The 117,690-nt window shown below is 41.1% G+C and overlaps 8 protein-coding genes across 19 annotated transcripts; 4 read left to right on the forward strand and 4 right to left on the reverse strand.

Moving 5' to 3' along the window:
- Positions 1-9,653: 9,653 nt before the first annotated feature.
- lurap1 (leucine rich adaptor protein 1) lies at positions 9,654-27,260 on the reverse strand. The gene is made up of 2 exons (XM_086225206.1): positions 26,599-27,260; positions 9,654-16,260 (listed from the first exon to the last, which is right to left on the reverse strand). The coding sequence occupies exons 1-2, from the start codon at positions 26,818-26,820 to the stop codon at positions 15,361-15,363; spliced, it is 1,122 nt and encodes a 373-aa protein (XP_086081332.1). The 5' UTR covers positions 26,821-27,260; the 3' UTR covers positions 9,654-15,360.
- A 2,393-nt stretch (positions 27,261-29,653) lies between these two features.
- ttc22 (tetratricopeptide repeat domain 22) lies at positions 29,654-35,505 on the forward strand. The gene is made up of 8 exons (XM_086225202.1): positions 29,654-30,123; positions 31,091-31,391; positions 31,954-32,009; positions 32,082-32,197; positions 32,775-32,893; positions 33,063-33,224; positions 33,787-33,939; positions 34,016-35,505. Exons 1-8 carry the CDS (start codon positions 29,861-29,863, stop codon positions 34,550-34,552), a joined length of 1,707 nt encoding a protein of 568 aa, XP_086081328.1. The 5' UTR covers positions 29,654-29,860; the 3' UTR covers positions 34,553-35,505.
- Positions 35,506-36,712: 1,207 nt separating this feature from the next.
- On the forward strand, positions 36,713-39,311 carry LOC147249567 (cornifelin homolog A-like). Its single transcript, XM_086225208.1, has 4 exons — positions 36,713-36,799; positions 38,150-38,215; positions 38,316-38,503; positions 38,715-39,311. The coding sequence occupies exons 2-4, from the start codon at positions 38,152-38,154 to the stop codon at positions 38,844-38,846; spliced, it is 384 nt and encodes a 127-aa protein (XP_086081334.1). The 5' UTR covers positions 36,713-36,799; positions 38,150-38,151; the 3' UTR covers positions 38,847-39,311.
- A 3,462-nt stretch (positions 39,312-42,773) lies between these two features.
- LOC147249568 (placenta-specific gene 8 protein-like) lies at positions 42,774-45,733 on the forward strand. The gene is made up of 4 exons (XM_086225207.1): positions 42,774-42,907; positions 43,077-43,175; positions 44,253-44,440; positions 44,511-45,733. Exons 2-4 carry the CDS (start codon positions 43,082-43,084, stop codon positions 44,730-44,732), a joined length of 504 nt encoding a protein of 167 aa, XP_086081333.1. The 5' UTR covers positions 42,774-42,907; positions 43,077-43,081; the 3' UTR covers positions 44,733-45,733.
- A 3,835-nt stretch (positions 45,734-49,568) lies between these two features.
- On the reverse strand, positions 49,569-54,937 carry ttc4 (tetratricopeptide repeat domain 4). The gene is made up of 10 exons (XM_086225205.1): positions 54,527-54,937; positions 54,232-54,349; positions 53,973-54,134; positions 53,777-53,854; positions 53,477-53,601; positions 53,281-53,367; positions 52,859-53,100; positions 51,656-51,740; positions 51,430-51,512; positions 49,569-50,079 (listed from the first exon to the last, which is right to left on the reverse strand). The coding sequence occupies exons 1-10, from the start codon at positions 54,635-54,637 to the stop codon at positions 49,980-49,982; spliced, it is 1,191 nt and encodes a 396-aa protein (XP_086081331.1). The 5' UTR covers positions 54,638-54,937; the 3' UTR covers positions 49,569-49,979.
- A 202-nt stretch (positions 54,938-55,139) lies between these two features.
- Positions 55,140-58,889, reverse strand: pars2 (prolyl-tRNA synthetase 2, mitochondrial). 2 transcript variants are annotated; one of them, XM_086225203.1, is made up of 4 exons: positions 58,540-58,681; positions 57,489-57,819; positions 56,605-56,850; positions 55,140-56,531 (listed from the first exon to the last, which is right to left on the reverse strand). In XM_086225203.1, exons 1-4 carry the CDS (start codon positions 58,623-58,625, stop codon positions 55,650-55,652), a joined length of 1,545 nt encoding a protein of 514 aa, XP_086081329.1. In that variant the 5' UTR covers positions 58,626-58,681; the 3' UTR covers positions 55,140-55,649. The 2 variants fall into 2 exon arrangements, with proteins under 2 accessions (XP_086081329.1, XP_086081330.1); XM_086225204.1 differs by lacking the exon at positions 58,540-58,681 and adding an exon at positions 58,763-58,889 and having other exon boundaries at positions 55,143-56,531.
- Positions 58,890-63,023: 4,134 nt separating this feature from the next.
- On the forward strand, positions 63,024-65,770 carry insl5a (insulin-like 5a). Its single transcript, XM_086223329.1, has 2 exons — positions 63,024-63,265; positions 65,183-65,770. The coding sequence occupies exons 1-2, from the start codon at positions 63,094-63,096 to the stop codon at positions 65,326-65,328; spliced, it is 318 nt and encodes a 105-aa protein (XP_086079455.1). The 5' UTR covers positions 63,024-63,093; the 3' UTR covers positions 65,329-65,770.
- Positions 65,771-65,844: 74 nt separating this feature from the next.
- sgip1a (SH3GL interacting endocytic adaptor 1a) lies at positions 65,845-117,226 on the reverse strand. Of its 11 annotated transcripts, XM_086223319.1 has the most exons (26): positions 116,959-117,226; positions 116,083-116,127; positions 91,132-91,195; positions 90,378-90,402; positions 90,186-90,206; positions 89,778-89,840; positions 89,398-89,461; positions 88,303-88,481; positions 85,003-85,014; positions 83,476-83,497; positions 83,289-83,373; positions 81,992-82,077; positions 81,028-81,108; positions 80,412-80,486; positions 79,399-80,181; positions 79,059-79,180; positions 78,634-78,787; positions 77,505-77,564; positions 74,521-74,580; positions 73,476-73,587; positions 72,604-72,759; positions 71,052-71,187; positions 70,749-70,951; positions 70,414-70,478; positions 69,331-69,495; positions 65,846-69,067 (listed from the first exon to the last, which is right to left on the reverse strand). In XM_086223319.1, exons 2-26 carry the CDS (start codon positions 116,090-116,092, stop codon positions 69,045-69,047), a joined length of 2,826 nt encoding a protein of 941 aa, XP_086079445.1. In that variant the 5' UTR covers positions 116,093-116,127; positions 116,959-117,226; the 3' UTR covers positions 65,846-69,044. The 11 variants fall into 11 exon arrangements, with proteins under 11 accessions (XP_086079446.1, XP_086079445.1, XP_086079444.1 ...); XM_086223320.1 differs by lacking the exon at positions 116,959-117,226 and having other exon boundaries at positions 65,845-69,067; positions 81,992-82,074; positions 116,083-116,502; XM_086223318.1 differs by lacking the exon at positions 116,959-117,226 and having other exon boundaries at positions 116,083-116,502.
- Between the last annotated feature and the right edge of the window lie 464 nt (positions 117,227-117,690).

Consider the following 117,690-nt stretch of genomic DNA (forward strand, 5'->3'; position numbering starts at 1 on the left):
AGCCCGTCATGATTGCTGCACGAATTAATGTCAGGCGATCAATGAGGGATTTACAATGTCAAGCTGCTAAATCTTTCTTCTGATTCCCATTAACAGGGTTGATGGAAACAGCTGGAGCATGAACAGTGACATCGGAACACATTTTTTAAGGTGTCATTGGTCAATTTATCAGTTCAATGATTCCTCGATGCCAAATTTGAATTTGCTAAATTCACAAGTTTGAATTTCAGCACAGAGGTAAAAACGCAACTACCAAAAACTACGCGCACCAGTACTTTACCCCCAAGTTCAAATGCACAGTAGCCATATTTCCTGTCTTGTCTATGCTGTACTTATTTAGAATGCATAAGTCACACGACAGCTGTTGGAAAAAATAACATTAATTTTGCATTAATGAAAAAACATTTTACTTTTGTTAAAATGTTCATTGTCTGTGTTAGAATGTGTGAAACTAAGATGGTTGATACGAACAACAACGTTGCTAATCTTTAGCATGCTGATGCTAGCATGTAGTCATGCAACACTGCACAACAGAGATGCGAGTGAAGATTCCAGTGTTGTCAGAGTACACCCTGGACCTCTTAGGCTGCACCAGCAAACCCCTCCTGCTGCTGGAATCAAAATTGAGGATGAGTGTTGATTGTTCTACTCTGCTATTATCAAGAATAATCAATTTAGGCAAATGGATTCACTTCTTGTAAGAGGTGAGAATATACACAAATACTTCCACTCTGTAGTGCGCTCAACACAAATGTGAGGTAGCATGACAACACATAGACTGTGGCAACCTCACATTCATCAAGTATGAAACAGTTTTATTCCCAAATCCTGGTCAGTTTCTAAGTAGCCAGCGTCTAATTCTGGCCTCCATAATGGTTGGTATAAGCATTCAGCCATGAATGGGCATTCAAATCTCAACGGGCGCATCTTGCCCTCAGTATCCCTCAGCAACAAAAGCAATTATATACAGTGTATACATACATACCCACATACACACAGACATATTAATACACATATATACATGTAAACACTAACATACATATGTGTATATAAATACATACATCTATACATACATACTTATACACACATAAACATATACATTCATACCTATACACATACATATAAACCTACATACATATAAATACACATATACATATAAACACAAATATACACATACATAAACACATATAAAATATATACAGACATACTTATAAGAACACATGTATCTCTTATATACATATAAGAATACATATATACATACCAATACACTCATATATACATACATCTAAATACATATGTACATAAGTATATACATGCATACATATGTACATACATATGTATGCACATACATGCATATATGTATATAGACAAACATTTATACACACATACATATATACATACATATACACATACATATTCATACACATACATGTTCATTCATATATATAGCTATACATACATACTTGCATACATACATACACACACACATATATAAACATACATATACATATTTACATATATAAACATATTCAAATACATACATACACACATACATGAATATATGTATACATATATACATACATATAAACATAAGTATATACATACATACATATAACACACACATCTATATATACACATACGTGCATGCACACATACACACATATATATGTGTATATATATATATATATATACACATTTGTACTCACACACACACACACACACACACACACACACACACACAAACACACACACACACACACTTACCGTTGCTCCTGTGGTGAGCTCTCAGTACTGTAGGTAGGGTTTTCCAAATATGACCCCAGCAGTGGTCGGTCCTTTCGGTGTGGAGAGAAGGTCAGTGTTTCATTGGGTGGAGAGAGAAAGTAGGTGATCGTATCTGTTGGTAGTTCCCACAAGTCCGCACTGCTTCTGGCCACTCTGCCGCTAAACTTTACAGCTCAGGTGACACAGGAGATTGTGGACAGCGGCAGGTAACTCTTCCATGTTGGTATCCATGTGGTCTCTGCCATATGTGACGCTGTCTTACTTGTGTCTCATTATCAACAATCATGGCTGATTCCGATGATTGACAGGAAGTGATGTTACATTCAAGGACCCACAAGCACAGGATGTATTAGCTTTTTCTCCCAGGTTCTAGAGAGTATAACAAATAAAATATTCATCTCATGCTTATACAAACTGTGTCTGTTAACGCTGTCTTGACTGCACCGATGCAGTTGTCCCCAAACACCGTTGTCCATGACTGTCATGCAACATGTTATCAGTAATGTTGGTTTTTCTTTAACTTCTTTAACACATTTTCTTTGAAATGATGTAAAATTTCTTTCTTTCTAGTTCTGAATTTCATGTCAACCACAGAGCTTGAAGAGAACATATCTGGATGACAGAGTGATGCTGACAGAGACTGAATTATTCAGTCCGCTGCGGTAGCAACTTGTCAATCACCGCTCCCAAAAGCATAACATGCTTTATCATCTCTTTTACCCTAAATTGCACCAGGATTTACTTAAGTTACATGTTGAATAGAAGACCTGAAACTTTGAAGAAGTGAGAATAGGGAAATGTTTACTAAAGATTGACAAGTAGAGACATTTTCTCATAGACAATCTGACTTTGGAGTCGTGTGTGTGTCGTCTCCACTTTCAGACCTGCTGGTTCTGGTCACATGGAGTCGTCCCCCCTCTGTTGTCATTTCTTGTTGATTGGAGACAAAACAACTAGGTCACTCATGCTCACTGGTGAAAAATAAACTCAATTGGTAAGGAGAGACACCCATCAAACAGCTCACTGCTTCTCACCCATTATCCCGCGTGCTTGCAGGAGGGAGTAGAACCATTACCCCACATACTCTACACACACTTACCAAAACCATTAGCTCAACCCTTAGCATGAAAAACCCAGTTGTTAAGGGGAGAAAACATGAGGTGAACATGGCTTTGAAAGCAACCCGGGGCAGCATTTCCGCCCGGCCTCGCCTGTTGTATGTGGGTCGAATAGATGAAATGCCTTTAGATCAGTCAGTACATGTGTCACAAAGCATGCTTGTCTATGGCTAACAGGGTGAAAGAGGTGCAGCTGAATGGCCTCCTTTCACTCTGACAGTCAATTAAGGCCTAATTGGTTTGGGGTCCTCTGCAGGCATGTGGCAGGGCAACACCCCAGGCTTCTGTGCACTGGTCCCCCCTTTTCCAACTCCACCCTCTGGAAATAACCCTTTGATCTGTGAATGACCAAAGTAGGTCTGAAGCCAGCAGGGTTTGTTTTTTTCCTCTCTTTCCTTTTAACATGTTCAGCAGTTTTATTTTTTTTTACAGTTCATTTGACGAATAGATTAAGCTGTAATTAGAAAAACGAGACAGAGAAGATCCATGTAAAGTCAAGTGCAGTCATTAAAACACATAACTACGGATCTATGTAACTATAAAACGTGCACGAAAGTGTGTGTGTGTGTGTGTGTACGTGTAGCGAAACATGCCCACAAGTATGGTGGAGTGTGTGGGACGTTCCTATGAGCTGTGTCAGCAGTGCAGACGACCATCTCTTTATGGTGAGTTGCACTCCTGTAATCCATTACTGGAAGGCTCCATCCCTCTACTACTCCCCAGAGGCCTGCACAGCCATGAAACAGCAATTTCACGGAAGTCATGATTTTATCACCCCTAAGGTATATACCGTTGAGTACATGGGGTCATTTTAAAAATAACTCCATCTACCCACAGCTATGTTAGAGTTTTACAGAGATCTATTATAAATAAAAAAGCTTTATCATGACCAATGGAGAACAAAAACATTTCAGCACACCTGTTATTTGAGTTAATACTTTTTAGATACAATGATGTACCAAAGGCATTTGGAGACAAGCACGTAAAAATTACATCTTTCTTTTTAAGGAGTAAAATCTGTTCCATACCAAAATGTTTCTGTTTGTTGATTTGCTCTCAAAACTGGTCATCATATTCACTTCAATCATCGCTTTTTGGGGATTTTATTTGACACAAACACATAGTGCAAGTTTTTTTTTTTTAAACTAATAATAGGCCTATTGTGATATCTATATATTAATTGTATTCCACATCCTCATTAATAAGTGTTTAAAGAGATAGTGCATCATATCTTCTTATGAATTGTCATTCCCTGTGAAGCATCTGCCAAATGAGTGCACACCATTTTCATTCAGCTCATCGCCACTGAATAAATCTGTCTATATTTGACTGTATATGGAGTGTGTGTCTGTGGCAACAAGCATACTGAGCATGCTCCATAGCGAGACACTCCACTATCTCTGGTTAGCTATCTGCTAACTCAAATGTTATAAGACCAAATGGATCAAATAATGATATTGAAACAACAACTACATTTTGCTGTAGCAGTAACAATAGAGAAGGCTACAGCCGAGCCTACGAGGCATCAAAAATCATTTGTTGCATCCGTCACTGCTGATGTCTGGGAAAACAAACATTCACACACTTATTGTGAAACGAGGATTGGATGAAGGAATTTGCGGTGGCTGCTAAAGTCTCTAAGTCCGGTCCCCGCTGTGTCGGGCCTGTTTGGTCTGACAATCCTCAAAGTGATATCGACTGTAAAAGACACACTGAGTAGACTAAGAATGAATGTAAGAGCCAAGAATCTGTGGCCAGGGATGAGCTAATCAATAGTCTTAAGAAAAACTCTGGTGACATAACCTTGTCAGCTTATATTTCATCCTCTTTCATCTTCAGGCTGGCAGTTTGTTGCACATCTGTGTAGCAAAGATCAGTTTGCAGAGTAGCAAACAATTACATCAACCTGCACCATTAGTTGGAACCTGGGGAGTCATACCGAGGAGCTAACACACTCCTACATCCCCTCACTCTAATACAAAACAGATGCCTTCGGCCTCAACCATGTTATGAGTTACTTCACCGTTAAACCCTCGGATAACTATTGGAAAGTCCTACAACATTTCCCAAAAACCCTGGCCTCTGCTGACCCTGACCCACGTCGGATTACGTCACTCTGTGGGAACACCACGGCCTATTTTCTGCCCCTTTGTTTGTTTCTCTTGGCGTCCCATAGAGCTCAGGGACCCCGGGATAAAAACACTCGACAGTGGCAACCAGCTCTTGGGATGTAAATTCCATCGTCTGGGAACATCCTAACAAACTGTCAGAGGATCTAAGTTGTTCTTAATGTATGAGAGAAGAGGAGACTGTGATGAATGACATGGAGAAACACAGAAGAGACACAGAATGAGACAGAATAAAACCAAAAAGAGTCTCAGCCTAAATTAAGAGGGAAAAAATGAATATCATCATGTTATGTACAGTAATTAAGGTGATTTTAAGCAGTGATGATTCATTTACACTTTTTTAAAATTCATTACCAGCTGGAAAATCAAAGTTAATTATATATTATTCAACATTATTTACCGCTGCGTTCTGAAGGTTTTCATCTGGTTATAAGAGTGTATTACAAGTCTATATGACTTCGATGGAAATGTGTTTGATTCAAAATCAAATATGATTAAATACTGGAAGTTAATTTCTTAGCACCTTCCCGCCTTAATTCAGTAAATTCGAGGTAATCAGAAGGTAATCAGATTCTCCTTCACATTGATCTTTAATTCCTTGCACTAAACTCCCGCAGCTGTGAGGAGACTGGGAGCCACCAAGGCCTCGATATCAGACTCTGACCGGGGAGGAATCATAACACTGGCGCCCTTCAGGGTCAGACAGGGTCCACGTGACTCAGAGCATTGTGATGTATTGTTTATATTTGACTTCCCATGGAAACTGAGTGTGTACTGAGTGAAACAAGCTATCAAGGCCCGAGACTTCTATAGACACCACAGGAGGGAAATCCTCTGAATTGTGGTGAGTTGCATGGTTTTGCTTGTATTGTTTATCCTTGAGCAGAGTTTCAGTAAACACCTCTACATGAGCATTTAATTCTCTCAAGCCCCCTTCAGTCTTGTAATTAATCAGATCACCAAAATATTCTCATCAAAACTGTTTGTTTTTGTTTGATTTCCAATTAATTTGAATTCATTTGTACGTTCCCTCATGTTGCTTTCAGAATATAAATGATGCTCCTTTTCTTTAATACCAAATCATCTGGATCTGAGTGGAGTTTTTTTTAACTTAACATATTTGTTATCTAGGGCTGCACGGTGGTGCAGTGGTCAGCACTGTCACCTCACAGCAAGAAGGTTCCGGGTTTGAGCCCCGGCCCGGGCACGGGATCTTTCTGTTGGGAGTCTACATGTTCTCCCTGGACCTGTGTGGGTTCTCTCTGGTTCTCCAGCTCCCTCCCACAGTCCAAAGACATCAAGAGGGGACGAGGCTGATTGATACTCTAAATTGACCGTAGGTGTGACTGTGAGTGTGAATGGTTGTCTGTCTCTATGTGTTGGCCCTGTGATGGACTGGTGACCTGTCCAGGGTGAACCCCGCCTGTCGCCCGTAGCCACTGGGATAGGCTCCACCCCCCCCACCCCCCACGACCCTTAGCTGAAGACAATGGATGGATGGATGGATTTGTTGTGTGTGTGCACAAAGGTGCAGGTGAAATCTACAAGCTTGAGCTAAATGACTCCAATAAAGAGGCATCAGAAGATGCTTCGATATCATTTTCAGCCTAATCAGCTTGTTAGGGTTAGACTTAGAAAAGTCGTCTTCCTCTTTATGTGCTCAATATTTGTTATTTATCACCTGTGTTGTTTTGTTTAATTTTGTGCATTTGATTCAAATGACAATATTTTAACAGCGCAGTTCTCCCATGAGTGTTGTATCTTTCCCTGCTGAGCTGAAGCGGTCAAATGCTAACACTTGAGCTTGAGGAGGTGCTGATCTGTGGTTTCCCCTCACACACCACACAGGCCCTGGAAGGACGGATGAATGGATGGATGGGATGAGGGAGGGCTTGTGATAGTTTTTTTTTTTTTCCAGATTTGGAAACTATTTTGAATGGTTGCTGTTATGACATTGAGAACAGCTCGGAAGAAATTAGTGGTTCAGTGCCGGAGTCTGTGGCTCATTATAACCATTAACTTTAACTTGATTGGATTGCTGACAGAAGAAAAGCAGAAATAAATGCATTGTTTTCACTGGGCGATCACTAGTTTCTGTAAATCCTGAGTTCACATGGATTTTTGTAGAGTTTGACTGAATTCGACAGGTCCACGCCCACAGAATATCATCAACCAATCACAAAGAAAAGTGTACGATGGTTGTTAAAGTGGTCCAAACTGATTGTTGCTTCATCTCCATGTAAAATGGAAAATATCACACAAAATATATCTGAGAGGTAGAAGAGAAGATCAACAAATCTTTAAGCGCCACTTCTGTGATTTTTCAAGTCTAAATGAAGTTGAAGTAAAAGCTGGCGGTGAACTTATTCGTGGATTCTTCAGCGTCACCATCACAAAGTTTGCACTTCTTCAGCTTTTGGCATGATGACATGTGTAGCCTCGTTTAGCATCTCGTTAGCAACCATGGTTTTTAAGACACATAAACGCTTCCAAATTCACAAGTACGGTTTCTACTGATGTACTCCTTGAAGTGAAATGTCTTCAACTCGTGTAAACTAGTGACCTTATTTCAGGCATTCAATGGAAAACTCATTCAAAAATCCCTTTGACTTTGAGATGAGGGATGTTTCTGGTCACTCTACAGTATTAGCTTACCTTAGCATAACGACTGGAAAATTATGAAAAAGCGGATTCATACAGTGGAGATTGGACACAACTGCTCAGCTACCAGTGACAGTAAAAATGTCAAGCGATTCTTTGATCTGTTTTCTCCATCACCCTGAAGGCTGCGTGTCTTCCCTGTTGTCTGACTTCTCTCATAAGCAGGAAAACTCTCCTCCCTCCCACTGTTTCACTATGCCTTTGCAGCCTACACACACACAGTTACCACTTAATGTCACAGAAAAAAAACAAAAAAAACAAGCTCAAGTGGAAATTAAAAGAACGCTGGTTGACACAGAGGCATTTAAGGGGGATTAATTGCAAGTTAAAAATGTGCCGCTTTCCAGTCTGCTTATTATCAGCGGGTAAGATGTTGGTTGTAAAATAAAATTCTTTGCAGACGCAGGCGTCAACACCCGCCACAACTGAATTAGAAACACAAAACCACTGTCTCCTGTACAGGCAAATCAATGGCTGACACTGATACCAGCACTAAAACACAGCATAAACAGCAATTAGTGCAATGAAGCTGTTTTTGAGAGCAGAGTGTGGTAAAAGATGAACAGATAGGTGGATGGGCGCGCCTCAACCCCATGAACCCCCATCCAGACGGAGCCTAGACTCCTATGGTGAAGATCACAAGGAATAGCCATTAAAATCAGTTTACAATGCTGTTGTAAGTAAACAAAACATATATCGAGAGAACGCGCCTCACTAATCCCCATCTGAACCTTGACAGCTGGGCGTCTTTGTTTTCACCCGTTCCGACACCCACCTCCCGCTAACACCACCTTCTCACCCAAACACAGCACCAATGACACCTCTGTCTGTTAAACTTATCCGGCTTATGTTGCACCGCTTCTACAGCATCCTGCCCTCCTTCATAATCCCCCGCCCTCCTGTCGTAGCCCAGCTTGAGTATACCTGACCAGCAGACAAAGAGGTTGCTGTTAAACCACAAACAGATGATCAAGTCCGGTAGATAAACCAGCAACCGCTGAGCTGGGGGTGGGGGGGTGTTACTGGATCTAAATCTGCAATTACACACATCAAATGCAGTTTTGAGAGACACTTTATAATCTTTGATGAATAAGGCAAAAAGACATTGTGAATGACAAGAGATGTCATTTAAACTGATGCCGGATGACGGTATTTTGCTCCGTTATTCAAAAATACAGATACAATTTTAATTTCAATGTGGCACATTGCTTCTTTTAGAACTGGTGCTAAGCAGACAACTGGCAGACTGTCATGGTTCTAAACCCTCTCGACTTGCTCACCCTATGAACTAGTACCAGAGAGTGTATTTGATTCTGCTCATGAAGGATGACACAGAAATAACTGTGACACTTATTTGTCTAATAATGTCTTAATATTTTCTGTCTTTTTTTCACCTAAAAAAAAAACCCCACCCGATTGTCTTTTACAATTTTGTGAATTTTTTTTTTTTTCAGCCGTCGTCAGAAAATCTGGCTGATGATGATTCAAACGTTTCCCTGCCAAAATGCAGGAGTGCAAAAAAAAAAAAAAAAAAACTTAAGTGAAAAGATCCAAAAACACAAACGAGCACATGGATAAAACATTTGTATTTTTTTTCTTTACCTGCACACATTCCTTGAGTTGGGACGCTCCCTCCGTTCCCATCAGCGGCGCGCTACGGTGTCTTCTTTGACATTGTTGGTAAATGGCCATTGATTGCTGTGACTGCAAATGGATGTGCATTGATAAGCCTTTGTTAGAGGGATCAGGTCAAGTATTGATTAGGAAGAGCACTCAGCGCAATTTACATTAAGAGGCCAGGAGAGAAAATGTCTTCTGATCCAAAGAAGGTGGAGGGGTTTTGCCTGAGAGCGTAAGTGACAGAGGGACCGAGCTTCCTTAAACTGGCCCCCGGGGTCACGGCGTTTATTGATCCAATAACAGAATGGGATCAAAGACACAACATTTAAAATATCTTTAATCATTGGATAAGCTTGTATAATTTACATACTTTGCAAGTTATCATTTTCCACATGAATTACATAATCAGTTATTTGTTGAACATTTCCACACAAAGAAAAATAATATTTTTCTCTGGACACATTGCATAACAAAATCATGAAAACGAATCGTACCGTGTTCTTAAAATGTTCCACTCTAATGGACCAAGCAGGAAATTGATCAGCATGATCCTGTGAGCTGCTGCAGTCCATCTCAATGGCTTTTATACTTCACTCTGCTAAGCTTTGCGTCGCCTGAGTTGAGATTTGAACCCCGTTCAGGGCTCGATGGAGTTTATTCTAATTTGCTTCCATTCACTTTGAGTGGTTTAGGAACAAAACACACACACACACACACACACACATACGCACACTTGCACACTCACACACACACAGGGCTAAATAAGACTGAAGGAAAGAGAAACACTGGTCTTCATGGCTCTCTCTGAGGGGCGGTCAGGTATCAAGAGACCCCCGTCAGTCTTGGGATAAATTGTGCTTGTAAGTGTGTTTGAGAGGAAGGAAGAAAACAGCAGGCCACCGGGAAAGGAAGCTTCCTTTTAGATGCACGCTGGGAGCTTCGCCGCTCGCGGTTTAGCCGTCTATTCTGCCTCCTGGGAAACATAATCAGTCTCTTAGCTGCTCAAAAAAAAAAAAAAGAAGGCCCAAACTGAAACCAACAGCAGGCAAAAGCCTCTTTGCAGAGATTCAGGTTGCTAAAGGAGAGAAAGAACAAACTAGCCAGGTTTATAGAAATCAGTTTCATCTGTTTAGTTTGATGTTGATGAAGCATGCTCACATTCCACCCATCACTGCTGCTATTCGGACTCTGACTGACTACAGACACGGTAAACTGCATCATTCAAAAGGAACTGCTATACCACTACTGGCACTACATTGTTGTATGTAGCTACTACAGCTGGAAACTTCTCTTCTCATTGTCATGGCAACAGTGTGGGTATCCACTCTCTGTAACCACGTCTTGTGCCCAGAATAGCCGAGGCTCCTGCTAGCACCTGAAAGCCAAAGCAGACACACTCTGGTATCTGATAAATCCCTGGCATTATTAAAGGATACAGAACAAAAGGATTTTGGGGAGCAAAGCTGGCAGGGTTGCGTTTACTTTCACACCTTCTAAAAATCAAGCTCACCATGCAAGGGGAGGTTTTTTTTTTTTTTTTCAAAGTTGGGCAAAAATGTTTATCACCGTTGTTCCAGTTTGGACCACTTTTCATCTTCGGTCATGCACAAAGCTGCTATTATCCCTCTTTCAAAACAAACAGGAGACAGCAGTGATTCATCCTGGTACCTACACTGGCAGCACCCATCACATCTCTGCCAAGGAATGGTTTACAACAATGTTCATATTCCAATTTTCAACTGCATGTGCCCAGTGAAAACACATTACAGCATCCTGGACTACAGTATCTCCACAGGGACACACTATAGCTTGATGTAATGTGTTTTACAGGTTTGTTCCCTGCACTGAAAGTTTTTTTTTCCATATGGCTCAGCTAATTTGGAAAGAAAACCACAAACTAGTGGAGCAGACAGCTTCTTTGGCAATGCGATACTGCGTTACAGCCAGCACATATGTGAAAAAGGGAAGGTTTTCAGTGACTTCATGTCTATACCGAGTCTGGATTATCCAAAGATGGATCTTCTTGTTGTATTCAAAGAGATCTGAAGATGAAGGAATAGGGGCCACATTTTAAAACGCTTATCCAATATTAGCACACTTTTCCCCGCCTGTCTCCAGGACGAGCCTACAGCCGCTGTTACCGTGGTGCTGCCTTTATGGCACCGTCTCCAACGCGAGGGCATTGTGTGTGCATAATGTGTGTTGGCACAGACTGAAAATTTCCATCAAAGCAGTGTGGTGGTGGAAAGACGGATGAAAAGAGAGGCAGGGGTTGGAAGGGGAAACACTTCAGTGGCTCAAATAAATAGAGATGCTGAGTCTTCTTTACTGTAGCTGCCTATAAAGTTCCTTCATAGTTTCTTAATTACTAGTAGAACAATGATTTTTCATGCAAGCAGTTGCGCTAGGTCCTAGCAATGGCTGGTTCAAAGAAGTAAAGAAATGTATTTTTTTCCAGTGTAAAATTATTGACTTTTTTCCAAAAATTCTACAACTGAAATGTATCTGTTTGCAAATGAAAACATGTGGAATCACTCTTCTTTTATCATTATTATTGTTGTTATTATTATTTCTGAATTAACTTTGCTGACATTTCTGCCCAGCTGCTGCTGCGGTACATCACAATTTAACTTTTTTATAACATTTCATATTTATACGTCTTAAAGCAAGTTTTAAAAATAAGTTTTTAGGTATAAGTATCACTTAATGTTTGATCACATTTAATCACACGTCTTTTATCTGTACTGGAAAAAGGAAACCTTGGCTTTGCTCTCCTTTTTCATGACTAACCGGCTATCATTACGGCTCAGACTTTTAAAGCTAAATCCTTTGTGAGTTAAGTTAAACAATGATTAAGCTCCCGGCAGCATGAGTGCTTGTGTCATTACTTGGTTTCTTCCATACCCACAATATTCAGCACTCTTTCCTAAAGCCGTTGTTCCAACTTTTTAGCGGTTAGCTCTGCTGTCCAAAGACTTCTGATCTGTTCTATCGTCCCAGTTCCGCTGTTATTACAGCATGACTGGACGAGCCGCAGGAGCTGTCACGACTGCCCCCTGATGATAACATTTACCCCGGAATGTCCCGAGATGAATGACAAATGGGGGCTGATAAAAGGGACGTCAAAGAGAAGATTGCTCCTGAAATTACAGGACTCATCTAAATGGAAGGATTTCCAAGGGTTTGGATGTTTATGCTATCATATGTTAAAGAACTGCTGACTGATATCACTTCTGAAGCAGCACCCAGATATTCAGAGTTCCCATGTCAGTTAAAAAGGGTCATGTAAGGTAGAAGTGAAGGTGAGCCAAGCCGTTCTTCAAATACTTCCACATGAATCAGAAGGACTGAGTGATATAAAGACGTATACCATGTGGCCAGAGAAATGTTTCCATATGACACGACTGTTGGAACCGGGGAACTATGTTCAGGGCAAATCCATGACCTGGTTCTCGCATGATTTCACAAATCCAGCTGCCTCACATGGTAACATAATTTGGGCAGACAAGGAGGAAGAGAGTGAAATAGCAAATACAGAGCAGGAAGGGACATCCCCAACAATCCAAGATGAAGGAGAAGAATTTGTTGTTCTGCTGCTGGAGCTTTTTTTTTGTATTGAAGTTCCAAAGAATTGATTAAAAAAAACAAAAAGAATCAAATACGATCCAGGATGGTGCTGCTTTGAACCATCTCTTAACATATGAAACTAATACTTCACTGTTGTGATGTTTCCTCGATGACAATTACATTCAGAGAGTTTTACTGTTTCATTCAACCTACTAAGTGTTTCATTGTGTATGTTGGTATTGGGAGAATTTTCCTTTTTATTTGACTACATCACCATTGCAAGATGCGATTGTCTTTCGGGGCAAACTGCACACTAAGATGCTGCTTGTGCTTGATTTGGTTTGGGGAAGGAAACCTCTTGTCCTGATGTTTATTCATTGTCGTCTTGTGTGTTTTCAAAGCAATATTTCCTCCCAAAAGTGTACTTTGCCTTTGTCTTTATATCAAATCAGTTTCCTGAACTCACAAAAATATTTTTCTAGCATCACTTCCCCAGAATGCAGAAGGAACAAGCCATGTATAGTTAGCTGGTAGCTAATAGCTAAACAAACTACAACACTTCCTGTTGGCTCAACTGAACGTGTCAGCTGGTCCAATGCTGCTCTACAGTGAACTAAACTGAAAAAGTTACAGTTTGTTTTTTACTTAAATTAAAGAGTACTAAGCATACAGTTTGACCAGAAAGAGAAGACGACAATTGCACTCGACGATGCACTTAAGGATTTCGTAACTGGGCAGTTTTGCTGTTGTAAGCTTCTAGATACATACAGTACATGTGGCTGGCTCTCTCTGCACGCTTGAGGGAAAAACATCTTTGTGAGTTCAAGACAAGTATCTGTGAATACTTGGACCACAAAATACACTGTTGGGGTGAAGTATCGCTTTAACATAACTAACTACAGGACAGAGGAAGGCATAGAAAGGCCGTGATGAATGATATGAAAGCACATGAAAACCTTTGGGACTCATCTATTCTAAACCAAACCTGTCAGGCCGGCATTTATTCAAATATCACACACACACACACACACATACACACACGCTCTCCCTGTCTTGGAAAGTCCTGAAGAAGACAAAATAGTTCGATTTTGTTTGCTGAGAGGAGGCTGCTTATGTAAGTCACTAAAAAAAGGCTTTACGAAATATTGCTTTCCTTCTCTGATTGTTCTGGGTCTTTCACACATTCCTCATGATTCAACCGATAAAGCTTTGCACACAGGGCATGCAATATCCACCCAGCTAAAATGTAACACCCAACACAGCGTACAGACCGTTGGTCTTGCCTTTTATACACGCAAGCAGAGGCCAGGAGGACGCTAAAATATAACCAGAGATTATGACAACAACAGTGCATTCACCTGAAGAGGGAAAGTACAGGCATATGTAGTTAAGGTTTTCACCATTCAGGCACAACATCAGCTTATAAAGAAATGAACATAAGTTACTGTAACTCTTACGGAGAGAAATGTTGAGCCACATTCAAGATTTGCACAGAGTAGCTGTAGTGGGATTCAGTGAACGCACACATCGGTTGATTAAGCACTGAGGATTACTGCAGCGCCACAAACACACAAACACATTATTTTTCAATGAGGTTTACTAATCTCAGAGCTCTGTTTTCTATATTTCCTTTTTTTGTTGTTGTTTTTTTTTTGTTCAGGTAGCTACAAGTTTGGGACAAACATGCTCACAGATTTCATCTTAATACTCAGGTGTTTAATAGTAGTTAGTTTTGTTATTTTGTTAATACATTAATAAGTAGACAACACTGGATGTAACGATCAGGGATCATCCTAAAACAAGGGTCAAATGTGAGTGTTATGGGGGGAACTTTTACTACCTTTACTGTGTAACAATAAGCTCTGTCTGGGATGTTAGTGGAGTTGTGACGACTAGCAGTCTCACCAGTAAAGTTGGATGTAATCATCGTGATCCCAGTGCAGTAATCTTAAGGAGCTGAAAAATCGTTGTTTGTGCTGAAACTTACGGTAGACTTATAACTAAAGATATTATAGCTTGTCGGAATTATTTTTCTTCGATCAACGGTGGAAGGTCAAATCATAATCTGACATCACGTTTCAGCTCTCTGGCAGGTCATCCCTCTGTGCTTTTTTTTTTTCTTTCTAAAATCGGGAAATAAAAGAATCGGGGAACACTGAGAAAGAACCTGAGAAAAAAACTACGGTCCAGGATTTTCAAACTGATTTTCCTAAGCTGTGTGAGTCGGCCCTGTTTGGCTGTATATGATCACAATGCTGTAATGTGCATTGGCCCTAATACTGACATCAATGTTTGATAGGAAGTTAGCGCAGCCACAGGAGGGAACAGCGAAACAAAAGCAAGGGTCTTTCATCAAGGAAAGCCTCACTACGTGCATCTCACAACAGCGGTTCATTGTATTTTCAGCGATCTGGTCTTTGATGATAGCGGCCGGGCGGGCGGTCAACAGTGGCTGCAGTCCCCCATTTGCTTTTACCTTCTTACAAAAACGTCACATCTTCTTGTGACTGCACCCATCGCCAGTGTGCATCGTACTCCAAATGCATCTTGCCATTCATTTTGCAAGTATCCAAGTCAATCTTCCCGTTTTTGTAAGGTTTGAGTTTGGGGCTCTGGCTCATTCCCAGTTTGTCACTGAGGCAGGTGCGTGTGGGGCTGCCTGTTTGTGTGGTGGGCTTCTCCGGGATTCCATTAGCCTTAATGGATTGTGTCTGGTTATTGTTTTTCGAAATGAGGTTTCCCTTATTTACCTCTGCAGCCTTGTTCCAGACTACAGCATCTTGCTTGCTGTCAGACTTTGCTTCCTGAGTGCTGCCAGGAACTGCTGGTTTCCCACTTCCAGTCCCAGCAATCCCAGTTCCATTGACATCAGTGGTAACCATAGCCCCCAGTCCATTTTTCACTTCTGTTCCATTCCCAGCTCCAGTTCCATTATCATTTGCCCCAGCTCGAATGCCTACTCCACTTCCAGCCCCGGCACTACCCCCAGACCTCACTCCAGCTGCTGCTGCAGTGACCGTGGCCGCAGAGCCTCCCCCAGTGTGGCCCCCAGCAGTAGCCTCTGAGACCAGCGGTGTGGAAGAGCAGATGACCGACTCAGAGCTGGAGGGGCAGTACTCATCCATATCATCTGCCAGGGTGTCCAGGTAACTACCGATGGAGATGTTGTCCAGCTTGTCATTGGGGTCATGCAGACTGCTCCAGGAGCCTCTCCAAGAGGTGTCAGGTCCCTCGCCCAGGCTGTACTGGCTGCTGGTCAGGCTGCTGCAGTGGCTTGTCAGTGTGCTGCGTTCCTCTAGCAACCATTTCACTGCCTCGATGCCCTCATGGACGGCCAACAACTGCTGCAGGATCTTCACGTCCACTGAGCGCAAGTGGGCCTGCGGACACATAAGAAAATAGGGATGAAATAACCAGAGGCCTTTCTCACATGAATTCCATCGTGTTAACATCTTTTGCTAGTTTGCATTTGGACAGAAAACATTTTGACAATGTGAGAACCATACAAAAACTGTGTTTGCTTCAGACTTCCAGCCTGGCCTCACTAGCCCATAATCCACCACACACTGTACACCACAGAATGAACGGAGGAATAAAAGAGGCTTATCCTTATCGCACATTTATCCCAACCCGTTTAATCAAAAAATATGCTACATAATTTTGCTGTACTTCATTTATATAACCTCTGAGAATTTACGTCCTGGCGGTTTACACAAACCATTCCCACCACAATCCTTACCCAAACCCAAACATTAACCTAAGTATAATCTTAATTTCACCCAAGTCTTAATCCTAAAATATGTTTGGTTAAACTTTTTGAGTCATGATGAGACTGTGTGACAGTGCACATATCCAGAAACAAACCTGGAACAGATGATGAGACAGAACATTGGAGCCTTTACAAGAGAGCTTGTTTACAGGGGAGTAAAGTCAATGTTGTTCAGATCTAAAATCACACTGGCAGCCAGAGCGAACGTGTGATGAAGGACGGATAAATGAAGAAGACATATCCAGCCACAAGTACTATATATGAAACACACAATGAATCCACGCAGGGAGGAGTGTCAGACACAGAGCAGAGGATCAGCAACCGCAGCTGTATGTCTGTGCAAGTGTGTGGTTGTAAACCTCCTGGTATCCTGGAGCGCAGACACGAGGGGTGGAGTTCTGGTTTGAGGTTTAAAGCTGGCAGAGACCGAGTGCCTAACAAGAGTGGCAATAAAAGTTTCTCCATGCCAGTCAGCGCTGAGGTGGCACAATGCTAACGAAGCTTAACGCTCCACTACCCCGTACTCACTCCGCTGCTGAGCTGGGCTGGTCTGAGAGCAAAGACCCTTTCAGTCCTTTGCTGTGCTCACATTTGTTCCTCTTTAGTGAAGAGGCTGCATTTCACCTACACAGAAGTTCTCCTGCCAGGGATTTACAGGGAGGACTGCTCAATTTTGGGAAAAAAAACAAAACAAAACATCTATTTGCAAATATCTTGACTGATATAGCAATCGAGAAATGAATTGTTGTACTGCAGATTGTAAAATTTAGCAAAACATTTTTTTATTGGAAAAAATATTAAAGTCAATATTTTGTGGAGATCCGTATTAAAAAAAGATCTTCTTTCTTAAGTCCGTATAATGTGACGTTTGGGCAGAGCATTGCTGCAGAACTACAATATGGTATTATATCCAAAATTAGCCTTGAACAAATATTGGCCTTCCTGTGATTTGAAAACTGCAGTAGGTCACACAATTCCACATTGTTTGACTTGAAAGGAAAAAAAAAAACCCTTCCAAAAATATCCACGCATCATTAGCTGCACAGTGTGCTCTCAGTGGTCATCATGCAGTTTAAAGGACAGAAATGTAAAATAACACATAAAAAATAGTTCAAAAAACAAAGGAAAGAGCAAACCGAATGTCAGATTCGTTTCTTTCATCATCTAAAATGTGATTATTGTTCTTTTACTATTTCACAATTTGGGAGGGATGACAAATGTCTGCATGCCTCTCATTGCCAACATTTTTGTGTGTAATGCTGCTGACATTCCCCCATTCCCATTATTTTCAGACTGACTGGTTTATTTAATTATATTTGGAAGTCAAACATACTCATTATGTCGAGGACCTTTCAAATGAAAAGGTCAGACTGGGGCCGAAAGGTTTTTATGTGACAGCGGTCAGGATGAGAGTGGGGGATGGACGTCCAGGACTGGAACACCATTAATCATCTTTCCTCATTTTGGTGCCATCGGTACACAGCCAAACAGATTTCAGTTTTCCTACTCAGGCACGAAGCCAAGCGCCTCCTGGCTGATCCATATAGGATTCTGGAAAGCTCATTTTCCTCCCTTTCATATCTGCAGGCATGTGTGCACACTGCAAACAATATTCATCAGCTATTTATTGCCATCTAAAATAAATGAGTTGAATTAAACTAATAAGAAACGCGAGGATTTGCTGACAAGTATTTAGTTAAATGTTCCAACTGCTGTTCTCTCTGGCCACCAAACTCCTTGACAGGCTACAAATCAGTCAGTACACAACTGCCCAGATCATTAACCGCACCATATCTTCCGACCACATCACCCCCATTCTGGTCCCAGTGCACCGGCTGCCTGTTCAGTATCAGATTAAGTGCAAAAAACCTTCTGCTAACCTTCAAAGCCCTCTGCAACTTGGCCTTCGCATATCTGTCTGACCTCTTCCTGCCGTTGCTCATCCTCAGCTGGACTCCTGAGCATCCCCAGCTAACGCCTCACCACCAACGTTGCCAGGACTGTCAGCTGCATTTTTTTTAAGCCTCTAATGAATGTCTGATTAATTGGGAGGCTCACAATGTTAAAGCTGAAAGCAAAACCGTCAACTCTGAGGATACAAACGGGACGAGAGGAAGATGAATGCAGGGATCCATTCTGCATGTGCGAATTGAACTGAAGGTGTGTGTCATTCCCTGATTTTGTCTGACCTACTTCTATCAGCAGAAGGAACTAATCGAGGTGAAGAAAGTGCAAACACACTGGAAATTACTACAACTGCTTCATGCCACTTAGGACATTTTTGGAAATTTTACTGTAAGAGATATTTAGTTGGACATGTCTCTCAGATTTTCCTTGGACATGCTTTTGCTGTCAAAATTGGGACTTGATGGCAAAAGATGCTGTGGCTTGAATGGCACTAGGGGTTTTTGGATTCGAGTTTAGAACCAGTTTCTCTCCTGGGTTTTCTCCAGATGGAGATGTTACTTCCACGACACCACGAGGAGCACAGACTGGCATCATAGCTGCAGAAAACACATTCAAGGCTGAAACAACCTGCCAGGTTTCTCCTGTAGATTGAGCCCATTTCCCAGCAGCCTCCTTTTCTGTTTCTCTCCTCCTAAAATCTCCCATTGTCCTCAAGTGCATCATCATATAAATATCCTGCTAAGCGACACCTCAACCACCGAACATCAAAAGAGTGCCACATAAATGCTACAAAGCAACAAAGAGCTTATCGCACCACAGAGTGGAATGTTTCAAAAGCTGAAAGAGGAGGAGGTGTTCTCTGTTTGGTCCTCCAACAGCTCTTGGCTCTTTAGCTGCTAAATGCTCCACGTTATTCACCAGCTTAGCTTCTTTCTGCCATTTGCTGCAGGGACAGTGAACCGAAACAGTAAAGTTGTGGCTGGAAAGTCAAATAAATGAGCTGAGAGAGGCTATAAAGCTCTGCGGGGAAAGGGGAAGTGCAGACATGGACATGTGATTGGTCGATGTGTTCAGAGTAAACATTGCAGCCTTTTCAGGTATTTTTATTCAAAATATAAGAGTAAACTCCAAACACACAGTATTATGGAAGAACTGACTTTTCAGGACAGGCATATGAATGATTTTAGATATTATGATAGATTAATATACAATAAATTATGTCTTTATACCCCTGAGGTGCTGTTTGGTCTACGGATGCAGTATGTCATGCACCGACAAGTGAAACACAGATACATTGTGATAATGTATGCACAGCCAGACTCTGATCCGTGACGTAGAACCTCCCATGTGGCAAAAACAGCTTCCCAATGTCACACAACAACCAACCAGAGTGCTGAATCACAGCCAGCAGAGGCAGCAGAAACACACACAGGAGCTGAACACACCAGCTGAACAAACCCCAATCTCTATCTGCATGGTTTCCCTCTCATGTCCCCTGGTGTCACTGCCTGTCGTTTCACCTTCCAAAGCTAACTCAGGCAGACATACAGCAGCACTGCAGTCCCAATCAGACAACAGAAGGTCGGCCCTGTCCCTCCGAAAAACCTCCAACTGTTCCATCTGTCGGTGTTCACCACTCAATGCTGCATAAAGCACAGTCACACAGTCTCTTGTGCTTCAGGATGTCACAAATTACAGCATTGTTCTGTCTTAAAATTGTATAATTTCCATATATAAACATAACCATTTTAACCATTTTTCTCCATTTCTGAACCAGCTAGTGGAATATTTCTGCTCATTTTATGTCCTGGTTTAACCAAAAGATGAAAACAGAATTTCTTATTTTGAAAGTTTTTCAAAATTTGCAATGTTGGTGATTTCTGCTCAAGATGGGATGTTGGATTGGGAATATCAGATTTGAGTGGCCATACTGATTCACATCTGGACTGACTTCAGGGACATACTGGCTATGGAAATGATGGTGTTGATGCACGAACTGATCCTGATGCTTGCATTGTAACACGAGACACATCTCCATCCATGCACAGTTTAAATACAATTCACTGGAATGCGTTTAAATCCTGCAATTTTTTTTTGCCAAAAGAAGATAGATCGTCAAAGTCTCTTTCCATATGTTACAGGAACCTAAGAAGAAAAGATTATATTATATTGTTCATGTTACCATATTGTTTTCCACTGGTGCTATGGAGGAATCCACTACTCTATAAGATGAAACTATATCTGATTGACTGCCCAGAGGAAACAGACAGGAGCCAAAGAGAGACGACTGAGCCTAAATAGACTCGATTTGGGTTCCCTGCAGCCCTACGCTGCTCTGGAATCTGCCTTTGTATTGACATTTGTCTGTCCAGAGGCGGAAGACAGAGATAGCGAGTGATAGGAAAAGCATAAAGAAAAAGACAAAGAGAAATGGAGAGAGAAGGAGGGATATGCCCCAAGAAATAATATAATTATGCTGCATTGACCTTGTGAGTCTCTAAAATACAGGCGCTGATCATGGGTAAAATAGCAAAGCAGCTAAGTATGTTTAGTATGTGTGTGTGTGTGTGTGTGTGTGTGTGTGTGTGTGTGTGTGTGTGTGTGTGTGTGTGTGTGTGTGTGTGTGTGTGTGTGTGTAGCTGGCAGTGGTTCATGGTTTTAAGGAGTGTTTCTGTATCCAGTAAATCTGTTTAGTGTTTAGATCAGGGGAGGAGAGCATATCCTCCATATCTTCCATTAGACGGCTGCAGGCGTACGCAAGACAGAAGCTTTCAAACTGTCCCTGCAGAGGTGAACAGCACCAGTGCGATAATTAATAACCACATTTATCTGCCTGCAGTTCAACACTGCATCTCCCATCACAGAGAGACACAATAGTCAGGAAAGTGAGTGTGTATATTCTGAATAAATCATACATTCTTTGTCTGAGCAGAGTGCAACCAGACGACAGACAGCCAAGAAGATAACAACAAAAGCCTCTCTATAAATTAAGTCCACTCTCTGTGTCAGCTATCTCTTTAAACAACTTTCATTCCATTACTTGGACCTGTGAGTGCAGGAAAAAAGAGGCAAGACGAACCAAAATTAATCTACGTTATCTTTACATTTCAGACAGAAAGACACTTCACTTTGCAATTTTCAGACACTCTATTTACTGCGCAATAAATCTACCGTATTAATCAAAAAAGAACGATTACCATTTCCAGCGGTCCTGCCCATATGATACACAAACAGCGCTATTTGGGAACTTTTTTTCCCCCTTTAAATGTAGTTTACTGAGACACTGCTATTCCAAAACACTGCTGCATTGATTTTGTTTACTTTATGCAACTGAAATATCAGGTGAGAATTCAACTTTTCGAGAATACAAATTTCTATATGTTTTTGTTGATGACCAAGCAAGTGCTCATCATACCCTTTATCTTTTTACATTGCAATATTATACACAATAATCAAAAAGGACTTTTTGTACAAATGCTGCAGCACTACTAAAATGTGTTTAAGTTCACCCCGATAGGCCGCAGTGAATAATATTACCTTATTTATTAATGAACTCATGTTTTCAAGACCTGATTTTTTTTTAAAGCCAAGCATGACCAAACAATTCAATATCATACGCACATTCCACAAAATAGATTCATGATGCTTATGCCAGATGTCATGAAATTTTCTCCGTGTATCATGAAGTAATGTGACCACGAGAATGCGACGGATGTAAAATGACGGTGAGCTTGACCTTTGACCACCAAATTTTTCTCAGTTCAACCTTGAGTCCTAGTAGATATTTGCACCAAATTTGAAGAAAATTCCCACAAGGCTTCCCTGAGACATCATGTCATGGGTGATCGCTGACCTATGACCTCTGACCACCAAAATCTATTCACCTTGAGCAGACATCCAAGTAGTGCCATAGCTGAGATTTGTTTAATCCCCTCAAGGCATTCCTATGTTTATGAGAATGGGACTAACATCTACTGTCACTATTAGTGTCCTATTTTAGGCTAGAAATGCAAAGACGGATGCATTTGGCGTTATACCTTCACCGTTTTGGTGCATTGTTCTGTACACACTCACTGAAACACAACAGATGAAGTACAGCAACTACAACAAACAACTAAAGCCGATTTCTAGCTATGACAGAAATGCTTACTTCAGGCTTTTATCTGTTGAGAACTTTGACGCACAGCATCTAAAGATGCAACACTCCTCGGTTGGACTGGGTCTGAAATGAAGCTTTTCTCTTGGCATATAACTTGGAGGCAGCGTGTTTGTCCCAGACTAACGTTAACTGCAAAAAATTTGAAAAATAGATGCAAAACATCCTGTTTTTCCCCTCACTGTTAACAAGAAGCAGATCAACATTTCATTACTGGTGGTGACACAGTGACATAACGGCCCACACACACACACACACACACACACACACACACACACACACACACACACACACACATCCGTGATTTTAAAGAAGACAGACGCTGCCATCATCATTCTATGTGGTTACAAATACAGGAGAGTAACAGAATATAAAGGCAGGGTGATAAAAAGAAGCAGATGCTAGGCTAGTCTGAACATTCTGTGGGTGTTTGTGGGTGTCTACGGAGTTTATTTTAATAACAGGGAGGGATAAGCATCACAAAAAGTGAGAAGACACATCCAGGTATAGTTGTAGATTAAGTGTGTGTGTGAGTGTATACATGTGAGCTTATCTGTTCAGCATTACTCTGACAGCAAACCTGACTGCACATGCCTTAATGTGATTCTTACTAAGCAGGCTGCTGATGAAAGTGCAATGATCAGAAGCCTTCCTCTGCACTCTCATTATGCTAACAGCACTCCCACAGATGAGTGAAAGACACGCGCGCACGCACACACACACACATACAGATCAGTGCTGGAAGTTTCACTCCCCTCCATTTAGGAAGCGGCTCTTTATCCCTCTCTCTTTGTCCTCCCGCCATTGCAACAAACCTGATTAATGGTTAAAGTTGTGAACAACTCAGCCTGATTATTTGCTCTTGGGAGGATTTCTACAATCTCTGGATGTGTAGTGAATCCAAACAAGGTACTTTGGTCGATCACCAACAGTCACATTTTTTGACAGATTTCTTTTGCCTCAATGCCAGTGACAGTAGTTGTTTGGGGGCATTACTATTACATTTCTCTGGAACACCATGACGGAGTTGCTTCAAATTGACTCAAATGTCCTCTGGGAGTCAGAGATGAACTGAAAGGTTTTGGTGGTCACAGGTCAAGGACAAGGTCATCATAAATTGTTCTAGTTGATCCTGCTCTACAGTTGTCAAGCCAATAGTTTAAAACTTAAAAATATTCTGTTACAGTCACAGACACTGAAAAAAATCTTGCAAAGATTTAAATTTCAGTAGCTGGAAAGCGAATTATGGCATTTTTGCTTAAAAATGACACAAAAATTATAATTTCCCAAATCGTTCCAACTGATTTTCTAATGGAATCAATGATATTTAGGAGGCGCTCTATGGCACAGATTTCCCATCATGTGTTACAGCCAGGAAGTTAGGTTGGTTTCAGGCTAAATCAGGCAGTACAGTGAGTATGGTCACTAGGCGTGTGATGTATGTTATGAACTGCTACTCACCCTAACCAGCAATCACAACTTGGTTAAGAACTCCATGCACCAGAGACCCCACAAGCCCATGTGGTTCCCCAGTCCCCCCAACTAACGCACCGTCCCCATTGAAATGAATGAAAGAACCTGCATCATTTGGTCTCAATTCACCCTAATTTATACATGATTCCTCTCATAATGAAACTGGAGGGGAAAAAAACATGAATGCGGCATGTATCTAATCTAAATGACAAAGGAAAACATAGGTACCTAAATATGGATGCCTCGGCTGAAAACATGCAAGTGTTAACAAGGTCTGACTGTATTTATAGACCAACAACAACAACAACAAAAAAACCCTAAACAGAGTGCTGATCATGTGACCTCAGAGCAGAGACCACTGTTTCCACTGCTGGTTGGACTTCCAGCGTGGTGTGGTGCTCAAATCCTGGAATGAAAAACGTTTCTGCATTCTAACAAACTGATAATGTGTTTTGAATGTCTGAACGTAACCAGTGTTCTGCAACTCTCTCAGAAGGCAGCTTGTTTGTCTGGCAGCTCCTGGTTGAGGCGGTGCACGCGCCCTTTGTCACAACCACAGACTGCGAGCATGTGCCGCAGGAATGATGATATATGGAACAATATCACACAAGGGAAGTGGTGGTGCATAATTGCCCCGGACCTCCACTGTTTGGGGGAGATGGAGACGATGTAAATGAGAACCCAGAAAACAACGTGTTTAACTGAACAAATCCCCAACTGTTCAACAGGAGAAAAAAAATAAAAAAATAAAATAAAATATATATATATATATATATATATATATATATATATATTTGTGCTGTAAGAGCCTTGAATGACCCAAACAAGTAATGATGTTACCATGTGTCCTCAATCCATCCGATCATTATGTAATATTCCCAAAAAGCCTAATAAGAATAGAAAAACTGCAGTATAATGCTGGTATTAGAGAACAGAGGGTAGAAGGAGAATGAATTCATCAGAAGACCACAAGCCCTCAGTGTCGACTCATTCCCTAGCAACCGCAGCCATCTGCAGCTGTTAGCAGGGCGAGGAGCAGCTCTATTACTGACTGGGTGCCTATGAAGAGCCTTCACATTCATCCCTCCAGATGGCTGGAATTACACACATCAGTCGTGAAGATGGTGGGAATAACAAATCGCTCGAGTCAATCAATCTCAAGTTAATCACAAATAAAAAGTGTGGATCAATTATCAATTGGTAATAACATGGAGAATAACAGAAAGTGTAAAGGGTGCATGTGCGGTTTGCATTGGTTTGTGGAGCTCACTGATCCCCCTACTGGCTGGACAAAAAAAAATGTCAACTGAGTGTTTTTTGGATGGTCACTGAACTACTGTACAGGCTTGCTCTACTGCACGTTTCTCTACTAGATATCGCTTTAGTAAAGGTTGATGGAAACTGACACCTTTCGTGCACGCTTGAGTTTTTTTCTTTTTTTTAGACAAAACCTAACATGGAAACCCATTCTGGTATATCAGATTTTAACACTGCTGCCGCCATCATAATCACCATCATCATCATCATCATTACCAGGAATAATCTCAAACTTTGTCTCCAACTCTGGAAAGCATGCAACTCATCCAAAACTAGCTGGTACTTCAGAACAATTACAACTTGTCAAACCACAGCTAGGTCCTCATGACCTCTACAGTTTTCTCCGATTCTTCTTCTTTCCTTGTCACAGCCGAAGCCATGCAGGACGTTGCCCTCATCACTTCATCCGGCAGCATTACATGAGTTTAGCCGCAGAATAATTCGTCTGTATTTGCACCTCGCGAATGGGAATCCACAAGTATTCTAATCCCAAGAAGAAGAGGGGAATACTGCCGTATTTGTTTTCATATATTTCAAACAAGGTGCGAACAGTCGACTGTCGTAGAGAAGCATTGAGTTGCATGATAAACCTTTAGAAAAATGCCATCGAACAGGGAGTTGCAGAGTTGACAAGCCAAGGGATTTTCACAGAAAATAGTGATTGGGCCTTTGGAGAACAGGACATGACTTCAGTCTCCGCTGCCAGGTGACATTCACTGATTCTGACCTTGCACTTTGCTATGAGTTTTTAAATCCATAAGAATTTGACGGTACAGAAATGAATGACTTTCAGGCTTATTGGTCATTTACTTGCATTTAGTGCAATTTCAGTCGACAATGAAAAAAACTTGGGAAATTAATCTAATTTCTTTTAATTAATTTTGGTGTTATTGTGTTGTTTTTTTATTATTATTATTGATAACATGCCATGGGGTGGGGGGCTACATGTCATGTTACCTACTGATCTGTTGATCACATCAGGACCAGCAGCCTCTAATTCTGCACTTTTCCATCTGAGAAATTGGTGTCTCCTCCCGTCAAAGCCGCATCCGTCTGCCACGCGTCCAGCACTCACACCGACAGTCGTGCTCTTACCATCTCCATCTTCAATTTCCTGATCTTCTCATCCAAGCTCTTCTTGCCCGTCTCCTTGCCGGTGTCGTGCGCTGTAACCAGCTGCACGTCTCCCCGGAGAGAAGACGCCTCTTCCCGCATCCACCTGAGCAAACCCTCGGGGGTCTTCCGGCCGATTTTCACCTCTATGTCTTTCAGATCCGGGACGGTCTCGCTGACGGTGCCTTCATCCATCGTGGCCATGAGAAGGAACCGAGATTTAAGATTGAGTCCGTTTGCTTTCTTGGAAATTGTTGCCTGACGAGCTGCGAGAGTCGCTTCCTTTAGGATGGTTTGGCATCATACGCGACCACAGCTGAGAGAAAAACAAGTTGACAGCATCAACACAGCGACGAGCGCTTATCCCAGCAGAATATGGCAATCATCTGGTGTCCAAACGCTCTGACTGAGCTGATGCTCATCAGAGTGAAAAGAGCCTTCCAAATTAAATGTTCCGGAGTGGTCATGGGTTGCTCTCCAGAGTCTAGTGTGCATGTGAGTGCAGGGGTGTGTGTGTGTGTGTATGTGTGTGTGAGCCGCTAAGGATTTGTGTTTGTGCGTGCGTGTGTGTGTGTGTGTGTGTGCGCGCGCGCGTCTGGATGAAAGTCCTACGATGAGCTACATTGCGCAGATTCCACCTGCATGATGACAGCAGCCGCAGGGAGAGCGGAGACCCCAGACTGTAAAGCAAACGGGGTGACATCACGCTGCTTCCGGTGGGAACCTTCAAAATTAAACTTGCAAGCCCACGGTATTACTGTGCTATTGTTGTCCTACCAATAAACTTCCTGAAACAAATACTGTCAGACGGAAGCCTGAGGAAGCCTGAATTGTAAATTGGTTAAAAACCGAATAGAAATCCACAATTTAGAAAAGTGTTCCCTCATTTCATGTTTTATACAGAAGAGGAAGTTCCTAATTCCTTGCAATTATTAATGCCTGTATCAGCATTTTAGCTACTAATTGCCCAATACCTGCCAATATAGGGCCTTTAAAATAACCAAATGGAACATATTTTTACACAGACAAGTAAATATAAAAAGTGACAGAACATTGTGATATGAATCACAGGTCTATCTATTATCATCATAACTATATACGTCGCTGATGCAGCCATCTTGTGTAGAGGTTCTAACCTGAGGTCTCCCCAACAGTGGTACAATCTTACTGATATCACAACGATACGGCACACAAACAGGATTTTGCTTTTCGAGTACTCTCTAAAGTGTATATTTAGCATAACGCCAAAGCGTCCATCTCAACCAACAAATAAGAACCGCAAAACTGTCCAAAACTGTTCGTTTAACAACTTTCGGTATATCGTCAGGTATAACCCGCGCCTCCTTTATCAGTACCCCTGCTGGTGTGGCACTGCTGTGAACGAGCACACACAAGCTGGCTGGTTCGACCCGAGGCACCACTGAAGAACTGCCAAACCACAGGTGTTACAGTATTTGTGCTCTAAGCTCAAATCTAAGTGCGGATTACTGACTCCACCAACCACAGGAACATGTTCATTTTTTGAGCAGCTGAGAAAACTAACGTGTTAAACGTTCAGGAGAGACAATGAGACAGATGGTGTGGTGGACGTTGCTGCTGGGCTCTGCCTGAACACGCATTCATGGCGGGAAAACAACCGGTGATACACCCAAGAGTCATGTTTTGGACTCTGCTCTGACTTTTCATGCACGCATTATATTTTGAAAACTGAGCAGAATTTGTGCTTAATCTGTATTCAGGATTGAGAAAAGATGGATATCCTTTATTTTATAAAATATATCATTTACATTTCAACTTTATTTAAGCTTTCTGCTTTTTTTTTTTTTTTTGTATCTGCTTTACTCCCACCCACCTTTAATACTGCAGCCAAGAATTAAGAACTGGACTGAAGTCTCTTTGAACTGCCTTGGGCTTGAAATCCCTCTGTCAGGTCTTGCCTCCACAGCCCAGTGAGATTATAATACAAGTTTACCCTCTGGTGGAAGAGTGAGAGTGTGAGTGCAAAAGCACTTCGAAACACAAGCATGTGTGAGCAACGTGTGCGTTTCCCTCAGATAGTTCGTGGCTTGTGGTATAACAAGAATTCCCAGTTGACTTTTTTTTCGTGCAAGCTCTCGGCGGAAGATCTGCATACCTCCTCCACATATTTACTCGTTGTGTCAACAGCACATCACAAAGCTACCGTTTGTTGCTTTGATCAAAATGTGATTTAAAATATAGTTGCCTGAATAGAGCATAATATTTTATAAGAGCTGAGTTTCCTTCAAGTCAAGTCTAGTCAATTTTATTTGTATTCGCCAAATCACAACAACAGTTCTCTCATGACTCTTTTCAAGTAGAGCAGGTCCGGTACCACACTCCTTCAATGAATCTACACCCAACAATTCTCCATCAGCAAGCACATCCTGCAACAGCGGCGACGAAAACTTCCTTTTAAAAGGCAGGAATGTCGAGCAGACCCAGGATCAGTGGGGACGGCCTTCTGCTTTGATCGATTGGGGGGAAAGAGAGCAGGAGAGCGGGGCAGAGACAAAGACAGATAATGGAGGAAAACAGATATGCAGAAGGAAAGAGTGGGACAGAGATAAAGACAGAGAGAGGGAAGAGACTGATGGACAGACGGGGACGTGAGCAGGTGGAGCTACGAGTGTGTAACTCCAGTGTCCAGTAGTCTTCAGTGGTTCATCAGTCCTTCTGAGCCGGACGGTTCACATTCCTCTCTTGACTGCCACTAACACAGGTGAACCAATTCACACAAAAACTCCCAAACAAAGCTTCAAAAACATGATGAATTACAAAACCTAGGATGCAATTAATGTGTTGGAATGCAATGGAAGACATTTTACTACATTTGACATTTATACAAAGGCGGAGAATAAAGCCAAGTCAAGTCGGAGGAGTTTTAAACTCTCTCAGCTGGAAAAGTGAAGACAGATTCTGTGTATCTGATACACTGAGACTGTTATGGATAGAAACACAGATCACGAGGGCCTTGATGGCTACAATAACAGTTCTTCATCCAGCACTTACACTGTATTCCACTCCCCAGTCACTCCCTAACCTGTTCAACCCGTCTGCACCAGGATGACAAGTGGGTGGTGAGTTGTCTAGGTAGACTGATTGTTGGCTGAAGAGAAGGTTTTCACTCTGCACTCCAAAGATGTCAAATCAGGCTTTTTCTTAAATCATTCCTGTTTTGTTTCATTTTGAAATATAACGTGACAAGGAAGACAAACAGGAAGCCATGGAGTCTGACAGCACACAGGACATTGAGTCTCTTATGGAGGACCTGGACTACATCCCTGGTCACTTCCACCTGGACCTCAACCTGAACTGTGATCCAGTTGGACCTGTGAAACTGAGACACAGAGACACTTACCTAAAACAGGAGAGCCTGCGGGGTGAACTCGAGGCTGAAGCTGGATATTTGCAGTATGCTGTCCGCAATCTTCTGGGTCTGCTGGCTTTTCACCTCGATCAGCTGGACAAAGCTGAGGAAATATTCAGGTGCTGACAGATTGCTGTCTTTTTTCTTCTTTTTTTTTTTTTTCAAAGGCTGAATATTCACTTAGCAAGTCAGGTCTCTAGTACACTGGAGTGGAGGAAGTTTTCAGACACTTCTAAATGGTAAAATAATGAAAAGAATCTTTACTGAGTGTACATTTGTGCAAAAATAATCAATTTAGGTCATAAAATGCAGACTTCTACTGGTCTCCATCCATTGCTCTACAAAACTCTGTGACAAGTTCAAACAGGCAATATTTCTTCATTGGGAAAAACTTCACAAGACTAAAGTACGTTAAAGTGCCCCAACATGCATTTAAAAAAAAAACATTTCAAAATGCATCATATTGTCTATGCTTATAAGCTGTGTTTTAACATAAATTCCTAACTACAAATATAACTAGATCTACTTGAGTAAATTTACGCGGCTCAGGTAAGTAGTACTGTATTTTTACCTCGAACCGGCAGTAACAATCTTTTTTTTTTAACTGTCTCTCCTTCTTACCCATGCACCTGATTGCTGAGGTAAGCAGATATATTTTATTAGGACACCAGTCAAGCAGAGTTATGCTGGAAGCTAGGCTGGAAGCTAGGCTGGACCTTTACACAGCAGTGCTTCAGAAGAGATGCTAATGTCAGCGTCAATGTAGGAGCGTTATTAACGTGAGCCAGAGGGTACAAAAGCATGCTCACATTCAGAGGCGGTGCAAGACTTTTATATGCAGGGGGCACAAAATGACTGCACTGTTGAGATTCCAATCTCAGCTACCAGAAAACAGATTGAAATCAACAATCAAGCTAATGAATCTACACCCCTACACTGAAGCTGAACTGAAGCTGTTGGATTTGAAAAAAGACCCAAAGCAATAAGATACTCTTTAAGAGTAGTGACACAGATTTGCAGGGGCAGTCAGGGTGGTCATGTCAGGGGCTGCATTCATAAAACCTTTTATACATCCTGGCCTTTCAGGAGCATTTGTAAAGAAGATCCTGGGAACCTCAACGCCTGGGCCAACCTGGGCTACGTGTACGACAAGCTGGGGAGGGAGCTGGATGCGGGTGAATGTGTGGAGAAAGTGTCCCACCTCATGGGTTTAAATGCTGGAGAGGCTTCTCAGGAGGAGAGCAGGCAGCTGGCAGCTCGCTGCCTGGCTGAACAGGCCTACGTTTACCCCCATGATGTGGACCTGGAAAATGAAGAGGACTTGAGAGAGAGACTGACAGCCGCCCTGACACTGTTCAACAAAGCTCTTTACTACGGCGGTAAACTGGTGAGTTGGAAGCATGCACGTAAAACTCAGAATGAAGCTGTAAAATCTGTTGAAAAGCTAAGAGGGGGCATGAGATAATCAATACTCACTCAAAAATAGAGAATGTAACTGGAAAAAGTGGTGCTGGGTTTATGCCTCAGCTCATCTTATACCCTTAGAGATCGTCAAAATATGCAACTTCTGGCCTCTTAAACAGCAAATATTGCACTTTTCAGGAAACATTTTCAAAAGCACAGAACTGCTCTTGTCTTGTACCTCTATATTTGAGTGTGTATCAGACCATCATTAAGTATTTCAAGCATCCACAGACAGTATACACAACATAGCTCTGAATTCATCGCTGTACAATGATTCATTTTATCATCAAATATTACAATAAAGGTACAGGAAGTGCCTATGATAGTTTTATTAACCTCGCAATCAAATTAACTCACAGAAACATTTGGCTCAGAGCCTCAAACACAATGTGCTACTTTCTAGATATTAAAATTTTGCTGGAGAAATTACAGAATTTATATTTGTACAATAAAATCCTCTTTAAAGACGTGTTGCTGTTTTTCAGGTGCCAATAGAAGAAAAAAGAAGCTGGTACTTTAAAATGGCAACCATTTATATAAGGTATGAAACTGACACGACCGAAAAAAACCACAGTACAATTTCAGGTTCACCTTCACGGTTTCTTCCCTGCAGACTGGACGACATAGTGAAGACTAAAGATGACTCGGAATACTCCAGAGTCTCTCACTATAATAAAGGACTGAGGCTGCTCAGAGAGACGCTGGAGTCAGAGAAAACACAGCAACAAGGTAAACACGGTATCTGCTATACTGAGTTGATGCAACACAACTACGTATAAATACTACATTGCAAGGAAGAACAGTGCAGTCCTGAAAGTAAATTCGCAGTAAAATGTGTCAAAGGAAAACGAAGTCAAGTAAAATGGCTGCCGTTAGAATGTTTGCCATCACCCAGTTTTACTTTAATTATTTGCAAAACTGGTTCACGTGCACGCATGCTCAACAGTCTGACATCTTGACTACAGAAACTTCCAAATGTGTGTTTGATGGTATATCTGCAAATTTCTAAATATTAAAAAACAACTGTAATACTTTTGTAAACTTTTTTTTTTTTTTACATTTATGAAAACACCTGTTTTGCATACATTTAGTTCTATTTTGAGGGAAGTCGTGTATATCTGTGAATCCAGAAAGAGCATTCTCTGCACTGAGTCATTACGGAGACTAAAAACAGTGAAACCAGTTAGGACCTCTGATGTGATCAAACTTTCAAGCGATGAAACCAACAGTTTGATATCGCATCGCGTCATAGCATTTTCAAGGACGATGCAACAGATGCTTTAACAGTTCTAACGTGGATCCTCAGCTCTCACCTGGTGTTATATTGGCATCATGTTGGAGAGGAAGGACCAGTTCACCACTGTGCCGATGTCTATACACGACTGTGGCTACTCGGCCTCTGATCCTCTATCCTGCTACGGAACTGTAAGTTCAAGAAACACATTTATCACCCAGTTAAGTGCAAGCATGAGAGGATTAGCTTACCCAGAAGATTTGCAGTAGCAGCCCCACTGCAACAATAAAGCAGCATATTTTGCAATTGCTAATTGAGATGCAACAGCGTAACAGAGTTCTACCATGTGTGTGTCCTCAGGCCATTAAGTTGGCAAGTGATGATGCATTCATTCTCAACCTTCTGGCCAAGATGTTTTTTCTACTGGGGAAACATGAGATGGCTACAGGGATATGCAACATGGCTCTCAATGTGCTGCCAGACCCGGAGCTCAACTGGCAGGCCTACTGCACCCGTGCCAAGGTACCACAGCTGAGCGCTTCAGGCCAACACCAGAACCAAGCTAGCAAACCTCAGAGGACCACCATGAGAAATCTCTTCAAGGCTGAATCATTTGCATGATGTGCAATCATATCTTGTGTATTTGTGAGTATGCGGTGGTGAACATAGTACACAAACCAAGTACTTGAGTCAAAGAATGAATACTCCGGGCAAAACATTACCCTACCCTCTTCCGCTTATCCTGTTAAGGGTCACGGGGGGTGGGGGGTGGAGCCTATTCCAGCAGCCTTCAGGTGAGAGGCGGAGTTCACCCCAGACAGGTCACCAGTCCATCACAGGGCAATCACATACAGACAGACAATCATTCACACTCACAGTCACACCTACGGTCAATTTAGAGTATCAATTAACCTCAACATCAAATAATCAGACTCCACACAGAAAGACCCCGTACTCGAGCCAGGGCTGGAATCCAGAACCTTCTTGCTGTGAGGCGACAGTGCAAACCACTGCACCACCGTGTCGCGATGATATGCATTCACTTGATGAAATGAGACGTAAATGAAGTTTTTCTGCATTTTAGATCAATGTATTGCTCTACGCCAGGGACCTGGAGAGGGCCAAACTGGGGCAGGGTGGAATCCCAGACCGACAGAAGCTCACTGAGGCCAGAAACAATCTGGACAAGGTCTTGGCTGTGCGTCCATGTTGGAGGACTCACCTGGAAATGGCGCAGGTAGAGGCTTTAAAGCTATGAAAAACAAAAGTGATTTTTCCTTACAAAAGGTGTTGATCAGTGTCTTCTCCCTTAGGTGTTCTACTACATGGGAGTGGATGCGATCGAGGAGAGCCTTTTGGTGGATGAGGGTGCAATAAACAACGCCCTGGTAAGCCTGTCTCAGGCCCTCCAGTTTGAACTGGGCAACAGCTTGCCGGATATCCACTTGCTCAGAGGACGCTGCCTCCTACTGAAGGGCGAAGAACAAAATGCTGCAGACTGTTTCAAATCGGCCGTGGAGCTGGAGAGACCAGGGAGTACAGACACCATGGCCCTGCGCTGTCTCCTACATGCCCTGCTGGTTGTGTTCATGCAGGGAGGAGCTGACCCCGACCCTGCCATCACCCAGCTGGAACAATGGGTGCAAAAGGCGGAGGAGAGGTACTCCGAGGACGCAGTGCAGGCTGAGCTGAAGTGCCTTTACAGGACACACACAGCAGAGGTCACAGAGTTGTCAAGGGCTCTGATCGGGACAGGCAGACTCAACCTAGTCAGGAGGCTTCTGGAAACAGTGGCGCCGAAACAAAGTTCTAGCAAAAAACTAAAGGCTAGGTCTTTCTCCTTAACATGATGCAAAAATCAAACTTATCCAGCGAGGAAGTCGTTCTTTTTGATGGCCTTTGTTACATTAAAACTATGCAGTCACTTTCACCTTACGTGGAGGACTGTACTGCAATAGAGGAAGAACCCCATCAATTTTGGGCAGATGCATAAAATAGCAACAAAAAAAAAAGACCTTTTACATTGGTTTTGGGTGAGGTTGCCTTGGCAGTGTTATATATATCATTCATGTGTATCATTGTAACATTTCACAAACTGGAATAAACAACAGCAGTCATGGGGATGTTTCTAAACTAATGTTTCAATAACTGATAGACCTTTTTTGATGAACAGCTTTCGGAAAGGTTGAACCAAGACAGTTACTGCAGAGACAGGAGTGCTATGCTGCTTTTACCTTCAAATAAATGTGTTCAAAGCTGTACAAATCTTTAAGTTGTCCAATAAACTAAGGTAGTCTCCAGTTCTGAGAGAAGCACTGAATTGCTGGTGTGTTCCTTTGAGTGGTTAAGATGCCGTAGAAGAGTTGAATCAAGAATAAACTGATTTCAGTACGATTCTTGAACTGGATTCACCATTAACACTTCTTGGAATTGTCTTCTGCAGCTTGTGTTTGACAAATAAAAGTGTAAAAAGTGAAATATATCAAGACAGAGCAGAGTGTTTCTGAAGGGTTTCGATCGTTGGAATATTTATGTGGGCTTTAGAGACACCTGAGCTCAACCTTTGCAACCGTTCTCGCTTTGGGCTGCCAAACACATTCCTGCACCACCAAAACAAACAGACAAAAACAAAATGAATGAATGAAGAACAATGCCAAGCCCTTTGCAGTGTGAGGCTTTGGTTGGTAAAATATGAATAACAACTGAACTATATTTTGTAATGACTGATTAATCAGTACATGTCTGTTGATAGGTTCCAGTTTAGGTTTGTGTGATTGGCCGTCAGTTCCAAAAACAAGCAACACTGGAGGTCGACAGCTTTTAGCTTCAAGACAAAAACGACGTTAGTTGTGTGTGTCGTTTTTCTCATTCGGTCGTTCAGCTCCAAGCTCCCACACCTGCTGCTGGCCAATCCAATTGTTACACCTGAGCCCCTTTTTAATTGGTAAGCCCCGCCCACTACGAGCCAGTCAAAATGAAAAAGAGTGCCAGCTAGGAGCATCATAAAGGTTGCGCACATTCATTGAGAAAAAAGCCTGTTTTGTTTTTCTGAATCTCTCTCTTATCTCATGATAATCTCACTAATTCACAAATTTAAAAAAAAAAGAAAAAAGTTTTTGCTTTGGATTTTTTTTTCTGATCTGAGGAAATTTTTCATTAAAAAAAAAAAATCATAGTTACTTCCTGCAGAAATTACAGGTACATAAACCCTGTCAACTGAAGGTCAGTCAGTAAAATTGAAAAAAAAAAAGCCATCACAATTAATATGAAACATTAATTTAAATACATTAAAATGAACTGAATCAAATGAAGAGCCTGCGTTTAGGGTTGGTTCACTCACAAAATCAGACAAAACAATAATGAGAATTTCTGCAGCAGCAGAACCTCTCTTGTAGTCTTACGCTGAAAGGTAACACAACAGTGCTGAAACACCAGCAGCAAAGATGCCCATTTCATGAGTTGGTAGGACACTTGAGCTCATCACCATGCATAACTGCGCTCCGGACACATGACGGCCGTCTTTAACTTGCTTCTCAAACAGCTGGAACTAAGCATGATGACAATAGGACGCAGGCAGTGGCGGTCAGCAGAAAACCTCTTCGCTCTGGAATGCACCTCCCACTTTTGTGTAAAAAGTGTAAAGTCACTGCTTTTTCCTCAGTCGATGTGAGGGTCTAAGGGCAGAGGATGTTGTTATGATGCCATGTGAAGCCCTTTGAGACAAACTGTTTGTGAAAACGGGCTCTACAAATAAAATTGCCTTGCCTTGCCTTGCCTTCATAAACTGCTGGTTGGTTTTATTTTAAAATCTAAGATGTTAAACACAGAGTTACCTTGACAGAAGACGGCACAATAAAAGTACAGAAAAACAAAGGTGACCTGTCAGTGTATTTCTTAAGGAATTCTCTGTAAAGAGCAAGATGTTTTTGACATGACTGGTGTGACACACCTGCAGTAAAACAAAAAACACTGAATGTCATGGGTTCAGGTTCGGTCGCATTGTTTCAACTTATTTGTTTAACAAATGTAAGACACCGCGCCTTGGCAAAGCTTAGTTGTTCACAGTTGTCTGAGGACCGGGACGTGCACTTAACCAGGTAAGACATTTCATTTTCTACTTCTGTCTTGAATTTTAAATAAACAAAAAAAATGTAACTCCTATAAATGTTGAATGTGATCCATCAACAAATTTGGCTTTAAAAGCCCAGATTTCTGCTTTCTTTGCAAATACAGACTAATCTTGCTCAAAATGAGAGGCAGGTTGATTATGTCTGAGGATTTCCATCCTTACTGTGCAGCACAGCGGTAACAGAACAGATTCTTGTTGATTAAATCTCGGTGTATCGCACAGCTGAACGTGCTCAAAGAGATCTTCTCCAACATGGTGGTTTATTTCACTGGGTCTGCTGTACGTTGCAACATCTGCTGGATGACCTCTGTGTCCACTTTAGCACAGACCTGTGACAAACCCCTATTTCAGTCCTATTTCATTTTTCTTGAGGTATTTGTACTATGAGTATTTATACTGTACTTTACCCTTACACCTGCACTTTAACACAAATAGCTGCACTTCTCTCATCTTAAAAACAGATACCGCCATGTGACAGCAGACCGTAGCGCTCATATTTAAAGATGATCCCCCTACGCGTCTTCAGATTCAGAAAACACATTCATCCCCGTGCAGTGCTATGAAGGTGGCAGAGAGCGGTACAGTTAGCTACACAGCAACACAATTATAACAATTATGATTAATGACAAAAATGATCACTGTATTAATCCAGATATACTCTTAAAAAAATACTTTGTGTGCCACCAGTTTTTCGTCCTCAGTTAAAAAAAAAATCCAGATTACACAAACATGTAAATATTGTCATTTCACACATGATATTTCCTGTTTCTCTAAAAATAAAAAAAATAAAAATCCATTGTCACTGGAGGTGTTTAATTTCAACATTGTCGTTTGGGATTTTTGATCAAGATTCATCTTCAGCTCAATCTGAGATGTCACAAAAAAAAACTGCCACATGAAATCAGTTCAGCTCAGACAAATTTACACTTGCTGGTACAAAATCAATACAAGACCGATGTTGTCAGTATTCTTGCGATTATTTGTGCTTCATACCGAAACCTTGACTGTCTGCCTGGACCGATAACCAATCTGATATCATCCAAAAGAAATAAGCAGCCGATGATCTGCCACCAAAGAAAACCGCTCCTCCTCTAAATACATAACAACGTGCCTCAGTTACGCAACACTGCCTCTTTCTTTAAACCAGTTTTCGATCAGTTTGACTACATTCTTCAACTGATCGAAAATTCAACATTTTGCATTAAAATTTGAAGATTTTCACAAGGAGAATCTATCAGACCACCAACTTGAGAGGGCGCATATGTGCTGCGAGGACGTGACAAACCTGCTAAACTGCTTTACTCCTTGGTTCATTCAGCAATGGCACGCCCTCTCTCAAGCTGGAACTCCGGCCTCTTTGGCTGCTGCGATGACATGAACTCTTGTAAGAATCAACGAGACTTTGACTCATTTTATTAAAAATGATGGAAAAATTAGCATGACTGCTATTTTTTTTCCACTAAATATATTTATGCGTTTTCCAGGTTGCTATGGTTTCTGGTGCTGCCCTTGTCTGGCCTGTACAGTTGCGGGAAAATTCGGAGAGAATCATTGCCTCCCATTGTGTGACATATTCAGTCCTGCTATATTATCAGCCTGTGGGATACCGTTTGCTGTGCCCCCTGCAGCCCTGGGTCTGAGGGTCGGCATTCGACATGCATATGGTCTCAAGGTATGAAAAGTAATTTGATGTCTTCTGATTGCATTTAACATGTTTGAATGAAAGAATTAGCTTTTTTTAACAGTGAGATGTTTGGTTATTTGGGATTCTTCCAAGCAAAAGGACAACCTACTTCATCTTTGTACACATAAAAAAACGTCTTGCTTATTGTGACCTCTTATTGATGGAAGAATTACAGGGTTGATTTGTACTCTGTTCACAGGGCTCCATCTGCAAGGACATCATGGCTTCGTGTTTCTGCATGTGGTGCTCCTGGTGTCAGATGCACCGGGAATTGAAATTCCAAAAGAAAAACCCTAATGTCATCATCAATGTTCAGCCTACCAGACAGTAGTAGGCGCCTTGAACGCAACCCCCATCAGCGTTGTGAGCAAAGTTCCGAGATTTTCATAGCATCAAGCTAAGTACTGGGGCTTCTCGATGGTGTATTTTGTATTCTCAGGGAAATTTACCTAAAATCAGTGTTGGGACAATGCAGCTGTTGCCTGTGCAACCGAGGATTGTTTGGTTCGATTCTTGCAACGAGGGAGAGTTGGGGCCCTTTTTTTATCACACACTTTTGGATATTTCCCTCAAAAAACAGCAGAAGGAATCCTAAAAGAATCAGTGCAATCAAAGTACAGACTTCAATCTATCATGCCTTATATAACCAGAACCTTTTCCAGTCTAGATTTAGGCCCTGACACTGTCTGAAGGACATTGATCCCAACTTAAATTCTACTATCATATCAGTCCTTGTGTTAATGGAACTAACCGCTGTTTAACCTGTATCACTGACAATTAAAATGATTGAAAGAAACATTGGTTCAGTCTCTCTGACACGGTCCAGAGTTGAATTGATTATGTAAAATAAAAAAATAAAACAACAACTCGCTGCACAACATTTGGAGTTCCACAGAGGTCGATTCTGGGATCTCTCCTACTCAAGTTTTACATGCTCCGATTAACTGAAATGATTTATTTTCTATGCTGTAACATCACATCTCTGCAGAAGTGTATACAGATGAGTCATAATATAGTTCAGTAGGATGCTTTAAATAAATGTATTTATGGACGTTCAAAAATTTCTCCAGTCAAATGCGGATAAAAGTGTACGTTTTTGAAGTGTTTCAGCGAAGACAGTTCAGTTTCTCTCTGAGGAGTTAAAAATCAGGTTGGAAATCTTGGCACAATCCCAGATTCAGACGTTAATTTTGATGATCACACTCAGTAAAAGACAAAATCAGCCTTCTGCTATTTTAAAAAATATCAAAGCGATGAGAAATTTCATGTCAAAGCATGATCTTGAAAAACTAGAGCGTGTTTCATCTCAAGCAAATTGGCAAGATTTTTTTTTAACAAAAAAACAACAAAAGAAATAATCAACTTGCAAATTCTATTGCTGCTCCTCAGATTATTTAACATCAGGTCAAAAAGTACTAATCAGACCTTTTGAATCTTTGTGGATCTTACAGACAGAATAGGTGACTGTTAAAGTCAAACACAGTGTAGCTGAATTAACAACCAGAGGAAATCAGTTCAGTTCAGACAAATTTACACTTGCTGGTACAAAATCAATACAAGACCGATGTTGTCAGTATTCTTGCGATTATTTGTGCTTCATACCGAAACCTTGACTGTCTGCCTGGACCGATAACCAATCTGATATCATCCAAAAGAAATAAGCAGCCGATGATCTGCCACCAAAGAAAACCGCTCCTCCTCTAAATACATAACAACGTGCCTCAGTTACGCAACACTGCCTCTTTCTTTAAACCAGTTTTCGATCAGTTTGACTACATTCTTCAACTGATCGAAAATTCAACATTTTGCATTAAAATTTGAAGATTTTCACAAGGAGAATCTATCAGACCACCAACTTGAGAGGGCGCATATGTGCTGCGAGGACGTGACAAACCTGCTAAACTGCTTTACTCCTTGGTTCATTCAGCAATGGCACGCCCTCTCTCAAGCTGGAACTCCGGCCTCTTTGGCTGCTGCGATGATCTTGAAAAACTAGAGCGTGTTTCATCTCAAGCAAATTGGCAAGATTTTTTTTAACAAAAAAACAACAAAAGAAATAATCAACTTGCAAATTCTATTGCTGCTCCTCAGATTATTTAACATCAGGTCAAAAAGTACTAATCAGACCTTTTGAATCTTTGTGGATCTTACAGACAGAATAGCTGACTGTTAAAGTCAAACACAGTGTAGCTGAATTAACAACCAGAGGGAATTAGACTCAAAAAAAGAGCACATAAAATTCAAAATCCGGCTGCCAACCCACTTTGATTGGCTCTTTGCATGTCTCCAGGTACCACGGTACGCTGACTGAATGCCTGATACGACACAATGGTGAAGGCTGCAAGAAGGACTTGGTAGAGGTTACTTTAAAGAAGGCAAAGTGCCTCCAAAGCTGAAGCTGATGTCTCAGTATCATAGAACAGGGAAAATTTAAATACTTTACTAATTTATTGATTAATGTAATGCGCTTTGTAGTAGGAAGGGGGATGCTTCCTTGTGCTTTGTGTAAATCGGTTAGAAATAAGAAAATAATGACGAGAGAATCCTAATCTTTTTGGGAGCTTTGGAGTTCATGGTGGGTAAACACAAGCCAATCACGACTTTTATATTTCATTGTTTTAAATCAAGCCTTCATTAACCCTGTTATACCTCTGGTAGCCAGCAGATGGGGATATCCACCAATTTCATGTTTCTCTGCTGCACATGTTCCGCGTTTACTCCAGAAAAATAAACTCGCTTCTCTCTCTGTCTCACTGTTAACCTCCTCTGACTACCTACCTCACTATCACTGGTGTTCTATAGAACTATGGATGACACAAACGCAACAATCTGTTCAAACTTTTAATACTTGACCATCAGTCCGTTGGCCTATCAGATGTCAGTTTAAAGTCAGGGATTAAACGAGCGACCCTCCTGGACAGTTTTGGCAGTTTCTCTGTTCCATCATGTTTCTAACTGACAGTTTTGCCCTGAGGTGAGTGAAGTAGAGCGCCGCCCTCTGTCAGAGTTCTGCTGCCTTTCATGATGGATTTTGAACTGCTTCAAGCCACAGAGCATCAGGAGCAGAGCCGAGACAACAGCAGATGGAAGCTGAGCAGCTGACGGGAGGATGCTGAGCTGTAACTTCACGAATGAGTCACCGTGGGTGGCAGGTGTATGGGTAGTACGCACATGCAGATTCGGTTGACATCACTAATATCCAGTGTATTTATAATAATGTTTCATTTTTAAATAAATATTCAATAAATACTTCAAATAATTGATATTAGCCTTTGACTATAATCTTGTATATTTTCATTTTTGCTCTTTTAAAAATGTTCATCACTCTACTTTGTCCCTTTGTGAAATAAATAAACTTCCCACTTCCAATGTGGCATGAAGTCCTTCATCATCAAATGTACACAGTAGAGTGAAGTTTGTCCTCTGCCTTTCAAATGTCCTGTATCAGAGGGTCACATACGCATGAGTACGGAGACGAGGTTCCAGGGAGTCCATCCATCCCAACGAGACGATCCGTGATACGTGAGGTTGCTTGTGGAATTCCTCCTTCTCCACGATTTTGGTCCATTATTCATCTTAATTACATTTTTAAAAATTGAACTTTAACGGTGGATTCAGGCAACATCTTAGCTAACAAGCTGGTATTAGCCTGCAGGCTAAATTCATTTGTTACCATTGATGAAGCCGGTTTGTGTAATAATAATAATAATAATAATAACAAAAAGAAACTTGATCATATTTGGAATCCCATTGAATTATTCTGTTAAAATATGGCTATAAATTTGCCATTTTATAAATCTGATATGAACAACAGGCATCGTTATGAAGCTGATATGCACACAAGGCCACAGGCAAAGGTTATCCGTCAGTTAAGATTTGCATTTCCCTGTGTTGGACACCGGAATGCAGCATTGTTTGTTTTGGAATGTACGGAGAGCAATGAATGGAGAACAGGCACGTAAATATGTGGAAACTAGGGATTAAGATTCACTTCGCTTAAACTAGGACTGACATAATCGATAACTGTTGAGCGCAGCTTCGAACCAGGAATTGTTTTACTCTGAGGTCATCATGCTCTTGTGGGTGATCCTAACCCACTTCATACATCCTGGCCCTGATCACCATCAGAGTTTGTCTTTCATTTTTTTCACAGCCAAACCTTAAATCGGACCTGGACTTGAACAACTTTTTTGTTTTATTCTCGTCAAAGTGATTCTTTACCCGATGTATTTTCACTTTCGATTCTCTCTGCACTTGAATTCTGGTTTGGCAGCATTCTTTTCTTTTTTTTTTTGGTTCTTAATGTGATAAAGGACGTCCCTCCAAATCCGTCACAGAACCTTCAAGTCCCTCACAGCTTCACTTCTCCCCAGGGAGGGTCAGCTCCAGCAGGTAAGATGCTACTTTAACACAAATCATGTGTGAATACAATTTATTTAATGTGAGATATGCATTATTTGATGATGTAAGAATTACTTGTGGTAAACTTAAATTTCATTTCATTATGATGAATCCCCCCCACCGTGATATAACCAAACCTTTCGTCTCGTTTGTTCTTCAGCATCCATGGCTCACATCGCCCAGCAACAACTCCCGGCATCCAAACCTGAAGTAGAGTGGAAAACTGGTCTCTATGACTGTTTTGAGGATGCAAGCACTTGTAAGTTAAAACAGAATTATCGCCGGATTAAAGCCTTATTTGTACTCACGAAAGTTTGAACCAGCTATGGAAGCCAAGAAAGACCACACGTGCAATAAGTATGTTTGTGCTTTTATTTTGTGATAGGTGGAATTTTTCTTATTATCACGACATCTATGTGGGCGTGCTGTGTGTGGGTGATGTTGCCGTTTGCTCAGATTTCTCCTCACGTCACAAGGACGGATGTGAATATTTTCTTCAACAGAGATACAATATGCGCTACTGAAGTAGAGTCTGACGAGTGGCTCGATCGTGGGGGCCTTCTTGATGTCACAATTTCATCTTAGATCAGTTGCAAAAGTTTTCAAGCTGCCATCTTTCCATGTGGCACTCCTCATCTCTCATAGGTAAACAGCTGACAGGACTTTTTGTCATCTTGTGATAGCAGGATATCTCATTATCCGGGCATAATTGTGCTCAATGTCTTGTGATAATGAGATTATTTTTGTATCTTGCTGCAATTTTCGGTGTGCAAGGACACCGAGTCAGTCTTGTCATTAGAGAAGATCAGCACCTGGCAGCTGAGAGCCACCACAATTGTCATACAATTTTAGGATGAGGGGTTTCCCTGTGAGAGGTGAGAAAATAAATCTACATAGAAGTGGTGCTTCCTCATCTGTAAATCTGTAGTTTCAACACCTGCCAACCTACTAAGTGGTCAAATAGATACTTCAGCAGATGTTGAACACCATCCATTCATCCCTTTGCTACTGCTTATCCTGGGTCGCGGGGGGGGGGGGGGTGCTGGAGCCTATCCCAGCAGCCTTTGGGTGAGAGGCAGGGTTCACCCTGGTCAGGTCACCAGTCCATCGCTGGGCCAACACACAGAGACAGACAACCATTCACTCTCACAGTCACACCTACGGTCACTTTAGAGTATCAATTAACCTCGTCCCCTCTTGATGTCTTTGGACTGTGGGAGGGAGCTGGAGTACCAGAGAGAACCCAGCAGGAACAGGGAGAACATGGAGACTCCACACAGAAAGACCGTGTCTTGGCTTCCGCACCATCCTGATAGTTTGTCTGCATGTTTTCCAGGTTGCTATGGATTCTGGTGCTGCCCCTGCCTCGCCTTCACTGTGTCAAATAGATTCGGAGAGGGCTGTCTTTTCCCGTTATGCGACATGTGTACCACTGGTATTGCAGCAACGTTTGGGATCCCTTTATGTGCTCCTCCTGCAGGTTTATCCCTCAGGGCGGCCATGCGATTTAAATACGGTATCAAGGTATGACCCAAAAAGCTGACATACACTGATTGAAGTTAAGATGTGGAGTCATGTACTTTCTCTCCCCCAGGGGTCTCTCTGCAAAGACGTCATGGTATCTTGCTTCTGCGTTATGTGCAACTGGTGCCAGATGCACCGCGAGCTCAAGAAACGTGAAGAAACCATCACAATCATCAATGTGAACGAAACTGTGGTCCAGCAGCCGGCTCCTGTGATGATGGCTCCTGTTGCTTACATGCCCCAGCAACCAATCGTCACAATCCAGCAACCTATTATCACACGTGGTATCTGAGCTTTTCCAGTCTCGGATTGAAAGCCAGGTTTCTAATTAGTCTGAAGGAAATTGGATTTGTTCTCAGATTGTTGGTTCTGTTTGTTTTAATGTGACAAAGGCAAAAACCACAACTACAACAATAAATGTAGGAAACGCATCTCAGTAACTCAGTAACGTCTACTTGATTATTTTGGGTTTCTTCTCTGTACTTCAATCGTAATCATGGTTTGATTCCACCTACCTTCTAATCACTGCAATCATTGCTGGCTTTCAAGTCATTTTAAGACTTCTTGTCTAAATGAAGTCACTCTGATCGTCATAAATGTGACATCAACTGAACCAGAACCACCGACTCCACCTCCTCTCAACACAAGGTCAAGCTACCGCAACTCAAGAGACTGCACTGAGGTTCATGAAGAACTTTGAGTGCTGCTGTGGTACAGTGGCACTGTGCATACAGCTCATTCGCCGGCAGATTTTTTTGGGGCTAATTATTTGATCAAATAGCAGCCATCACAAGAGTCCTGGAATCAGGATCTTGTCACACTGCGTAGGAGCACCAGAGCTGAACCTGGTCTCACACCAGCATGACTCATCTGGGTTTTAAAGTCATTTCTTGATTTGACTGAAAGCTTTGAATGTCCCATCCGTACAAGAATGAAAAGTCACTCTGCTGCTCCGTCTGCCACTCAAACTGGGAATACTGGTCTTGACGAAAAAATCCGAAGGCAGGCAGTCAAGGAAGTTTTCATAGTACAAAGACAATGACATGTATGGTTTAATATACATTCCATTAACTCAAATTACAGACACACGCCTGTTAGTGAAACGCATCAGAGTGAACTTCCCTGGTCAGCTGCCGAAAAAGCGATAAGCCATCAAACTAAAAAAGCCGTACGCCTCCATGCATTCATACGCTTCCACCAGCCAGTCTAGCTGAAGATCGTTTTCATATGATCTAACGTCTGTATTTAACACTGCAAAGGAATTTAATAAAAGCTTCCGAGCCTCTTTTCTCATTAAAATGATCAAAATTAAAATCACTTCATTTGTGTTTGGACTTCTCAGTCTTTGGTAAAGAATTTCTTGATTTATGGCAACAAACATGAGTAATGCAACCAAAGGGATCAACAAAATCTTGGGATGCACTGATACCAGAATATCAGAATAGGGTCAGAGACTTAATCACTCTCTAAACCACTGGTTTAGCACCGCACCCACACCTGTCAGGACACACAAAGAGAGCTGGTGGACGGATGCGCTCTCACTTATGTTTGTTTTGGGGGTGGAGCCTCTTCCCCTCTCTGGATCTTTAGTGTTGGTATCTCAGAGAACAAAACTCGTACCTCTCACATAAGAGGATGTTTTAACCTTTCACAAGCTGCGTGCCACAAAACCCAAGATATGCCAACACTCGCTACGTTAGTACTTTTAACTGAATCCTCTTGGTTTTGATTTGAATCTAATTCCTGGGTTCACGCTGAATTTCTTTCCCATTTCCTCATTCATGACGAACAAATACATCTCCAAAATATATTCAAGATGAAAAAAGGACGATTTGCATGAAAAGAATCAAGAACCACCAGCATCACGGCGCCCAAGCGTGTGAACTTCAGTAGCATTAACTGTCACGCAACATAATGCAACAGTGTCGATGCCCAACAGTGCCCATCTCACATGGCTGTTGATTCACTGTGACTGACACCCAGCGGCGGGACAGTCGTGACTCCTGTTCCGTCTTGGTGAATACTTATATAGACGACGGGCCTGAACACAACCTCCTGGTATGTTGCAACATGAAGGCCTGTCTCCCTAAAGGAGCTACTGCTGCTCTGCCTTTGACACCCACTCTTGGGCTCAGCCACAGGCCAAAGGGCGGAACCACGTGCTTGTAGGCGATGCCCTGAAAAGTAAACCTCAGGATATATTTGGATGGGAAAAAAGATCCCTCACGTTGATTGATGTGCCTCAGTCCCCTGCCCACACAAAACCCTGCAGGGAGGCACAAGTCAACATCCTGAACCTGCATGATCTTAGGTGACCGTTTGGCCGCAGAGATCGAGGACAGCTCTCACGCTCCTCCTCCCCTTCTTTGGCAGCAGAAAATACCTCAAGTCCAAACAGGCGGGGGTCTCCTCAGGAGGGGCCGCTCTGATGGTATCTTCCTCCCTCAGGCTGGAAATTTCCTGAAGGAGAAATCAGATATCATTAAACTTTTTTGGCCTGACCTCTAGGATGTAAATCTTAACAGCAGCTTGGATTAAATAGATATCAGGACCTTGTCTGGTCTGGTGTTTTCTACCCATCTGATGGCAGCCATCGGGGTCAACACTTCCACTGTGATAAATATTGCCATAGTACCAGAAGTTATCTTAAAGAAGTAAAACTGCCTCCTAATGAAGCTGAGGAATATTCACATGGTACTAATTTATTAATTACTGTATTGCGAGCGGTAACACCCTGTGGTAGGAAGGTAGACACGTTTGTTTTTGTTTCACGCGAATAAGAAATAGTCACGATAAAAGTATTCAGCGGATGAGTGACACAGGAAAGTATGTATATAAATAACTACTCAAAATCAATTGGAGTTTTCACACAGCGATGCAAATTATTGAAAAAAATACTGAAAATTAAAAAGTAAAATAATGTTTGGATGTCAGAGTGAGCTGGGAAATTACACCTGATGTGCTCTCACTCCCACCCCCCCACCCCCGCCTCGTTTGGCGTGTATAAGAGCCGCCTCTCCCTCTCCATCGCAGATCCTCACCATTCCCTCACAGCTCACTCACCTCCACAGCTCTGGCAGGTAGGACATTTGTAGAGTGATGCTTGTAATATACGGATTGTTGGCATTCATAATAAAATATAAAAACACAAGACAGCTGATTGTATCTTCTCATGAGCACTTCATGATTTGGGATTTTAAATTTCTATGAACTAATCATTTGGACTTTGGTGATCCTAAAGTGACAAACTCTTTCTTTAGAACAGGTGCAGCAACATTGTGTTTCTCTATCACTTCTGGTGTTAGGAACGAAAGACTTTCTTGGATTTGAAGCCTCCCCCGTCCTTTTGCGTTGGGTTATTCTGAAGCGATACGTCAGTGGACGTCGTAGGTTTTTGTTGGATGAAACGGTTCGTCACTTTGCATTTGAATGATTTTAATTTTGGAATAAATGAGTCTGTGCCTCTGTTCTGGTGAGGCCGAGAACACGCTGGATCACACGGCTTTCACGGGTGTAACTGAAGTTAAAAATAGAGACTAATTAAACCAAGGTGACATGACAAAACAAATTCCCTCTTTTGGTTTCGTCTTCAGTTCATTGTTCCAAAATCAACAGCCAGTAATAATAAGATCTCACTATCATTTTTGTAACCTTGCAGGTTTGTTTGTCAGCATCTATGGCTCACGTCGTTCAACCCACCATTAAACCAAAAACAGAAGAGTGGAAAACTGGTCTCTGTGACTGTTTTGAGGACACTAAGTCATGTAAGTTAAAAGCAGCATTGACATCTGTTCTGATTTTTGCATCACTGACGGCAGTTTGCACCATCCTGATAGTTTGTCTGCATGTTTTCCAGGTTGCTATGGATTCTGGTGCTGCCCCTGCCTCGCCTTCACTGTGTCAAATAGATTCGGAGAGGGCTGTCCTTTCCCGTTATGCGACATGTGTACCACTGGTATTGCAGCAACGTTTGGGATCCCGATATGTGCTCCTCCTGCAGGTTTATCCCTCAGGGCGGCCATGCGATTTAAATACGGTATCAAGGTAGGACCCAAAAAGCTGACATACACTGATTGAAGTTAAGATGTGGAGTCATGTACTTTCTCTCCCCCAGGGGTCTCTCTGCAAAGACGTCATGGTATCTTGCTTCTGCGTTATGTGCAACTGGTGCCAGATGCACCGCGAGCTCAAGAAACGTGAAGAAACCATCACAATCATCAATGTGAACGAAACTGTGGTCCAGCAGCCGGCTCCTGTGATGATTGCTCCTGTTGCTTACATGCCCCAGCAACCAATCGTCACAATCCAGCACCCATACAGGCTGCAGCACCCACACACAGTGCAGCACCCATACACAGTGCAGCACCCATACACAGTGCAGCACCCATACACAGTGCAGCACCCACACACAGTGCCGCACCCATACACAGCACAGCACAGCACCCACACACAGTAAGGCACCCCATTACAACACAGGTTTAAGAGTTCTAATTTTGTATCTGGGGGAAATCTGATTTGTTCTCAGATTGTTAGTTCTGTTCGTTTTTTGTGATGAAGGCAAAAACCACAACAACAAATGTAGGAAACTTATCTCAGTAACGTCCACTTGATTATTGTGGGTTCCTCTGTACTTCAAACCTAATCATGGTTTGATGTCACCGACCGAGTTACATATGCAGTTTTATTGTGTAAGAACTTCTAATCATTGCAGCGATTGCTGGCTTTTTATGTCATTTTAAGACTTCTTGCAAAAGGGAAGCTGATCTGACTTCAACTGGGTGTGTTGTTAATCAGTTGGTCAAATTACAGCCATCAAGAGTCATGGAACCAGGATCATGGCAGCAACACAGAGTTGAACCTGGTCTCACACCAGCGTCACTCATCTGTTCGAATAAAGTTCAAACCCATTTATTGATTTGACTGAAAACTTTGAATGTCCCAACCGTACGAGAGTGAAAACTCACCTTCTTGCTCCTTCTGGCAAACTTACAGTAGCGTTTACTGACATGCAGCATCCTGGGGGTAACAGAGGTAACCAGTAAACCATTAAGAGGCCAGGTTCATTTCACCCAACTTCCTCCAAAAAAAAAAAAAAGAAGTCTTTTGGGAATGATTTACTTGATGGATGATGAAGCCTAACAGTTTACCAACACTCTCATGCAGTTTTAGTATCAGTGCAAATACTCATACATTTCTGTCTGTCTGACTTCGAGCTCTGTCATCAAAGCATAAGTCAGCTGTCTAAGCCTGTATTGCTCAATCTGACCTTTTCTATCTCCTTGATTACTTCTTTTTTTGTTGTTGTTGAATGCTAATTACTTAATCTAGTTAACCACGTAATTGCATCTTTTATTTGTACAGAAAGAAGCACACAAAACTTGAAGGGTTTGTTTGTTTTGTATTTGTGTACGCTGATAGAGCGCGTCCTGCTTGAGGACACCAGAGGCTGCTACCTCATTTTTCCAAAATGAAGTCGCTCTTTTAGCAACGGGACGAAAACGTTGTGTATTACAAGTCCAAGAATTGAAGCCCAATGTTTTTACGATCCCTGTATTTTCTTGCCTTTTAAAAACTGCTTCCAGAATGATGAGCCATTCACCAAAACGATGAAACTGGGAGTACCGGCCTTGACAAAAAACCTGGTGAGAGAAGAGAAAAGGCAGTCGGTCAGGCAGAGCCAAAATCAACTCTGCTTATTCCCCATTGCATGCACGCGCACTGCCTGGATTCAGGGGGCAGGCAGGCAGCCAGCAGGTCAAGGGGAGACGCCTACGATTTGAGACAAAAATCAAGTCGCGCTGAAACCAAGCAACAGGGCTTAGTGCACCTCTCAGATAAAGATGCTTCCTTCCAGTCAAGTTGAAGTTTACATTCCACTCATCCATGCACTTCTACTGTTGGAGAGGAATTAATGAAGAGTTGTCAGTCTTTTATTTTCTTCACTGAGTGGAACAAGTCATTTAAGAGCAATGTTCATGGAGCAAAGTCAATCAGATGACGCTCGAGGAGTCAATGGATAGACGACCAGAAGAACCTGGAGTCCATCAACAGAAAATTCAACTGAACTCACTACACTGGAACCCTCGACGGGTCTATAGAGAATAAAGGTTTTGTGCAAATACATTCAAAAAAAAAAGTTGCAGTTTTGTCAGTATGAGTAGGTAAATTCTTGATGTGACTCATTAGTTCGGACAGCACGGTGTGGTGCAGTGATCAGCACTGTCGCCTCACAGTAAGAAAGTTCCAGGTTCCAGGCTCCATCACAGGATCTTTCTGTGTGGAGTCTGCATGTTCTCCCTGTTCCTGTGTGGGTTCTCTCTGGTACTCCAGCTTCCCCCCACAGTCCAAAGACATCAAGAGGGTCTCACTTGTTCACTTGTGTCTCACTTGTATCAAATATCAAGAAATTCTCTCAAGTCCACTGCTGCGACCGTGAAAACGTGACAAAGTCTGACATATGCATGTTAGAATATACTTCTATTTTTAATACTGGTTACGCAACTCAAGTAGAAAATTAAATTAATTAAAGGCTGAGCAGTTTAATAGGATAATGATAACAATTATCATCATTACTGTTATCATCATAAATATAGCAACAGTGCTACGTTAGGACGAACATAAGAAGGCTTCAGCATTGTGTCATCAACCAGCTGCTAACATGCATTGATCTCTTTACTTATTAAGCTGAGTTATTAAATGTCATGTAAACAACAACACTGTGAATGAGGGAGGGATCAGAAAGCGTGACCTCTGACATTGACAGTACAACAAAGTAGCCTGCACAAAAAAAAACAACACTGAAAATTTAAATATTTTTCAAAACCAAAATTCTTCTCTGCCTCTGTCTCAGGCAGTGGCAGGTCACTCCAGCACATATAAACAACCTCCCTAATTGAGGGAGTGACACGAGTTCAAATAAACCAAGATGGGATTCACATTATGGAGGAGGCCCCACTTCCCTTCACTGCTGCAATTCTAACCACACGTACCTTTTGTGCTGTAACACCTTCAAAAGTGACATCTCAGGTTGAACTCTGTAGAGCGTCTCCTTCTCCTCATCTTCAAAGAACAACTACAAGGTGGGAGAATGCCATTAGTTTGAACTGTGGCTATCGCTGAAAGAATGAAAGTCACTCCTCACTTGATGATGATGATGCACATGATGTTCTGTATAATTCCGCAATAACAGATAACATTCAGGTGGAACACACAAACCTGCAAATTTTGGGGATGGTACTTTCTGTCTGTGTCCCAAGGTGGAAGCTCCTCACCAAACATGACTGCGAGGTGGTCTATGAAACTGAGGAACACAGATGGAAGACATGAATGATTTTTGCATCCATTCATGAACATGAAAAGTCACAAGGTAATGACAATCAACAAACGTTCCCAATAGCAGACGCGCGCTTCGTTTTCCAACAGCGCCACCTTTTCCTTACTCATTCCTCCTCAGCCGTGGCAGAAGCTAACAGCCTGACTGTGGCTAACTGCTAACGGCTAACTTCCAGGCAGTCTTCTGAATCGTTTACCGCATTTATAATTGAATGAAAATGATTAAAAAAATTGTGGCAGCAGCACCACTGAAGAGATGACACATGTCGTGAACGTCCACTGACCTATGGTCTACATGTCAGGGTGCATACGGAGGGCTGATGAATGGATGTGTTATGCGCTACACTTCACGTTTGTTTTGGGTTTGACGGTCGTCCCTCTTCCTGGATTTTTTTTTTTTTTTTTTTTATTGTTGATACATCAAGAGAAGGAAATGCTGATTGCTTGTATTAACCTCAATGGATATAAAATATATATACTCCCAACTTAAAAAGGCTGTGCCGAGAGGCATCACGAGTTGGAAAAAGTGATCCACCACTGTGCTGCTCTCTGGACAGCTGATGCCATGACTCATCGGAGGGGAAAATAAACAACAGCAACAAAACTGTGGAAAAACTCTGTTTAAGAACTGATGTCAATCCTACACAGGTGTTAGCAACACAGTAAACAAGTGAGCATTGACATATTCCAACTGTGAAAGGAGACCAGCAGCAACGTGCAAGTCTACTTCCTTCAGTGGTTTCATTGTGTGACAGAAGACAAATCTGCATACATTTTGACATAAAATTGTGCGAAATGCAGAAGCATGTGTGAAATGTCAGCCACTGACTGACATCAGTTGTTCTGTTTTTAGTCGTTGGAGGCCCGGCTGGCCATTAGCTTCATGCCACTTATATGTGACCAGTTTTTCCTGAGGACTGGAGACACTAAGAAGAAATGCAAGTGGGGAAAACAAAACTGAAACCAAGGTGAAACCACACCCTTCTTATCAATGATAATTACATGGATTTACTGCCATTATCTGGACAACGCATAGAAACACACAACATACTTTACAATCAAGGCTACTTAAGTTATCAGAATTACCTGTTCTTCTCACAGAACGCTGAAATGAAGTCACTCTGCTGATGTTCTGGGTAGAGGAAGAAAACGGGCCAGTGCAGGGAGCCCTGCTGGTCCAGGAAGACCTGAGCCCCCGTGGCCTCCTGTGAGCTGAGGCCATCCAGGCTCAGCTCCGCGATCGCTGCCGAAGAGCCTTTATCTTCATCCTCACTGTCTGAATTCTGCTGGTGAGGTTTGGCAGACGGGAGCAGCTTGATGCCTCGCTCCTGCATGAAGATATTAAAACTGCATCTTAGTATCAGACCAGCGGCAGCAGGCTGTTGCTCCTATGTACCGGTTGGAGGAAGGCTGACTCCATGTCTGAGGTACAAATACCAATGTGCATGTGACTTTCTTCAGCACAGATCACGATTGGCTAAAAGCTTCATTTAAGCAGCAGTTCTTACCTTTATAGCCTCAAGAAGAGCCTCTTTTTCCTGATGCAACCTTTTCTCTTTGACCTTTGCCTTCCTGGCATCTCTGTCTGCTGCTCTCTAAGACACATAAAACATATGAATTCATCCAAGAGTAAACATTCATGCCCACCATGGTGTCCTCACTATGACCTTCACCTCCAAATGTTGCATTCATTACTGATCGTACCTTGTGTTTATCTGCAGCTGCTCTCAGCTCCAGGAGTTTCTTGTCTCTGGGATGAGCCTTAAGACCCTCATCACACCACTGAATAGCTTCCGTGAAGTTCCGCAGCTCTACACAACACTGAGCACCTGCACGCATGCATTAAAATTTCCCTTGGTTACCATCTCAAGTTGGACTGAAGACATGTGTTTACCAACATGTATGACACAACGCTGTTGAAGTCTGTTGTGATGAACGACAGCCACTAGCGATGTGTAGTCCTGTCACTGTATTGTGAGGGTGAGACATGTATGAATGCCGCACCTCTGATCAGGGCTTTAAGGTGGTCTGGTTTGATTTTCTTGGCAGTTGCGGCGTCATTCAGTGCTGAGCGCATGTTACCTGTGGCAGAAAAGCAGAATATTTTACCGACGAACATGAAGTTCCTCAAGATGTTCGTGTTGTGGTGAGGAAAAACAATAACTGATGCACTATGACTGGTATCCGTGGAAGCGTGTACCCAGGTGGAAGTGCGCTGCAGCTCGGTTGGTGAGAAGAACAGTTTCAAGGTCCAGGTCGCCACACTTCTTCTTCAGCGCTCCTGTGTACGCCAGTATGGCCTTTTGGTAGTTCTTCTCTTTGAAGAACACATTGCCCTCATCTTTCAGGCTCTGTGCCACTTCTGGAGAGCAAATTAAGGGTTTGTCTCATGTTTACACCATTTCGTACCTGCTGCACAGTTTTGAGATAAAACAGTCAGGGAGTTCAGGTGCACCTACCCTGAGGAGGCCTGTCTTCGTCGTGGATGATAGCCTGAAGACAAGCTAGCTCTGGGTACTGTTGAGGGTCAATCTCGTCAGGTGCTGTTTTCATGAACATAGGAACTTTATTGAACTCCTAAAAAACAAAACAGAGTGGGTCACTGTGGCAGAAGCGGACATTCCTCGCCACCTCTAATAAGCTAACAGTTAGCTAGCATGCTAGCCAAACATGATTTAGTTACTTCCATTCATTTAGGCGAAAGTAAATGTTTGACAACCTTGAAAGATTAAAGTTTAAAATGCATAATCTTACCTCTTCCCAGTTGTTTTCGCTGAAGCCATTTTTATATCTTTGGGACTTGAATTTGTCCATGAATTCGTCCATGCCGTCGTCGCTGTCGTGTTCCACCGCCGAGGAAGCCATGCTTGATAAAAATGTACTTTAATTATAAAATAAAGCGTATAGCAAAAAATACCAACACGGCTATGACAACAACACCAAATGTAAACGTTTGCCTTGTTTACATCATTTTTTGCACGTGTCTGGGTGGTGTTGCGTGGAACGAGATCCGTGTGGAAACGTACTCGTGATTCGTTAGTTCCGCCCTCGTCTAGACGAAACCACACTGATTTAATCCATTTGAAAGCTTTCATCTTCGGCTCCAAACCAACGTTTTTTGTTATCTGGACTTATGTCCTTTAAAGACTCACATTTTATGAATAGGGCTCAAACTGAATAAATCTTTGTGGCAATCCAACTGTTTACTTCAAAATAGAACTGAGCATCAACAATGCCAGCCCATGGCATCTTATTTTTTTTTGACAGATGAATTCAATATGAGGACTCTTTTCCTTGGAAAACTGACGCCGTATAGTCACTTGTGGAGACTGGAGTGTGGTAACAAAAAGGTAGAACAACAACGTTTTGCTCCGATTATAACAGTAGCACACTAACAACCTGCTTTAATTCATTGAAAACAAGATTATCAGAATGAAGCATAAACTCTGGTTCTGGTAGGATGTTGGCGCAGTGTGTGGCATGGATGTGGTGTCTCGAATGAATGAATGAACTTCATTAATAAGCAACCCTATAATTAAAATTAAAAATGCTTAGTTAACATTTGAGTAGTTATCACAAACTACTCAGACACAGTCTACGTAGGGTGATGAAATATTTAATCGATCAAGGTATGTTTTTATGGATTGTTTGATAAAAACTAACAGTGAGGCCTGGAGTCGAGCTTCAGTTGTGTCAGTAATTTTATGTCATCAATCAAATAAATAACGTTCCATATTTTAAATCAAAGTCCAACCAAGTCCTCACTGACATGACACAGAAATATACAAGGCTCTTTCCCACCACCTCACTGACATCTTGATGAACACTTTGCACTCACTAACATAAAATGCAATAGTTACACCTTCAGAGTTGGTTGTCACACGGTTTCCACTCTTCCCAGAAGATCTAAGAGTCCATCTGTACTTAGAAACATTGTCTCATTTGTTTGCTGGCAGGTCACCTCAAACCTGGGCGTGGCCTCCAGAGCAGACTGTCCTACCACGACAACATATGGGTGTCCCAGCCTGCTGGCGTCCTTCATCCTCTTACCAATGGTCATCTGTGTTCGGTCATCAAGAATCACTTCACCTCTCAGATTAGGCAGAGTCTCTCCCAGAGTGTGAAACAGCTCTGTTGCCAAGCCTGACGCCTCATCCGCCTTACTGCCCTTCTTAGGAGGTAAAACACAAACCTGGTAGGGGGCAAGAAGCCCTGGCCAGCGGATACTTTCATCTGTTGACATCACCTCAATGGCTGCAGCAAGAATACGGGTCACACCAAGACCAAAGCAGCCCATCTCTGCAACCATAGGCTTGGCTTGAGCTGTAATGAAGTTGGCATTGAATATGTCAGAGTACTTTTTGCCCAGGTAAAAGGTGTGGCCCACCTCTATTCCCTTGCACTCGACCAGAGTGCCGGTTTTGCAGAGAGGGCAGTCAGTTCTGCCAGATGGCATGGTCTCTACATTGGCGGAGAAAGAACAGCTCCCACACACCAGCAGCCTGTCCTCACCAATGTCTGCTGGCAGCTGGAACTCATGGGAGAGTTTACCACCAATGTTTCCTGTGTCTGCCTGCACTTGGTGGCAACGCAGGCCCAGTCGGGTGAAGACCCTGTGGTATGCTTGGCACACAGATTCATAGGTCTGGTAAGCAGCTTCCTCACTGACATCAAACGAATACATGTCCTTCATGTAGAACTCCCTCCCCCGCAGAAGACCGAACTTCGGATTTGGCTCATCTCTAAATTTGCGAGTGATCTGTTTTAAAACAAAGAAATCATGAAGTAAAACTGTAGCGTTATTACAAGTAAAGCCAGCTGTTGGTATTTACCTGGTAGAGAAGCAGCGGGAGCTGTCTGTGGGAGAGGGTGCTCTGGTGAGCCACCAGAGTTGTCACCACCTCCTCGTGGGTGGGACCCAAGCAGTAGTCAGCACCATGCCGATCTTTCAGACGGAACAGTTCCTTTCCCATCAAGTCCCAGCGTCCACTGGTTTTCCAAAGATCAGCCGAGCACAAACTGGGCATATCCAGCTTCTGGCCGCCGATATCCTGCATCTCTTGGTCAATTACTCTCACCTGTTGATTAAAGATGGCAAGAACTCAAATTGAAAGATGAGCTCTTATTCCTTTTTTTTGTTGATTACAAATGTGTTCGAATGCAAAGGCACAAAACCAGGAGTTTGGAAGTCCTAAGACTGTAGAGTCAGATGGTATGAAACTGAGAGGGGAAATTTTCTTATTGGCATCGTATGTTCCCCTCGTATGCAGATTGTATATATATATATATATATATATATATATATATATATATATATATATATATATATATATATATATATATATATATATATATATATATATATATATATACTATCCCAGCAGCTTTCAGGCGAGAGGCGGGGTTCACCCTGGACAGGTCATCAGTCCATCACAGGGCCAACACATAGAGACAGACAACCATTCACACTCACAGTCACACCTACGGTCAATTTAGAGTATCAATCAGCCTCGTCCCCTCTTGATGTCTTTGGACTGTGGGAGGAAGCTGGAGTACCAGAGAGAACCCACACAGGAACAGGGAGAACATGGAGACTCCACACAGAAAGATCCTGTGCTCCAGGCAGGGCTCAAACCTGGAACCTTCTGACTGAGATTTTGATCATTCACCATAAAAATGGCACAACAAAGTGACTGATGCAAGATCATTATCTCACCAGCTTCTCCATGGAGCGGACAGTGGCAGGTAGACAGTAGTAGCAGCCTGAGCTGGAGGGATGGATGAGTCCAGCCTGCTGCATGAGCTTCTGGCTCCTACAGGTCATTTCCCCTGGAAGACGGCTCTCCAGCCCGACATCACGCAGGTTTGAGGGCTGGTAGATGCGGGACACCAAGAGCGAGGGTTTGATTTGTCTGGGGTTTGAAGAGCCAGGAGCCGTGGCGTGCTCCGCACAGCCAGAATGGTTCCTCCGGGGAAGCAGTGAGGTTCTGGGGAGACGTTGGAAGACTTTCTGCCAAACCTGATGCATTACAGGCTTCATGGTCGATCTGGATCAGAAATATACAAGACAAGTCAGTCTGTCATACCCATGTTTATTTCACAAGCTCCATTTTAATTCAAATTTGAGGTACTTTGATAATTTCAGATTTGAGTAGGACCACTGAGGTCTGACTTACTGACAAAGAAGGGCTCTCTACACAGTAAGTCATGCGATCACTGCTCACTTCAATACCCAACTTGTTCAATTTCATGTAAATAAATTCGGAAAGCTCTGCCAAACACTGTGGTCTGGCAAGTTTAATGATGGAAAAGAACGTAATTGATTGATACTGTTGGAAAATTCATAAAGTAACAGTGGTATAAAAAGCACAGAGAAGAGTCTCCAATAACTTGGTAAGAATAACAATGCTCTTTAAATACCTCGTAAATATAGAAACATTACATTTATGTCATGCTTTCATTCATTCATCGTCTTCCGCTTATTCCTTTCTATTAAGGGTCGCGGGGGGGATGGAGCCTATCCCAGAGTCTACGGGCGAGAGGCGGGGTTCACCCTGGACAGGTCGCCAGTCCATCGCAGGGCCAACATACAGAGACGAACAACCATTCACGCTCACATTCATACCAACGGTCAATACATTTCTGTCAGTGCCCACAAAAAACTGAAAAAGCGTATTGCATCGTGCAGGTGTAATACAGGCATACAGGCTAAGTTGGTAAAACGGCGAGGTCAAGGTCGTAATTATCTGTAGGAATTCAACACATACGCAATGAATAACTGCAGCGATTCTTTAACTTGGCTTGCAAATGTAACATCACAACAGAGACAGTGTGGACACGCGCGTCCCGACATCCGTCCTGATGGGCAGTCGAGACAGGTTAGCTCACTTCAAGTTAGCACCCAGCAGTTTAGCTAGCCAAGGTTAGTTTTCTCAACTGGCACACAACAAAGTAACGTTACGTCTTCAAGGGAAAAACCGTCTGACTCACTTGAAGCACCACCGCTTTATGTTCGTCTCTGCCCAGTAGACCGTGTGACTAAAGACCAGCGAAGAGTTAAGTGTGTAATTAGTTTTGAAACTGCTAAAAAAATGGAAGTCCCTCACCGTGCCATGGTTCTGGCTTGTTACATCACATCGCCACCTAGAGGCATGGAGGAGTAAAGACGCAGAAGCAGGTGGTTTTGCTGTTTTTTTTTTCTTTTTAGAGTAATGTGAGAATTGGTTCATGTACCTTTTGATCATTTGTAAACAAAAACAAATAGTTATTGCTCATTTTAAAATGTCAAAGTCCAAGAAACGAAACACTAAGTTTTTTTTTCTTTTTTTTCCAGTTTTACAGATGTGATTGTGGAATTTCTTTAGGAATTTTCTAGTTTGTGCTGGCACCCTTTCCTTATAAGAAAGAAAATACATTCATGGTCAGTTATTCTGATTTTCCTTTTCAAACATTTTGGACGTTTGAAAGCTTTTTTTCCTTCATGCTAAAAACCTTGCTAGGGCTTCAGTTCGTAACCCTGTTGTGAGGTGATTTATCCAGCGATGTGTTGATGTTCTCATTTTGTTTTTTACTTTCTGCCCTTTGCTCGTGTTGTAACTGCTCAGATTAAATGTTATTTTGCTTTGTTGTAAAATGCAAAGTATGTGTGCGGATCCCTTTGTCATAGTGTAACAGTGCCTAGTATAAACTCAACAACAGTGTGTATGCTATTTCTTGATACCTTCGTCACTGTGTTGATAAAGAAATAAAAATAAATGTATGGGATGAATAAAATAACACAAAGAATTAAGAAGACCTCCGTGTGTAGCAATAGCCGCACAAATCATAGCCTCTCAAAATGACCTTAAAAGAGGTGACGTTAATTTGAAAAATCTAAATCGAGCGTAAATTATAGAACGCACAAATTCCAGGGAGAAATCAAACCTGGGATGTGGACAGGATGTGCTTTGAAGGAAAGCTGGACTCAACGGCCTCTTTACTGAGTCATTAAGCATCAACGTGACGTGACGTCCTCACAGAGCCATCACTGTGTTGACTTAGATGTGAAGAGAAATAAAAAAAATGGAACGGCACATTTCCACTTTACATAACCACGTTGGCGCTGTTCCATCAGAGCATCTCTGACCGCATTTTGTCACCCAGAAGAGGAAAGACGGGTGACATGTCAGACGTTCTCCAGCTTAGAGCAGAAATTAGAACGAGAAGTGTAATTCCATGCGTAGTTCTGTTCAATCAGCGTGCATAATTTTACCACTCACATTCATTTTGGAGCTTTAAGGTTGATGGGATTACAAAATCCCATCAAATATAAAATAAAAGGGAAAGTGATCTGAATCCCATTAGAGCAACCCCCCCCCCCCCCACACACACACACACACACAAAACAGATCAATATTTTCATTGATTATTAACAGGGCTGCACAATTAAAGAAAAAACGAACTGATTATTCTGACTGATGCTGCCTCTGAGTTGTGGTTTGCAATATCAAAGTGGAAATAATCTTTTACATGGATTTTCATTGAAAAGGGGAGATTTTGTGTGTGTGTGTGTGTGTGTGTGTGTGGGGGGGGGGGGGTTCTTCAGGACATCCGCTGTGCCAGAATATTTGAATTAAAACGGTATTTTGACACACATTTAGTCTTTAATATTGCAACTTCCTGTGACCTACATTGTGATTCTGATTTCATTTTTACGAACTGCGCAGCCCCAACCATCAAGAAAAAAGCGTGAAATTCATTCATGTTTCATAACAAGTGGCTTTTAAAGAAATTTGAAGAATTTTTTGCATTTTGTAGCTTGTTTGTTTAGGTCCCGTGTTACACTTGGAATGGAGAAAACCTGTTGTTCAGTTATATATATATATATATATATATAGTCTACAGTCTGGTAAGGGATATACACTCTAGAAAAGGTCACCATCAAAACCTTGCTGTGAAAAGTACAGTAAAAGATCAAATATTCGAATTATTCCAACAAAACACAGCAAACCCAAATCATCAGCTGTTAGTCTGAGCTGCTGCGGAAGAATTGACGACTCTTTATTGAACGTACTTTTCTATCGAATGGGATCTCCGCCTTTTGTTGACACGACACCGGGACTCAGTCCGTGTAAATGCACCTTTGCTGCCTTTTATAGCATTTTATGCCAGCAATTTTCAACCATTAATCCTCCATTCAGTCAATGATACCTGGTGGTGAGCTCACACGGTAAACACACTAACAGTGGCTCACAAATGTGGAGGACGGCTGCAGGTACACTGAAGACACATGATAGCGTTTTCAAGCCATTTAGGTTTGTGCCCATTTTATTCACTTAGCTCGTGGTTCGTGCTGTAATGGGCGACCGATGGTCTCCTGGAGATACCAACAATCCCATTAGAGTTGATTTTATCTGCAAACATCACATTGGCCTGTTGGTTTTACATTAGATTGAGAGATTCAGGGTTTATTCTTTTACAGTCAAGGTTTTCTGGGACAATTCTCTACAGGAACACATTTAAAACTGAAAAATCCTTGATATTTTGGTTTCACACGCTTACAGGCCAAAACACAAACACACTTAAGTTTAGAGGGCACTCACATACTCTTGGCCGCGTAACTGCATCTGCGGGTGTATAGAGTAAAACCTCCGTATGAAAAATACAGAAATACAAACATGATGGTGTCGACCGTCGTGATGGAGGGAAACAGTTGTTTTACTGCCACAGCAACACAACTGTCACATCTCTGTCGTTAAAATCCTCACGAATGTTCCAGTTTGTTTTGTCTTTCTCAGTCGACAACATCATGTCACTCACCTTGGTTGATTTAGGGTCCTTTTAGGTCGTTAGCATCGTCGCCATCATCATCATCATCATCATGTGGTCTGTGACTCAGTAATCAGGGCTGCCAAACAAAACTGACATCATTGTGAAGAGGTTGGAGCACATTGACACACACAGCTCATCAGACACACACACACACACACACACACACATTCTATATGGAGGTGTCAGGAAACAACGAGCTGTGCAGTAACACAGGAAATTTGTACACATCAATACAATGGGGGTTGTAATATCAATATAGTATTGTGCGTGTGTGTGGGGGTGGGGGCAAGATATGCGGCTGTGATGATTTTAATGCACCACCCTCCTGAATACGCTGTAATTTGAATGAAATCTCTCAGATGAACTTTTCCAAGACCAAGACTGAACCTCCACGCAAAAGCTTGTTATTTTACTGACAGAGGTGCTGTTATTAGTCGGACGCGGTCACCGCCTCCCACAAAGCCTGAAGTTGACCACTTTGTCTCTCAAATGACAACGACTGCCACCAGAAACGATCTGCAGTTCGATTTAACAAAGTGGTGGATTCATGGGATGAGCTGATGTATTCTGGGCTTTGATAAAATCTCCCTCATGATGCAAAATCTCTGGAATGTGCAGCAGTCTTCTTGTGGAAAGGGTGTTAATTTGTTGTAATGTAATGGTAATTCATGATTCCTTCAAGCTTTTTAATTCAGTCTAAAAGGAAAACACTTGTTAGCGTGGGTTTTTTGATTTGGCTCCACCAGGCAGCATCAACATCGGTGTACAAACTTCAGTTAATACTTTATTACAAGTTAAAATACACAGGGGGAAAAAAAAAGGTGAATAAAGTCCCTATTATAGTTCCCTCCATCAAAAATACGGGCCTCTGTTTTCTACTAGCATGCAGCATGTGTGACTAAACATTATATGAGTTCACGGAGATCCTAAGTGGGACCTCCAGTGTTAATGATGGAAGTGTAATGTCACGCTGAGCGTCTCACCGCTCCATAATGAGCCAGATGATGGACTGTCAACATGACTGGTTTCCTCTCATATGGCCCAACGTGCAGTAAAGCAGACGAGAGGCAGGCTATCAGAGTAATAAACAGATGAAACATCTGTCTGACTGCAGGGGGAATCAGTTCATTAGCCATCACAGCCATCACCGGCACTTTGAGAGGCTTGCCCTCATCTAATGGGACTGTCAGTTAAGGGATGACAATCCCTTCTCCTCAAAATTGTGAAGAGGAAAAGACCGGAAACATAAAAGGGCATGACTATCAAGAAGTATTGTGATAACAGTAGGGTGTGTGTGTGTGTGTGTGTGATTGGGATGGGCTAAAAGCCAGTCAGAGGGAGGCGGAGAACACTGAGGAACTGGAAGATGGATACTATATAATGAAGAGAACACTGGATCAACTACAAGTCCTTGGTGCTGCAGCCTCGCTGACTAGATATCATCAAACCTCTGCTGAGAGTTTGGAAAGCTGATCAACAGAGAGATCCACTAGAACCCAGAGGGATCCAGAATGCGCGCCCTGGTCCTTCTGCCTCTGCTGTTATGTGCAGCGGTGAGTGTGGCTCAGGTGAGAGCTGAGGTGAAGGCAGTGAAGCTGTGTGGTCGAGAGTTCCTGAGGGCCGTCGTCTACACCTGCGGAGGCTCCCGCTGGAGGAGGTTCCTCAGAGACTCAGACATGGATGGTGAGACTATTTCTATTACTCTCCTAACACTCCTCATAGTGAGATCAAATCGTATCGTGGAGAATAGGATAACAATCTTTGTTGGACTTTGTCAAGCATGCATCACGCTTAGAAATAGAGGTACTAGTGTGTAACAAGGGGATACGAATACTTGTCAAAATTGATTTCAGTGAGTTTTAATCACTTTGTCCCCTTTCTGTCCATCAAATGTTGGCCTCTTAAAGACATTTGAGGGAACACTTTCAACTGGTAATTAACCCCAATTTTGAGAGAAAGATACTATCCTCTATCTAGTGTTCCAGTTATAATCTACCTCATCCCACATGTTCCACTATTCCCTCAAACCGGTTTTTCAAAGGAGAGTTGCACTCTGAGAAAAAGACCCAGGAGATATCAGGTGATGTCTCGCTCGCGTTCCTGTGGAAAAAGCAACAACACGTGTCTTGGAATTAAAACTATTTGCACTCTGTGTCCGTCCTTGGCGGAGGCTGTTTTGTGTGCTTTCTGCAAAAGATGACTCCTTTATCATGCAGACATTTTGATGTGGCAGGTTTGAATGAAGGCTCCATTCTTTACACCCTGAAACTGAAGCAGCTAAATGAAATGCTGCCATCATTCATTTATTCTTCACACCCATTCTCTTCTTATTACGACATGTCACAAGGGATAATAAATTGTTCTTTTACCTTTCCATGTTTCTCACCATACGCTTATCTTGAATTTGGTGGATTAAAAGCAACGTAGAAGGAAAGAGGAAAGCAAAAAAAACTAAAAAAAAAACTAACGGTTGCCATCGTTCCCACCATGAGTGTCAATGTACTCAAGCAACATTCAGCCAAAGACAGAGACCGTCCTTGCACTGTATTCAGTATATTCTATTAAGTATGTGCAGTGGGTGTGCAGGCAGACAGGTGCTCTGGCTCGGGGACATGTTGTCAGCTGCTCTACCTTATTATGCTAGAGGAGCCCACACATCATGATTAAGTACTGCAGCAGTCTGTCCCTGGGGCAGACGCGGCCTCTCTGTCCGTCACAGACAAACAAACCCAGTTAGCCTATCAGCAGCACTGATTAGAAAGAGTAAAGTGACACTGCGGAAGACAAATAGCACAACGTTAATCTGTTCAGTCATTTAGAGTTTCCTTATTTAATGGAAACATGGAGCTCAATTAAACAAACCTGATCTGAAAATAGTGGTTCATCCATCATCCAACTGCTAATACACTGAGACCTGCGGTCATTTTCATTTTAGCTGATTCCATATTTGGTGCTGGTATCGGCTTGATATTGCTACTCCACAAAATACAATCGGAGCCATTAGGCAAAATTCCCACCTAACAGAGCACAACACAGCACGTTGCATGCATTTCTTTCCTTATGGAGGTAGGGAAAAACAAATGTTTTGTTAGATATGTGAATGGAAGTGAAACCATAATGTACTGTACATTTTCTACTGCTTATCTTGTTAAGTGTCACGGGGGGCTGGAGCCTATCCCAGCGGCCTTCAGGCGAGAGGCAGGGTTCACCCTGGACAGGTCACCAGTCCATCACAGGGCCAACACATAGAGACAGACAACCATTCACACTCACAGTCACACCTACAGTCAATTTAGAGTATCAATCAGCCTCGTCCCCTCTTGATGTCTTTGGACTGTGGGAGGAAGCTGGAGTACCAGAGAGAACCCACACAGGAACAGGGAGAACATGGAGACTCACACAGAAAGATCCTGTGATGGAGCCGGGACTGGAACCTGGAACCTTCTTGCTGTGAGGCGACAGTGCTGACCACTGCATCACCGTGCTGCCCCATAATGTATCATTGACTATAAATTCTCTTCGATGGGATCGGACAAGGCTTTAGTGTGGAGGTTACTGGACACCTTTAATGATGCCAGAGTGATTCTTGTGTTGCTGCAGGTCTGCCTACTGGAGAGGAGAGCAGCTTGGAGAGTCAGAGCAGCAGCGCAGGTTCCGAGTTTACCAGACGGGACATTAACAACATACTGACCACTGTGTGCTGCCAGGTGGGCTGCAGGAAGAGCGACCTAACTTTCCTCTGCTGAGGATGACCACTCTTTGCTCTCCTCAAGTTCTCCAAGTGACCAAAATGACTCTTCCAACCTGCCTTGCAAGAAGCCAAATTTCAATCACGACGCTTAAGACCATATAATCACTGTGTGAACTGTAGTAGTCATTACTGTAACTGATTTGTAAAGATTTATTTAAACAGCTAGGTTTCTAAAATTGAGATGGAAGATGTGAGCAACTATATCAATATTCTCAATGATAATATGAATACATCAGCTGATGTCAATGAACTCAGGGATGGGATTTAAGGGTGCAGCAGTTCCTTAAATTCTATATCAGGAAATAAAACGCCTCTAAACCTGGGATAATTACGTCCTGAAGTATCCACAGGAATGTCAATGTTTGCTTTTATGTTGTTGTTGTTGTTTTTTTTAGCTATCTTCTCTAATTTCACTTTGTCAAATAAAAGTTCTTGTGCAGGACTTCTACCTTCTGTGAGGAGTAAATTACTGAACTTTTTTGGATAATACAAAATATACTGAGAAAACTAGAAACACAGTCATCCAGTTATAACTTTTATTGGTTTTGGAAAGAAGCAAACTAAGGTCATCTTAGCATTGTTATGTACTGTACAAAGAGCTTGCACATGTGTTCGAGGTTAACGGTACAGAACCAAAAGCATTCGGGCTTATAGCACACAAACACACTCCCTGCTCTTCTCAACATCAATACAGGTAAGCGACATCTCAGCACAACACGTCATTTCAGTACTATCTACCATCGACAGACGCCGCACCGTTATCTGCATGCTCCACATGCAATACTGCAGGATAAATTCACCACAGGGGATGAAACATTTTGTTCTATTTTTATAGTAAAAGATGCTTTTTTTTCTCCTTTCCAGCTGAAAGACTGTGGTAGCAGTGCTTTAAAACCACTGCATGATGGGAAAGTGTGTGGTGGGCCTCTGTAGATAATGCTGTAGTGACTGTTGCACTGATTCACCCAGAGGGTAACAACTTCCTGTCAGGCACGTTGATTCGTCCAGTCAGGCAGACTGACAGGAAATCTTACCAAACTGATACATGAGCTAAATGGCACCAATCATCACCTCACACCAACGTATTGAATGTAACCTCATTCCTAGATCTGTGCGGTAGAGAAGATCTTAACCACACAGCACAGATTGTTTTGATTTTTTTTCTCAAAGGCAAGTTAAGCTAATAACACACTGACCAATCAAAAGGACTCTATACCATTGAACAAGAATACTGATGTGAGGCTGGTTGTTTTGTTGCCCTAAACCCAGCTAAAGATGCTTCTGCCACAGCTCTTAGTGGACTAGGATTGGTCGCATTTAGCAGAATGTTGACACACAGTACGGGGAGCTTCAACAACGCGCACACACAGACACACACACTTTTTGTTCTTCATGTTGAGTATCAGAGCATTCAGGAGTATCATCAGCACAGTGCCCCCCCGCCCCCCACATTAAACAATATAATATTTTTTCTTTTTCTTTTTTTTTTAATTCATTTTAAAAATATTCAGCTTATTTTTCCTTCACAGAGATTTGAAGGACTGGCTGTCTGGGGTATACATACATAAAACACGCGCAAACGCACACACACACACACACACACACACACACACACACACACACACACACACACACACACACACTAACATGGGGGGGAAAAAGCAACATTTTGGTCAACATAACCTCATTCAGCAAACTCATTCAACTCATGTCATCTCACAGAGACTGTTACAAAATAAAGCCATGGATTCAAGGGCTGGTCGGATGATCGGGGAAGAGGAAAATGGTGAGAAGTGTCACGTGGCCCAAGTTCAGGAATGACTGGGTAGATGTTGGAATTGAATAATACTGGATCAATAACACAGGGTTTTTCCTTCCTTTTTATCCCAATCAGTGACAGGAAAAGGGAAAAAAGCTGGTACTAATAAACAAATCCTGTTCCAGTGGTGGTGCCATAGACATCTTCACTGATGTTGAGGAAAAACCTGTTTGTTGTCTTTCTCTAAAAGAACAGTCAGACCGTTGGGAAAAATGTGATTATTCAATTTCTTTCCAAATGTTAAATGAGAAAATGATACCACTCATTTCATCTTGAACACATTGGCATACAAAAAAAACAAAAAACAGTAAAAACGTACGTATGAATTAAACAATAAGGTAGAATATGTTAGGCAAATTTGTCTTTATGCTAAGCTAACTGACATATTGAGTGGTATTCTCTCCTCCAACTTTCAGGAAGAAACTGAATAAGTGTATTCCCAAAAGCATTTGTCAGACATCGTCCATGGTTGAACTAACTCTACATTAACACTGCTTTCACAAAGCATAACACAGCATCCAGAGAGATATTTATCATTTTCTTTAAATTACCCTCCCCGACCCATATATAGCTCAAATCTTCTGTTGCACTTGAATTAAAAAATTATATCTGAAATAAATTCAAAAAAATTATACCTTATACTGTACACAGGTTACCCAACTACACAGAAAAAAAAAACTCAAAATATTTATACTTTTTAAGGGTTCTGAGTTGTGTGATACCATTCAAATTCTATTCATATACAGAATCACATGTTTTATACAACAAATCATGTCATCAATAAATAAAAATAGAATGCTGTCATGTAATCTGGAGTCTAACACTGCTGTCCTGGGGACAACAGAAAGGCTATTTGACAACACAAGGAAAACACCAAACGGCCTTTAATAATATATATATATATATATATAGATTTGTATATTATATATATTATTGATTTTAAAATGACACTTTGTATAGTTCTTTTGTTCTTACGGGGAAAACACATTATTCTTACTTTATCACCAGTAGATTGATTTATCATTGCAGCTGCCTAACTGCTAAAAACACGTGCTGTCGACTTCGGAGACATAAAACAACAGTTTGATTGACTGATCAGTGCATTCAGATTAAAAGGGAATTATAGTGATGCTAAGTCTTATGACCCTGTCGTACCTGTAGATGATGAAGGGAAACCTTGAGCCTACTTGTGGTTCTTGTGTTTCATTTCCATGCATCACTTGAACCAAAGGGACATCTTGTAGCAGCACGTGTCAAACTGCATCGCTTCATGGATTTACTTGAGGGACAAAGACGCACAAATAAAACGCGCTCAGGGCGAGACATCGAGGTCGGCTGTCCCAGGCTTGAAGCCCTGGCAAAGGAATTAATTTTCGTACTAAGATCCTGCGTATGTGCCGTGAGAGGCAGGTAATTTACTAAGAATTGTTCTGCTTTAGCTATTCCAACTTTAGATGTGTCAAAGTTTGAGCCGTGTGGCTGCAAATATTTCATTTATTGATGTATTTTACAACCAACTTTTGCTAGACTGGTATTCATCTGGAGTAGCGTCAGGTTGAACCTGGCTGGTCAGGCAGCTGCAGTGAAACATCACCACACAATGACCAGTGGAGGATGGAGACAGAGGCACAGACTTCACGAGGTGAAAGAACCCAGGTGTCTAACTGCAGCAATACAGATGTTATGAAATTAATACAAATACAACAGTTACGTGACCTAAAACAGTTCCACAATGCTATATGCAAGTTATACAATACTGTTGGGTAGGCTGCGGACCTGTCGTGTGGGTTCAGAAAAGGTTCATGTCTGTCCGGTGTCAGTCTGTCCTCAGGGGTCAACCTCAGTCCACTGCCATTATTTTGTTCAACGGTGCCGTTCTCTGGTAGCATGGGTTAGTTGTCCGCCAGGTATTTCCCTGAAAGTCATGAACAGAATATGTTGTTTTAGTTATGGTTTATGATGATGAGCTGCTACAGACACTAGAGGGCCCATAAGGAGAACAGTGGAGGTTATGAAAACAGGAGATACAACTTTCATACTAATTGTAAGAATTAGAAAAACTACTTTTTAAAGTCACACTGCTCATCCAACCCTTGGTTAAAATGTATTTAATTTTCAAGTTTATTTTACATTTTTATTAAGTATAGATAATAATGCTGCTGACATTGCTGAACTCACCTGCAGCAAACCTCTTCTTGACGAGCGAGAAGCGGTATCCTGGCCCCGCCAGTTCAATGTCACAGCCTGACAGGGTGCTGCCCTCGCTGGTGAACTGCACTGCCAGTGGAGCTGGTTTGCTGGGGCCCTCTGTTAGCTGGAAGCGTGCTAACAAGGATCCCACACCTGAGGGAGGAGTTTGTATGAGGGAAGTGCTGATAGCTTCCATTGTGGGAGCAGACGCGTGTTCAGTGTCTAAATGTTTGGCGTGTGTTGATCAACTATCTAATTTATGATGTTCTTAAAAGAAAATTACTCATCATAAGACGGTCACCTTATTTTCCCCAAGTGAACATAGAAAAGATAAAAATCTTTACCATCCAAAAGAGGCAGAAATAAACAAATCATATTTTTAAGCCTAATGACATTTTCTAAAAAGAACACATATAACCTAATTCCACTGAATGACAGTTGGTAAGCTCACCAATATCTTTTCAAGTGGTATTCATAAATACTGAAACTATTCTTAATAAATTGATGTAACATGTCAGTCTTACAATATAATGCATCCCGGGAGAATATGTTTCCAACCCACACAACCACGGAGCAGCGAGATGTTTCACTCAACAGTCACATTATGGGATGAGAGCTGAAGCACTATAGATGTACCACCATCATCAGACAGCAGGGGGCACTGGTTAGGTCACCTAAAACAACTGAACCAAGACGCTGTTCTTTTCTCTGAGTGAGGACAGAGGTATCTTTTTTTCTTTTTTTTTTGGGTTTCCCAAAACAGGCTCCGCTGCATTCATGCCTCCCGGTGCAGATTCTAGTTCAGATCTGAAAGCTGTAAAAACTGAGTGTAGTCTTCTTATCTTAAGAGTTCATTTCCACTCGCTGCCTAAACATGTGGTTGCATGTTCAACTTGGAACATATTTTACTGGGCTATGTTGTTATTCTCGGAGGAAAGTGTGTCTTCATGTACACATTTAAAAATGAAATTAAAAAGACTTATTATCATGCATTATTTTAAACGATATTTAAGTAAAATCAGGACTCCTTGATCAAGAAAGTCGTTCAGGAAAACTTGCTGCTGCACATACCTCCGTTTTCAGATTTCTTTGAGATGTCTGGAATCTTCCACAGGATTCTTTGCTGCTCTGCATTCCTGTCAGGATTATATGAGAATAGAACAGAGTGAAGCAGAAAAGTAAGGTCTTTCCCATATTCTTTTTTTTTTTTTTATGAAGTTTCCTTTATAAAGCTGCTGAAGCCAACAAGATCAACTAAATACAAACACCCAAAAGTGAGCACTTTGATATCATTGATATAATGCTGGTGAGACAATTCCACAGCGTAAGAAGTCTCCCAGTGGTATCATTTTGATCTTTTCTATCCCGTCTTTGTGTTCTAACCCATTACAAAGTGAGGACTCTACCATGCAGCGGGAGGTAACACAGCCTGCAGCTTTGAAACACCTCCATCGATGGGGACGAGAAACTGGACATTGTTAAGAGCCATCGCCGTGGACATGGCCTCTCCGTTGTATTTGTAGTCTATCCTCAGGTCCGTGCTGGTGGGCTCGCACCTCCAGCTCACAGCCAGGTTCAGAGGAGTAGACTGATGGCCCTGCACCGATACCTGTACACACACACACACACACGTCATTACCGTAAATTCTGTAATATGCTTGTTGTGGGAGTTGTTTTCTCTCTGCTGAGCTTGTCTGGTCAGAGCTCACCTGATACTTTAACATGTCCACATTATAGTATGTTGCCTGCGGCTTCTGTTCTGCCACCTTCTTTAAATGAGATATCAGGTTTGGCATGTTCACCCAGAAGTCCTTGGCATCAGCCTTGGCCTGCGTAGTGGTGTCACTGGCAGGGAAGCACACAGAAGGAAATCTTCAAACAATAACGACTTCATATGGTTACTGGGATTTTACAAACTTCACTAACTTGCTCTCCTGCAGGACCCAGCAACTCAGCTTTCAGAAAATGTTCAGCCAGAAGAATGACAACAGCCTTGAGTGACGGCAGTCAGCATTTCAATTTGTACACAGCCACACTAAGTCATGATTAATACTAATCTTAGAAGAGCTACCTAAAGTTTAGGACTAAACTTTTTTGTTCTGGTTTTTATCATGAAACTCACCCTGTCAGAGTGAATAGAAATATCAGATCCTTTTTACTCTAATGAATGATGAAATAATTTAATAAATTAATGTAAAGCTTTATTTCACCACTGTAAAGACCATCTTTAAATTAATAAAACTGGGCTGTCTATACAGTAAAAGAAAAAAAAAATCCTACATGGGGAAATGGGCTGTGACATTCCCTGTCTAACACTGCCAGAATGCTCTGGACCCGTTGCCTCCAAGGCCAGTACCAAGTGGCTAAACAAAAAGGCCGTTCCATCTTCTGATTTGGACAAAAAAAATTCACAATGCTTTTCAAGACCCCCCCAATATGGAGGGGCTGTCGCGATATAGAGTTGGCTGCTGAATATTGACTTATCTTCCAAAATAACAAATATTCTTTGAGTGCCACAATGAGTTGTGATCTCGGTTAGTTTTCATGGGTCACAAATGAGTGATGAGTATTCTATTTATTTTTACAGTTTTGTTTTGTTTGCAAATATGACTCAGATGAATGATGAACAAACCACTCAGATGACCTCATGGTGGCTCAAGATTAGAATGGAATTAGTGTCTGAAATGATCTCACTGACATTTACTCATCACTACTCACCATCGAAGAATGAAACTTGTGATTCAAAAACACGTACATCAATAAGCTAAAGTTATAATATACAAATTTCATGCAATTTTGTAATAGAGAGCATGGAGGTTTCTATGTGTGTGAATCGCATTTTATGAAACTGGTTTGCTCCGTTGTCACCATAGTAGATAGATAATGATAAATTACCTGCATGTTAACATGTACAAATGTAACAATTACATATAGTCTTAGAAACATCTTGATGATGAAGTCATTTGAATGAGTCACACTCTTTTTGTTACTATTCTCTCATGCTCTTTAAGCAAAATTAATATCATTAATACAAATTGTGGTGCGCAGTAAGATTGGATTAGGTTTAAAGGATGTTTACATACATGATAAGACCCACAGTCTTACACTCATGGGGAACTTGCCACCTAGACAATAAAGCGTTCAGACTCTCACTTTGTACCTTCTGACTTCTGCAGGGAGGTAGCGCCTCCAGTGAAAAACTCTGTACGATATATTATTTTGTCTGAGAGCGAGGTGGTGAGTTCACAGCTGTGTCATTACCAGCAGAGGAGCTGGGGGTTAGGCAGCACATGCTCCAGTCGACTGTAGTTGGTTATGCTGAAGGTTAGCACGGCGGGGGACGGGTTATTGGCAAAGTGCCGTGTGATTCCCGCCGGAAACGACAAAACCATCTCACCTATAATCTTCACAACACACCTGTGGGAAAGACGAGGAGAGGGTTAGAGGAGGAGGAGCGAGAGAGAATACAAAACATGTTGTGTTCTTTGTTGTATATAAAAAAAAACCTTTGCAATGATGCAGCTTTAAATTTTCTTTTCCATTTTCTGCATTTTCCTTATTAACCTGCATGCCCTTATATTCACTTTTATGTATTCATCGCCATGGTAACTGTAATGACAATATCAAGGTGAGCTGGCGTTGTCAAAAGTTGTGTAAGAATGCTTTCCCTATATCAATAATTCAAACCCAATGGCAAATTTCTCTCATCAACTTACCCTGCATCAAAGCAGGATCACGATTAAAGAAACACAGCAATTTTGTTATCACTATCACACTGCTAGAATTCATTGAAGCTAAGCTAACTAGCAGCCAGCCATCCAGGGGGTTCTGCACTCCATAATGCATGCAAAGAGGAGAGAAGTGTATCTATCTGCTTCTCTGGCCTTGAAAATGATTGACAACAAACCTATTCCCCACAGACCGACTTGACTGAGAATGCTGTTCGATGGCTGCTTTACATGAAGCTACTTGACACAACCACAGCAGGTGTATTTCACCCAGTGCAACAATATCTTTCTTCAACGCTCAAAATTTAACCGAATCCACATCAGAAAAACAAAGCATGTTCATGGTCAGGGAAAGCCAACGATGAAAGGACTTGTTAGAAGGCATAAAGCAGTTGGTTGACCTACTTGCTGGGGTCAGCCCCTTTAAAGAAGGCATTGACTGTCTCTGTGAATGCAGCCGCCACAGGAAGCGTGTCCTGAGCCCCCATGGTGAGAGGACTTGGCCCCCTGGAACAGCCTGGAGGAAACACACAAATGAGGACATACAAGTATGTATCAAACAGGACTGAGAGATCAAAACACGCATTCTTTCAGGTAATTCCCATAAATTATAGTCATTTCAGTTGAACTGTTGCAGATCTAGGTACAGCCAAAGTTTGAAAAAACAAAATAATATGTGTTCACCGTCACAACACTATACTGAGTTTTCCATCAATCAAAAATACACAAGCTCAGATTCAAACTCCCAAATCAGGACTAATAGTATGATGATGATATGAGGAACAAAACATGCTGTGTAAACTACTGAAATGATAGCAAAACTATTTGAACTGCCCACAGACATTTGTGTTAGTAAGATGGTAGGAAAGAAATGTGAGTACAAGTGAGGAGGGTGTCCCTTTCTCTCTGTTCTTTGACGGTGGTACTATAGGGTTGTGCATTACTGTTACATATAGACACTAACTGAATAAGCAAGAGTGGATGAAACAAGAGGCAGACACAGAGACTGAGAGAGATGTGCAAGCTTATTTCATACATGCTGTTAAAGCTGAATTATTCAGACAGGATCGAAGAAGTTCACAGAGCCAAAAGATCAGACCAAAAACCAAAAGACCAAAAGGAGAAAATGACGACACTAAAGACATTCGTGAAATACATGACTGACGATGATTCTTCAGGGAATGAAAGGCAGTCAGTCAGCACAGATGAAATGAGAATGAACAATGTCACGTAAAGAAGGTGGAGGAGGACTTGAGATATATGACCATTGCATATGAGGGGGCTCAGCCAAGTGTTAGCAGGTGTCGGTTAGAGTGATGAAGGGTTGCAAAAGGAGGAAGAATAGACGGGGAGGGAGGAAGGAGGAGGGCACAGGGCAGGGACCAAGCTTGCACAAATGAGCCTTACAGAGTGTGTGGGCACACTACAGTTAACCTTGTGTAAAACTTACCTTCAAAGGTTAAATAAAACTTCCCTCTGTCAAACCATACAAGGGATGGCTGGTCATTCTCTGTGTGGGGTCAAGTTGAGGGAGGAGGAGGAGGGGGGACAGGAGGTGGGGTTGGGGGGAGGAGGAGGGATGAAAGGAAGGAGTTGAGGGGTGTGGGTGAGAGGAAAGGAAGGGTGAGAGGGGAAGGAGAGAAGGACAGTAGCGTGAGTCTTACATGGCAGGTCTATCACGTCACAGTGAGGTGAAACGTACAGGTGGAGGCCGGGTATGAAGAGGAAAGAAGGGCCCCGGCAAGCCCCAACACCGTCAGGACAGGACATGGGACAACATGGGATTGACAGGATGGTCATTGTGGGTGCTTGCATGAGTGAGAAAGGCTGGAGTCAGGAAGACTAGGGCTCTGTTGTGTGCAATCAGTAGATGTGCAATATAGAAAAACGATGCTGAAACTGTGAGGAATGGCCAGAAGAGACAGCTGTACATGATTTTCAGGGGCATCAGCAAGTTTTCTTCATAAAATAAAAGAAAATGGTAATTTTTCTATTAGCTGGGGCCTCAGTGGGTGAATTTAGCCCATTGTGTCTATATAGCAGGATTAAGGAAATTTTATCTGGTTGTTGGCAGGTTTATCATACTGCATACTGCACATCTTATTCACTGCACTTAAATATTTATAATAATATAAACATTAAAGCATTTGCCTTGCTGAATTCACATTTTCCTCCAGGCCTCCACTTTTACAATTATGAAACAGATGGAAGCTGCCTGCCTTGTACCTAAACACTGGTTTTTATTTCAGTCATTTAAGGGCCTAATTGTGGATGTTTTTAGTTACATTTGTGAATATTACACATTCGCTCAATTTATAATTGTAAATGGTTTAATTATAATTGTTTACTTCCTTTTGACCATTCTTCTTTTGTTCTTTTTTTATTTCAAGTGTCTTCTGGCACATGGCTGGGCTGTCACTACAAATGAGAAACTTTATATCAGGTAAAATAAAATAAAAAACATTATGTACAATGATCCTTTTTTTAAAAAAGCATTTTGAATCATTTTTTAAAGTCCTGAATCAATATACAGAGACTAAAACATAGCTATTGAATGGATTCATTTCAATTCCTACCTGTGAGATGAGGTGTTTGTGGACAAGGATCTTGACATACTAACTTTACCACTTTTACACACATTCAAGGGTTTTACAAGTACAGTTTCCTAGTTGGTGTCAGCTTTAAAAAATGGACAACTGGAACTCTGTGTACTGAGAGCTGCATAACATTATGGCAGCAATGTCCCCAGGTTGATTCTGGCGGGGGACCTGTCTCGTTATCTGCCCTTTTCTTTCTCTAAATCAGCTTCCTGTCTGCTTCTCAACTAAATCCACTAGGTGAGACTGTAGATCCTGAACTTGAGGGAATGGGGATTGAGCGCTTGCTAAATTGACCAGTGAACAACCAATAACTGATACTGCAAAGGTCATACTTGTTTGTTGCTGTCTAGGAACACTGGGGAGACAGGCAGACAGTTCCAGCAGGACTACTACAAGTATTGCCAAGGAATGCGTACCTGCAGCAACAACATGACTTGACATGCTATGTCAAATATGTGCATGCAACTCAAGTCATTGTTTGTTTGACATTTGGTGATTAAAGCTTCAGAAATCTTCATGACAAGAGGCAGTAAGGCTACTTGAAGTTCATGCTGTTGTCATGATGTGGAAAGTGTGAGCCTGCCAGTGAAGGTGTGTTGAATGACGGAGTGGATTGATGGAATGATGAGAGCCGTGCAGTGCTTCATGAAGAGAACAAAGGGGCAGGTGTTCAGATGGTGAGGGTGGGGTTTTGGGTCATATTTTTGTATGGCAGGAGAGCGTGTGACTGACAGGGGTGAAGTGTAGGAGTAGATGGAGGTTTTAAGGCCAGTGGAGATTGGTTGAACTTGAGTCTGTGTCATGCTACTCCAGCAGTGGGGAGAGGATGGCATGAATACCAAACAGCTGCTGCCTGCTAATTCTCATGCCACACTTCAAACGGCTCTGTAAGTAGCGCTGATCTGACAGTATGCATGAGTGTATGCTTCAGAGTAAAACGGACAATATGGATCTCAAGGGTCCAACGATAAGGAGCTCTTCAGAAATGCTTAGTGGACACAGCAAACAAACACTCCAACAGACTTGTGGTGCAGAGTAAAGGTATCTGGGAGTGGCTGCACTGCACTCAATACACACAAAACATGTGTCACCAAGAGAAGAGACAGGAGGTTGCCATGGTGACATGGCAAGAGAGCCACGAGTGCACAGTCATAAAACAGAGAGAAAAGTCTCAGGAACAGACAGATGGACAAAGTGAAAGGCGCATACACTTTTTGGAAAAAGCAAAATGGAATGCCAAGATGTGACTTTTGGTCACTACAGCTTTCATTTCATGGCAGACTGTATGTGTGGGTAAGAGATACAAGAGAGTGAAACAAAGTGAAAGGAAATGAGTGCGTAATATCAGCAGATAGTGTAGAAATGAAAGATCAAGACAGAAAGACTGAGGAAGATGGGGAGGGCTATCACATCTGTTAAAAACAAAGGACGTGTGGGAAGGTATGAGTTGGCAACAGCAAAACAAAGAAGACAAATCACGATTTCACTGAAAAAATGCTTCGGGTGGTGTGCCTCTATGATTGTGAAGAAGACCAGTCAAATATATAGGTATTAGGACACTGACAGTATCTTTTTATGTATCATACATTTTAATGTAGGGAAAAAAAACAGAGGTTGTGTGAAAATGTGGGGAAAAAGTGCCAAAAACATTGTCTGTCACTGCCCCAGTACCTACACTTCTTTGACCGACATTCACAGAGGAAAGAAAACACTCGATGATGGCCTTTATCCTGTCATGTCAAGAACACCATTTGTAAAGAGCATTGAACCGTTTGAAAACCCAGAGAGGAGCGCTTTCCCAACCCCCTCCTCTCTGAAGGGATCTGTACTATACCTGCAAATGAATCAAAGTGTCTCTCAAAGGTAGGCAGTTTGTCTACATAAGCGTCATCTTCTGACAAGCCAGGGGACAAATAAAGAGACAAAAGAGACGGCAAAAAAAGAAAGTAAATTAAACCAATGAATATTCAAAATGAATCCACCAACAAACAAATGTGATATTGGGGAAGAAAAAAAAGAAAAAAAGAAATCCTTTTCGGACACAAACAGATGAACTGACGATGAAAACACAGTCTGGATCGAGTGAGGTTATTTACTTAACATTTGAGCTTATTTAAAAAAGAAACATCAGGACAGTGTTTGTGTTTTCATATAACTGTTGCTGCCACTAGAGCTCATCTCTAAAATCCATTATGACTCATCCATTATGACTCCTGAAATTTATTGTCTGCTCAGATGGCTGTTCTACAGGGCCCTTTAGCAATGATTGCCCTGACGTTATATGATATAGTATGAAGGGTTGTGCAATTTATTACTGAATTAAAACCCAAATCATTTATTACAAGGTTTGTCAAGAATTTACGCACTTTAAAATCCTAGCCCGACTTCACATTTTCACCTCCCACTCATTCCCTGAGTGCAGGTAAGTATACGAATATCAGTTTGTCCATATAAACCTAAATCAAAGATGATATTTATATGCATTTCCATAAATCATTTCATCAAAAATACCTTTTTGATTATTTCTTATTCTAAATGACTAGAGCCCAAGATAAAATCATACGCAATTGTGCTTTATGCCTTTGGTAAAATTATGCTTCAAATATATATATTTACCAGGGAGATAATTATAAAAATTACATTCTTATGTTTTTCAATGGTGTATTGTAATTGGAAATTGCAGCAGTATGGTAACTATGGATATGCCTGAGGCCCAGTATTCATCACACAGTGGAGCATTAATGCCAGGAAACTGTCACATTTCCAGAAAAAAACATGAAAATGATAAAAAGAATTGATGAATGCATGACTCATTCCTCACAGACTCTCTCTGCATAGGGAGGACAAGGCCAGTGCATAAAATCTACTTTTAATATGAGACACGTTTTGCAGTCATGCGAGACGTTAAATCATCTGACAGACAACAGTCTGCACAGCTCAGGGACGGATAATTGTGCACACACCTGACACAGACAGGGAGAGCTCTTTATTGACGGTGGGGGTGGTGGCGGCACTCAGAGAGTTGGTGGAGGAAATGGAGGACGTGCTCTCTGCCCGCGCCAACGGAGCAATGGGCGGGGGACTGGCTGAGTGGATTGGTGGGCTAAATGGTCGGTTCTGAAATGGTAAAAAGGACAATAAGACACTAAGAAAGGTAATAGAGATGAAAGGGTTTTAACAGGCTTTTTTGGTACGCTACCGCTGCCCAAACTGTCAAAAACTCTCTTATGTGATGAAGTTAAGCTTTTCTTATAAAGTCCTCTGCTGTCCCAGTAAAACCTTTCCCAAAGCCAATTTCACACTAAGCAAGCTGCACAATCTCCAAAATTCCCCAAATATCACAAGTATATTGTTTAGGGGGGAAAATATGATAAACTGTGAAACTTACTGCATCTCCTACACTGGGTTTTCCTGGAGGAAGTTTGGGCCGTGAAGGGGGACGGGGCGGAGGTGGTGGTGGAGTGGGGTTGACCGACGAGGGAGTAGCAGGTCGTACTGGAGAGGAGGTGCCTGCAGTAAAGAAAAGAGCAGAAACATACAGGAGCTCAATCATAATTTTACTGAAAATGCAAATGTGCAGTAGGACTTCTTCTGGGTAGGACATCATCACCGAAGCAGTCATGACACTGCAGCCTATCTGAGCACAGATTCAGACTGAAGAAAGTAATTCATCGGTATTCTGAACTTAGGAAGGATAACATTTCCCATTTACAGTAAGGACAACTCACCACTATTTGTACCACCAGTTCCTGATGTTGGACCTGGAGAGGAGACCACTGCCCGGTAAGTAGGGGGAGGTGGTGGGGGAGGTGTAGTTTGGCTCCCTTGGCTAGCATCTCTGGGTGAGGTGACAGTTTCACCTTCATCCTCTTTGGGTTGGGTGACATCTGTATTTTTGGGCTGCTCCTCTTGAGACAACACAAGGGTTGGTGCGATGGAACTGGTTGTGGGTCCCTCAGCAAGAGGTGAGCTTGCTTTTTGAGCAGGAGCTGTTGGGATGCTGGTGGGTGACTCCAGAGGTGGGCGAGTAGAAGTGGGAGGCGATGCAAGCTCCTTTGGTACAGGTGGTGATGAAGTGGTGAAAGGGAAGGAATTTCGGTCCTCAGGTGTGGGGGGACCTGAGCGGTTAAGAGGTGCAGCAGGCTTCTCTGTGGGAGGTGGGGAACTTGGTAGAGGGGGACTCGGGACTACTTTTGAGGGAGGAGAGATGGGGAGAACTGATGCTGGGTCTTCTGAAGATGGTGACGATAGTAAAAGTAGGGCAGAAGATTCAGGTGGAGGTGGAGAGGTTGGTAATGGAGGTGCTGGTTCCTCTGGAGGAGGTGGGGAGGAAGGAAGTGGAGGTGCAGGTTCATTTGGTAGGGGCGGCCGGTCAGGGGATTCTTCACTGAAGCAGACCCATGTGTCACTTGTCTCCTCTTTGGCAGGGGAAGCCTGTTCTGGTCCAAAGATGTTATCCAAATCTGATATTGAGGGCTTCGTGGGGGAACCGTCTTTTTCTGTTGACAAATCTGAAACAATAACAGCAATGATAAATTAAAAGCTGCATTTGAAGAAGGGATAACCAAGTTCACACGGATAAAACCTCACAGACAATTGCAGAAAATGACTGATGGAGAAAATAAGAGATAGAACACCAGTGAGATCAAGAGAATTGATGAGATCAAAAGTAAACTTTTTTTCATGCTGAAGAAATGGCATGATATAACCAGAGGGACAAAAAGATGAGGAAAATTCTCACCAGCATCATCTGCAGAGGGAGGGCCAGGTGCCAGGGGTGATGTTGGGACATTCTTGGGTGGAAGAGGAGGTGGAGCTGCAGATCAGTGAAACAATGAATAGTCACATACCGTCTTGAGAGACTCCTGGAAATCAATGTCAATCAACATCAGTGATTGTTCATTCGTCAGTGTTTGTAAGGTGTAAATTGTAATTAAAGTTGTTGAACACTATGATGGACTGCATACAAAGCTGACTTAAAAGGGAAGGTGTCTTTTACATTGGTCCATGAAAATGTTAATTCTTGAAAGCTTTGATCCATAAATGATGCCACGTGCCAAAAATATCCATGCAATAAAGCACATTCAGTCACCACCATGCTAAAAGCAAGAGGGAGGTAACAAGGATTGAACCTCCGCCATGTGAGTGGCTGTAACAAATTACAACCAACACTCAGTCATTTCGTTGTGAATGTCTTATGAAATGAAAAAGAATACAGCTGGACAGTGTCATCGCCACACAGTCTGCAGGTCTGATGGTTAGTCGGATGATGAGGGGGTTCATGAAATGAGCTGATGGGTCCGTGCACTCATTCCAGGGAGAGGTGTGGCACATTTAAAGGGAATTAGAAAACTTACTTCCTGTGGGGAAGGATCTTGTCAGGGAGGATTCAGCCTCTGACAGAGGAGCCCCCCACACATCGGACTCAGTCAGAACCACTAGGTTCAGGAGGGACAGAACAGGCCATATCAGGGCCAACAAAAACAACATAACACTTGGCAATTTGACCCTCAAAAAGACAAAATACCAAAAACACCTATAAGAAATGTCTGTGTTAAACAGAAAATTACAATTACACCTGCAATAACAATATATTGAATGCAGTGATGTTTATTAGACTATTCTGTTTTAGGGAGAGGGACCTGATACAAAACTGCATACATTTTTTTGCTATGCTGCTTCTGTATATCCTGTTAAAACTAATGTATCAAGGAACAAACAAGAAAGTGCAACACGTCATTTATAACACTAATATATTTTCCTGTAGGGACACATAAAAATGATAGGTGGTGTGTGTTGACGATAGCTGCGCCTGACATGGAAGTTACATAACAGCTAAGAGTCTGCATCACTAAATCCTTCAGGATTGGATAAGAGGGTGACAACAGGGTATGCATACTAACAAGCTGCACTGTGCACATGAACATGACCCCAGAGAGCCAGTTTCAACTTTGACCTTGGTAAAGACAGATAGTGTGATTTCACATTTGCAAAGTGAGCCTAAGGGAAGTGCATTGATGTTGAAAAATAGGTGAGTGAGATAGAGGAGAGAGAGAGGGAGAGAAAGAGAGAGAGAGAGAGAGAGAGGATATGTACTATGACAGCTGAGCAGGACTTGGCTGGCAGCCTTAGAGCAACTGTAAGTGTGTTCAGACAGTTTGTTTCAATATACTACAAAGACATCTAGATGAAAAAAATACTGCTCACTGTCAACATAAACATATTCTAAGAATCAATACATCCATAGACACACACACACACACACACACACACACACACACAAAACTACATCATGACAAAGATACAGAGGAAAAAAGTCACCTTCTGTTTTCTGTTCTCCAAAGGCTGTTTCCAAAGGAGGCCCAAATAAGGCTGTGGTGTCCTCAGGGACTGGTGTTTGTTGACTGCTGCAGGAAGGAAGTTGTTACAGTCAGTCATTTTAGGAAAGTTACATTGTCTGAATACAACCTCTATACACGGACACAAAAATCTAATGTAAATTACTGTACTGCAGCCACAGTGTATACATACATTGAAGAGGAGTTTGTAAAATGAGGCAACTATTAAATTTCAGCTGCAAGATGAGTGCAGGGGCTGGGGTAGTTAACTGACACAACATGAATTCAAATTTAGGATGTCAAGATTACTAAATATTTAATCAGTCATTTCCAGCTGCCAAACCAGACTGTGGCAGTCGAACCGATGGCAACTATCATTCCACAAAGTATAAAAAGCCAATCAAATGGAATGAAAATGAAAACAACAGATAACAGACAAAGAACAATAAGAAATATCTAAAGAATGAATACAAGAATATAGAGTATGATTAAGTTCTCACTGCATGCAGAGCATCATTGTGATTTTAGGTAAACACTGTCACAGCTCTGCAGATTCAGTGAATTCACCAAAGTCTGCCAAACAAATTCCTTGTTTCTTCTCAAATATTATATTAGCTTTTTAGAGTTGGTAAAGGTGGAAAAAGAAACATGTATATTGTTCATCAATTATCTGCTGGATACACAATGCTATGATATGGATTCCTCTCACTGCTTTTAGTACCCTTTTCACACTGAAAAACGCGTGTCAACGTGGGTTTTTGGACCCGCATTTGCTCGGCATTAGGGCGCATTCAAGCTTCCAGAAGTCTGAACTCCCGCTGTGAGGGCTGCATGTCTATGTTTTTATCTCTCGTACGTCACCGCGCTGACAATGTCATCATGTCAGATAAACGTGTGCCGGAACACTGATAGGTAAACAAACGACGACATGGATGTCGCAGAGTCGAACGTAAGCGTTGTCGTTGCTTGCATTGCAATGTTGTTTCTTTTGCAAAGCATACAAACTCGACTTGAGTCACCTATGAAAGGACTCAACTATGAAAAAAGAGACCTATAATTGGATGCTACTGGAATTTAAGTAAGAATACGGGGGGAAAAAAGGTGGAAAGTGGTGAAACTTATATTCAGATAGGAACAGATGTGACACTGCTGATTTACTGGAATGATAATATCAGAAATTTCCCTGTGTAAGCCATGTAGTTCTGCAGAGTTCCCCAATTTGAAAAATTCCATGGCAGTGGCTTGGCCTCAGTCTTGTTAAAGAACAGAGGAGTACCTACCTTGGGGGTTGTGGTGCTGGAATTGGTGTGGGGGCTACAGTTGGTACAGTAGGAACAACACGTCTTGGTCTGGCAATCTCTTCGCCTGCAACCACACATTAAATGCTTAACCCACTTGACTCCTGGATCACTTCCCCACGATTGTGGAAGTGAGCCAGGCATACTGCACAACAGGACTGATACTTACTGGAGGTGTTCCTTTTCAAACCCTAAAACATGAAAAAATAAAAATGACAGTTAAAAAACCCAAACACAGAGATCTTGGAATGCAAAAGATAATCACTTACACATCATTAAATCTGTTCGCTAGTCTGTCTGTTACTGTAATAATTCTGATTGTACAACATTGAAGTATGTATAAACAGAAGTCTGTGTACTAGTGAAGGTCAGAGAATGAACTTCAGCCTCAAGTTGATGTAATCTGATGAGACCAGCAAAATTCCGATCAGCTACAAGCCACGCAGGAGGAGGAACGACTGTCATAGACACACTGCTACACACTCGGGTAGCAAAAAATAAAAACACAGTACCATTAGCAATTGTATTGTTGTTAATTTCCACTTCCAAAATGATGACCTAAGCTTTAAGTGATTTATATATGTTTTTATGCCTAGTCTTATTGTATCTGCTTCTTAAAATGATAATGATGTTGATTGGGAGAGTTCTATCTCAGCAACAACCATGCTGTTCCTCATAATAGTTCTGGGAAGATAAAAGTCAAAGTGAGGCCAAGTGAGTCATGTTCCTATACGTAGAAACTGACATACAGGAGGGCTCACTGAAATTTCCTTAACAGTGCAAATGAGCCTCAATCAGCTAGTAAATACAGAGGAGTGTGATGAGTATGACTGCGTTCATTTTTTCGCCAACTTTCCACAGCTATTATGAGGAAGAGCATGGATTGATCAGGGCGCTGAATTCTCTGTATTGTGGTACAGATAGTTTTAACAGTAGGCATTACAGGAACAAATTATCAGATGGTGAAAGCAAAGAATAAATATTCAACCATAGTATCACTGTTTCTTCTGTTCTGCTAGCTTTCATTTGGGGGTTAAACAGAAGAATTTGGGAGGCTTTTTAGAATGTGCTTCTGAAAGACTTAAGAGTCTTGTGTAGTTGTAGAGAAATACAAGGCTGACACATTTGGAGATGAAGTTAAGAGAGATTGAAATTTGCTATTGCATAAGCAATCGTGCAATATTTCCTTTTCAGGTGTAATCTTAAACACCCAGTATATATGAGTGCATGTATGAATTCACCATGAGCAAGCAGAGGATAGATAAGAAAAGAGGGGAAAGCAGGGAGGAGACTGAAGCAGATGAGCAGACACGATGAGGAGTGACTGAAGCAAGACATCAAAGGTTCCAGCTGTCAAAAGTGCAAATGTTCTTCCACTACAGGGACCAAGCATGAAGCCACACAAGCTGAGAAACAACTACACACGCACAGTTATCTTGAGAATCTGAGCAAGTTTTTTTTTTTTTTAAATTTGGATATGCTTGTACATGTCTTCATTGATCTGTTTATGTCAAATCAAATTACCTCAATGCTTTGACCCATCGCTTCAGCCACTGAACCCACCTACATATCATCTCTCATATTCAACCAAACCCAAGGACAAGGTGAGAAGCAAAAGGGTACATGAAGCCATGTGACATATTTAGACTTGCCCCCCCCACCACCACACCGCCAGACAGAAACAAAGGACACTTACCGGGCTACGTCTCTGTGACCAGCAAAAAGGAAGAGAGAAGAGATACCTGGTCAGAGAGTGACAAATCAGTACTGCAGACATCATATAAATCCGAAGATGACAGAAGAAGGGAGAGAGAATTTGGCCTGCCTGCTCAGATATGTGGATGAGGATGACAACATAAATAAAGAAGTCTTTCTGAGAAATAGTCCAACGAGCACTAGGTAGGGAGTTAAAATAAGCATGAATACAAAATTGCTCAGTAAGTCCTGTATGATTAAAACTGGTCTGTGTGTTTGTTAGTAAGCATACATCTTCTGTTGGTGATGTGTAGCAGTCTATGAGCTGCAGATAAATAAGAATACATTTTAAAATCATCTGTGAAACGGCTGTCTGGACGTGTCCTGCAAACTTGCTTCTTTCTGTGTTTAAAAACTACAAAATTTGTGAGTGAAATGCTTTCGAGTTCTTAATGAGTTGACTCTTAATTTCCATTCAGATCACTCCATCTGCTTGCATCCCGTCCACCTCACTTCCACCCCTTCTCTCTCCATCCTCTCATGCTTGTTCCAGTTGTCCAGTGAGCCATGAGTGATTGCAGTGATGCAATAGGGGGTGGGACATGCTTGAACTATTAATTTCATTGGAGACATGGGTTCATGAGATTGTATGTCTTAACCAATCCCTTCTTCCTCTGTATGTACACAGAACAACAGGAAGAGTCTAACTGTGACCTTTCAGCTTGTATCAGTGACAAGAGCTTTATACATTCTCTTTTTTTAATGACTTCAAGTAGTAATTAGTAAGTAGGCAAGTAAATAACAAGTCAACAAGACAATTCTAGAAGCACAACAGCATGCAAAGCAAAGGCTTACCGGACTCCTCTACAAAGGTTAACACCACAAGAGGCAGCAAATGAAGAAGGGATGCAAAAGATACAAAGCAGAGAACGGACTAGTTAGAAGATTAGAGAGGAGACTATGTTAACATTGGCAATGTGAAGCAAAGCGTTTGTGTATCATGTTTCAGCTAAATCAACTGTGATCCCCATGACAAACAAATGCACTTGGTGTAGTTCAATAGTTCAAAGCACCCAGTCAATCATTCACCCTCTGCTCCTCCTAACATGATGTGAACATCGTATCCTGGGTAAAACTGTCCTTCTCACAAGCTTGGGTCAAATCCCATGCCAAATATCAGCACAGAAATTAAGTTTATGCAGTCTTGATTCATTCAAACATCAGTATTCAGATTTAATATTTAAAGTATATCATATATACAGCCTGAAGAATGAGTTTCTTATGATTTTGCAGTTGTAATTCATATGAAAATAGCAACTGTAGAATCATGTGGAGCTTTGGTAAGAGTATTGGTAACCTCCATTACATTGAAATGACTGGGCTGTTGTAGAGTATTGTTGCAGGTCTCAAATGTTTAAGGCTTTAGGAAAATTATATGAACTGGCTTACCTCACAGAAAAGGGAAAAAACTATCCAAAAAGCCAATTATTTGCTTTTGGAGGCCTATTTACATTTGGAACCCCTTCCTTTTTTCAGCAGACCATTTTATTCTACGACCATAGCCAAGCCTAACTCGCATTGCCAGGGACAGGGATTGATTGTGTGCCTCACATTATAAATGTGCATAAGAAAAGATAGAATGCTATATATACTTTGTCCAGACAAACACAATGCTAATCTGCAATGCTAATCTTGCAAGCAAATTCACGCTCAATATTGCTATGATGCTTGATTGTTTTCGTGTCAATTTTTCTTTTTAATTCACACCACTGTGTTACAATGCATCATTTCATATCGCACTGAATCGTATTGCACTGAATTGTTTTTAATTCAAATCTTATCTAAATGCAACATTTATGTGTTTATCTTATAAGATAAACATACAATGCTCGATCATGTCAGTTACGATATAGCAGAGAAACTGTCAAAAATGTTCTGGTAAAAGCTTCACAAAAAACTGATTAACATTTATTGTAGCTGTATTTTTTTCATGCACTGTGTATATGAATAACGCTATATCATTATGATACAGATATTCTAACAAAAAAGATGACAAAAAAAAAAAGGCAATAAAGTGTCTCCACACACACATGCATGATACTGGCATGAAACGACCTTCACACCTGATCAGGTTAACCGAGTCAGTGGGTGAACTACTGACGCTGAGACTGAATTATTAAATCCTGGAGCTCATATGACCACAGGCAGTCTCACTCAGCAGAATGACACGCAGGTTCATTGTGCCCACTTTCCAACCTGAATTATTCAAAGTGGACACCCAAGCTAGCTATACTTACTGGAGAATGCAGGAATGACAGGTTAAAGCCAGAAAGTCACAAGAAGCCAAACCTGTGGTGAGCCTTACTACCAATGACGGCTTATCTAAAGGGGATGGGATCATGAATTTATCCTCAACAACTAAACTGTGTCAATTTAAACAAGAGCTCTGCAACAAGCAGTTAGGCAGCCACACATCCTAAGACAGTGGAAGTACATCTACCATGAGTGCTAAAGATGCCACCCGGAATGGGAAACATTGATTTGACAGGCATTCTCAGCAAAGTATCATCATCATCATATACTCACTTGTCCTTACTTAATAAAACTTTACTTGAACGTGATTTCATCAATTGAACATTACTGAAGTGTTAAAACAAACTAGTTTGTTAATTATCTAAATATCCAAGGCAAGGAAAACTGTTATCCAAATTAAATTTTCCATCAGTAGCACAAGTCAACACTAGGGTGATGTGACTAGGATTACAGCGAAGACATATACAAACACACAAATCATGTACTGTATCTTAGATATAACATAAATCTTCAGTTAGAGGCGCCTGAAACGTTCACATACAACAACATAGAACAACATGGATGCAAGGCCACATCAGTGCAAAACCATTTAGTTTTAGTTAAAAAGGCAGTTAAAGGGCCCCTGTGGCATTTTCTTGTAAAGATACCAAAGTTACATTCATACTGAAAAAAAAAAATGTTTTGAGTATTTTTGAGGTATTAAACTGTTTTGCGTATTTCCTTCTTAAAAAGGAAGGAACAAGTTTGGACAGTAATGTGTGAGCATGTGTCCCCGTGCAGACATAGAAGAATAATCCAGGACTTGTGAAAGCAAAAACTAAACACCTGTCCCACACTAGAGGCAGAAACTCCACAGGGTACCTTTATAGAGAATGATGATGAGAAGCGATGAGGAGTGATTTGCATGTGCACATTATGAAGCTCTAAACACAAACACTCAGCCCTGTGTTTATGAAGGCAGGAGGGCAGTGATGTCAAAGCTACTCACCAGAGGAGATGGAGACAGAGCTATGTTGCCTATGGAGGCTTTGAGTTCTTCAAACGAGGGCACTGCCACAACTTGATCAGCTGGCAGTGGCTTGATCTTGATTTTGAATTTTTTCCTGTGGTCCTCCTCTTCTTCTGACTCATCAGAGGAGAAGAAGTGGGACTTGGGGCAATGTGGGCGTAAAATGTCAAGGAAAGTTTGTCTTTTATTCTTTACACTGTTGATTACTGTATATCTCATCCTGACATCACAATATGACAAAAGTAATGATGTGACGAGCTCTTGAAATGCATCCCCGTGGATACTAGCTGTTTCCAAAGATATCCAATAACAAGAACAACTATAACAATAGTAACATCCATATTTGTAGTTCACATCATTAATTCTGCAATGTTGCAATTATCAATTGTCCCGCTACACCATCAGACTAACTACAAATTGTGACTGTAAGAATTGGAGGTGAATCACTGGCAGATAAAGTCATTTTAGGTCAATTTGTTTTAAGGTATAAATATGGGTTTCCAGAGTGTTTGAAGTTGCTGTATACTGCAGACAGAGCCACTGCAGTTAATTCTCTCAAATCATTGAATTTCAACCTTTTTCATCTGAGTAGGCCATTGCAAAGAGAGGAGCATATCATTGTGTTGATAAAAACCTGTCAAGAGAGACGAAAGGGAGAAAACATCTACTCTAAACAAGCTGACAATCTGGGGAAAGCGTGTATTGATTTGAGTGATATTTCCAGAAGTCAGGGAGAGGTGGTGGGGTTCTTCTCAAACGCATCTCTGAAACTTCCAGCCGAGTTGATGACTCATTCTTCAGTGACTATATGTGCGGTGTGTTAACTTCGTCTTAATTGGATAAAAATGTTCGTAATCTGTCACCATGCATCACGGGTTTTGGTAGTGTGCAAAAAAGGCACAAATAAATAAGACAGAGAAATGAGAACAGAGGATCCCATCCCCGGTGAAACATGTTTACCTCACAAAATGATCTCCTAACACTGCACACACAAATCCTGTCAAAACTCTATGAAAGCACTTCTACAGCTAATTAATTCTGTCAAATGGTGGATCAAGCAGTGCTCAAGGATATCTCCCCCTTCTGACTCCTCGTCAGGTCTGATGCTGTAACCCTCTTCATCTACCTCAGGAGAGTTCTGAAACACAGAACGTTCATGTCAATTTCTATTTATATTTCTGTGTTATCAGTTGAATGAGACTCTAATGCTAATGGTCAACAAGGTGTTGTTAATATGAGTACAAAAGTTTAGCAACTTTACTTCCCAGTAACAAAAACAATGAATACAAGTCAGGAATTATTTCTGCGTGAGATATGCAGACATACAAGACACACCCTCTGACAAGGTAAAAATTTGGATTTGAAATTTAAGCACTGCCTTGTAACAATATCCTATTTTAACATCCTACATTATTGGTTTATTTATCAGTCCAATATATCAGACTGTTACTTACATATCTGTCCCAGTCAATTTCTCCATAAAAGCCATTTGGGGCCCCATTGGTCTTCTTCTGAGACTAAGAGGAGAAAAAGGTTCATCAAAAACCCCACTAGTTAACATGGCTAAGATACATTCTACACTACTGCCCTAACACTGGACAAGTGTTTTAGTTCCCCAAGTAGATATCATCATTTTTATTCAAGATGACAAAAATAATCCAGAATGGTCATAATATTTCAAGATTTACAGTATGTCTCTTGAAGCTTCATCAACATTCTCAAGGGATTATCCCGTTACCCTTTTCTTTTCTACCAAAATCTCCTCAGACTGCCAACTAGAGAAAAGACAGGTAATAGCTACCCAGTCTAACCGCTACACATTATTAGACTACTACACACTACTCTAGAGCTACGTTCAGTACCGATTCAACCTCTTGGGGTTCCTGGCAAGTAAAGAGAACACAAAAGATGATTAATATTTGTCTTTTAAATTCACCAGAGTAGCTTTTATAGAATAAATATTAGGCTCCTAAGGTACCTCAGAACATTTAAAGGTCTTCAGTAAGAAATTAGAAGAAAGAAAGAAATCAAATTAAAGATTTCATGTTACTTACACCCCCCTCTCTGTCTGGGGACCCCCTGTAAGAAAGGATATAAGAGAGGGGAAATAAGATTATGAATTTGCCTTATAACACGCAAGTCATTCTTTCTGAAATCAAGTGCTGAAATATTCTGAGAAGTATTCAAGAAAAACCTCTTCACAAAATCATACCCACACACTTGGCTATTCATTCACAAATCACATCTCCACAGACATCTCAGCATGTCAACCATTTGCAGTGTGTTGTAGTGTCTAATGAAGTTACACATTGGCAAAACACCCCTGGGAAACTATTAACATAATTTCAGATAATTTCTGTCAAGATATGACAGACATATCGCAGAGTGTATACAAACAACCAGTGTCACGGGCACTCAATATTTAAAGCAAGGCCGTTATTTCTCATGTCATCTATTGTAGGAAGTTTAACAGGTCCATTTATACGATGGAAATATAATAGACCTCCATGGCTCCTACGTGACTGCCTCTCAGAATATGCAAAGTTAATGGAGGCAGATAATTTAACCCCTTTTGTGACTTGTGTTATTTACTTAATACAAAGACTTTAATTGCCCTTTCTTATATTGTGTTGAAATACTGTATACGCCAATGGTCTGCTGGTAGTTCTCAATCTTAGTTCATTAAATAACTAAAGCCAACTCAGAGGTTTCAGTGGCTCTCCAGGTCACAGCATCATTGCTAATACTGTCATGGTACAACCTGTTTTGGGATTACAAAGTATAACTGGAAAGAGGAGCAGGACTTACGTGGAGTCATTGTCCTTCTCTTTCTTCCGTATCCCAAACGCCTTCCTGGTACGTTTTTTCAATCCTGAGCAAAGAGAACAGGTGAAGTGTAAGCTATTAAATGACAAGACACCAGAGACATGAATAAAAGGAGTGCGTGTTAAAGGCCAGAGAGGGCCAACTGCCCAGCATCTATCAAACAGGAGGCAATGTTTTATGTATTATTGAGTGACTGCTTTGAGTAGTGTGAAGGCAAACACCCTGTCAGAAGTATAACTGCGTTCATGGTCATTTTAGATGGACCTTGCAATCCCAAAGGCTTCTTACTGATAGAAAAATCCATTAGCACCATGAAAATCAATGGGCCAAGCATTTACCAGGAATAGTTTAGAAGGCTGTGGGTCACACAGTTGATAATATAAAAAATTTCCAACTATTATACAACATGCAGTACTTTAGTGGGCCGATGCACAAAGCAGCTCTATGGTTTCTATTTGTGATGCCTAGACTCACTTTTTTAAGGTTTTGCCTTAAATTTAAACATGTAGGGGCAGCAACCAAGTGTTTTTTTTCCACAGAGCTTTAGTGAAACAACAAGAAAAACAGACGCACACAAGCATATGGGACGGCACAGGCTACAATGCCGACTGTCAAATCAAGTATAATGCAAGCGTGTTGGGCAAATAGCAAATTGTATATTGAACGGTAATAGATTAAAACTGAAGTTTGCTTATATGTAGCCTCATGGTTCCTTAGTTTGTCACAAATCTAAAAATATTTTTCATTAAAATCAACTAAACGGAATGCCATGACTACCACTTTACTGGCCATTTCAGTACAATCATACGTGACTCACAATACATTCTGCTGTTGAGTTTTTGATTAAGATTGCCAGAGTGGTGTTCATTTAAGTTTGTTTGTTGAACTGAACTGAATCAATTCACCCCCACCCCCACACTCCCCATGAACTCAATAAACATAGAATTTTTTTTTATCTCCCTGACAGTGTCAACAAAACCTGAAGACGTACAAGCGTCATAATAGCAGAAATCATATCAGAGCTGTCTTACTGGACTGCACTATATTGTAAAAGAGAACCTAATGAGTTAGCCAATGACTGTACAGGCTAAAGAGAAACACTTCCCATATATTCTTACCCAAGATGAAAGCCCAATTGTCCCCCTCCATAACTTCTCTGATAGTTCCACAAATTTCATTCTGCCTTGGTCTTGACTCGTTGTGAACTCATATCATCTGACCAGCCTCTCTCTTCTTCATACAACACCCAGACATACACTGAGCCCCAGAGCAGAAACCTGACGCTACCCTGAGCAAATCCACCCACATACAGACAACCAAGCAAAGTATCAGAAGCCTGCTCTTGATCTGCACCTTGTGCTCAAATTCAACACCTGTGACTCTGTGAGTAATGAATTATGTATGAATTAAACGTCATCCACATCACAACTTACAGTTGTGTGTTCAATGTGTACATCTAAAAAGAGAAACCCTATATCTCACTTTCAGCTAAAGGGGTTTATTTGAGAGTGCAGAACCAAGGAAACTACATAAGATTCCAAAAAGGAGCAACATACTGTACATACTGACAATGACTCCACAACAAATGTATTATTCTTGAGCGTAGCACATAAGTATACATGCAATGTAACTTTATGGTCTGTTGATCTGAGAAATTTCTTCTAAAATTACTTTGCAACAGCATGGCTGAGGCCTAAATGGGAAAATCAATGCAGAAAGGCCAGCTGATCATGAGGAACCTCACCCAGAAATACTCTCACTGATCCATCCAATATATTCAGCTTTGCATCCTATGAGCAAACAGAATCCCAGCTCAACGAAATGCCTCATTGCAGTGGAAAATTTATCATGAAGGTATACATGCACTCACTATATGGTATATAGATGGTTTGTTTGCATAAGTAAACAGATTTTTGCAGCATATGCAAAGACATGCACACACCTCAAGAGACAGCACTTGATGAATATGCATGGTCATCAGACGATCGGGTGTTAAGCAGCAAGGATTTAACCAAGGCTGTGGAGTGCTTCAATTTGTCTGTTATATTTTACACAAACTCTGAGCCCATGACTGTGATTACATGTAATTTTTCCCCAAAATAACAGAAGCTTCGCTAAGCTAGATTTCAGATTTTTCCTTTCATACTTTGGCTTAACCATTACCATCCATCTTGGTCAGACATCTGTTTTGAGTCCAGCTTAGAATGGAGGGGAACGGTGTGCTCTCTCAGGCTGGAGCTTTAATTGTTCCTTCAACAGCTGTTTTAGAAAGGCATCGACAGGCAGAAAGTCACTTCATTTGCTACACAAATTCTGGTGTGGTCACCTCTGAATTGACCATGCGAGTATTGGTTGGCAAACCTCAAACTCAAGTTTTAACTCTTTAGATACAATTAAAACAGTATCTTCTTTTTGGGTCTCTTCTCTTAACGGCTAATATTTAAATGTATAGAATTACTGCTGCCATTCAATATTCTTAAGCCCTAAATTATATCACAGTCTAGTTTAGCGCCTGTTAATTGTGATTAATATCAAAATTTGTTTAATTTTAAACTATAATCAATACCTTTAATTTTTCTGCCAAACAGCCACTCCATTCTTCTGCTCACGCAAGAAGAAGGCACCAAGTAATCCTAATTAAACCTGTGCTGGTGGAATAATCCATTTGTACAGTATGCTAGAGAAAGACGAAAAATGATTTAATGAGGAAAAAAAATCCAAGCACATTTTTTAATATTCTTTGCTCTTGTTTTTCATTTCTTTGGTTCATTTATTTTGTTTGATTTTATTGAATATAATGTTTGGAAAATGAAATGAACAAATGCAGACAACCAGAATTAGGATAAAGAGGCCTAGATTTTCAGCAGTGCACAGCATATGGAGACCCAGCACCCTGCCTTTAAAACCATATGGCAACTGTTTTTAAGATGAACTTTTACATAAATAATGGGCAACTCTACGGAAATTACTTTCACCTTAAGAATTTGATGTGCTATCTGGTTATCAAAGCTATATATTTATGTATGTATTTTAATTTTCACAAGTAATTCATAAAAAAAACAATGAAACATGCAGTATAACCGACCAGAAAAATACAGCTTCTTCCAAGATCAATTAAAGATAAAACATTTTGATTTCTCTTCATGCACACTCACACACAGAGACTCCCAATAGAGCAGAGCCAAGAGTTGATACAATAAATACCTAAATCTGACTGGGTGACGTAAATGTGAAAGAATACATGAACACATGTGGAAGGGGTTAATTAACAGACAGGGAAATAACAGAGCATGCAGCACACACTGTTTAATGACATAACAACTTCCGCTCAGAAGGATCCAAGCACAAGTACTAACGCAATTAGCAGTGTCCTATCAAGACACAGTAATGTCATTCTAGAAAAAGCAAAAAGACATGTGCCAAACAGAACAGGGCAAAAAACTACAGGACAATTAAATGGTACATTAACCTCTGTGCAAATGTGAATAATTTCTAATTTAGTGTCAGTGGGACTCAACAGTAGTTTCTAGTGACTTGTTTTCAAAATAATTCATATTTTGTTGGTTGAAGAATCAGGCTCATCTTAGCCAACTGGAATGTTAACTTTGAAAAAGGTTTCAAGAACTTAAAGCACACCCACATGAGGAGGAACACCTCCCAGACAAGTAAAGAGTGTGTTATTATCATAGCTGTGTAAGGTCCACCCTTCAACCTACAGGAAGAGGTTGGCACAGTGACTTAAAAAAGAACCACTCATAAAACACTGCAGTTATACATTTCTCCCATTATTAAACCAAAATGTGCACAAGAGCTAAAGTATTCATCATGAATATGCAAAGTTACATCAGGGAGTTGTTTGTTAGACACTGTTGCTACACACAGCACACCGCAAGCTTATCACAGATTCAGACCACATATAGATTTAATATTAAACATGTTTTATAGAGAGAAGCACTGCACCAACTGCAGGGTTTCCAGTGGCATTTATAATAAATACACTGGGACATAAGGGGAGCGATGAATGCAATGCCGATACACACTTATCCACACATATGTTACCACACACAGTTGCAAAAATTACATCTGGGCAGAGATTATGTAACAAGCTGCACCAAAGGGGGGAGAGATGAGGAGCTGCCAGCCACAGCAGAGCAGACCAAGCCAGGCCCTTAAAACTCTGAGAGGGAGACCTGTGCTGCTATGCATAGTAAGTAGAGAGAATGATAATACATCATTGAGCTATAGAAGCAGAGCTGCTTGGATGTTTGTGGTAAAACCTTGTTAGAAATCTTTATTCACTATTCCCTCAGACAGTTATAAATCATCATTTTACATCAAAACTGATAGGTATAAGGGTAATTTTTTGCATTAATAAAATGTGGCAAATCAAAATGTGGGATTTTATTTTATTCCATTGCTTTAATTTGCATTACCTGATTCCTGAAGATAAGCGAGCTAAAGATTTCAAGTCTTGTGTGTCTGGCTGCAAAAATACATGTTTGTGTTTAAGCAGTATGCATGTCTCGAAGAAGGCTGTGGTAGGATAAGATAGTGTGAAGACAGTGTGTCAGGTTGTTGTGGGTGTTGACTCAAGCTGTTGACAGATCAGAAGGAGAAGCATGTGGATCCTCTGACAAGCAGGCAGACAGGTTAGCTAACGAGGAGAAAAGTAATTAGTGGAATACGATGAAGACTGGCATGAACACAAACAAGCAGACATGCTGTAAAGGTGCATACACACAGGACAAGATGAGAGGCTATGCTAGAAACCACTAAAATTCAGAGAGTTTGAGTAATGACATACAGACTAACCTGTGTTTCATCAAAGTGGGCAGGTACTACGTTAAACTGATCTCAAATTTGAAGGCACTACTGATGCTACCACTAATGGTACTGAAAGACATCATAGATCAAATCAGTTGAATTGTCACTGTTGAATCATGCCTCAAGCCATACTGTATGCATCTAGTAGCATTTATAATAGGCAAGCATCGAAGATGTTGAGGTATGAGTAATGGCAAAAAAAAATTCTCAGACTATTGTGATGTCACAGGAAAGTTCACATTTGACTTTTTGGCTCAAGTCTTTTGTGAGGTCCCAGTGTCCTGGACCATTTAGCAGGAGTGGTAATGGGCCGTTACTGATCAAACTATGCTATTGGTGTGCCAGTCGTGTGTGAGTGTCACAGAGGCTATTGCTCTTCAAAATGAAGTAGTAGGTGAAATAGCTGGTGTGGCATCGTTTTTTCACTTTTCTTTAATGATGGTAAAAAACGGGGTGTTGTCATTTGTTTAATAGCTGATGTAGCAGTTCAGATCTGTAGTCTTGAGTCTACTTATGTCACATTTTCAGGAGATTTGCTGTTTTAAACAAACGTTCAATGATGAAATACACATTACATGTTATTTATCAGGGAATCTAACAATGAACAGATCAGCACAGCTATGTTTCATGTCATTCCCCTCATCCAACTTCCTCTAGGGAGGGCAGGGACTGGCACGGCAGAGAGTCAACACTCTCCTCGCCATAAAATGGGCCACAAGTGGTGACAAAGCTATATTCTTGTTGGTGTATGGCGTGCTGGTCACTCCCAGTAATGTGGCTGTTGGTCACAGCATGGACAGTGGGCTTTTAGTGGGTTCCCACTTAATTGGTCAATAAAATGATAATAAATTATTCTGAGTGCCACAGTAGTTATATGTCACACAATGACAATTCTAATAACGAATTTTTTTTCCATGACAAATACCAATACCTGAAACTACCAGGCCAACAAGAAATTGCAGAAGAGCATTTAACAACCATGAATTCATGTCAGTGACAAATCGGCCAAGTTGTTTCACTGACAATGCATGGGTACCAACACAATAAAATTCCCTCCAAGCATTCCCTGAGATATCATATTCACATGAATGGGCCAGACAACCCCAAGATATAATGCCTCTAGCCATGTCTGTTGCTGTTATTGTGTTCTAATTTAGCAGCAACCATACTACATAAACCCGAAGAAAACCTGAGATGAAGTAGGTATGTCAGGGTACCAGAAATACCAATTTAGTAAATACCAATTAATAAATCAATTATAGAGACTGAGATAATTCAACAGACAGAGTAGACTTTTACTGTTGGTCAAACAGGAAGCAAAAAAAAGCACTTCCTCAATCCCCCATTTATATTCTAGTTGTAAGGCTAAGGATTTTTCTCACATTCCTCCTGAAGGATGATGGGGGAAGAAACATGACTAAGAGGAGACACTCAGGCCAAAGGGAAATAATCTAAGCCATTCCACAGATGAACACTGACAGCAACCTGCAGCCCTACTGTGTGTTTCCATGCTAGCATGTTCTTTCCGTGAGAGTCTGTCAGTGTGGCAGAGAAAGATAAAGAGATGGTGTCAGTTTGTGTTTGTTCCTGTGGATGCTAAAATTAGGCCTTGACTGTATCGTCCAGGTGGCTGCACTGTGAGCTATCAACTGTAACACTTGCAGTAACAATACAGCTCGTGCACACACAAACACTAATATCAGAAATGAATGGGTGACTGTCAGGTCTGTTGCATGATGGCTCCCTTTAGAAAGGGAGGAAAAAAGATGTTTCATCAAGTGATGTCATCCATTGCTAAGGAAAGTGGGTCAGGGCCAGGAACCATATAGCAGCATTACGGCAGATGGGGTGGAGATGAACAAAAGATGTTTTAGAATGCCAGGATGACGGTGCTGCACCCATCTGTGCTCATGCTCTGGTTCAACACATCTCATATTTCATGCATTTATGTTGGTTAATTTTATTTTTTATTTTAATTTTATAGGGACAGACAGGCATAGAGTATTTCATGAACAAACTAAAGCGCAATTTCATTATGCATTAAACAGCTGAAGATATTCTAAATTAATTGAAGAGCCTATAAACTGTGAAAACCAGAGGTTGTTAACACAGATTGCTTGTTCTGTCGCATCATTCAAAGTCAAAATCTGATACATATTCACCTTTTCCTGTGAAAGTAAAACAAAGTTTTCACATTTTTAAAGCTGGATCAAGGCACATTCAAAGTAGAATCACCAAAGCTAATCATTTTCAGTATCATTGCTGACAATTTATTACCTAATTTTTGTTTCATGTAAGATGTGAATGTTGCACAGTCATGGAGAATGTTGAGAAATGTGGGGGTTTTTTTTCCAACCAAGACCACTTGCTTTTAAAATCTAAAACAAGAAGGCTAACATTAAACAATGTCAATGCCATTACAATCTCCCAATCTCTTCTTCCATCACCACGATTGCTCTTTTTCTCCTCCCCTCTCCCCTCCTCACTCGTGCCTCTATAAACAACTAACACTCAAGGTTCCCATCCCCAGACTACAAATAGCAGCCATCATAGGTTGTGTAGCAAATGACCCTTTCAAAAACTCAGCAAAGTGGCTTTTACAGCACAAAGACATTTCCTGTCTGGACGTTTATTGACACAAGAGCATCTTGGATAGGAAACTCAGATGTGGGAACCAAGTGCCCTCTCCTCCAGCTGATGCTCTAAACAGTCCAGCCCATATCAGTGTCTAACACTTGTTAGACAGTTAGCTAGTTCAGACATGTTCTCCTATTATAATAAATCACAGCTGCCATGAACAGAAAAAAATAAATTCATAATTCTTCTGACATCCACAGCAATCAGAGTGTATCCAGAAGCATCCCCTACAACTCACAAGCTATACCACAAAAATGTTCTAAAAGCAATAACAGAAAAACATCCCCTTTTACCTTCTTTACAGTATGCATGATGTAGGCTATTCGAGTGGGGAGAGGTTCAACAATTTGTTCAGCTACAGTAACAGTCAATCCATGAATACTAGTAAAAAGGGAAGCCATTTGGCTGTTTTTAGAAATGCACACATCACACTGTACAGTCAGCTCTCTGCGAGCTGGCTAAATAAGCCAGTTCTTTCTCATTTCAAATGGTAAAGAACTGGCTTATTTAGCCAGCTCACAGAGAAAGAACCCATCAACCTGAGAAAATGCCAAAACGTAGTTACAGATACAGCCAGGGCTTAAAACATACTCTGGTTCATCAACTTTTTATACTCTAAATGGGACCTACTTTACAGAACGAACATCATGTTGTGTTGAAGAAAAACAGAAATTAGCGATTACGACCATGACCTCATTAGGACAGTGTTTACTGAGGTAATAAATCAAGTGAGAAGTAGGGTAATTTTCTCATAGACCTCTATATAGCCCTTCTTTATTTAACCACTGGAGTTACAACTTGCTGGCAAAGGATGCAGGTTAAAAGACTTTCACATTGGCATCCAGCTATAGCCAATTTTTTTTTAAAAAGTCGTGAATTCATTAAAACAACCTGAAAATCAAGACATATCAGATAATTGCTTCTGCTTAATTTCAGACCAGCAATTGAATACTAAAACTATATGACATCAGCTTGTGAGATTGTCTTCTTTTCAAGACTACAGATGCTCTAGAGTTTCAAATGCTGTCTTGACAACAAAAAAACTCATGTAAGACACCTACAAACTTGATTAGTTCGCTCACGATGATCAAAATGGCATTTTCTTCATTGCATTGAAACAATTCTGTCCCTTTCAAATAATCCCCTAAATTATTGAATTGTTAATGCTGTCCAACAACAGAAATTGTAATCAAATGGTCGTAGTTTGCAAATTTCATATACTTTAAGTCTTCTGTAAAATCGTGGGAAAGCAAATATGGTGAATGCATTAAATGTTAACATCTTGAGAGATTTTTTTTTAAAGGCAGTGATTCAAAGCTGAGGACCATAAGGTACAAAAATGTGTGGGCATACAATGATGTGTGATTCACAGATGAGAGGATAAATAATATTTTTCAAAAGCATAAGAAATGTGTGTTTGGACTGAGTATGAACTCTCCTTTGTACAAGTTGAAGAAGATGGAGGAGGAAGGATGGAGGGTCTGTGATAAAAGAACATTCAACACACATAAACACACATTCAAAAATAGCAAACACTAGCCCACGACTGACAATGTGATGATATGAGTCATTGATGATGAATCACTTTGACACTTTTTACAGAATGACTGGCCAATCACAATTAAAATCATCATAACAATGAAATAATGGGACACTATAGTTGCTGTTCACATACGAATGTTCATTACATCAGATTTGCACAGAATCTAAAAGGGGAAAATTGCCCCTTGTTAAGTGCATGCCTGGTCAGTGTTAATGGAACATGTAGTTTATTGAAGAAATAAGCATTGTAATGTGTGATCTGTTGACAAAAAAAATGCCTGCTGCACCCGGCCCACTATGCAAACCAATGTCATTATTTAAAGTGTCCAGTGATGTAATTGTTGGAGGAAATGTCAGGCTTCGCCTCCCCAACTGCAGATAGACAGAGGGTGTGCTGCCAGTCCAAACCAGAACTTCCTCGTTCTCTTGGCATGTACAGTCGAGTAAAGTAGTAATGCTTACAACAGGGAAAATGTTATCTCAAAATATGAATGCACAAGGACAGTTCTTCCAATGTTTTGGCAGGCGTTATTATTCAGCGACTGAGCCAGAATATACAAGTGAAAATGCAGCAGAGAGGCTGAGAGTGCAGTGTGCAGGAGATGGCCAGCTGGGTCCACCCAGAGCATTATATTTGTTCAAAATGCTTCCGATTCCAGGAGAAAATAAATACGGAATATGGAAAAGAGTTGGGTTTGTTTGAACATTTTTTTCTTCTATTATCCATCCTCAGTCCCCTTCCCCCAAAATCTGTGCCAATTATTAGGGCCTGAGCCTGAAGGTACTTCAGGCGAAGACCCTATTATGTTTGCTCGGCAGAGGAACACATTAGCAGCACTAAAAACACACACTAAACAGTGTCCCAGCCCCCCCAACACCCATGAGGCAGCTCGTTTTTTTCTTGTCTTCGTGTTTACATTAAACAGATTGATAAACTGCCTCTAAAGTAAAGTACAATAAGGCCATTCGTCAGTGTCAGCTCTTCATAGATCAGCACTGTTGAGCCAATAGACTGGGAATATAACACTGAGCAGTCCAGAGTCCCTAGAGACGCACTCTTTATTGTGTAAGACAGACTGAGCCCACTTCTGTTGATGTAATTTCACCTTTCATATCTTAAGTTCTTTTTGGTTATAATAACTAAGTTATCAATTAGTCACTTCGTTGAATAACCAGTTACTTGTTTAATAAGAATATAAAAAACAAAGAAAATTTGTACTTTGGGTACAGGTAAAATACATGTATGTGATGTGCATGTTGGGATTACAAATAAAAAATGCAAACTGTCATTGTAACATCAACAAAAATAAAACTACTACGTAATTTAAAACTAGCCCATGTGGAAAATGCCAAATATAAGCCAACTAAGTATGCTGAAATTCATACACCATAAAAAGTAGTTGTAAACTATGTTTAATATTCACTTTGTTGAACAGCTATCCAAAATACAGACAATTGCTCAGGAAGACAGTGAACTGGGATCTCTCTTATGTTTGAGCAAGCTTGCTGGATATTCCATATGTACACAGGCCAAAAAAAACATAGAAATCATTCAACTGGGTAGGTTTTTTTCCCAGCGTGGGCCAGATCTGGCTTGTAGGCCTTCAGTTTGACACAGTTTATGACACTGGAGTACAACAGGCAGATGAGAACAACACTGTCTACATACTCTATGAGCTAAATTAAAAACTTAGTTAACTGATCATTATGTGATCAGTGAACTAGAATCGTTGATTACTTCTCAGCCTGGGAAAGCATTTTTTATGTCTTCTGTTTCTCTGTGGGTACTTAATCACGTCTGAGAAAATAATCCTGAAATTGTAATCTGAGGCTTTCTTGGCCTTCGCTAATAAAAATGTGTAAAAAAAAAAATGCAAATATATTAACAGGAAGTCTGCATTGGGATCAAGCTATGTTGGAGCTTGACCAGTACACGGAGGTAAAAGTCAGGGTGTTTCAGTCTCTGTTGACTGTTTTTTTTCTAATCCCTCCCTTGTGAGTCATCCCATTTATGGAAGTGCAACATTAAATTAGTGTACCACTTAGTAGATGTGTGAACAAGAAAAACGGGACCAACAGCAACAATGTGTACTGAATAAGAGATCAAATCAGCAACTCTACTGCATACTTGTATTAATTTTAAATTCCTTTGTGCTTTGCCTTTAATTAATGCTGTGAAAATTTCAATTTAGAGATGAAAAATAGGAAACAGAACAGGATAAACACAAAAAAAAAAAAAATCAATTGGTTGAGACAGGGTCACTCTTCTGCATCAATTGTCCTTTGTCCATTAAGTTTGGCCTTCCAAGCAGTTTCAGTCTTTTGTGTGCCATCCAAGCTACATGGTCACTCTGTTTGCTGGTGAGCAAGATGTATGTATTAAGCCCATGTATGTAAATGTATGTCTACCCAGAGGGCAGCAGTGCTTCTCATGTTATCAGGTTAGATCCCAGTGTGTGGTCTTGTCTAGATGAGACTTGACAAAACATTTGATATGCATCAGTATCCCAGATCCAGCCTGGTCATGTCAGAACAGGAAATTATTCTGTCTGCACGAGGAGGCAATTAAGAGGAGAGGTTAAGTGATGTGATTCAGCCATATTTACATGTAAAATGATCACTCAGAGAGAAAGTTCGAGGGTCTTTCACATAAGTGTCAGCTGCCACTGATGACAAAATTTTCTGACTGCTTCTCTGCTACTAGCTGAACAGACAGGAGTTGAGCCTCTTGCTTGCGATACAGTTGACTCTTTTTCATGGAAAGTCACACAAGTTTGTCCTGAAGAGTGCAAGAATTGGGATGAGTGAGAAATACATGAATGAGCAAGTTCTGATATTACAATCATGATACATTGATATATAATCAATCTGAGCAAAGTGACTGAGGCAACTACCAGTGGAAGCGAATGATAAAATTGATGGCCGGATGAGGAAATTGGGAATTTTAAGAGGGCTGCCTAAACAACCACAGCCTGTGACAAATTACAAGCAACAAAATGATACTATCTTATCTTGAGAATTTTTTTGTGGCTCATCAAGCTCAAACTAAAGAGAGAAGAGCTGCATTCATAGTGCCCTTGAAAAGTGGTAGGAAAAATGGTATTGTTACTACCAGAATGTTTCACCATGGTATAAAGGAAAAATGGCATGCTGGCACATCTCTTGCGGAGTATACTCTGAAGATACACAGATGTGGTAGCCATTAAAGCAATAGATGTGATCGGCAACACAGGCCCCACGTTCTCTGCCTTCTCTTGACAAATTTGTTGAGAGAGAATACTAATAACTTTGCCCACATTCCTGCGGATTACATCTCCTTTCTACCCTCCCAACAATTTAATCCTCAGTTCAGTCTGGTGAACGGCACACCACTGAATCCACCCCTCCACCATTCACACACTAATTATAGGTTTGGTCAACTTTTGGTCAACAAAAGAATGTTGCAACTTCCCACGGTCACAGTCCTCAAATGAAGAGCCACAGACATAATCAAAAGGTGTGAGAAGAAATGAGTGATGTTTGATGGGTGGAGAGGAAGGGCAGTGGCAGAGAATGACAACAGTAGGAAGAAAGGCATAAAAGTAGAGGGGGTGTGGAAAAACCACAATGAACCACATGATCTGGAACCACTTCCGACAATATCTGCAACACTCAAATACCCAACAAGCAGTTGTTATGGAAAAGCGGAGGCTACACATATAGACTCTACCCTCAAACAGAGCTGAAGATGTATCTGTAAAGCATTATGAACTTGGGTAGTCCTGCTGGGGCACTGGCTGCACAAATTCAACCATTGCACTCATTCCATACCATGTCAAATGACAATCCCATAAAAAGATAATATTTTCTCACTTCAGTGATTATTAAAGGCTACATTCTTGATATACTGTAAAAAGTATGTAAAGTATATCAACTGGGATAACATATGTTTTATTAAAAATCATTATACAACTTCTGTCAGTATGTACAAATAACATTCCTTACACATAACTCCGGAAAGAAACTGAGAAATGACATTGTTCTTAGTGACTGCATGTTACGTAACAAGCTGGTACTTCTCAGACATCAAAAGGGGCCATTGCAGGAGAATCCTACAACAACTGCTGTGCTAAAATAATGCAAAATGGAGGACAGACTGGCTCAATATCAAACAGCAGTCCTCAAGCAGCGCACAAATTACATTACACAAAGAAAACTTGTAATGTGTAGAACTGCATTGCTGTGATCGAATGAGACAGTGTAAGGGGATGGATTACATTATGCTCCTCTCTCTGCCTCATACTGTGGATAAAAATAAAATGAAATACCCTTTGTTGTTGCTGCTATTTTTTAAAAAACAGATCCCCTAGTTCTGGGGACCTTAGATGAGAAATTAGATACCAGTACACAAGGAAATACACCGCGAGTCACAGGACAGCTATATAAGTATAGTCAGGGTAAATACACAGTTCTTTTTTGGGTCAGAACCTGATTTTCATACATTTGAAATAATTTCTCTTCGAGCATCTTTATTTTCAATACGTTCAACATATTTGTGGGAAAACTACAACACAGATTCCGCAAAACATATCTTTGTGCATTTTTTTCCAATTAAGAGCTCACCACTGATATACTTTGTTTTTAAGACTGAAGACATTTAACTCAAATTTGTGGGAGGCAAAATGAGCTGAAAGATGACATATATAAACACTGCATAACAGAGAAGACAGCTTTCTCTATTTTAGTGACAAAATACTCAAATAAAACTATCTGCAGGGAGACACATGGTTTGCTGAGAGGAAAATACAGAACAAAATAGAATCTTGTGATTCTGAGGGAAAAAAAGAACTTTCCAAATCATTAGCATTAAACTGTGTGCTGATTAAAGGGCGAGCAGAGTGGACTAATCTCACTACAGAAAAATTAAATGGGAAGGCATTCCTTTTCCAGTGTCACCCTCACCAAGTAGAGATAGCGCTTAACATCATGGTAAAAAGAAAAAAACTTTTCTTTTATCACCCCCTTATAACATGGACAAATTGCCCTCAGGGAACATGGGTGAAGATTAAATATACATCCAACCACTTCCTGGATAACAAGCTCAACAAGGTGATGAATCTCTATGAAAATGTTTAAAATCTGAGTGATGGGGCACATTCTGCCAATAATCTTTACAATCTATCAGTGGCATGTTCTTGTGTGCTATAGGAGAGTCTTTTCTTTAAAATCATATGGCACCACATTAAAAAATACAATTTTTTGTTCCTACATTTTTCTTTACTACATAGAAATCCCACTTTTATAGAAAAAAAGACCATACTTCCCTTGGGAAATCACTTACTTGAAGCACTTATTACGACTCCAATCCAATACAACCATACAATACTTTAAGTACAGTAAGAATACTGTAAAAGGTCCTGGGAAAAAGTCTCCCTACATCCTCTCAGGTAAATTTCAATAATTTACTCAATTATGTTTGCATAAACTTGAGTCATAAGCAAAGATGATACCAAAAATCCTTTGCGAGTTTTATTCACACGATTAACAGGGTAAGCCAAAGCTTCTGTCAGTGCTCATCAGCAATGTCTCTTATTGGGGTTAGAAATGACAGATGCTTTGCATCATGTGGTTCAGTTTCACTGATGCACCAGATTCTTTTGGTCACAGTTCTCTTTTTACCAAACTCCCAATTTCTTCTTTTTGTCTCTCTCTCTGTTGCTCTCTCTCTGCTGATATGGTGAAAATCAATGGCTCCACTATTCTCTGGAAGTCAGCCTGCTAATGAAATCTTATCTGCTATGAGTCACCCATCCGATAGCTGCTGGGACAATGACATGCAGGAGTCTCTGCAGTAAACCTTTATGTGCACATTCATTCAAACAAACAGATCTGTTGTGTGTAGAGATGAACATGGATAATGTATGCCATTCTTAAAATTAACGATCCAAATAAAATGTAAAACATACACACAAATATACTGTCAAGCTGCAAGCAGGAGTCTGGCTGTTATGGATAATAAAAAAGTGTTCTCAACAGCTTGCTCCTGTTTGTTCATTCAGTATGTATTTTGAATCTAAATGTCCATATCCTTTCCTCTAAAAAGCATGTTGGCAAAATTGAGAGACAAATATTTTCTATTACAATAAATTTTTCACAAATATTTTGTATTCAACAGTGACAGTAGCAATAGTACTTTATTTACATAAGCAAAAATTTCACATATCACAAAAAGCTACAACAGACCTATAAGCTATATACTATATTCAAGCTTAGAATATGTGGTCTTCATGCAATTACTCAAACTCATTAACCACTAACTTACTTCTTTCATAACATTAATGAGCAGAGAACAGCAGGTACTGAAGCTTAAATAAATTAACAGTAGCACACAAATCCTGAGTTTTCTTTCTTTAAACAAAATATAACAATATCCTTACTCTATGTATGTATTACAGGCACAATACAGGCACAAAAACAAAGGGAGCCCACTGAACTTGTTGATGAACAAAATGAATGAAAAAAAAACTTTTGTTACGTGTCCCTCCCCAGCAGTCAGTTGCCACAGCGACCTTGTCTGCCCTGGCCAGCTTGACTTTTAACCCCTATTTTTCCTTGTAGTGTTTTTCAATGTGTTTATTCAAAGTAGCTCTTAGTGGCATTACATACTTGGAATCCTGAAACTGAGCACTGATGGGTGGCATATTAGTCCAGCAGCAATGTAATGTTTGACTATTCATTGGATTTAGTCATTAATACTGTATGTGGTGGCACTCTTACTAAAATGAAGAGTCACAAAATGTACATCTGAAAATGTGATGAATTCATGTTAGCTTTGAAAATGTATTCATCCCAAACAAAGTTGTAAACACAATGAGCAAGCTACAACAAATGTATTTTATGCGACTTGAAGTTATCATGGAGGAGGGCCACAGAGTTACGTTAAGGGCCCATAAAAATAACTACCTAAATTTAATCAGTTACATCAACTTAGTTGAAATTCATGTTTGCATCCATGTTTTAATTTTAGAACATTTTGGCATAATACTTGATGTAAACCAGGTCTACAGCACATGTACACAGGAAGTGCAAACACATAAAGCCTCTCACTCACTCAAACAGAAATGTTCCGTGTAAGCAGTACAAACGGGAAAACATGTCACGCACAGCTGGCGGGACACTTCCTCACATGCTGTGTTTCTCTTTTAATCGCATCCTCAAAACAGTTGTCTGACTGTCAATCCCTCCATCTCCATCTCCCTCTCTCTCACACTCTCTCACCCATCCAACCTTTCAATCCATCCTGCATCACTACATTCCTCAACCCAACCAGCACCAATCTAAACGGTTCTAATCTCTTCCTGTAGCAATGTCTCTGCGTCACTATGTTAGTGCATCCTCTGCTGATTGAAACTGACATCTGTTTGCACTGGTCTGGCTCTTAGCCATACAGTACAAATACACATCAAATGCTTGCACCAGACACATCCCTGAAAATTATAAAGAGGGGAATGTCAGTCCTACATGGATGAGTGCAATGTATTTTTTTTCCTTTTAAATGTCAGAACAGAGTGCTGCCTGAACTAAGATGGAAGGAGGAAGAAAAAAGGGACATGAAAACTAAAGCCTGAAGAGTAAACATTAAAAAAGTTAGCTTTATACTGTTTATTCATACTCTGTACTTCATTGATATCAGTGAATATACAGCTAATATCAGAGAAGACAGTAACTCATTAAAGAGGGCACAAGTTGAAAGTAAGTGGCACTCGAGAGACACGTTTCAGATTACACGATCGTGAGCACACACACACACATATATACATATATACACACATATATATACACACACATATATACATATATATACACACATATACATACATATATACACACACACATATATACACATATACATATATACACACATACATATACACATATACACACACATTATATGTATATCTATATATCTATATATATCTATATCTATATATCTATATCTATATATATATACACACATATATATACACACAGTATATATATTCTATAACCAATTTATTCACAGGCAGAAAAGGTCCATTTAGCGGTAACATGGTTCCATGTTCCTCTATTAAATAGCAGCAAAGAAACCTGTGCAAAGCTTTAACAGACATCTTAAGGACATACAAGCACATGGAGGGCTCAATGACTGCCTGATTGCCTAGAGCAAGTAAAATGTCTATTTAAACAAAACAAAACAAGTTTTTCATGCAGTGGTCAGGGTTAAGACTTGGGGCTATTTGCTTCCTTAACGTATATGCCTTCTGGCTCCTGCCAGAAAAGCTTAAAAAAATGCATTAAGGTGATTATTAAACTGTGGAACATCGATCCATCTGCTACTGTGATTGACTGGCACTGCCCCCTCTCTGCTGCAACAAGACTATTCTTTGCTCTTATTGGATTGAAAATAAGGAGTAACATTATAAAATTATTTTTCTGCAGACTTTTTTTATTCATCCCTTGATTTCATATTTTTCGCCATGTCCTCCTGTGAGACATCCTACTTCCCTCCATGTATGTCTTCTTCTCAGACAATCTTGGACAGACATTTTAAATCTCCTTCTCATTTATCGGCATCACTCTTCTTATTTTTTATCTGCCATAAAATTGGTGATGACTTTAGAATATTCTTGTGTCCATTTCATTATCGATCTCTCTAATTTGGTATTGCAGATTGCTCTCTTCCCTGCACAGCCATCAAATCACTGTAAATATATACTAGTATGAAACCAGCCCTTCTCACATTTGTGTGTTAAGTATTATTATTATTATTATTATTATTAGTAGTAGTAGTAGTAGTAGTAGTAGTAGTAGTAGTAGTAGTAGTAGTAGTAGTAGTAGTAGTAGTAGTAGTAGTAGTAGTAGTAGTAGTAGTAGTAGTAGTAGTTGTAGTAGTGCTGAGGGAGATATACAGGGAGACCTTGTAATCCATGGTGTTAGGTGAACAAGGGATCTAAGATGTGACCTAAACAGACCCCTGCAGTGTTTGTCTGCTCTATGGTATGTATGATTTAACAGTCAGTCACTCAAAGTGAGAGCACAGATTTTGAAAAAACTTTGCAGTCAAGCCCACTTCAATGGCATAAAGGTCATCAACGGCTACGCTAACTTCAGTGAATTTGCTCTTCTATGGATTTTGCTTGTGGATGGATGTACCACTTTACTTATTTCTGTTTGTCGCTGACCACAGGCAAGCGTCATCATAGTGATGAGTTTAGCAGCAGCTACACTGTCCTATGATTAAACTCAACTGACTGATTAAATTAGACAACACATCTTCATCAGGAAGTCCCCTACTGTTTTGACAGCAGGCTCCTCTAATCTCTATGTGGGCCCTGTCAAACTGAAAACAGCATCCCTGGGCTGTTGATAAACACAGTTTTACCCTGTGGTTGTTTTAAATCTTCATGGGTAACATTTTCAGATGAAAAAAAATTAAGTGCCTTTGAGGAAACAAGAAGCAGATATTGCACTGGAAATTAGTTTAAAATATTTAGACAGGGAAAATGAAAACGATACCATGTAGCGTGCAGATTTAATGGTGAGAACTTTTAAGTACTTTTTAATCATCTTGCGCAATAAAACATTATCCGACCAAAAACAGGATACCACAAAAAGTTTATGTGATGGCATTTTTTGAGACCAGAGGAATATATCACTTTGGGGAAAAATATTGATCTAACTGAAGAAAAACCTTGTCTTCCTCAGCTGCCACAGGATTATACAAACATGTCTGTTTATCTGGCTCTGAATCTAAGGCATCATTACATAAGTGTGTGTGAGAGAGAGCGAGAGAGAGAGACTGGGTGTGTCTGCGCAGAAAACAAGACAGCATTTGGGAGGGCTGTTTAGAGGCTGTTGTGTCTATGAATGGATGGATGAACATGGTGTTACGAAGAGTGGGAACAAGAACAAGCCGTTACATTTTGACTACATTGCCTTCCATTGCCTCCCTGCTCCCAACCGGCCCCCCAAAGTTACTAGGAGTAGCCTTATCTAGTCTTTGTATATATTGTGTAACTTTAATTCATCACATAGCTGCCGGCACTAGGCAAATACAAATGTAGCCACTGCATTTTTACATTCTGTGCACACCAGTAATGGCAGACAGTGTAAACAATCAATTGTCTGGGCTCATGATGGAAAGTACTGCCCAGTGTGATATACGTAGAAGAGTTAGTTTCATGTGAGAAGTCAACACCATATTGACAGTTGAAATCCTTTCTTAAAGTTTGCTTTGCATTCTATTGCATTGTATTGTATTGTATTGGAACTATTAATTCCAGCTGTACTCTGTCATTTGGATTAAAGCCAATAGGTTTCTACTACAGAGCTGTGGAATGCGGCTTTGAATCCCAGTCATTTAGATGTATTCTTCCAAAGCTTGTGGTTGTAATTATGCGGTCGTCAGGAAAAACACCTCTTAGCCTGGAGTAATGTTATCTGCACCTGTTGCCGTCCTATTTGTGTGAGTGGAGAAGCTACGTGAAGGTGTTTGACATGGAGAGCCTCTGGCTCAGAGAGCAGACAGGAGGATGGAATCAATGCAACCAGCAAATATGTTGAAGACATTCATTCTTCATAAACACAGATGGAAACACAATGGGTAACACTGAGGCCAGCAAAAATAGTCAATGCAATGTATTTTACAACAAATCAATGTCATTATTGTGACAGGCCTAAAGACCTGTGTGCAGGTCTGTACACAGCTAGCTTGCTATGGATTCAAAGCATGGATATACGTAAGGTGTCCAAATCTATGGAAGCCTTGACGAGTCACTAGTCATATTAAACTTGTGCCAGAATTAATAGGATCTCAATTTATTCATCAGGATTGAGAATCAGTGGCACGGTTTTTAAATTAATTGAACACGAGGGCTGGCAGGGAGACACGAGACAGGATTCTGCATGTCATTTTCACAGAGACTGTGCTGCTCTCTTATCTCTCTGTATTATCATACAACCTCTTGCAGACCCATGAGGGCAGTTTCTGATGCATCATCCCACATGAGTCATTACATATTTGGCCAAAGGCAAGACATCAAGTTACTTAGTCGGGTTTGCAACAACAACACTTCTTTACTTACCAAACAAACAACACACCATACCATAGGCAGTACTTACACCCCTATGGCACAGACCTGGTGTGCCACTGCCCATCAACTGGTTTCAAGCCCAACCAACACCGATACACATCAAAAACATTTTTATTCAGGAATCACTAATAAACTGCTGTTGGGAGTCTCTGCCTAGCTCATTACCCAAGCAGACATGAGTCAGCCTCATGGCCGTTACCAGGGAAACCATATAGTAGTAGAGCCTCTTGAGTGAGAGTTGGAGCTCACCTTATATGCAGGCTGACCAGAGACATGCTGCCTATCAGAAAGCACTGATCAATCCTCCAAGGTTCCCGAAGTCGTAGTTGTGTTTTTTTCATGCTGCAATGTAGTGTTTTTTTTTTTTATTATTATACAATATAAATTATAATCACATGAAGCACATTTCCACAATCCAGTCCATTATTGTGTCTTCAACTCTGTTTCACTAGTATAGACAATGCCAATTATGACTTACAAAGAGTGGCATTTGAGTAAGTTTGGAATATACGTCAACTCAATTATTTGCTGAAATCGGCAGGCTTTAAAAAACTTGGCAATTTTTGCAGGATGCTGCTCCCAAAGGAAAAGCTTACTCTTTAAGTTAAGGTCTTTCAGTTTATCATCGACACTAATCAACAAAATATAAGCCCATGATGACAAAATTATTAATAGTCCAGAGTTAATAAATTGATGTCAAGTGCTAGCAGTAGAAACAAAAACAACATATGGCTATTCTGTAAAAAGTCAATCAGTAACCACAGCACAGACATCAAGTTGCTTCTACTACTCAAAGATGTTTATGCGCTTATGCTTTTGACAACCTGAGTCTGCCCCATGAGCTGAGCAGAAAAAAGAATTCGGACTGAGCTGATTCATACTGATACACTTGACACTGCCAACTCTATCATCACATGGGCAAAAAAATGATTAAGCTATGGTTTAATAAAAAGTCAAGTAATAGTCCATCAAAGGAATCAAGTGGAGCCGCCATATGGCCTGATGTCCTCCATGACCTCTGCTCTGCAGTGTTCCAGTTAAGTCTGATTCCTACAACTAGCAAATGGGATAAACAAGACTACACATCTGAGGCCTTGCAAGAGGCCACAAAGCAGCAGTGCTCACTACAACCCAAAATTGAGGGATGAAGCCAACAACCCATTTACTACACACTAGAGACATATTGACTACATACTGATTCTGTTTTCTTCCAGTCTGTTCAGTGCAATGCCAGCATTCTTCTGATTGTGGAACTACGATCATTTAAATTAAATCATTTTTTTCCAGTGAGAACACACATATGCTTATGTAATGATAGGATGTGTTATCTATCATTAAGATTATAAGATGCTTAATTTACAATGTTTATTTTTGGACAATGGAAGTGCCTGAAATTGGAAGTGTTGAGGCTCTAGGAAGGACAAGAAAATTTCATAGCTGTCCGAATAAGATTTAATCGTTGGTGTGTACAGGGATATTTCGTCTTTTTAATTGTGAAAAGTTAGATAGTCAATACAAGCAGTGATAAATATTCTGAGGAGGAGATCCAAAATATTCAAAGTAAAATGCATAGCAATCTGCAAATTTGGTTTCCATGTTTGTTACAGTTGTAAGTTACACGCTGTCTTTATGACGTTTAAATTTTAGTAACTTCAGAGCTGTTTCATTCCAACTCCCAGCCAAACTGAGGTTTCACAGACTCCCAAGTGCAGGACTGGAGCTGGACCACCCACCTCTGAATAGAGGAGAGAGACTGCTCAAACCAGAGTTAATGAAAGAACATTATCATGTGTTTATTTTTTTACATAAAGTCATGAAGTAGACATGTCCAAAATGGTTGCCTACATTAGCATTTGCCTGGAAGGCTCAGAGCTTATTTATAACAGTAGATGATATGTCGAGCCATTTATCAACTCATTAGATGCAGATTTTTACTTAATTGAAAAGAAATAACAATATTGGACACCAGCATCACAGTTTATTATTCCATCACAGTCATACAACTTTGTTTACAGTTAAAAAAAAAAAAATTTGTATGGACCATCCAAGTGTTTTATTAAGACTACTGTTTTAGATCTACAGCTACCTGTTTAGCTCCAACCCTCACATTCCAAAGGGATCAAGAATCCCACGCATAGTTACCTTCAGGAGAGCTGAGTAAACCTACAGTGAAACAACTATTACACAAGTGCCTACTCTTGTGCTTACAGAAAAGTACACAAGACATCTGTTACTTAAAATGACATCATTCTAGGAATAACAAATACACTATGCCTCATGAGCCATGATTACAGAAGCAGAAACTCCAACAAATTATCTAAAAAAATATTATGATAAATTTACTTAGTGTTAATATAAAGTGTAGGGGTGAAGGTCATTTAAAGAAAATTAGCTTGATTTTTCTTTTTTACCTCATGGTATCATTTAGAGGTCATAGTTTAGCTTAACATTCCTGTCTTTATGTTGGGAGGTTGTCATGTCAGACACAGAACCATCTATCAAAAGCATGTATCTATGACATTAACTGAAATTAAGTAATCATTCTGTGTGGTCAACCCCAAGTGTTATACAGGGACAACCATGCTAGCCATGGCATTGAGCTTTAAAAAGCAGAGCTAACAGGGATTAGCTTCCAATTTTAACACCTGACTGTAATCCTGCCCACACACAGTCCATACTAAGCCTGAGCTAGCCATACAAATGGACAGGACACTGTTAACACTTTTTTTTCTTTTCAATGTAACTGTTACCTAACAACCTGGCTCGTGACAAATTCAGTCAATGACAGGACAGAACACTTATGGAGAGGGAGTGAGTAATAGATTAGCCTGTGATTTCTTTCTTGAGGTGCAGTTGGAGAATTCTATATTAAAACTACTGTCAACCAGCAGGTTCTGTATTACTCCTGCATTGTTCAGAAGAGTTACACAGATAAAAGGTAGACCACGTATTGGTAAAAAGATTAGTGCTTTCTAGACCATCTTACTGATTAGCCCTGCACAAGAGGGATTGAATGCCAGGACATACATCAAGTACTAATATTAAAAACATAAATGAGCTTTGTTGCCTATTTATCTTGCTAAGAGATGTTAGATATATTATTGATCACACATCTTAACTGGCACAGTAAGCAAGACACTATTGGACATCTCTGGCCTGTATGCAAGCCCAGCGCTAAACTCCAAAAGAGACAAAGGGTTTAGGCTTCCTCATCAACAACATTTCATTCATCACTTACCCATACTCTGCATAGAGACATGAATGTGTCACAGTACAAATTGACCACATTACAACCGCCTTCACTCTGTTACGTCTACATATGCCTTTACTCATGATAGAGTAGTGCGAAATATTAATATATTGCTATCAAACATTCAGAGATTTTTTTTTTTTTTGCATCAGCCACTTCAACTTATTGAAGTGTGTGCAGTGGGGGGGAAATGAGTCAAAGTGCAGGTGCATCCACTTCTGTTTGTGACTGGGAGTATGACAGTGAGCAAGAGAGTGGGGTCCATAACTCCAAAAATAGAATTTAACTAGGAGTGCTCCTGAAGGTCTGTGGCTGGAGCTACGTTATCTCAAGTGCTCCAACAGTTTGGTGTTTTGCATCTGTTTAGATGCGCACAAAACATACATATTATGTGCAGATCCATACTGAATTATAAAATATCATTTTTTCCTCTGTGCCAACATTTCAGATATTTTCTTAAATGACAATGTTTGAGAAAAAACATGGATGAAAAGACACAACCACAAAAAGAACCAGACAATGAGATCCCTATTAAACAGCAGACACACTGAAATACAGCTATTCATGTACCAGAATAAACAGGCCCAAGGAATACAGTCATCCAGCCAATATAGTTCAGGAACAAAACACAAAAAATCTGAATGAAATCTGCATATATTAAAAGCAATCATAACTGTTTAGTATGAAAGCAATATTCTGTCTTTCCACACATTCACTGCCTCAAAATATTACCCGTTTATGACTGAATAAGATTTGTATAATTCAAGGTTGATGAAACACCAAGCAATATTTCTAGGTTGTTCTAAGCAACTATACAACCATAATTTGCTACACGTAAGATGCCTAACTATGTGAAAGACATGAAATAAAAAGGTATGGGATGGGGGTAATAATGAGCCAGCTGCAAAGCGGTAGGGATTCATCCTTCTATCTCTGGCCTTCCCCCCGATGATGTCATCAGTTAAAGGGACATGAAAATAAAATATCAAATTTTCTCTTTACACACTCGAACCAACAGCAATGGACCAATCCAACCATGGGTGGGTGCAAATGCACACATGTACACAACCCTTAAAAACATGTAATCCCCAAGCATATGATGGCCACATAGTGGTGTCATATGGCGCTGCGTGTGCATGTGTATGCATGTGCCTCAGAGTACACCATACAAAGAGAATTTATACAAGTGAGCCAGCTGGACACATAAGCCTCCTGCACAATAACTCCAAATAATCCTTTACGATGGGAAGTGGGAAAAAGGGGGTGGGGTGGGGTGGTGGGGACACCGAGATATACACTCAACTACAAAAGGTACACGGTTCAATTAGCTTCACCATTGTGCCCCTGTGGTAGACATTCAGGGTCTGTGCCCATTTCCTGAGAATAACATGCAAGCCGCTGGAATGTATGCACTCAAAATAGCACAGTAGCTTATGACATTTGAACCTCCCAAACATACACTTGCTTGCCAGCAGATGAAACGCTGTAGGACAAGGACATAAAGGGGATTACCTTGTATCGCAACAGAAAAAGGGGACAGCATGTTAATAAGAAAGAAAATCATCTTACCTTCCATCATGGTTGCAGATTTGCATTCCTCTACCTCCAAGGATCCTGAAATGAAAGCAGGAGATGTGGGGAAGAAGTCCTGGTTACCAGAGAGATACAGTAGAATTGATGGGTAGAAGAGCAGCCGAGTGTGTGTGGCTAACGCCCTGGCTAACTGTGAGCCTCCAACACCCCCAGACGTCGCCTGTCAACTAGCCAAAGAGGGAGAGATAGAGAGAGAGACAGAGAGATACAAAGAGATAGAGAGGAGAAAGGAGGGGTTGGGGCCTGGCTGGGCTAGCTGCCTTTCAGAGCTGGGGCTTAAGCCATGGATGCTGCTACTGCTGCTGCTGCGGCTCTAACCTACACACTCAGCAGAGGATGCTTAGAGGTAGGGGAAAAGCTAACGGGAGGAAAAATAAATAAATATGAGAACCAGGGTAGAGAGAGGTAGGGAGGGAGAGAGGGAGGGAGAGAGGGAGAGTGGGAGGGAGGGAGGGAGGGAGAGAGGCTGGGTGTGTGTGTGTGTGTGTGTGTGTGTGTGTGTGTGTGTGTGTGTGTGTGTGTGTGTGTGTGTGTGTGCACGCGCGTGTCTGGGAGGGGGGTAGTTGTGTTGAGGAGGGGCCAAGGCAGTTTGCTGAGGTCATAGACAAGCTCAGCCAATCCCTGCAGCTTTTCGTGGAGTCACATGGCTTACAGCTTGAATCTCCTGACATGGCCCAAAAGAACTCTTCATTAGTAACCCTTCTAGCTTAACAAATAACTCTGTACATGCACAAAACACACCAGTGTACACATCTAAGTAGAGGAACAGAAAAAAGCCAACATACAGGTCAAGAATGGATACAGAGGAGATGCAAATATACCAAATACACACAGCCCTCCCCTTCACCCTACCTTGTGTCAGTTTAGCCTGCCGAGCCTGTCCAGCAGTGAGTGACAATTAGTTGCTCACAGAGACAATAACGTGCAAGTGTGAAGCCAATGACAATCCATGGCTGGTGCACGGACATGTATACACACACACACACACACACAAACACACACACACACACACACACACACACACACGCGCGCGACCTACATTAACACACCACTGCACAAAATGTTAGCCCCGTACTCTCTCAGTGACTATTCCTGTAGTAGCTGCTTCTGTGTCCTGCCTCTGTGTCCTGCCCTCCTTCTTTTCTCTCCTCCTCTCCTTGTTCCCTCCCACCTTTCCCTCACTCAACCAGTCTGTTTCACTCTGCTGTCTATTTCTGCCACTGAGCTTTCCCACTGCACCGGGACTAAGATCGATCCGTGTGACGTCATGGCAAACGCAGGCTACAACTGCAGCCAGAAAACAGAGGGATTGAAGCCTGTCCCTTGAGAGGGGCGTGCGCTTGTTAGTGTGCACCTTAATGTTTACTGATTAGTTTTCTATGAGGAAAAAAATGGGGTGGAGAGAGCAAAAGGAAAGGGGTGAATGTTTATATGGATAAGGTATGCACTGTCAAGGTCATCCCTTCTAGCTGCAAACGTAAAATTTTTCAATGAAAAAAATTAACTTGATAGACCTTTTAACTACTGGCTGATAAAATTATCTATAATATTAAATTAGTCTGACTAAAAAGAGAATATATTTTT

The sequence above is a fragment of the Aulostomus chinensis genome, chromosome 14, assembly GCF_037954235.1.
Source record: "Aulostomus chinensis isolate RoL2024-O1b breed Wild chromosome 14, RoL_Achi_v1.0, whole genome shotgun sequence".
In the NCBI taxonomy this organism is placed as follows: domain Eukaryota; kingdom Metazoa; phylum Chordata; class Actinopteri; order Syngnathiformes; family Aulostomidae; genus Aulostomus; species Aulostomus chinensis.

Excerpts from the sequence above, each read along its gene's own strand:
- ttc4 (XM_086225205.1), bottom strand. The coding sequence starts at position 54,637 with ATGGCTTCCTCGGCGGTGGAACACGACAGCGACGACGGCATGGACGAA. Across the intron at positions 54,350-54,526 it reads GCGAAAACAACTGGGAAGAG|GAGTTCAATAAAGTTCCTAT; the intron begins GTAAGATTATGC and ends TTTGTTTTTTAG. Across the intron at positions 54,135-54,231 it reads CGAAGACAGGCCTCCTCAGG|AAGTGGCACAGAGCCTGAAA; the intron begins GTAGGTGCACCT and ends TTTGCTCTCCAG.
- sgip1a (XM_086223319.1), bottom strand. Across the intron at positions 77,565-78,633 it reads GCTCTCCCTGTCTGTGTCAG|AAGATGACGCTTATGTAGAC; the intron begins GTGTGTGCACAA and ends CTGGCTTGTCAG. Across the intron at positions 70,952-71,051 it reads TGGACATGTTAAAGTATCAG|GTATCGGTGCAGGGCCATCA; the intron begins GTGAGCTCTGAC and ends GTGTGTGTACAG.
- LOC147249568 (XM_086225207.1), top strand. The coding sequence starts at position 43,082 with ATGGCTCACATCGCCCAGCAACAACTCCCGGCATCCAAACCTGAAGTA. Across the intron at positions 43,176-44,252 it reads TTTTGAGGATGCAAGCACTT|GTTGCTATGGATTCTGGTGC; the intron begins GTAAGTTAAAAC and ends CATGTTTTCCAG. Across the intron at positions 44,441-44,510 it reads GATTTAAATACGGTATCAAG|GGGTCTCTCTGCAAAGACGT; the intron begins GTATGACCCAAA and ends TCTCTCCCCCAG.
- ttc22 (XM_086225202.1), top strand. The coding sequence starts at position 29,861 with ATGGAGTCTGACAGCACACAGGACATTGAGTCTCTTATGGAGGACCTG. Across the intron at positions 31,392-31,953 it reads TTTACTACGGCGGTAAACTG|GTGCCAATAGAAGAAAAAAG; the intron begins GTGAGTTGGAAG and ends GCTGTTTTTCAG. Across the intron at positions 33,940-34,015 it reads CTCACCTGGAAATGGCGCAG|GTGTTCTACTACATGGGAGT; the intron begins GTAGAGGCTTTA and ends CTTCTCCCTTAG.
- lurap1 (XM_086225206.1), bottom strand. The coding sequence starts at position 26,820 with ATGGCCACGATGGATGAAGGCACCGTCAGCGAGACCGTCCCGGATCTG. Across the intron at positions 16,261-26,598 it reads GGAAATTGAAGATGGAGATG|GCCCACTTGCGCTCAGTGGA; the intron begins GTAAGAGCACGA and ends ATGTGTCCGCAG.
- LOC147249567 (XM_086225208.1), top strand. The coding sequence starts at position 38,152 with ATGGCACGCCCTCTCTCAAGCTGGAACTCCGGCCTCTTTGGCTGCTGC. Across the intron at positions 38,216-38,315 it reads CTGCGATGACATGAACTCTT|GTTGCTATGGTTTCTGGTGC; the intron begins GTAAGAATCAAC and ends TGCGTTTTCCAG. Across the intron at positions 38,504-38,714 it reads GACATGCATATGGTCTCAAG|GGCTCCATCTGCAAGGACAT; the intron begins GTATGAAAAGTA and ends CTCTGTTCACAG.
- pars2 (XM_086225203.1), bottom strand. The coding sequence starts at position 58,625 with ATGTCGGGACGCGCGTGTCCACACTGTCTCTGTTGTGATGTTACATTT. Across the intron at positions 57,820-58,539 it reads TCGCTGCAGTTATTCATTGC|ATCGACCATGAAGCCTGTAA; the intron begins GTATGTGTTGAA and ends TTTCTGATCCAG. Across the intron at positions 56,851-57,488 it reads TCCGCTCCATGGAGAAGCTG|GTGAGAGTAATTGACCAAGA; the intron begins GTGAGATAATGA and ends TTTAATCAACAG.
- insl5a (XM_086223329.1), top strand. The coding sequence starts at position 63,094 with ATGCGCGCCCTGGTCCTTCTGCCTCTGCTGTTATGTGCAGCGGTGAGT. Across the intron at positions 63,266-65,182 it reads CAGAGACTCAGACATGGATG|GTCTGCCTACTGGAGAGGAG; the intron begins GTGAGACTATTT and ends GTGTTGCTGCAG.